Below are 144,179 nucleotides of genomic sequence, written 5' to 3' on the forward strand. Positions count from 1 at the left end.
AACCCTGTCTCGAAAAACCAAAAAAAAAGAAAAAAAATGTTTGCCCAGTGAAGTCTGTAGCTATACCAAATTCTGAAAGCACATTTGGTCCCAGGTATCTCAGATAAGAAATGCTCCAGCTCTGCTCAAGAGTTCAAGGAGAGGGAGATTTTTTCAAAATCATTTCAATAGATGCAGAACAATGAGAAAATATCTACCATAAGTAGTACCCTCTACTTAGGAAACAGAAAACCAATCATCGCTTTTTGTTTGCAGTGGGCTTCTTCCCTTCCTTGATGTGACTTTTGTGTCTGATGGTACGATGATGATTTTTTCCTCTTAGTTGTAGATTTTATTTTTACATAAGCAAAGGTTGTAAATAGCCGTGGACTTGAAACATAATATGTCAAGTTATTTACAAACACATACATATACTTGTGGAGCTTACTTTTCAGTTCTCAGCCCCCTCAAAGCAGTTTTGATTAACATCCCCTGAATTTAAGTATGTCTGAAAATCTAGCTGCTTTAAAGAGAAATTTATTGCAAGTAATTATAACAAGTTTCAAGACTCTTCATTATGCTTTGATATAATTTTCTTCATTATTTTCTGATAGCATTTATGAGAAAAAAACATAGTATTATAAGTAGAAAATCAGAGTACCCTGTTAATGTTTGCATAAGTGCATATGTCACTATGTATGTCAGAAAATAAATACACAGATGAGAGTATAATGTGTTGAAAAACTTTTCTATTGTAATCCAATAGAAAAACAATGAGTAATTTATTTGCTCCCCTACCCCCATCTGCTAAAATCAGAGATGCATATGTTTTGTTCCTGTGTTCCTTCATGCTGCCCAGACAAGTGACTGACAAAGGTAAGGGCATTTCTGATGAATGATGTTTGAGCTGTCATGGCTATTTAGTCAACTTCAGATTACCAGGCTTTGGTTAAGAAGTTATAAAGTGCTAAGCATAAGACACAAGATTCCAATTAGATGTTTCTGACCATTTGAAGACAGATATACAAATAAAACCTAAATGATGGCCTAGTTTCTGATGTGGGATTTCCCTCTGTATGCTATGAATACCACATGGCTGTGGCTTACCAGCTAAAGTTCTGGCTTACCTGCGGGGTTACATGGTTTCTCCTCACCTCTTCCTCCCAGCATTCAGTTTAGTTTTACCCGCCTAGCTCTGTTCTACCCTATCAGGTCAAGCCAGTTTATTAACTAACGGCATTCACAGCATACAGAGGGGAATCCCACATCACCAGAGCTGGGGATTAGAGCCACACCCTGTACATGCTAGCAAGTGTTTTGACACTGAACATATCCAGCCCAGCTATATATGTGAGATGCGATTATCACTATAATTTTGCCTCATAATGTGATACTAAAGAGCATAGGTTTTAGAACATCCATTCTTATTTGGTGATTTCTGTACAATTCTTTCAGTCATTCAAGCTTGAGACACTCATGCACCAGTTTACATGTGAGTTACTAATGATCACACATGTGTAAACAGCTTGGAAAATTAAGAGGCTTGTCATGTGATAGAAGGGTAAACATAAAGAATGTTCAGTTTCTGTGCAGCCAAGAAGTCGTAGTAATTTTTCCAAGTTACTGCTAAAGGATCCTTGCTGGTTGTAGAAAATAATACACGCACAGCATAAGAGAAAAAGTCAATGTCCTTTTCTTTCTCAATGTTCATTCTCAGTGAATGTTCCTTATACAATACAAATGGCAAGGTTGTGACCCGAGTAAAATTTCTCTGGTTACTAATCAGGCAGGCGACCGCTGCAGCTAAGAGTAGCACTGTTTCCTCATACAGCTGCTCTGTCCTTGTGCAGAGTGGGCTCTGCTGTTCATTCCTTTTATGAGGACACCAACTCCACAGGATTAGGGTCTTACTGATCTTGGACAATGCTAATTATTCTCTTAAGAGCCATATATCCAAATAGTAATACTGGGAGTTAGGCCTTCCAATGATGAATTTTGAAGAGATGCAAGTGGAACCCTAACACTTTGCTATTCCCGCAACATTTCTGGCTCCTGGCCTCTGCATAATACCACCAAATAATTAATTTCCCACTCTTCTCGTCTATTCATAGCCTTTCTCTTTGTCTATTCCTTATTCCTCTGCAAGCTTTCAGGTCAACCTGTTATGTGAAATCTTTCCTGACTTCCTTGGGCAGAAATATGGTGCTGCACACATCACCTCCAATGCAGTATTATTGTTCCCCATACCTCACTTTCAATGCAGCATTATCATACCCCATACCCAACTTCAAATGCAGCGTTACCAAGCCTCATACTCAACCCCAATGCAGCATTACCATGCCCTGTACCCAACTTCAAATGCAGCATTACCAAGCTTCATACTCAACCCTAATGCAGCATTACTATTTCCCAGAGCCAGCCCCCAAAGCAGCATTACCACGCCCCATACCCAAACCCAACGCAGCATTACCACGTCCCATACCCAGCCCCCAGTGTAGCATTACCAAGTTCTATACCCCACCCCAATGTAGCATTATCATGCCCCATGGCCAACCCCAATGCAGCATTACCATGTCCCATACCCAGCCCCCAATGTAGCATTACCAAGTCCTATACCCTACCCTAATGTAGCATTATCATGCCCCATAGCAAACCCCAAAGCAGCATTACCAAGTCACATACCCAGTCTCCAATGCAGCATTACCATGCCCTATACCCAACCCCAATGCAGTCCATTCCCAATCTCTAGCACACCACTACCACATCTTGCACCTAATGTCCAATGTAGCATCTCTATGTCCTGTACCTGACATCCACAACAGCGTTACCATGGTAGACTTTGATGGCAGACATCAAAGTACTTTAGTTTTCAACAAGTGACTTAAACATCTTATATCTTCTACCAATATCAATCAACTATGAACCCAGTTTTCTATATAATGATAGACATGGGATAGTACTATACATTCATTTTTTTCCCCTTCCAAACTTTGGATCTGAACTGAGCCTTGGTCTATTGGATGGAAACTTAATAAAAAGGAATGGCTAGTAACAAGAATTGTTAGCTTTATATTGAAGCCCACATCCCAGTCTGATCCACAGTTGAAGGTAAAGAGGAAAAGCAGTGATAATAATTAACATTAGATAAAATTGTCAAATTCCTTCAAAACAACACACCAACCACTGAACCACTTATTTAAATCCCACTTCTATTTCCCTGGAGTCATGGATTTCAGACCAGACTCCAGTGTGAAAATATTAAGGTATAATAGGACTTTAAAGTTCATGTTTGATCTGTTTTCTTCACTTACCTAGTTCACCAGATGATATGGCTCAAGACAGCAGAAAAACCTAGCTGCTGTTACTCCCTACCCCCAAAAGAAACTGTCTGCAGATTCTCATACTATGGAATACACTCATAACATTGTTCTGGTAGTTTGCCTGCATGGATATTCCTTGTCTGAAATAGTTTGGAAGTGACTACAGTGTGTCACTTTGCAAGCAGATGATAGAACCTATCTCTCAGGACAGGTGGCAAGAGGAAGTAAAAGTTATTGTATGTAAAATCATTCAGAATTGGTGTCTGGCATTTAGCCCATACTCACAAAATTTTTCTCTATTAAAAACAAATCTTAGAATTCTGTATCCTCCTTTAAAACACAACTTTTCTACAGACAAAGGTTTGTTTAGGGTCCAAACTAGAAGGTTTTGGCATGATTGCTTTGCTGTACAGAATGAGTTGCAAAGAAAAGGTTAGGGGGATGGGTGAAGAGGAAGCCATGCAGATAGATGACCGGCACTCTCCAGTCCTCTTTTCTTTCAGAACTGAAGATCTTTTTCAGTTTGCTTTTTCCTTTAATGAGGGCAGAGAAACTTCACATTTCCAGAAGTTCAAGTCATATACAAAGACACAACATTTTTAGAGGTGGAAGTGGAGGGAGGGATGTTTTCTTGGTGCAGTCTTGAGGCCAGAAAGCCTATTTTGGTCAGGCTGACCATAGGAACCATTCTTGGCTTTGGTTCAGCTGAGCAGGGGCTTGGTGAGATATTTGTGACAATCATTGTAGGCAGAAATTTATCTTATTTTTTTATCCCTCTCTGTCACACTGGTAGACACTGTTATCAGTTTTATTTGGGATGGTCACAAGAACTTAGGAACATTGTGCTTTAACTAAAGTAAACTCTACCATACTCCTAGCTGAGATTACATTTCAAGTTAGAGACTTGGGTCAATCATGACTTCCACCTTCTTCCTCATGCCCAGTTTACGGATATCCCTTGGACCTTCTTAACACAACTGGATCTTACATTCTCTATGGCTATGGTAGCTGAAGCCAACCTCTCATACTGTAATCAATGCAATACTCTTAACTGGTCTCTTAGCTCCCAATCCTTCTTTCCCTAGCCTCTCTTCATAGGCATTACGGTAATATAATCCTTTTAAAGGATGCTAATATCAAACCGGGCCATTGTTTTGTTCAACACCTACTTGTAGCTTTTCATTTTATTCTGAGCCAAATCTGTTATAGTAACCCTGTGTTCTCTAGGCCTCCATCCAGCTAACCAGTCTTCTTTCCACATATAATCTGTGACCAACCACACACCAATGTAGCTGTGTGATACCCCTTCTGCTCTTTCCTGAGGCCCATCTGAATGACCAATTCAGACACGCACACACCTGCACACACCCAGTCTCCTAGTCTGTGCTTCAGTTTCTCCACAGATTTACTAACACAGAAATTCCCTCAATGTAGGTACTGAGCTTTCTCACTAGTGCCCAGATGTCACTGATGCCCGGTGGACCAGGGCCTGCACCTTTGTGAAGTACTGCTTTGGCGATCTCATCTTTGTCTCCATTCTTTTTGATTGGACAAGATTAATCCACTCAAACATTAGGGTCACTAGATAAAGTATCTCTGGGAGGACAGAAAGATGAGTCTCTCTGCTGGAGTTTCTAACTGATACAGCCAAGGAAATACCTGAGAACTACATTTCTAACAAGCATCCTCGAGAAAAACTAATTGAATATAACATCTGATAACTTTTATTAAAGATGGCCAATACCTCCCCATTAAAATATAAACTGAGGCCAACTTTATTTTCTGCCATTTGCTCTTGAAAGAACAACACCAGGCAAAAAGCAGCAGCAAGAAAACATTTCCTGATTATTTAGAAAATAAATTATCATTAGTATTTTGCATCATTTTAAAGCATCTAAATGAATAATCACCATGTATAGAATGTTGTGCGCTAAGCACCTTGACATGGTGTATGGTGTCATTCAAATAAGACCCTATATGACAGGTGAAGTCTATAGGCCTGCTGGCCTGTGTTAAATACATACATGGGCCATGGCTTGCTGTCTCCAATGTTAACAGAGTTTATTGGTCATGTCCTGGTGTCCCCTATGTTAACAGAGCCTATGGATCATTGCTTGCCATCTCCTATGATAGTCTATGTCCCCTACTCTAAGGAATTCTAACCCAAATGGCATAAGTAAAATGCATGAGACAAATTCAATTGAATTTATTAAATTCACCTTTTAGTTAAAAACATTTAATAAAAAAGATATTTCTATCATGCAAATCACAACATGGTTGGTTCTGAAGTGCATAGAAAAAAATAAAAGAATACTGGTATTAATGTACATAGAGCACACCTGCAGGTGGTGCATAACCCCTATAAAACTTATTAACTTTCCCGGAACCGAATGTACTATGGCATTCTTTATCCCCATGCTACAATTCCACAAGGGCAGAAGGGCATCTTTAAAGCACCCGTGTGCAACCATTTGCATTTCATTTTCTAATATACGAGGCAACTGCTGCTGAGGATAGTGAGCCACTTTGCATGTCACTGGGTAGGACGGAGTCCTGGAAGCCAGTGTCATTTTCAGTAATAATTTTTCTACCTCTTCCTTCCATGACCATTCATTTTGTTACCTAGTTTTATCTAAACATGACTATAAGCTACATTTTATCTGTTATTATTTACCATTTTTGGATGTTCGTATTTGGCTTACACATCCTAAGAGGGAAAAAAAAAGGCCAGGATCGCCAATCCAGAATATTCTGGCAATCTTTATTAAACGTTTAATTTAGGATATTATAGCTACATAATATGGTTTGTCCAAATATTACAGATTTCTCAAAAACTTCCTTTAGTGTATATAAATTAAGAAAGCTTACACCCAACATGATTTTCTACAGGGACATTTTCCTTTTTTGAAGCAGGGTTTGATGCTAAGATCAGCTCTCTATACTCAGAGATAAGTGGATCCACTTGCTGGACAATGACAACTGGCTGAGGCAGCTGAAGAATGCTTCCCCAGGAATCTGAAGCATACAGGAGTCACTGTCGTACTCAGTAGAACTGTAGTCTTCTGTCAAACCATGCTCCCGACAGGCTGAGCAAAGTGTGATGGATGTTAGTTCTGGAGGCTGCAAACACATGGCTTCCAGGCCAGAGGCTTTACTCCCTGCCTGTTGTCAGCAGCCTGAGAGCCTTCTGTAGGTTCTGCACCGCGGTACCCACATCCTCATACTGCAGAGCGCTGCCAGCGTATTTGCAGTACTTCTGAGCTCGAGCAAAATCCTCTGGTGTCAGGCGGATATCCCCTAAAAGAAACACATTGAGACACATCACAGATGACATCACACTGTGCTGTTCCTTAGGTCCCCCTTTACACTTAAGATGAAACCATGTATTTATGAATGTTAAAAGAACAAGCTTTATTTTGCTACTAATATAAACCAGATACACAATATTAAAATAACTCACATGTACACAATTTTCCATCAAGAAGTCCGCATTTTAGCAAATTAACTAAGGACAAGAAATGACTGGTTGTATGAAACAAGAAAAGCAGCTTGGTGTTTATATTAGACTGCCGAGGCTCTCTTCATGGAACACCACAAACAGTCTAAACCCTTTAGCCCTCAATGAAGCTAGAATATAAATATATCCTCCAATAAAAGGAGGGGGTAACACACTCCATGCAGAACAGTGTCACTTTTTAAGCACTAATGTATTCTACATTTTGCTTCATTCATGTAAAAATATACTTAAGGCCATCTCCAAATCTTAACATTGAAACGCGCAACCACACATGAAAACAGCCATTATAAAACAGCTCTTCAAAATTTATTTCTAGCAGTTTTCTTCTTACATATAAGTAATATGGAAGAACCCAACTAAATAATTTGGATAAAAATATGCTATTCATTTAATCTAAAATATGAATTTCTCTATATGCATTTCTATGATAAGATAAAAAGATACTTGTTTTGTCTTTGGCAAAGAAACAAACAAATGGGCATTTATTTATTGCATATTCATTCATTCATTTATAACGTGGAAAATGTTGAGGACGGTACCCTGAGTAGAAGGCAGAAACACAGAAAATGAGTAGGCAGCATACTCTAATTATTGTTAAGGCTATACTGAGACACAGATTCTTTTTAAATGGGCTTTTTTTTTTAACCTTTGATGGAAATAGCAAAATTGGACATTACCTTCTAAAGATGCAGCAACTGTAGGTAGGCTGAGAGGAAATCCTCACAAATATTACCATCTTCCAAAGCAAGCGCTGATACACTCTGTACTTCTAGTGTTTATTTTTAGTGTACAAGGCACCTGGTGGTTCCCAGCTCAGTGACTCATTCAATAAATAGGAAAGGGCTGCCTGTATTGTCACTAATTCTCCACATTCTATATATAGTTCACAACAGATAAATACTAATTAAATCCAAGATTTTAAGATAATGTGTTTACAAATTTACATACAGAAAACATGCAGAGTGCTACATCAATTAAGCCTTCAAATAATCATTGAGTTAGTAAAAGATTAAGGTAATTATTCTCATTTAACAGAAAAATTTTAACTTCCTTGAATTTCTCTCTTGCTTTAAAAGTAACACAAATGAACAAAGGAGTAAATTACAACTGTATACTAACTATTCAGCATAATTCACCACCATTCGTTAGTAGCAGTGGAGCTGCTGTTGACCACATCAGTCAGACTTAAAAATACCAACCTTCATTTCTGTTCACACTTTGGTCATGTGCATTTCAGTTTATGCTTTCCTTAAAAAATATTTACTAGATTATTTAACATTTTTTTTTTTTCAAAATAACTGAGGCCCTGGCTGCATGGCTACTTGGAAATCCACATCCTCTTAAGAGTAGAATATTGTGTAGCTTGAGTGCACCTTAACACTGCCCAGCTGGTGCCTGACAGCCTCTGCCTCCATCTTAGTAAACTTTAATGCAAAGGCAAGTACCCAATATTCACTACACATGTTGGGAAGAAACTCTGATACCCAGAACAGCTTCATCTCTACAGCGCCAACGTTAGTTTTGTTCTGCTAACGTATCACTTGCTCATTAAAAAGCGAGAAGGTGCATAACAGCAAAGTTGATATCCCTTTTTTTTTCATAAACTTAAACCTATTCACCAACAATAAAACTATTTTAAAGCACAAACATTTTAGTTTTTATGAAATCATCTCAATATTAATAAAGTATGAATGAAATATCACTACCGAAAAATGACACATAAAGCTTATGGACACACATAAGACATTAATTCATATGTAAAAGATAGTACCTAGATAATAAAAATTGACATGTAGATTCACATTCAAAATGTAATTTCTAGACATAGAGATATTAGCTTATTTTCAACAATTTAAGGAACTAAACCAAGCCATACAAAATAATTACTTTCATACCACACTAGGCTTTCCTTAAGAAGTATAATTAAGTCACCCATAATAAAATATAGGAATTCAAGTTATAATATGAATTAAAAATAAAATCTGTCACCTTCTTATGGTTATTTACATTTATCACATAAAATTTCAACAGAGAAGGTAGAAGAAACAAGAAAGGATAGAGTTTAATTTCAGTGTACCTCATCTTATATTTATTATAATAAAGACAGTCTTACTGCACCAGATAAAGGCTGTTTTCTCTAAGGAGCACAGGTGAGAAAGCTCCCCATGGTCCCAGGCAGTGATGTCTGACCAGGCATCTCTCCCTGCCCTTCAGAACAGGCAGAGGAGAGCTGCTCAACTGCCAGCCTCTGCTCCTGGGGTAAGGAGTGGGTCAAGTACTGCATCCAAGACATTTTCAGAGGGAAAGTGACATCACTTAATACTTAATGACAAGAGCATCCTTTCTCAAAATTCATTTACCCAAAGTCCCTACACAGAGGACCGGATGCATAATTGGTAATATTTCCAGGATGGGTCTTTCCAATTTATGCAGATAGCTCTAGAAATTAGTATATCAAGGGCTTTGGCTATGATTAGAACATATTCCATTATTGATTTGAAAGGACACAGGCAGAGGAAACAGAAAGAGTTCTAAATCTTTGTAAAAAGTAATTGCCCAGGGGGGCTGGAGAGATGGCTCAGTGGTTAAGAGTACTGACTGCTCTTCCAGAGGATCTGGTTTCAATTCCCAGCACCCACATGGCAGCTCACAACTGTATGAAGATCCAGTTGCAAGGGATCTGACACCTTCACACCAATGCACATAAATTTAAATAAACCATAAAAATATTAAAAAAGTAATTGCCCAAAGATGCCAATAACAACAAAAGCAATAAGAGAGATACAGATCGTATCATTGTTTTAGGTAATGACAGCATTCAATATTTTTCAGGTACTGTAACATAATTTTAAGACTCAAAAAACAGAGGTAAGTTTTTATTAATATTATAATATACAGGGTAAAAAAATATTAGACTTTGAAGTGTTTTTCAATTTTTCTCTCAGGAGCAGTCATAAATTCATTACAATAACTAATATATATTAATATTAATACATTAATATTACATTTACATAATATATTGACATTAGCATAACAGGTATGCTTCTGAAACAGGTAGTCACTAAACACTACTAAGGGGTAACCAGGCAGGAAGTAGAGGTGGAGCAATGAGAACAAGAGAATCCTGGGAAGAGGGAAGAGTCAGTCTGCAGTCGTCATCCAGACACAGAGGAAGAAAGATTGGAATGCCTCCCGAAAAAGGTACCAAGCCACGTGGCTAACACTGATAATTATGGGCTAATATAAGTTATAAGAGTTAATAAGAAGCCTGAGCTAATAGGCCAATCTGTTTAAAATTAATGTTGGTCTTTGAGTATTTCTTTGGGACTGAACGACTGCAGGACTGGGTGGGACAACCTTGGTCAACAATCAGGGAGAAGGTGCAATGGCAATCTCACCATGCAGGTAGTTCTAGTTTAAGCTATTTAAACCTTCAACTCTCTGTCTTCACTGAGACACGCCCCAGCTCCTGACAATGTGGGCTCACGTAAGTACACATGCAGAGCTTTTGGACTAGTGAAACAAGTGAGACATCAGACTGGGTTTTCATTTAGTAACAGACACCTATCTTTCCTTTCCTTCGTTTAAAAGGGTGGACAGCTCATCTGCATTTAACACAGGATGATTTATCCTATGTGTTTTTAATACTTTATCCCTTTACCAATGATAGAGATCATGTTGCTTCTCAGTTTTGGTAAAAAATGAATAAAGATAGTACCAACACTTGGATGCAGTGTTTTGTTGTGGACAGGTTCTCTACTTTGGATAAACATCAAGGGGTATGACTTCCTTTTTACATTTAGGTATGTGGTCTGTTTTAAACAATTTTTTTTAAGTTTTTATTTTCTGTTTCAATGACTTAATCCTTGTTTTATTCTTACTTGATTTAAATTTTGATTAACAGGTGCTAGTTCACATGCTATCTGAACACATGCAAATAGTATGTACAGACCATTACCTGCCACTTAAATGTTCAGCTTCTATGTCTGAGATAACACAGTGCTTGTCTTTCCATTCCCAGCTTCTTTAGTTTATATCCTATAGTTCAACTGGTTCCATTCATTTGGCAGCAGCTCACAGGACTTCACTCATCTCCATGGCTCAACAGCTGGCTAGTATTGTGACATCTTGACACAGCAGAGTCTTTTTGGAAGAGGAAAGTTCAACTACAAAAATGCTCCCACCAGACTGGCCCATAGGCAAGCCTGTGGTATATTTTCTTGACAGATGTGGGAGGGCCAAGCTCACTGTGAGTGGTGCTATTCTGAGCTGCCAAGTCGTCCTGCTGCTCTAAGAAAGCAAGCTGAGTAAGCCTTGAGGAGAAATCCAGTAAGCAGTAGCCCTCTATGGCTTTAGCTTCAGTTCCTGCCTCCAGGTCCCTTCTGCAACTTTCCTTAGTGATGGGTTATAAGTATAGTACGAAAAGAACCATTCCCCCCCAACCCATTTGACTTGGTCATGGTGTTTATCACAGCAAGAGAAACCTAACCAAGACACATACATCAGATTTTCTTTACTGGCTAATTTGCTGATAACCATCCAGGATGATTCTTTTTTGGAATAGCGGCATGTGAATATAGATACCTTTTTAGCTTATGGATTTATTTCCTTTGAATATAAATATGGGAACCTGGAAGTGGGACAGCTGGATCACATGCTAGAAGATCTGTTTCAGTGTCTGGACTATTATCCACAATGACTATCTTAACTAATACACTATAATAGTGTATAAAATTTCCTTAATCTCCATATCATTGATATTTTTGTAGTTCTGATTTGTAGTTCACAGACACCTAAAGATATTAATCATTTATATATATTTGTTGGCCATTTCAATTTCTTTCAAGTGTTTATTTAGATCACGTACTAATTTCTTTTTTCCTTTTTTTTTTCTCCCAAGACAGGGTTTCTCTGTGTAGTTCTGACTGTCTTGACCTCACTCTGTAGACCAGGCTGGCCTTGAACTCAGAGATCTGCCTGCCTTTGCCTTCCAGGTGCTGGGATTAAAGGTGTGTGCCACCACTTCCAGACAACTTGCTAATTTTGAAATGGGTCTATTTTTGGTTACAGTTCTTAATTTACGTAAATACTCCACACATTAGTCTTCCATCAGTTGACTAGTGAGAAAATGTGTCCCCATTGTATAGGCTGCGTCTTCACTGCTCAGCTTTCACTTTGGGGTTAATACCATTTGTCAACTTTTGCTTTCATTTCCTGTCCTTTAGGAGTCATCTACATATAAAATCACTGGCCCACCAATGTCTATTAGTTAAATTACCTGGCGCGAGAAGGAAGCACAAAACATGCAACAAACCCGCTTAGGAGTTTATTAGAGGAGACATGTAGACATGTACAGGCCTGGTGAAGTTGGTGTGCAAAAAAAAAAAAAAAAAAAAAAAGAGACGGCTGAAGATGGTGCTCCAGATTTTAAAGGCTTTCTAGCGCATGCACACAGGGGGATGAGATGACGTAGCTATGTCATACGTAGGTCATGCAACCATGCCGCACGTGGGTCACACAGGGCCTTTTAAGGTCCTCCGAGGTGGCTAGGTATTTTTGCCTGAGGGTTTGTCCACACATGTGTGGCCCTGGAACCTGGAAGTACCAGGCATGCTAGTGGCTAAAATTATAACAATTAGTATTTCCTCTATATTTTCCTCCAGTAATTCCAAGTGTTAGTTCTTGTCTTTAAGCAATGTTAGTTTGATTTCTATACAAGAGCTAGAAGGGGATAACATTAACCTTTTGTAGAGAGATACCCAGTTTTCTTATCAGCATTTTCTACAGAGGCTGCCTTTGGCCCCTTTGTTGAGAACAGGTTAACTGGAGATGCACAGGTCTAAATTCATTCACTGACATCCATTCTGTTACTCTGGTATAGGCGTTGGGTTTATGCCAGTACCATGCTTTGGTTTTCCATGACCATAAGATCTAAACACTGAATGAGAAATCAAAATATGCCTCCAATCCAAGTAGAGGCAAAAAAATAGAAGTCAGAAAAATGAGAAAAGAGAAGAAGATGGCTCACGACATGAGCCATCAAATTACTGAACTGCAGACAGTGACGCCGATTTTCATCATTGTTAGCTTTTCCTCTCTGGATAGTGTAATAATGTAGTGCAGATTAGGAAAATCACAATGACAACACAGTGATTTTGAAATGAATGAACGTAACTGACCATAAGCTTTCACAGTAGCTGTGGCTAGATGTGTGTCATTATATCCATTACAGAACAAATGAAGAGAAAAGAATAGTAAAGAAAGAAAATGGAGTATTTTTGGATGTGGGTTTCTCTGACCATCTTATAGAATCCTGGTTCCCTTGACAATCACGCAGAGATACTGAAAAAAACTTGAGTATCCTTTATACTCAAACTTATATGGTAAAGTCAAGGAAAAATTACAAACACCACCCCAAATAAGGAGAAACACAATGCAGCCTACAGAAAGCTGATGACTCACCCTGGGAAGCTGTATACAGGTCAGAATCGATGACTGGACCAGTCTGTGGACTAGGCTGCGCGGTATTACTCGTTACGCCTGTGAATGAAAACCAGAGATATGCAGAAAGTGCTTCATCCCCTAATAAAGTATTAGGAAAGCAATCACCAGTTGGCAATTATTTCACTATTTCAACATTTTCTTCATTCTGATGAATTAATTTGAACTTATATTACAAACTGGAAAAGAAAATGAGCAGGAAAATATGAGTGCTAACTTTCATGACAAGTGTTTCAATTCATTTTAATTCTTTGAAATTAATATATAATAACACTATTTCCCCCTATCTTTGTCCTCTCGCCAACCACTTCTATGACAGCCCTTGCTCTCTCTCAATTCAATGTCTTTTCTTTAATTGCTGTTATATATTAACTATGTACACATTCATAAACAAGTAACAGTGACATGCTCATCCTGTATCATACTACTTATATGTATGTGACTATGTGGTCACACTGTTGCCATGGATCTTTAAAGGAAGAGGTTCCCTTCCCACCATTTAATCTCTTATCCCTGAGGACAAAGTGAGACAAAATAATGATTTATTTTAAGTTGGCAGAAGAGTACAGTTTAAAACCATGTGAAATTGAATACTTCAATTTTCCAGTTAATATTTTTAAGATGGTACTTCTTCTAGATAAATAAGTGATTAGCTTGACTTCCTGTTAAGCCTTGTCAACACTGCCATACTGAATGAGGAACTAGCACTGTACTTCAGATATAGCCTATTACTCATCTAAAAGATTAGTAAAATGCACTGAAGTCTTATAACAATGATTAGATCAGCAGGGAAAGTAAACAAAGACAAGCTGATTAACTCCAGAAACCACGTGATTTCTGAAAATTCAATTCTGTATGGCATATGTCTTGCAAATAGTAATTAGGTCTGCATAGTAAGTACGCTGCTCTGTGTGCTTTGGAGTTCATACGGCTTAGATGCTGTAATGCCAGATTAACACATACAATTCTTGCTTCCCTTTTTATGGCCTTACAATGCTGCTTTTCAATGCATGGATGATGATTTACAAAACAACTCATTATTAAGAAACTCATGTTTTTACACCTTTTGCTACCACACACAGAACTATAGTGGACGTACCTTTCAAGGAAGAGCCGTAAGACATAGGAAATTTATGCTGAACAATTCAGTGACCTTTTGCTTAATTTTGATAGTGCTAACAAAGTATATTTAGCTATTAACATTTGATATATTTTTCCCATAAATATTTAAAAGCATACATAAAGTTAATAAAAAAAAGTTAGAAAGCTGGGCATGGCGGTACATGACTTGGGAGGCAGAGGCAGGTAGATCTCTGTTGAGTTTCAGACCAGCCATTATTACACAGTGAGACTTTGCCTCAAACAACAAAACAAAACAAAATTAACGAAGACTGTTAGAAAGGTAGGAGATCTGAGAGGCTGTTTGTCAAACCTAATCTAGCAAAAAGGCAGACATATCTTGAGTAGAGATGGCCATCCTCATCCTCTGAGCAGGTAACACCAACCCTTCCCAAGTGACTCATTCTCTTCCAAGATTAAATCTTTCAACTGACTCCTTCACAGAAGGCCACACTTTCAGGCCGGCATCCTATGATAACTTTCAAATAATTATGTGGATTAGCTGTATTAAGAACACAGTAGGATTCATGGACTGCCTAGTTATACAGGATTATTCCATGTAAAGAATATTTTAACACACAGTGTGTACCATACTAAGTTTTCAGTCAGTCGTTCAGCTGTACATGCCTGAGGCAGGATAGTCTGAACATGTCTCTTCCTGTCTGTCTTGAAGCAGAGGCAGGTCTGCCCTTTTGTGGAAATGAAATAATGGGTTGACGTCAGCTCAAAAATACCTGGTAGGTTGGTAATGTCTTTTAGGTTACTGGATGCTCTCATCTGCTTTTTTTTTTTAAATCTGTTTTGGATTTGGATAGGTCTCTCTGGGCAATCTGTACAATGGTCACAACTTAGACTGCAATATGCTGGAGTGAGATAAGTCTCTTAAAATCTGCTCCTGAAGGAAAGCAGTGTGCTTGAGCATTTATTTCTTCCTGTCATTCAATAAAATGCGACTATTATGTCAGAATGTAACTTCTGAGTTACGCTTAGCCAGCATATTAGAAGGCAGCCATGTATGTTCAAGAATAATGCAACATTTTCAGTTAACTAACTTGTTCTATAAAGTAAATGGTACAGAAACTCTAGAAAGGGAGACATGAGAGTTGCTTAGGAAGCTAAAAAAGATTAACTCCCAAATTTAAACAGAGCCTTGAAATGCAGTAGGGTGCAGAGGCCTAGCAAAGAGAAGGATATATAAAGACTAAGAGAAACAGTTAAGAATGTAGGAAACCAGATGTAACCAGGGGAAATGGCACTGAGATAAAAACCCAGGCCAGGATGTCAACAGGTAAATGACAGCACACAGAACACAGGAATCTAACTTCCTCCTCCACAGCTCCTCACAGTGCTCAGGTTTGCAGTAGGTTAGGTGAGAAGCAAGAAGGCGAGAACTGGCTGGGTGTGGTGGAGAACACCTTTAATCCTTGTATTCCTGAGACAGAAGCAGGATCTATGTGAGTTAGAGCCCGATTTATCTACATAGAGAGCTCCAGGCCAGTCAGGGGTATATAGGGAGACACTGTCTCAAAAAACAAAACAAAACAAAACACCCCAAAGTTAGCAGCAATAATACAATTCTATCATATTTATCTAGTTTGATTTTCTGCTAAGGCCTTCTATAATACAGACTGCAAGAAGCACACGTTTTGAGAGATAAAGTGAACATTATTAGTGTCCCATGTGGCTTAGGCACAGAGGCAAACACTGCCAAACAACCATTATTCCTGCCTGCTTGCACCTACTGCTTTTTCTGTGGAAGAACTAGAACTTGTAAATGAGTAAATACTATTCTTCTCAGCTATCTGAAGGATTTCCCTTCGATAAAAGTGCATCCTGGACCTATTACATGGGAGAAGGTAAATCACTCTTCAAGCGAGCAAGAGGGGAAACATCTGTTACGTTTATAAACTAAAACTGTTAATGCTTTCTTTTATTTGACAGCTATGAACTGAATAAATGTAACAGAAAAGAACCTGGAGTTATGAGGAGATCCAGCATCTAAACTTAATAACTAAATAGAAGTATGTCATTGAGAAAGCAGCTTTGGATTTGAAAGGATTTTAGATCCTTTTCTACCAAGGATGACAAAGGACACAGAAAGGAGGTAGCAACTAGCTACTAGAGGTCAGAATCTTGAATTCAAATTCTCTTTCTTCACTAAATATGTTTCTTAGAAGTTTTATTTTTATTACTTTCTCTGATGAATGAAAGAGGTAGAGAAGGGGTAATTAGGATACATAAAATGCTATATTTATACACATATGTTCATGGAGAGACGGAGAAAGAGAACACACAGCATCACAAGCTTTTGTTAACCAGATTAAAATGTACTGTGAACACTAGAACACTTCCTAGATTGCACCTCCTAATATTTATTGTCATGAATATTCCCAACAATAAATACTATTAGTGGGATCATACAAAGCTCTCAAGATTTGAAGTTTTTCATTGTACAAAAATGGCAATGTTATATAGGTCAATCAACAGTCCTCCTACCTAGAGTATAGTTTGCTGTTTCTCACACAAAGCTAATCTGTATCGAACGCGTGGTAATTTTACTACAGTGCTGCCCTCATCATGTGGTATTTCCCTCTGTATGCTGTGATTACCATTAATAAGTAAAGAAACTGCTGTGGACCTACAGCAGGGCAGAACTTAGTTAGACAGGGAGAACTAAACTGAATGCTAGGAGAAAGAAGGGTGAAGTCAGAGAGAAGCCATGTAGTTCTGTTAGAGCCAGAAGGAACTTTACCCGGTAAGCCACTGTCACATGGTGACACACAGATTAATAGAAATGGGTTAAATTAATATGTAAGAGTCAGCCAATAAGAAGCTAGGGCTAATGGGCCAAGCAGTGAGTTAATTAATATGGTTTCTGTGTGATTATTTTGGTTCTGGGCAGCCAGGACAAGCAAGCGGCCTCCCTCCTACACCCTCAGATCTGCTTCTACAGTAGTACCTTTCAGGTCATCTTTCCGTACATGCTACACTGACATATGGTATTTGTCTTGATTTACAAAATGATTTTAAATGCCTATTGACTCTCCATGGAGAAGGAAAGAAGGCAAGAAAAGAATAAGGAAAAGAAGCTAATTTGTAGAGTGCTTACTATGCGCTATGGCTACATCCTAGTCAGTTCTATGCTTACTATGCATATGGCTAAGTACTAGTCAATTCTATACTTCTGACTCTGTTGATAATTAAATAAATGTGAGGAGTAGGCATGATACTAATTTCATCTAACAAAGAAAAAAAACATAGGATGAGAGAAGTAGATGCCAGTTGAATTATTACAAGTTTACAGTTTAGTGGGAAATAACAGACATGGTGATCTGCTTCCAAATGCATGGCATGCTTACTCTGTAAGAATGCCTGTGTTTACCTTTCAGGTACATTTTGACCAGTATTCACCTACGGCAGATACACTAGGGTAGCTAGTTTTGTTTAGGTACTCTAGATTAGAAATATTTTCAAAGACTATAAAATATTTAAAAATTGTTTCATGACCTGTATGTAGAACAAGTCCACACTGGCTGCACTAGCTGTGTCATGACACACACACAAAGCCTCGAAAGCCAGGTGAACTATGCCATGTGACGACATAAGAGAGACGGCGAGACAACGGTCAATTTCATTGCTAATAAAGGCAATGCATACAAACCCAAAGTAGACTAAAGCTTAACTGTTGGTTGTGAATGACTCTCTATTTGGAAGTAAGGTAGATGGTTTGTCAGTGATACAAGGAAATGGAAGAGTGCCTGCTGCTACGTGTAAGAGTCTACACCTACCCCATCATCACTGTCAATGACACCACATAGAAACAGAGGGAGCATCCTAACTAACACACCCAGTGAGAAAGAATCTAATATTGCCGAACTAGTCTAAATCTACAGTGGAGGGGACAGATAGGGAAGAAGACAGAAAAGGGAAGAGCCATTTCTATAATGTACAGAAAACATCATTAGCAAAATAAGAAGCAAATAGTAATCAATACATATAAGCACCTGTCATTGCTCAAAAATTTAGACTGCAATAAATACTAAAACAAAGTGAAACGGAATGTAAGGATCAAACTCTATTAACATCATTACGTGGACCAAATGTAAGTGTTGCTCCTACTTCTAAAAACATTTTTTGTGTATATTCCTGAGTGTGGTATATGTGCATATATGTGTGTGGTACATGTGTATTGTGTGTGGGGCATATGCATGTGTGAGTGTGTGGTGTAAGTGCACGGTGCTTATATATGCCTGTGTGTGATGTAGTGTATATGGTATGTGAATGGCTAGCGTCTCTCAAAAATATCTGGAGCTAAGCTAGCAAGACCAGAAATCTCCTTGTCTCCACACTCTTTAATGTTGGGGTTATATCTGTGTATGTGGCCAGGGCCAACCTTCTATGTGTGTGTTGGGATCTGAACTAAGGTCCTCATGTTTGTACAGCTTGCTCTTCCCCACTAAGCTAAGTGAGCTATTTCTAGCTTCAGAACAATGCAATTGTTATGAAAATGGGGACACAGTACTGAATTCATACCTGTGCTGTGCGGCACTTCTGCGGGTGTATTAGCTGGAGCATGTGCACCTGGAGGAATCTGTATCCCACTGTAGCTGCCTGGTGCCAAATTACTTGGGTCATATGCTGAAGATGATGGCTGAGGCGGCTGAGTGGGCAGAGAGGTGGCACCAACATCTTCACTTTCTTCAACATCTGTATATAATGAACGTACGTTGAAGCAGGCATTTTGAAATACAATTGCTTACTTTTATTTTTCCCCTATCACATGACAAACACAATTTCACATAATGCATCCGATAAGCATGCTATTTTCTGAAATAAAAACAAGTCTCTATTAAGAAAACAACACTATCTGTATTTACTATCTGAATTTTGGTAGGATCTAGGAAGATGAGTATATGGAATTAAAAATTCACTTCCCACTTTTGTATGAGCTGTAGTTTTTGGAGCCATGTAAAATATAACCCGGTTCCCTGCCAATACGGAACAATTAAAAAATACACAAAGCATCATAATATTAATATAATAATCACACTTCTAGGTCACCCTGTGAGTATTTTCCTATGTAACAATGAAGTCTAGGTAGATATGGTGACAGTGGGGACATTTAGCTGACATGGACAGATAGCACATGTAAAGCTGTAATCTTAAATGCGACCAAATTCCTGGTTTTATAATTATTGTAGATGAAAAAAATTGCTAGTACCTTCTGAAAACTTTGAAATCTTTTGAAAACTCAACATTCTACTGAAACATTTCTGCTTAGGACTAATAGATACATACCATTATCTTCTTCTATTCCAACAGGGCCTGCTTGAGGAGTCTCCCCATTCTTTAAGCAGTTATGGATATATGTTGCTTTCCACCTTGCATACTTTCTGTGTTTCACATTCTAAAAGGGAATATATTTGTAGCACCATCAGACCATTGTAACATAAAAATAAGAATACTAACACGGGCTAAGTCACACTCTTGAGATGAAGTCTCTATTTGAGTGGTGCAGTTCTAAGAGTCTGACCATCCCTACATTCTACTGCTGATTCTTCCAGTGGTCAGGGCCTGGCAGAATCCAAGAGAAGGACTTCTCATTAGAACACTGCAGCACTACATCATAGACAAAGGCCGCAAGGGAAGTGTTTGTGTGTCATGCCAGCAAAATTCCTAACTTTTGGATTCCTAAAGAGGTTAAATGAAATTTTAAGGTAAAATATAAATGACAGCAATAACAGACAACTTGTTTCTGTAAATATATATATATATTTTACAAAAAATATACACACACAAATCCATAAAAATACAATAAAGCTAAGCTGACAAAAGTGATACAGGGTGAATGTAACTTCCAAGTTGTCATATTCTAAGTGCTCCATCGGATCACCTCAGTTCTCAAGGGGAGGGGGCAGGAATCATCCTGTTGTCTAAAGATGAGCTGAAAATACCAGCCACTAAGGACCCTGGGACTCTCTTTTCTGTTTGAGTCCCAAGGCCTGGTTCCCATTTTCCGTTTCAAGTCTGGCTGCACATTGTTTCATTTCTTTAACAAGTTTCCCAAACAACTGTCCACACTTGAAGTCTTCATGCTTCACTGTTCAGCTCACTGGATGTGTGCTTGTTTCATTTCTTCTATGTTTACCCATGTCACACACTAAGTCAGACAATTTGAATGCACCCTTCTCTTTAGTGGTATTGGTCTGTACCTCAGCGAAGAGGAGCTTCTCTCACTAACGTCACCAATAACCTACTTCTCTTGGGCAAGGCTAGTGGACATTTCTAACCTTTCCTTGACAAACCTGACAGCAGTATATTAAGTCCTGGACCATTTCTGTTTGTGAAACTGTTAGTTCCATTTTGTGACTGTTGTTCTCCTTCCCGTTTTTGTTACCTAGGCTCCCATCCAGCCTCAGAATACCCTGAAGGTTCCTATTCTAGCAGAGACTGCAAACTAGTGGAATTGTCAGTGTGACTCAGAGGACTTGAAAACATCACTTCTGCTTCCCACAGTATTAGCAAACTTGTCTACAGTTGTAGACAACAGAGGCTCTGGAACCCTGGGGTTCCCTCTATCTGGCAGTGTGTGAGCTGGACGGCAGTTCCTTCAGATGACGCACTCTTGCAGATCCATTAATACATCTCTCCCAGCTCCTCCACTGCCCCTCCCTACACTCCCAGCTTTACACATCTTTAGCATTTATTGTCAGGTACGGTAGTTACCTCGTAGTAGCCTGTCTTTCTCCCTTCTACAACTTATGCAATATCTACAAGCATCAGGACAAAAGTCATTGAACTTGTCTGTCTGTCTACATACTGATTTCTACAGCTTCTTCATTAATCTTAAATGTATGTAACTAGCCCAAATTTGCTTCTGATGAATATCCGATAATGTGGTTATTTCCACTATGAAGTCACAAATACAACTAGCTTCTCCTCTACCCAATTAACGTCATTCATTGAAGACTGGTTGTCTGTGGGAGTCATTTTTAGTACCCCATCCGATCTTTGGCCATTCCCATCATATTCAACTCATTTTGCTTTTAGGAAATATCATGTTCTCTATCTCCACATTTCTCTCTAAGATTCCTCTAATCCCCTAACACGTCTCTATGTTTTTAACCACATTCTTCTGTGTTTTCCTCATGTAGCACTCAGATCAATCTTCTAAAATATAAACCCATTTATAGCAATCTTTTCAGTGGCTTCTCCATGCACTGGCTATAAGAGTCTTTCCTATTTAGTTCACAACTACCCAGGCTTCTTAGCCTTCCTGTGCACTTTACTCACTATGCAGCTTTCTGTCCCAGGCCTGCATGTGCTGCTAGCTCTTGCTCTTTCTACTTTTTCTTCTGCTTATTTACTTCTACTCATTCCTTATGGGGTACACCAAATATTAATTTCTCACAACGGTTTTCCTGACCTATTCAATCTAAAACTAAATAATTTACTCAAAAATATTTTCTATAATTTATAGTTACATATTTATATTTATAAAACATTTTCTCACCTATAAACATGCTGATATCACCAAAGGCAGTCTACTATCTGCTCTCTGTACCGTGTATCTGGTTTTGTTATAGCACAATGTAGCAGCTTAACAACATCTTCCATCTGATGAATGTGTGCTCACAGAAATTATCATGTTCTTCAATAATGTAGTAGAGTTGCTTGGCTATGAATGCATTATTCAGGTTAGGAAGTTTTCTATAGTACTGATTATATAGTTATAGAGAACAATTTGAAATTTCCAAAGTTTGATGATTGAACTTTTTGGGGGATAGGGGACTTTTGAAACAGGGTATACCATTCCCAGACCTAGGCTAGTTGGTCTAGACTAGTGAGTGCTGTATAATCCAGGCAGGTCTTAAACTTGTGGTAACTCTCTTGCTTCAGCCTCCCAGGTACTGGAATTATAGCATGAGCCACGACACCAGACTAGCAGTTTCTGACCTCCAGAAATATCATTAGCATATGGATTACTGTTTTTCCCCTCTCTTTCACTGTCTTTAATAAAAACAAAACAAAGCAAAAATGTCAAAGCACTAAGTTTCCATTAGAGTTATGTTTTCAAAATCCCATACAAACTGGGACTGATAGCATACAAACACTAAATTATCTAATTTAAGAATCTTCAGGTTTACATGTCCACTTGAATCTCATTATCTACAAATGATATTATTTGAAAATGTTCGATATCCTACTCTCCAGCTATAAAATTAGTTATTACTTATTTTACATATAATTAGTTACTATGAGAATTTCTGTAGTTTAATAAACACTTGCTATTAAGACTTTAAATTAGAAATCAAAGAGATGTAAAGTAAGCTGTGCATTCCATCTTCCTCTTGGAGCTAATCATTCAGCTATGCACACAGGAAATATATCAGCTACAACAAGCAGAAAAAAATAAACCCATCTCATTAAATGTTTCCCATTAAAAGGAAAACATTTAAACTGGGGGCTGGCTTACAGTTTCAGAGGTTCAGTCCATTATCATCATGATGGGGAACAAGGCAGCATGTAGACAGATGTGGTGCTGGAGCTGAGAGTGCTACATCTTGCAGGCAACAGGAAATTAACAGTCACACTGTGGGAAGCTTGAGCAAATGAGACCTTGTTGAAGGAAGTATGACAAGGCCACACCTACTTCAAAAAAAATCACCTTCTAATAGTGCTACTTCCTTTGGGGACCATTTTCATTCAAACAACCATAAATTCAGAAAGAAAAACAGGATGCTCAGAGATCCCTGGGAGTATAAATGGTATTTTGGTTTGCTCTTTGAAGACAAACATCATGTGAAAAAAAGGAGAAAAGGGCAAGACCAGGCAAGTAGAAAGAAAGGTCTATGTAGTCAGACAGGCGGAAATAAATAAAAGTTAAGATAAATAGAAAATCAAATCTGTTCTGGATAAGAGGAATATGGGTGAGTTGGATAAGAGAAATCCAAAGCAGAGTCCTAAGTTTTAGCTAACAACTTTTTATCACTCTCCAGGTTATAAAGCACTTTTCTACTCTTTCCTATTTGGTTCTCTATAATCACCTTGAAGTGCAAGCAAGTCATATTTTAGTTCCTCCAAGACCCAGAGACATTAAGGAACCAAGTGAACAAAAACACCTTCCACATTTATGATTCTCCTTCAGTCTCTGCCATGCCATTTCCTGCATGCTATTTCCTCATGCTGTTTTCCTTTCTCTACCATGGTCATCTTGTGGTCAAATGTCTCCTCTTTTTCAAGGCTCAGCTCAAATATTTACTCCCAAATAGCCCCCTTGGCTTGCAGGAAGTTAATAATTATTTGTCATTTCCTCAAGGCAGGCACTATGCTAACTGCTGAGGGAGACAGAATGAAGAAGATAGCACAAACATTACATACAGTCCAACATGAAGGCCAGCCAGTAACTGCCATCTCTAAATGTGAGCCTTTCATCCAAAGTGTGGCTCTTATCTTCTGCTGGAGAATAAACCACACACTTAACCACCAAGAAACAAGAGTGAAAGGCCTGGGTCCCACAAGATCCTTGGTGGGCATGCTTTCAATGGCCTGAAAGATTTCCACCATTTCCATGTAGTGGATTCAAGGAAATAAGCACCTAACACCTGGATATTTGTAGAGACCTGATTCAAACCACAGCAGTAAGATATTACTGCCTCATTCTTTTAAATTAGGGTTGATTGATCTCATCATTACAGAGCTATCAATAGTTATGAGATTTTAGCAGTAAAATCAGGCACACTATTTAGTAATGTTTTGGTAAGGTACAATGATCATGACACAACTTCTAATTCAGATGGAAATACATGAACCAAGGGGAAAAGACTTTAAAAGGTCAATTACATAATGTGTATTTAGAATGTATCTAATAAAAAGAGGATACTTCTGCAAACAAATGAACTGCATCTTTATATACGTTAATCTTGTCTGTTTTGTGGTAGAGTTGTATTATGACTGTATAAGATTCACTCCTAGTTTCAAATTGTGAGATGTTTAAACCATCCTGGGCATCTTTCCTAAGTATGTAAAGTTTTAAGAAAATATTGGTTTAAGTGAAAGAGGGCTTATATTAGTAAACATGAAACAAAAGTTTCCCACAGCAAATAAAGAAAAATTTGTTTTTAGTCCCTATTTTCCACAACCCTGGCATGAATAATATGTAGCAGAAATTTCTAACAGTTTTAACTTGAGTTAATGGACATTTGAATGCTGCTGTAAAAAGAAAGAATGTTTGATGATGCAAAGTATTTTAAGAGGAAAATTTCAAGATGTCAATATTTGTGAAATCCATTCACTCTTTTTTGGCTGATTAAGACATCCTTTCTGGGAAACAGGAATTGTAAAAGGAGCTTTTACTTTTGTCCCTGGCCCCAAGTTCCTGTTTTCTAAGTGAACTGATGAAAATCACTGACAATGGCAAATCTGACCTGGTAGAGTCAGCAGCGGACATGGAGATTTCCACTGAGTTCTCAGTTTGTCACCTGTGTCACCCTCATTGTGACTGGACTGCCATGAAAACACACAGCTGGATTAGGTGTTCTCAACCCAAGTGCACATGATAATGAAAGGAGATTTGATGTGGGATTCCCCTTTGTATGCTGTGATTACCATTAATGAATAAAGAAACTGCTTTGGACCTATAGCAGGGCAAAACTTAGCTAGGCAGGGAAAACTAAACTGAATGCTGGGAGAAAGAAGGGCAGAGTCAGAGAGAAGCCATGGAGCCACCTCCAGAGACAGACATGCTGAAACCTTGCTGGTAGGCCACAAGCCTCATGGTAAAATATGAAATAATGGAGATGGGTTAATTCTATATGTAAGAGCTAGCTAGCAATAAACATAAGTGGTTGACCAAGCAATGATTTAATTAATACAGTTTCTGTGTTATTTTGGGGAGGCTGAGCATCCAGGAACTAACAAGTAGCCTTACCACAACAGATTGGCACCCAATATGGCTAACTAAAAATCGACTTAAAACCTGAGAAAGCTTAAAAAGGAATCCTAGACACAAAAGAACAAAATTAAGCATGGTTTGGTAGTGGCATTTTCTTGGGTGGGTTCTGTTTGCTGGAAGCAAGCAGAGGCATGGCTCCTTTAAGAGAGGTTTTCCTGATTCAGCAGTAGCAGAAAAAAAGCTGTGCTGGTTTTGAAAAAGTAGGGGCTTCTTGGTTCGCCAGCACAAAAGCTTCTGGCTCTTTCAGGAGGTCTGGCCAAGGAGCGTTTAGATGGGTTTTGTGAGCAGAGTGCTACAACTTGCTTAATGGCACGATACAGACCTGCTGTATACTGGGAACTGGGGCAATATACACAGCTTACAGAGGTGGTGAATGGACTTCCACCATGTTGGACTGTGCAGAGCAAGCAGGAAGAACCATATATACCCCAGTAAAGCTGCAGCTTAAGTTTTTAAGAAGTTCTTAGCATTTTAAGAAGCTTTCCCGGCCAGTAAAGAATTATAAATACACAATAAAGACAAATTCAGACATAAAAGATCTCTAAATGAGACACAGTGTATTTAATAAATGTATGTCAGCGTGGGAAAGAGAAGAAAAAGAGTACAGAGAGTTATAAAAATAAGTAAATGGTTTATAAAAATAAATAAAACAAAGTCTTTAAAGAGAGTAAACTTGTAGAAAAAGTAATAGAGTAAGAAAAATAAGCCACATAAAGATGAAATATACACAGAGAATCTGGATTATGTATTATTGTGTTTTCTTTGAATTTTTTTGACTGAAGTAATTAAGTACCAGGAGACATTTCATTGTGTGGGCTGCTAAGCTAAATCAACACACACACACACACACACACACACACACACACACACACACACCTTAAAGGTATCTTAATTTCAAAATATGGATCTAAGGATATGTTGCTTTGGAAAAGAGGTTTTGTTTCCACGGAGGATGAGAACCTGTGCATTCATTCCAAGCTAATGTGGTTTGAAGGAATAAGACCCCCTGGAAGGTCGCTTTGAACACTCTTCAAAAAATTACTTTGCCCAATAAACAGCAGGAAGCAGTTTGAAGAGAAATACACCCATATTCTCAAATACTGTTTATAAATATTTCTTTACATTTATAGGGGGATATGCTATAGAGATTTGCACTGGTATGGATTTTGGTTTATTGATACAAATTTAAATTAAGGTAAATTTGTTACATATATATATATTTCTGCTCTTAAGATATTGTGCTTGTACAGCTCTTCAAAAATATAATATATAATTAAGAAATATAGCTTACTAGAGAGTTATCTATATTAATCAAGCTTTTAGTCTTGTTAGTTAGGTTTTCTAGATATACAGAGATATATTTCAGTTAGATAGGTATTCTTCAAATCTTACAAAGACCTTCAGAATATGACATTTAAAATGTTTTAAGAGCTTAAGACTTTTCATGACTGTGAGACACATATGCTCCTGACAGCACTAATCTACTTCAAGAGGAAGATGGGTATTGAAGAGGCTGGCTCCTTATGAAGTTTGCTAGCCATTTGGGCAAGAAACTGCTCTTACCTGGACTGCTTGATGGTATGCTGTGTGGACTGAACATGCAAGACCCACAGAGAAATGACTGTTGAACTTGCTTAAACATGAGATGACCCTTTGGGGTTCCTGCTTCATGAAAGAGTCTGCCAGACATTCTGCTGGACACAGAAGAAAGTGACTGACACTGCCAATAGGGTGGAACTGTCTTTTAAATTTCTTGCTTCATGGAAAAGTCTGCTGAATACTATGGGCCTGTAGGCTGAAGATGGATGCCCCAATGTTACAGAAAATTTTGGGTGACTGTCCAGGCAGTGATATGTCTCTGTCATTTCTAGAGTTCTGGAAGTTGCTTACAATGCACTTCCTATTTACATAGGTAACATCATATCCTCCTGGAGTCTTTGGTGAAGTTATAATTACAGTTTTAATTACAGTTTTCCTTAGTTATAATAAAAGATAAAGTAGATATAAATATTATAACTGTAATTCTTGCTTGATACCTAGTTTACTGTATGTAATTTTTCTATGTTAAAGTTAAAACCTTCCTTCTTATTTAAACAGAAATGGGGAGATGATGTGGGATTCCCCTCTGTATGGTGTGATTACCATTAATGAATAAAGAAACTGTTTTGGACCTATATTAGGGAAGGACCTAGCTAGACAGGGAAAACTAAACTGAATGCTGGGAAAAAGAAGGGTGAAGTCAGAGAGAAGCCATGGAGCTGCTGCCAGAGACAGTTATGTTGAAACCTTGCCAGTAGGTCACAAACCTTGTGGTAAAATCTAAAATAACAGAGATGGGTTAATTCTATATGAAACATCTAGCTAGCAATACGTTTAAATGATTGCTAGCTAGCAATTATTTAATTAAAAGTTTATGTGTGATTATTTCAGGGAGCTGGGCAGCCAGGAACCAACAAGTGGCCTTACCACAACAGAGATTTAATTAAAAACAAAAAGAAATTTGTCCTAAACTTGCAGACTTGGAAAGGCTAATATAGCCAGTTTCTGGCACATATGAGATTTCACATTGGGGATAGCCCCAATGACCTGTCTTTGCCTTTTGTTCTTCCTCCTTGACTCTTTGTCTAGATTCAACATTATAAATATTGTCATTAATCACTTTAACTGCTTTCATCTACATTAATAGAGTTTCTGAACACTTCCGTACTCATCCTATACTAAAAGCCACTTTCTACTCACTCTGTACTTCCTGTACCTCGAGACCTCGTTGCATCACTCCCATTGCTTTAAACTCCATTTGTATTTAGTTCACTAGTTCTCCAGGTCGCCTGATTTTCTTTTTACCTCGATGACATTGCAATCAGTCCTTTATACTGGCTTGTTCTTGTTATACAGGCCTGAACTTCCACCAATTAGCTATTTAGTTACCCTCCTTTCTTCATTTAACTTGGATTCTCTGATCTAGGGTGAGGGTTTGAATCAGAATGGGCCCAGAGACTCATATGTAATGTGGGATTTCCTTTTGTATATGTGTTGCTTTTGTTTTGGCCAATGGCATTGGAAATCTGAACAGAGATAGATAAAGAGAGTAGGGGGAGTTGAGACCCCATGTAGCTGCCCAAGGAGAAAGTCACCACTGGGTCCTTACCGGTAGACCATAGCCTCGTGGTGATAAATAGATTAATAGAAATGGGTCAACTTAAGATATAAGAGCTAGCTAGGAATACGCCTAAACTACTGGCCAAACAGTGTTGTAATTAATACAGTTTTTGTGTGATTATTTAAGTCTGGGTGGCTGGGAAATGAATATGTAGTCTCCATTTACACATATGTCTGCTTAGTTCCAAGTTGAAGAACTGCTTGAAAGGGGTAGGAGCTGTGTCCTTGTAGGAGAAGGTGTGCAGATGGGGGTGGGCTTCGAGGTTTCAAAGGCCCAGGCCAGGCCCAATCGTGCACTCTGTGCCTATTGCCTATCGGTCATGATGTAAAGCTCTGAGCTTCAGTTCTAGGAATATGCTTGTCTGCTTCCAGCCATCATAACAATGGACTAACCCTCTGAACTGTGAGCAAGCCCCATTTAAATACTTTCTTTTAAAGTTGCCTTGGTCATGTTGGCTTTTGACAACAACATATAAAAAAGTCCAAAATTTACATCTTTTCAGACTATTTCTAATCTCAAGACTTAGCATACCTAACTCAACATTTCCCTTTTAGGGTTATTAGCCTCCTTCTACCCCATCTTCCATATAGTTTTGTTATTTACAACAATATATGAAGGACAACCACATTTTAAAACCTAGTAAAAAGCATCAGATTGGAGGAAATCTTTTTATTATGGAATATTTTCATTTTAGAATATGTTCCTTGTAGTCCTAAATTAATAAACTTATAATGACCTCATAGACCTCAGAGTTGTAGTTCAACTGACATTAAGCCACTACTATACACTAAATCTATTCCTTCTCAAGTCAATTCTGACGTGTCTTAATGGCAATTCTCCCTTTTTTGTTATTTGCTATTGTTCTAAGGCACTCGTGAGGCTAGGCTAAAACTAGGTTGGCCTGGAACTCATGATCCTCCGGCCTTTGTCTCGAGAGGGCTACGATTAAAGTATGCTCCACAAGTGGCTGCAACACCCTTCTTAACAGCTGCTCAAGACCAAGCTTCCCTCTTAGCATCCAACTACTTAACCACCACTGAAAATTCAGGTCTCAACAAGCAATAGCTCTCATATTGACTATCTAATGTCTACTCTCCCTATTCAATCCTTGTCTACCACCCGGAAAATAGTAATTTAAATAAAGACAATTCTTATAAATTATTCTGAATTCTCCCTCCTCAGTATCTTCTATTTTTCTCACTGTTCTTAATTTCCATTCAGTCACAGAATTTCCCTTGCTACCTCCCAATCATGGATGTGTAGTCAATATTAGCTCCAGAATCATTACAAAACTTGATAAAAAGGATGAATTTCATCTAAAATTGTCTCTTTCTGAACTATGTATGTGATTTTTCTCCCTTATCGCCTTTAAGGATTTGTTAAAATGTTGCCTGATTCTCAGCAAAGCCTTCCTCAAATCAACTTGCTTACTTATTCCTACCTTCAATTTCTCAAGCACAATGATAAAAATGTAGTAGTAAATACTTTTTGTTAAACCTGAATACACATTCTGACTTGGGGTTGAGGATAATGTCGAAGATATATGTAAGATCCCCAAGTAAAAACGAGAAGTGGAAAAAGAAAAAGAAAACCCCTGAGAGGGAATTTACAGCTTTCAGAACATTTTTAAAGCAGTGATAACAAAAGACTAATAATCTCTTAGTGCCTACAGTGCATTTACCTCTGGTCCCTAAAATATGTATGATACCTATTGTTGTATGTTAAGCAACAGACGTCAATATAGTACCAGCAGCAATGAAATATAGTGAGAAATACTTGAGACACAAGCTATATTTTCTCATAATGACTATATTGCGAAGTTCTTCCAATTACTTTTACAGATACTTCCTGAGAGGTTTAGACAAAAGTTTTATAGTTGTAGAATTTTCAAAGCAACCATAATCTCACAAAACAGATTTTAAAGAGAGCAGAATTTACATAAAAAATAATTAAATAATAAGTACCACACATAATTTATCCACTCTATTATCACAGCACTGTTATGTATGTTCAAATTAGCTAAGATTTCCAAATAACATATGGATGTTAAGTATATAATAATATAGTTTCATTAAACTTATGGGAAGGTTTTAATAACAGTATATATTATATTATATACAGGTAGATACATTTTTTCTAGTCAAGATATTCCACATAGCTTGTATTCATTTTTCTCAGATGGAAGGCAATCTCCTACACCACAGACATCAAGATCAGGAGTATTTACACACAGCAGTACTATCTGCTCCACAGCATAACATCGTGTCCACCTGCTGTTACTTCTCCCTAGGCAGAAGATCTAATCTAAGAAGCATGCATTATTTAGTCATATCTAGTAATCACGTCTATTTATTTTCAATCTGATAAAGACTTTTTCCTGAGCCTGACATAAAAACTGCTAGCGTAGTTATAAAGTGTCTATTGATTAGATCTGTTGGATGGTTCTTCATGTTTGGTTCACATCACATATTTTGAACAGCACTGCCAAAAACTATTTAATACTGAATAGGATAATGGTGATGTTGGCTTGCTCCAATACTAGTGATGCCAGGTTTCATAACCTGGTTAAAGAGGTCCATGTGTTTTCCTTATAATTTTATTGTTTCTCTCTTTGAAGCAGTTAATTAATCTGAAGGGAGATAATGAATAGTATTTAATGCTATAAAGAGTTTCTCTGTTCTTCCATTATTTACTCATTTTATTCTATGGCCCCAATGATTTATGAACAGAGGTTATTGTCCACTGTTATCAGACTTGCGCTGATGTCCACACTTTTCTTCTCCATTCTCCTCCTATTCCTTTATTTACTTACTAGTGTATTTAGTTAGAGATAGGGTCTAAACATAGCTTAGGTTGGTCTCCAATTTGACAGCTTCCTACCTCCATGTTCCACATTCAGAATCACAGGTGTGCGCCACCATGTCCAGAGGAAGTTGTTCTTTATACAGACAATGCGGCCCCTTTAAGGTGTCTCCTGTGTCTCTTGATTATGACCACACTATGAATTTTTCTTTTTTCTTTTTGCACAAGAAGGTCTAACCTAATGCAATTCTTTCCTGACCTGAATTATGATTCAGTCATTTTCATAAGAGTACTGGTTTCTGTTATAAAATCGGGTACTGAGGGTGTGCTGTATTAGAATGTGCATTCTGTGTTCTCTGCTACTGGCACTTCATTGTTTTAGATAGTCTTGGTAGAGAGAAATAGGAAATAGGCAGTATGTGCTTTTTACACATATTACATTGTCAATACATATTCTTGAAAACATGCAAATTATATACATAACACAACATATACACATATGCATAAATGTGTATATATAAACCAATGTATTCAGAAGCATGAAGTAACATCCTCTAATTCTGCAACACAATATACTTCTCTCTCTCCTCTTGCATTTAGTTTCTACCACAGTGAAAACCTGCTTCCTTCTGTCTTTACCCATTTGTTCAATCCCAGAGTAGAGCAAGCCACTTTATAACTGCCAACTTACCCCAGATAAGCCTATAAAAAGTTCAATACTGAAATTTTTGCAATAAAGCTGACATATAATTTGTAATATATAAATGTTATGCATATTAATTTTTATTTTGATACAGATGTTGGCCTAAATAATATTCCTCCCAAAATACATATTTCTAACTAATAATGTTCCTTTATAGCCCTTTCCAAATCCATTTTCCTTGCCCTCCTAAAAAAGTCCTTAAAAGTACTTTTCTTTTCTTTCCTGTTTTTTTTTTTTTTTGTATTAGAATGAACTTTTCTATTAGCTACACATTATATACAGGCAAACATGCAAAGCATACCATTTAATTCTTTTGACGAACATTTCTACAAAATGTATCCACATTCTAGGCTACATCACATGTCAATTCTGTATCATACTGAATAACACCACAATTTTGCTTATCAATTTCTGAGATGTAGACATCTCAGTTGTTTTCAGATTTTGCTATTATGAATAAATTTCCAATGAGTAAGCTCTTTTCCTAGACATAAGTTTTTATTTCTCTTGGATAAGTACCAGAAAAGGAAGTGCTGGTAGAAAAGGTGGGAGTATGTTTAATTTTATAAAACCTGCCAATTCTTTCCACTAAGTAGTTACAACATCTAACATTCTCACCAAGCACAGTTGGAATGATCTGGTTTTTCTTCGTTCTAAACATTTCAGGGGCCAGTATCTGTTTGGATGAGGTTAGTGATTGTCAAAGCTACTGGTTTTATTGTATGTTGTGTTTTTCTTTTTTAAATCAGTGACTGAGTAGGTTTTTAAAATCTCTAACTATAGCCGGGCGGTGGTGGCGCACGCCTTTAATCCCAGCACTCGGGAGGCAGAGGCAGGCGGATCTCTGTGAGTTCGAGACCAGCCTAGTCTACAAGAGCTAGCTCCAGGACAGGCTCTAAAGCTGCAGAGAAACCCTGTCTCGAAAAACAAACAAACAAACAAACAAAAAAAAAAAACAAAAAAAAAGCCTAACTATAATTACATATTTTTAAACATTTTGTGCTAAGTATTTCACATAATTTGAAAATCTTGTTATGTGGTATACAGACATTTGTGTCTATACCATTTTCTTCATGAACTGACTCCTGGCTGCTAGGAAAGTCTCATGTAATATGAGACAGTAAAATGTAGAAGCCTACTTTGCTTAGCATTGCTGCTTGGCTTTTGGTGACTTAGTATCTGACATGAATGTCCTTTTGTACACTTTTACTTTAGGAAGGGCTGCTAGTACTCCTGACTGCTGAGCTGTTTCTCCTGCCCCATCTTCATCTTTGTCAAGTGAATATTGGTATTGATAGGATTTTGATAAACATTTTTTATTTCTGCTTTTCTTTTGTTCCATCCTTTTTCTTTTAGCATCTGTATTTACAATTACATTACCTTCTTGTTTCTTTTTCTTTTTTAAGTGATAAGTCAAGTATCTTCCAAAGCATTCCTACCCTATGTGTAAAGTGTTGTTTCATTTGACTTTCAAAATGTAGTTGGAAAAATGACCGTTTTTGCTTCCATTCACACTCCTGACAGACATGATGGTCTGAAGAAACAATACGAGATAAAACAGTAGGAAGCAACACTCTCCTCGTCAGCTGAGACAGGTGCACACTCACCTCATCTGTCAGCTCACCAAATACTGTTATGACATCGATTAAAAGGCTCGCGGTGTAGAAGGACTTGATCATGTTTCTGGAAGAGAACAGGTGCTCAAATTTAAATTAAACAAATACTGAAATGCAGTCAAGTACCTATAAAAATATGTTTAAAAACACTGAAATTAGCGCTTGAAATAAAGTCTATTCCAAGAACACAAATGGGAGCCCATTGCTATTGTCATCATAAAAATCTAACACACTGGACCTAAGTAATTGCTATAAGGTTTTTTTTTTTTTTTTCCATGAAGTTTGATTTAGCAATGTCAACTATTACTGGAATCTATATAAAAGAACAATGTATTTCTACGGTTTTAAATACTATAATAGCGACCAATCAGTCATCTAATTTGGCTAGTACTCTTTCTTGTTTTGTGTATGATTTAATTTTTGAGACAGTGTCTTAGATGTAGCCTCTGTTAGCTTTGAGTTTTTGATGATCTTCTTATCTTGAAATAGCTATGTGCCACCACACCCAGCTAGGCTGGTATGCTTTAAAAATTGACATCATCAGGACAAATCTGTTTTGACTAAAATCAACTCAGATTTTTCACTAACTGTAATGAGTGGCTAGCTGGGACAAATGTACTGAGAAATAAGTCTGACATAAATAGTACTCTTGTAACCTAAAAAATCACTGTACATTACAGTTCCAGAATTTAGAAACCAATACTCAGGTGGACACAAGTATTCAACTGGAAACTAGGTAATTCTGGTAAGAAAGTAGCCAAACTTATAAAAACAATTTTATTTTCCTTCCTCACTTACTTGTGAAACCGTCCCGCTCGATCCTCATTGTCTGCATACAAGAACATTTTCAAAGCATAATTTTCCAAATGGGCACAACCAACTATTTCTTGAGTAACAGCTTCATTATCTCCCAGCTGTTTCTTAAGCTAAAATAAAATCAGACACATAGCTCATGATTTTGGGTTCTCAGAAGGGTCGTTTAAGAAGAATTCTAATAATTACTTTAAATAAATTACTTCACATTCATTTCAATAAAAACTGTAACAGCAAATCTTATAAAATAGCTCTACTACAGCCTCCTGTACTCAAACAAAAGCCCAACTCCCTCACAAGGATGAAAACATAAAGGTACAGTGGAGCTTTCAAGATGAAAACAACCAAAAATAAAAGACAACATTGCCAAGTATCCTGGTGAAGAATCAAATCCATCTAACTATTACCCAGCCACTAACAAGTACCCTAAAATGGAACTAGAAACTTCTCAAGTACATAATTTAAAATTTAACTTTGACCTATTTCAGTTTGCATCAAATATATAAAAATAAAATTATGAGCATCACTGTGTCTGTAATAGTGCCTCTAGAGCAGAGTGTTTAAAGGAGAGCTCACAGCAAACTAGGAGAGGAATAAAGTGACAAATTCATTACCAGATTATATTAACTTAGACACATATAATAGCCCAAGTCAATGCAGTTTACAATTATGCAGATTTTCAGTTTGCATATCCCTCCACTACACAAATAGTAATTTGAAATAGTTTGAAACTGAAGTAGTTTCTCTTTTGCTTGTCTAGAACCATTAAACTGAAATAAAATTATTTTCAGGAACATCAGATTTAGGCAACCATATTACTAAAATTGCTTTTATCAGAGGCTGGCTGGAAAAACAGTTCAGGGTTAGGAGCACTTGTGGCTCTTGCACAGGACATAGGTTTAGTGCCCAGCACCCACACAGTGGTTTACAAAAATCTATCACTTGAGTACCAGGGGTATCTGATGTCCTCTTATGGAATCTCTAGACACTGCACACATGGGGAACACTCACATGCATACAGACTCTCTCTCTCTTTCTCTGTCTCTCTCTCTCTCTTTCTCTGTCTCCCCCCCCCTCACACACACACACACATACACGTGGACTGCCTAAAAGTCAAAGTAAAAATGCTAACAATTAAAACAGAATAATTTAATCTCCAGAAGAGATATACGTAATGTTGGAATTTAAGGTAATTTTGCCTAACCTTACTCTAAATAATAGCAGAAATCCACCTAAATTTCCATATAACACAATTTACTGTGTTTAACCTGTAAGCTGATTTGTAATAGCAGATTTAGTCCTAAAAATTAGTGAAAATAGGCTACTTCTTATGTTCAAGCAAAAGTATCTCATGACATATTTGAATGATTTAAAAGTATAATGCAAACACTGTATCATAGATATGCATAATTGTTGACTTGACCTCACTTGTCGTCAGTGCATGCCTTGTAAAGAACTGAATTCTGCTTAGTCTAAAGCTCTTATCTTAGCTGTTATTAATTAGTACTGAAGAAACAATCTGTGTAAATGTCTGTGACAGGCAGAACTTTACACATTCACCGTGATGTATGAAAGTTACTGTCCATCTTCCACAGCAGCACCGCAAACAACAGCGCTCTAATTCACCTTCTACCCATGCAAGCAGCATTAGAAACCAGGGACTCTGGGTAAGTAGACAGTGACAGTCACAGAGGACACTTAATCTATGGCTGCCAATTACAACTAGGCTGTAAGTTCCACGCTGTTGTAGGCTGTAAGTTCTATGTTGATCTAGCCCTTTGATCTGAATAGTAACTTTGGAATAATAAAGCAAAACAATGAAAACCTTAAAAGGTTCTGGGTTAACATAAATTGTTTAATTTTAGTATGTATTACTTTTGTTTCTTTAAGCCAAATAATTCAAGTGATCCAATTAAAAAAAAAACCCAAAACAGAACAAACAAAACCCCCTCAAACCTCCCAAACACAAAAAAATGCCTTAAAAAAAAACAAAAAACAAACAAACAAAAAAACCAGGAGGCAAGCACACAGCTATCAAACTATCAAAGGAACACTTGGAGCAGATGTTCGACTGTATCTGTCTGCCTTTGAGAGATAAACAAGTGGTCTCGTGTGCTTTTCTGTAGCTGTGGTAAAAACTAAGGAAGGGAAGGGAAGGATTTATTTGGTTTACACTTCCAGGTCACAGACCATCATTAAGGGAAGTCATGGCAGGAACTCAGGGCAGAAATGGTGAATGAATTGTTTATTGGCTTGCTCTCTGGCTTTTAGGTAGCTCTTTCAGTTCAAGCCAACCTGCCTTAGAATGGCATCACCCACAGTGGGCTGAGACCTGCTGCACCAATTACCATGGACATGCCAACAGGCTAATCTGATCAAAGCAATTCTTCAACTGAATTCCCCTCTTCCTAGTGACTCAGATTGCACCAAGTGACAAGATAAACTAACCATCACACCAGGATAGTAGGGCACAGGGTCACTGAGTGGACCTTGATTACTAAGACAAGAAATGGTTGGCATTATATTCTTTATTCAGTGACACTCAATCCAAACAACTCAACTTTCTGTTAATCTACCCACAAATAACCTATAACGTTCCCGCTCCCCACAGTGAAGAGGGAGACATTCTCATCCACCTCTGTCCAGCAGGAGAGGAGTGTGCCCTGCCGTGAAGAGGATAAGCAACTGGAACACCTCCTTCATGATTCCTTCCACCAAATATCCCACTTTATTCCAGTAGGAGCCATTTAAGAATTCCTTGATCAGTAAACCAGACGACCATGTGAAGGAAAGTAAGAAAGGATGAGCAGAAAGCCATCAAGAATAATGCATATGCAATGATAACTGAGCCTACTTTACACCTGGAACTCCCCTGCATTCAGTATTAAGAGTTTTCTTCAGGTATAACGATATTGCTAAGTGTTGCCAGGGGAAGGGCTGAAATGACAGAAGACACATGCACAAAAACACAAAATGAAATGCCATCTAAACCAGTCAGATAGTAAGTTATTAGTGTTAACTTACAGCTTCTAACTGATCCATTAGCTTTGATAAAAATTTACGACACTCAGGAGTTTTACTATCAATCTTCATTCCGGTTTGCATAGCATATAAGCGACCTACACAAAAAAGAAAAATAAGTTGCTTTTAAATTTCTATACATTTAAAAAGTATCCACCAGTTATTTAATTATATCCATGATTATAAACTTTATAGCATCCATTCATGAGGATAAATTCCATTTGTTAGGATAAAACTGGATGGGGGAACAGTTTTAATCGTTGATAAAGTGTCCACAACCATTTTCTGATCAACCTTAGCTGCTCTATAATCTGGTATTTTCCTTGTTCCATGACATCGATCTCATGGTCCTTGTGTCTGGACTTCCATGATTGTTGCTCTTGAGGTAAGTAAGTACTGCTGACTGAACACCAGGAGTGTGTGCTTACTGCAGGCTCCTCCCAACTCCCAGAGACTCAAGAGCCTTTGCAACATATTTTGAGTAGAATACCTAGTCATTCTGCTAAGCACACAAATTAAGGAAACACCATTATTGTTCCCACCAAGTGGTTTGTGGACAGTCTTATTCTTCGCAGCCTTGGACTTAACAGCTAAGCATGTCTTTTCCTACATGCCTTTTCCAGAACATCGAGAAAGTTGAGGAGTATCTGTCAGTTCTCTAAACAACACAAGGTTTCACATTCTTGAGAGTTCTTGTCTAATGCTTCCCCTGTTGAAACACGCAACAGCACTGCTTTCTCGGCTCTAGGCTTCACCTTTGGTTTGGTTTCCTGGCTTTTTAAATGCTATCTTGTGAGATGGGAAGCAGCTGAACTTTTTTACTTTAAAAATTTTAAGAGACTGAGTATTTAAAATATTTTTACCTAGTAAGAAATTCAGAGCGTACATAAATTTAAAATAAAATTACATTTATTCTGTATTTTACCACAAAAATCTCACCTAAACAATGCAAGAGAACCAGTATGCTAACACCTTTTCCAAGGAAGGCCTTCTTTGCTGTCAAAAGGATGTACAATTTAACTTGTGAGTCAAAGCATTAAAGTAAAAAAGACAAGACAAGACAAGACAAAATACAACCCATGTAAAGAATGCCCAAGATGTGCCAGATTAGTGGTGCTCATAGTCAACCTGGGCAAGGATGCCAATAGAGGCTTGAGCTAAGATTTATAAGAACTGCTCCAGTCATTTCAATGTATGCTCGTCCTTTAAATAAATACACCTCTTTAAAGACTAATAAAAGCATCTGCGATAAACCGAACTAAAAACTAAAGCGAAGACCTCCTTAACAACAGTTTTCCATTGCCGAGAACTAGAAATGTTTATGGTGGTGACTACGGGATGAACACACACACACACACACACACACACAAAACTATGTAACGCCCCCTTCTGCAAACTCAGCACATCCTGGAGATGGCAGTACTAGTGTTTTCACAGTATACGTGGGTTCTTCCAGCACACGCACGCACACTGGGGCAATTCTCAACTGCTATAATTGGTCCTGTGTTATGGCACCTCCTAGTGGATGAATTCACAAATTGGGAAAGAGGGAACCAAGAGGTAGCATTTCAAGTGCCATTTCTGAGAGCTACTTTAAGGTGTGCTTTAAAACAAAGTACCACTATATAATTACTTCTATAATTATAATCTATGCAAGAGCTGTATCTGTTAAACTCACAAAAGCTGATATTAAACAAAAACTTGTGTCAATCTGGGGATTGAAAGTAGCATCTTGCTGCATTTCCTAATGATATTACATATTTCCTAGATATATTGGTACTCTACTTTATGGATTAGGACAGCTATCAAAATTAAAATCTTCTACTAAACTGATTTTCTTTGTAACAAACTGGTTTGAAGAACTTTTTTTTTTTTTTTGTTTTCTTGAAGGTGGGGAGGAAGAGGTGGGGATTAAAACAGGGGCCTAATGCTAAATTAACACAATACTAATGAACTATAATCCCAGTCTTAGTTCTTTACTTGAGATCAGACAGAATTCTTTCTTATTCAAAGACCCATCTAGCCCATATTGCTTCATAATCAGCACCTACCAGTGTTCCCTTGGTTCCCCTGCTCTGTCCTAACCCAAACTTGTTATCACTTCAGGAGATCAGGATTGCAGTCCTCAGATAATAATTATTTTTATTCCCTCAGAGTCCACCTATCTTGGGACTTACAAGTTACCTCTATGAGTTCTGCTGTTATCTAATTTGTAATGTTTCCCCAGAATCTTCTCAACTCTTTCAGGCTGCTCATGTCCTCTGACACCCAATGCTATCATATCTGCAATGGCCTGTGGATCTCAGGGTCTATCCTTGACCATCTCACACACTTCTGAAACTTTCTTGATTACATGCCTATTACTGTAGCAGAGACTGCTAGGTGCCTTCCCATATGCCTGTTTCCCATCTTTTTGCTATGGAGACATGTATACAGTCAAAGACTATATTTTGCAACATTCAAAACAAAAGTATGGCCTGTACAATAACCAAGACTAACACCTCAGAGCCAGAAATGCTGGGAGAGACGACAGCAAAGTCTCCTTACAGCCATAACGTCAGGGAAGGATCTCACCTTCTTCATTTCTTCCTTGCCATGTAGAATACTACTACTACTTGGTAACTCAACTCTAGTATTCACCTTGGAGTATATGCAACCTTCACAATTCTAGCTCTGAAACTCCTTGAACTTGGGATCCTGTAATTTCATAGAGATGTACACTGGCAGGTGTACTGTTAGCAAGCCTCTATTTTAATCAAGGGAGCATATCCTTATTTTACTTGGCTCATTAGTTCAGGTTTCTTTCTGCAATAAACAAGATAATCTAAATCTAATATAAACAGAGACAAACTTACTGACCTCTAAAGCATTATGTGTTCTGCTCACACTGCCATTCCACAAATGAATTACCATCACAAGCTAATGTGAAGCTGAAGTTGTCTATCAAGCACAACTCGTGAATGCAATACTCTGTTCTTCTAATGTTTAACTATATGCACAACTACAGGCTTCCAGTTCATTAGCACCTTTTCAATTTAAATTATAATCTGTCTTCTTTCAGCTATCTCTGTAACCAGATTAAATTTTACAATGTATTTTTCTTTTGGCTTTTTGAGATAAGAGTATTGCTCTGACTCTCAGACTGGCCTGGAACTCACTATGCAGCCTAATGCTAGTTTTAAGCCTGCAGGTATTTGCTGTGCTTCAGCCTCCTAACTGCTGGGGCTAGAGAGCCATGTCACCATGCCTGTAGTGGTGACTTGAATAAGAATCTTCTCATAGGCTCAAAGATTTTAAGATGTACACCTCAGTTGGTGGATTGTTTGGGAAGACTAAGAGGTGTAGCCTTGTTGGAGTTGCGGCCTTATTGGAGGAAGTATGTCACTGGGAGCAGGCTCTGATTTCAAAAGCCAATAACATTCCTAACTTTTCTCTCTGCCTCTAACTTGCTGATAAGATGTAAGCTCTCAGATACTGCTTCATTACCATGCCTACCTATTTGCTGCCACCACCGCTATCACCACCACCACCACCACCACCACCACGATGGTCACAGATTCTCCCTCTGAAAATGTTAAGTAAGCTCCCAATTAAATGCTTTTTTAAAAAAATAAGTTTTTTGGTCATGGTGTCTTTTCATAGCAATAGAACAGTAACTCAGATATCTGTCTACAATATACTTTTCTATGTGACCATCATATGTGACTATACTTCTACCTGTAAATCTTTTTATTACAGCCCCCTGGCAAAAACATACTCAAATATATATTTAACTACCCCCTTTCTCTATATTTGTAGGAAAGCAGCATAGACTGCTGGCAAACTGTCATGACTGTTAATCTCAAATAAACTTAAAATGTACTTTCCCCAAATGCCAAGCTTTATTTTAAACACATTTTAATCTCTTTAAAACATGGACATCTACAAATACACACAAAATTTAGCACACATTAATTAACTGATCACTGCGGAGATACCGGTCAGTATAAGATGATAATGTGTGGCAAGATAACATGACAGTTTCACTTCTGTGTGCCTTTTCTAATCTTCTCTCATAGTATGGACAGCGGACATTACCTTAGGTCACCATTCAAGGACAACAGTTAGCGATTTAGACCAACTTGGAGAACAAGTGACTATCTGACACAGTTAAAGCCCAGGTAGAGAAGGAGTGACGTTGATTCCTAGACTTACCTTGTCTTCTAATAACAGCCCCAAGGAAACGAGTGGAAAATTAAGTCAGCACTTTCTTGCTACCATACATGATTTATTGTCATGTGAAAGATTTAAGGACCTTATTTAGCTTCTGTTATTTACAATATATAGAAAAATGTGCATCCATTTCCTCTGAAGGAAAGATACAATATATATAGAGAAATGTTTATCTGTTTCCTCTGAAGGAAAAATAATATTGTTTATACTTCAGCACTATCATCCAGATTCTCATTCTTCAGGAACACTAGAAACACAGTATCATAATATTTATGGACATGACCTAAACTGTGCCCCCTTCATTTGTGTGTCTGTCTGTCTGTCTGTCTGTATGTCTGTCTGTCTATCATCTATCTATCTATCTATCTATCTATCTATCTATCTATCTATCTATCTACCTACCTATCTATCTATCTATTACTCTGTATTGTAAAGACATTATTATATAGTAAGATCCTTAACATAACAATTAGATCCTCTCAAATTCTGAATTGACACTTCTGTACTGGTTATGTGTTGTGAGATATATGATCACACTGTGAACTCTGAGTGTGTATTTGCATTAATTAAACACAATCAATCTTGGATCAGGAGGTGGAACCAGCAACTAGTTGACAGAAAGTAATCATAGAAAGTCAGAGGGAGGTTGGAAAACAGAGAGATGCGCAGAAAGTAGTAGGGAGGGACTTTGAGTGTGGTGGTCCTTTTGGTTTTAGAGGTAGAAGAGACTCTGAGACACCAATGAAGAGGGGAGGTCAGCTAGTTGCTCCTCAACCTCTCTGAGCTAGCATGTTTTCACCCCAGCCTCTTTCTGTACTGGTGAACAGAATGATAGAGATTTAGTTAAAAACTACATTTGGTGGTGGCAGCAGGAGGTAGGTCTGGTGGGATTTAGAAGTCCTGCCCAGCTACTGCCTGAGAAGTTAGCCAATAACTGAGGAGCCACAGTTGCTGGCTGAAACAGCAGTAGATTCAGGTTCAGGCACAGCAGGTGATAAACCACTTATGTGGCTTACAATTTGAAGTTTGTAAAGTGTAATAGAAGATACATTCTTTAATACTAATAAAAATAAGACCTTTAAACTCTTTATGAAAATTAAAAAAATATCTGCAGCCATGTGGGAGGAAAAAAAGGACCAGTTTCACGCAGAGCTATTTGACACAAGCAATTCATTGTAGAGACAGAAATATGAACGTTAATCTGTAACACAGGTAGAACAAATGCATGTGTAGCTAAAGTTGCCAACAAGAAAATATTTCATATTGGAATTTCTTTATTGGATGGATAGTTTTTATTTTTTTGAGATTATAATATAATTACACCATTTTCCCACTTCCCTGTGCACCTCCATCCCAGCTCTTTTTCAAATTTATGGTCTCTTTTTGTTTGTTTTCATGAATAAATATTATTTGATGATGAGTAATAAGGTATGTTTGCAAAAGGATTAAGTACTTTCCAAACTAACTTTAATTTAATGTGAGGCATTCAGGAGACAAACATTCACTAATCATGAAGGTATGCATTATTCAAAGTTCCACAGACTCTGAAAATAAATGTTCTAACAGGTCTTGCTTATCCAAGAGAAGTGTAAAAACGTTTAACATGTAAATACAAAATTTTACACATACACACACACACACACACACACACACACCAGAGAATAAGGTTTTATTATATCAAAAGAACACGACATTAAATACTATGATATACATTAATGTTTAAAAACAAAACTTATTTCAAAAGATAGAACTGAAAATACTACACTATTTTAAGTTTGTTATAAATACCTGTTATATCATCAGAATATCATTATCCTTTGTGAAGCAACTTCTGAGTCAAACATTGAATTACACTGCAGTTCTTATAGCAGGTATAATTGTACTACTTTCCAAAGTAAAACAACAGTAACAATCTCCTCCCCTGCCAATACACATACACTCTGACCACAAATAAAATCAAAACAAAACAAAGAACATGAAGACAGAATAAATGAATATCTACTAAAGGGTATGCATTCTTCCTTCATCAGACAAGCATTTTGGAGCCCTTGTATGCTACAACTACTTTAAGAAAAAGTTACTCTTAACTCCTCCTAAAAGATGAAATGAAAATTGACCTATAAATTAATATATCCAGGTTTTAAATATCTACAAATCAGCCAATATTCACACTCCATGCTGGATACTAGCCTTGTGTTGACACACAGCAGGCACTACACGACATTTGATTATTAACATGATGCCATAAGCTAGCCCAGCAGGAGCGGGACTGTACTCTAGGATACTTTTAAGGCTGAGGTAAGAGGACTGTCAGGTCAAAGGCTGGCCTGTGAAACTGGGAGATGTCAAAGCCTACCTAAGCAGCCTAGAAAAAAAAAAAAAAACCCTGAACAAAATATATGAAGCAAGTTTCCTGCATGTTTTCTAGAGAAAAGCTACAAGCATGGAACAGCTAAACTAGACCAGCTTTCTGCATGGAGACACACTCTCAACTCGGGGAAAGACAACAGCTCCAAGCCAGGGCAATATGTCCTCTGGTTCAATTGGGATGTAAAATTAAGTTTGTCTTTAATTCTTTTTCCTTCCTTCCTTCCTTCCTTCCTTCCTTCCTTCCTTCCTTCCTTCCTTCCTTCCTTCTTTCTTTCTTTCCATTAGTTATCTAGCTTCAGGAAGAATGAATTGTAAGGTGAAGGCTAGGGTACTGGCCGGGAGGAAGCTAAGAGAAAGAAGGCCATGGATCTGCATGGCCAAACACAGATAATGTTAGTCAAATACCAGTAAGGGTATGTGCATGGGGAAACTTCACAAGACCAAAGAATGCACACAGCCCACGTGTCTACCTCTTACCAAGCACACACACTGTGTTAGGATACATTTATGGCCAGGCGGTGGTGCAAGCCTTTAATCCCAGCATTCCAAGAGGCAGAGGCAGGCGGATCTCTGTGAGTTCAAGGCCAGCCTGGTCTACAAGAGCTAGTTCCAGACAGGCTCCAAAATCTAGAAACCCTGGCTCAAAAACCAAAAAAAAAAAAAAAATAAATAAAAATAAAATAAATAAATAAATAAATAAAAATAAAAAATACAACTATGGCTATTTACCCAGGATATTCAGTAGACTCCAAAACCATACTTTAGCAGTTAGACTAACTTGTTCCTAGAGAAAGCCTTCTCCATTCTTCTCAAAAGAAATATAAACAATAATGGCGACAAACAATTGCAGAAACAAACAAAAGAACAAAGCACAAAGAGATCCACTGAACCACTAATATCTTGAATATTGACCAGATGAAAATTTTCAAAGTGTTCTATGTCCAAGCAAAAATTACTAAACATGTTGGTGTGAAAATGTGATACATAAAGCAATAAGCCAACAATTCAAGCAGATCAATCAATGATAAAATGATGTAAATATCAGATGATAGCCAAATACTAGGAGAAAAATATTAAAGTATTTACATAAAAGTAAGTAAGGAGAAATGTATGCAAAGGGTCTCAAATGTAATGCCTAGAAATAATTATCCAAAGTGAAAAATTCACTTGATATGATTAATAATAGTACAGAATAAACATAAGAAGAAGAAATGGTTAGTGAGCCTTAGAAATAGCAAGAGAAACCACCCAAAATAAAACTGGGGAAAACCAATCTTAAGAAAAAAAGAAAAACAAACAACTTAAAAACCAGCCTCTGGAGGTCCAGGAAAATGTCAAGTGGTTAGCTTACATGTGACGAGATTCCCAAATGAAGGGAGCCAGCCAGAAAGGTGTCAAAAACAGGGTGAAATAAAAAACAAACTGTCATATCCAATGTACAGCAGGCACAAATGCATCCTTCAAAAAGAAAGCCTGAGATGAAAGGGCATGTCCTCACAGCAGAGGTCGAGATAATGTCAGCATCAAACTGAGTTAAGAAATGACATAGTTCCGGGAGAGAAAAGACAACACCACCAGATTTAAAGCTGAGGCTACAAAGGAAGGAAAATGATGAAAAGGATATTTATATAGTCAAACATATGAGAGATTAGTTTCTTACTAATAGTTAAAAAGTAAAAATGTACTACAGAAAATATAAGATAATGTATGAACACATACATGCCAACTATAGGCAAAAGACATGGAAAAAACAATACATACTTCATGGGTAAAGTTTTATATCATATAACAGCTGATTCTGATGCCTTAATGCAAACTTTACAATAATCACTAATAAATAGAAATCTATTAATCTCACATTGGAAACATTGGAAGAATGACAGAATCCTTAAACAAACAAACAAAAACAAATTCTTGCAGGCTCTAGTGAGATGGCTTAGTGGTTAAGAGCACTCCAGCTGCTGAGAGTATCTGGGTTCTATTTCCAGCACCTACATGGAAGATCAAAACTCCGTAATTTCCATTTCAAGTCATTCAATGCCCTCTTCCGGTCTTTGCAGATAAAAGCACTCAACGTTGCTCCCACCAACAAAAAAGTACCCTAATTATGTACCAAAGAGACAGAAAAGGAAACAAAAACCAGAAAAATCAAATACAAGGCTGATAACAAGAATACCCAAGAGAAATGAAAGGATTTCCCTGGGAAGGGGAAATAGAAGAGATCTCCTGGGTAAACTGGCTGTGGGGTGTTAGGGACAGGGAGAATGAAGGCATCCAGTTGGGCAGGCTGGGGGTAGGACAGAGTGACAGAGTAATGAAAGAGGTGTCTTGATGGGGGGAGGAAGCATTTCCAGGGTTAGGGAAAAACATGGTGCCAGGAAAACTTCCAGGAATCCACAAGGATGACCCCAGCTAAGACTCCTAGCAATAATGGAGAGGGTGTCTGAACTGGCCTTTTCCTGTAATCAGATTGGTGACTACCCTAATTGTCATCAGAGAACCTTCATCCAGTAACTGGTAGAAGCAGATGCAGAGATCCATAGCCAAGCCCTGGGTCAAACTCTGGGAAATCCTGTTGAAGAGATGGAAAAAGGACGGTAAGAACTAGGGGGGGTTCAAGGTCATCACAAGGGAACCCATAGAAACATAACCTGGGCTCATAGGCGCTCACAGACTCTGAACCAACAGCTACGGATCCTAGATAGGACCAACCTGGGCCCTTTACATATGAAGGAGAGTTGTACAGCTTGGTCTATCTGCAGGACTCCTAGCAGTGGGATCAGGGCCTGCACCTAATGCTTGAGTTGAGCTTTGGGAACCTATTCCCCACACTAGGTTGCCTGGGCCAGGATGAATACAAAGGGAGGTGCTTAGTCTTACCTCCACTTGACATGTCATGCTTTGTTGAGACCCAGAGGAGGCTTGTCTCTTTTTGAACAGAAACAGAGGAGTGGCAGATGGAAGGGGGCAGAGGAGAGGTGGGGGAGAGGGGCATGAAAAAGAGTAGAAGAGGGAAGGGAAGCTTTGATTCAGATGCAAAATAAATAAAAAATATAATAAAAGTAGGCTTATATTCAAGCACATTAATAATTACATTAAACAAATAATTTACTCCAATTAAAAGGACAAGGCTGCCATCTGAGAAAAAATATAAGGCTTAAGAATATATTCTGTCTTCAAGACTCCAGTGAATTGGAGTAATAATTACTTAAAAATAACATTAAATTAAAATTTATCAAGAGTCATGAACCTTTATAATCATTTAAAAGTGGTCAAATTAAATTAATTTACCACAAAAATATTGTGAAGCGGATACTCCTTTTGTCCCAAGATTACTAATAATGTGCATACTTCCTGCCATCTGATTCTCAAAGATGCTAAAACCATGTCAAAAAGACAGACTCTTGGACAAATGGTGCTGAGAGAACTGGATGGATGGTCAGATGTACAAGTGTCAATCTTGATCTTATGTCCCTCAAAGATCAACTGAAAATGGATCCAAGTGCCTACATAAAGACTTGAAATCACAGGGGAAACACTTCACATTAAAGTATAGGCATAGACCTTGGAACAGGATCCAAAACAGCTTAGAGATAATATCAAGAATTGGCAAATGTAATTACATAAAATTACGAAGATTCTATACAGCAAACAATTACCAAGAAAGAGACGATCTGAAGGGCATGAGAAAATCTTTGCCATTACATATCCAGGGAACTAATATTCAGGATATACAGATAATTAAAATACAAAAAAGTAATCCAAGAAATAAATGAACAAATGTGCATTATTCAAAACAATTCAGAGCCAAGGAATACAGAAAAAAAGCCAACATTTTCGTCATTATGCAAATATAAATCCAAACTACACTGAGATTTTTATCTTATATCAACCAGAATAGCTAAAACTAAAACCAACAAATGCTGGTATTTGTGAGTGGCACAGTCACACATTGAATGGGAATGTAAACTAGTATATCCACCATAAAAATCAGGACAGACCTTTCTCAGAAAACAGCATTACCATGTGATCTACCTACACCGTTCTCAAGTATACACTTAAGGAACAAGGGCAGCTTATTGTAGAGGCAAGTTGTAAGACTAACAGGTATCATCAACAAGAAGATAAAATCTCTCTCTCTCTCTCTCTCTCTCACACACACACACACACACACACACACACACACACACACACACAATGGAGTTTTATCCATCCACAAAGAAGGAAGTCGTATTACTGGAAGAAAAATGTAGGAGGAGGGCCCAGGGGGCTGCTTGTTTGTCCTGACAGCACAGAACGGAAATACACACAGAAACTATATTAATTAAAACACTGTCTGGCCCATTAGATCTAGCTTCTTATTCGCTAACTCTCATATTAATTTGACTCATTTCTATTAATTTGTATATTGCCACGTGGCAGTGGTTTACCAGCAAAGATTCTAACCCTGCATCTGTCTCAGGCGGAAGATCCATGGCGTCTCTCTGACTCCGCCCTTCTTTCCCTCAGCATTCAGTTCTGTCTTGCCCATCTACCTAAGTTTTGTCCTATCAACAGGCCAAGACAGTTTCTTTATTCATTAACCAAGACAGAAGGACCTCCCATATCAGAAAAATGGACAGAACTGGCTATCATCATGCCAGTGAAGCAAGTCAACTGTGAAAGGCAAATACCGTATTTTCTCTCATCTGTTGAAGCAGGGGGAATATGAGAAAGATGACATTAAAGTAGAAAGAAGACTACTGTCAAAGAGAAAGGGGATGAGAAAGAAGGGGTAAAAAAGGTAATGGGGTCATCAAGTACATTATATATGCAAGTGTCACAACAAAGTCCACTATTTATACAACATTAAAAATAAACTAAATTTTACAAAATGAAGCATATTCGTCCAAAGTCATGTAACCAAGTAACCGGTTAGGATATCGCTTAGGTACATCTGGCTCAAGTCACCTAACCTTCTGTCTCTCAAGCTCTCACAGCACGCACATACACAGCATTTTATATGTGCTATGTATACACAACCACAAATTATATAGAGTATATAATTTTTCATATTTCTTTTTTACAGGACGCTGTGGGTATTTTCTGTAATAAATGTAACTATTATTTCCACGGTGATATAACATTCTATTCTATCAGCCCACCATAATGACGTGAACTTATCCATACCAACTTTCAGAACTTTTATACTACCATTGTCTCCTTTATGCCCATTTTACCCAACTGAACTACCAAGCTAAAAATGTATTATATATTCTCTTACATAGTGACTATCTGATTATAAAATAAGATCTTAATCTGGTAAGAATCCTTGATATAATCATGGATCATCATTATTATCATTCTTGGCATAGTCAGGCATTTTTCCCTCAATGAACTGAAGGCTAAGAAAGTCAGGAGGCAAGTTACAGAAGACAGCAGGTGTGAATTTGCACTAACTTTACATTTTAGTCACTTCAGACAAAAGTTCCTGTAATGAGTTTAAGTGGGAACCCATGTGGTTCTTTATTCTTCTGTTATGTATTCCAAACTGTCTAAAACAGATGTACATTATTTTGACTAATGTTTCTCAAAGGTGACAGAACAATACTGTATGCTTGTAGAGGGAGTAGGAAAGTGTGTTTGGGGTATTTATGTGAGAGTGTATGTCCACATGAATACCAGAGGGCAATGGTGGGGGTCTTCCTCACCGACCACCACATGTGCTTTAGAGCCAGGGTTTCTAACTGAACCTGGAACTTGTTGATTGGCTAGACTGGCTAGCCTACCAGCTCCAGAGATCCACCTGTGACACATTCTGAGTGCTGAGATTACAGAAGAATGCTGTCATGTCTGGCTTTTATGTATGTGTTGGGAATCAAAATTGGGTGGTCATGTTTGTATGGTAAAGCTTTATGACTGAGCCATCTTTCCAACACCAGTATTTACTCAAAGATTTTGTATTTGTTGATGCAGTGTCTGGGAGGAAGTGTTGCCACCACGTACAACAGTTCTGACAACAAAAAAATCGTCCTTCCATGATTTCCAGCATTGTTTCCAAAAAGAAACAACAATAAACTGAGTCTTAATAAACAAAAGTACCCACTCCTAAAAAAATTAAAAACAAAATAAAACAACAACAACAACAAAAAACTTGTTAAGGCCCAGGGTAGAAAAACAAAAGTAATCCTAATAGCTAAATGAAGATTGTTAGTGGAGGCAGGAACTTAACACATCTGTGAAAACCTACTCTATATGATCCTGTGCTATTAAAAGTGCATATGTGCTTTCACTTCTGAGCAGTCAAACGTAACTATTATAAAAAGCAAACCTGACCAAAGAGGCTTAAATTACTTGGGATGACAAAGAAGGAAATGAAAGAAGGTAAGGGGAGATTTTGGGGTGCACAGGCTCCACTCAAGCTTCACAGTTTTTCCCCCTGAAGAGTTTTATTTAAACAAAGGAGAGCATTCAAATGATTCAAATGACCACATTTATAAAACAAAATATGGGTGCCCATATATGTGCACAAACAAAAGCAATGGAATTCTAATGCATACAGCAGGAATTGATCATTCTGTGCATTACTGTTAACCTGTCATGTCACAGTACAGGATCCTGAGTTGGCTTCTAACAATAATAAAAATATTCAGACAAAACTACGGTCCCAATATATCATTTAAGTTCCGAAACTATAAAATTAACAAAATTCTTCCCATTGGTTTAAGTTTATCTAACTTAAAAATCCATTTTTTGTGAGATTAAGAATAAATTAATAATAGACAATCTTTAATGCTAATTTCCAGTACTTTATCATCATTAGCACAGAAAGCCAACATTTTTGGTATTTAATTAAACATTTCTGCTTTCATGTGCTATTACATCATACATATCTGACTGAAAGCTCTGTGTATTCACAACTTCCTGAGGAACTATTTCATCTCTCTGTGATCACATAAAAAAAGCCTCAAGAACATGCTTCCATGGTCACTAAAGTTCTATGGCTTTACAATGCCACCCCCTAGAGGAATCTTTAAAGTCAAATTGGAAAGTTTACACTTTTAGTTACTGTGAACTTAAACAGAGATCTTTTTCAGTTCAGCCTATTGCACCAAATCTGGCAGTATCAAAATTTTTTCATTAGTAGAGACTCAAATATTTTCTGGTTTTACTAAAGAAAAGGGGGAGTGCAGTCATACATGAAGACTCATTATTAATGATAAAAGCTGGCCTTCGGCTTAGGCTTTTGCTCAACTAGCTCTTATAACTTAAATTAACCCATATTTTTTACATCTGCCCATGGATCAAGAGCAGTTTCAAAAAAAGAAAAGCTTAATTTAAAAATTAAATGTTTTGATGCATGTAATCTCAGCATTCAGGAAGGAGAGAGGTAAGTGGATCTGAAAAACACAACCCAACACAAACAACAGAACAAGATGAACTTATGGGACTTGTTCTCGAAGGACAGATTTTGCACTGTGGAGAATTTGCTGCTTTGCTGTGACTATGCTAAACAGTTTAAGCATGGGACACTAAACATCTTCATACTGCCCAAGAGGGACAAAGGATAATCTAGACAGTGTTGTAGTGCTCACTTCTGATTTCGAAAGGTAACAAACAAGCAGGCATGCTGGAAATGCAATAGAGCTAAAAAAGCTTGAAAATACAGGAACAGGAAAGTCCCTATGAGGTCCAGGATTCACTTATTTTAGGAAGTCACATAACTACTCAGGAATAAATATAACACACATAATATAGTTTGGATCTCATAGTCTTAGAAACTCCTAACTACAATGGTATCTGTACCTTGGACTGGACCCAAGTAAAGACATAGAATTTCGTTTAATAAATACTTTATACACAGCAACAACAGCAGAGAATTTTCTGTGCCTCTATCTGCTTCCCTGTGCAGGCATGTATGGAGGCAGGGATCAAGGTTGACTGTTTTCCTCTGTTGCTTTCTACCTTATTTTCTGAGGCAAGACCTCTCATTGAACCTGCAGTTCATCCCACTGGCCAGGCTGCTTGGCAGAAAACTGCTGGTATCACCTGTCTTTCCAGATCAGACTCACATTGTCAGACCCTCTTACGCCCATGCTGGCGACCAGAACTCAGCTCTCAAGTTTGCAGAGCAAGCATCTTACCCACTGAGCCATCTCTCCAGCAGCCATCTCTCTAGCCTGGAAGATAAATTTATATGTTTTAAGAGCTTGAAGCAAGAAACAATGTTTCTCAGTGTGAAATTTTCTACTTGTGCCATCATGTTGCTATAAAAAGCTTTTTGGATGTTAAAGCATACAGAGTATGTGAGGGGCAACAAATCTAATTTAAAAGGTTCAAAGATAAACTCAGTAATAAGAAACTGCCAGAAATGGCCAGGCAGATTTGAAAACAAACAAAATCCTGAAATAAAAAAATAAAAGTTGAACTTAATAGATGTGTTAAGCGACAGAATATGTGGAGGCTAAGACAGGTCTAAGGAGTTACACAACGTAACACAGATGATAAACAAAAGAAGAGAATTAAAGGGAAAGGATAACATATATGTAATAAATACTTCACAGTAGCTTAACAAAGGAGCAGCAACAATGCAATTTTCTATAATTGATAAAAATCCATTTTTAGTCTTAAGAAATCAAATCCCAAGTGAGCACACAGAAGAAATCAAGACCTAGAAAACTAGAATGTACCCTAGAAACGATAGACAATTTATATTAAGCATTTTGGAAAAGGAACTTCCTGAAGAAAAACCAGGCCATGCACTGGAGAATATACCTGCAATACATGCAACAAAGGATTAGTATATATTATTAAGAAAGGACAGTTCAATAGAAGCATGGGCAAACAACAATAAGGCAGTTCAAAAGGAATCCATATGTGTAATTAGCATATGAATAGATGTTGACCCTCATTAAAACTCAGAGAATTGCAAATGTCACTTCAAAGACATGGCATCCAGGGCCACAAAATATCCAAAAATGAAAAGCTCTAGCAACACCAAATGTGAGTACATTAGTATGTTCCCATCACTCCTTAAACGCTGTATGGACATCACGCATTATCTTATACACGGGTCTTATAACAAAAACTGTATTACAGTCAAATGGACTTTGTCATAAAAATGCCCATTCAAGACTCTAGGGAGAGGGATTCCACTGAAATAGAAACAGGCATGAAGATCAGACGGCAGCAGGCTAAAAGGTCCCTACCAGGAAGGGGTGAGGACAAGAGTGGACTCTCACTTCAAGTTTACCTAAAAGGTGGCATGACAAGGCTCAATTTTAGGGGGCTATCATGGGAAACATCCTCTTAGGTCTTTTTTTTCTATTTTTTTTTTATTTTTTTATGTTTAAACAAAGGATATCTGGAACAAGCTTAGAACAAAGGACAAGAAAGAGCACAATGATACAGGAAGGAATCAATTCTAGGTAGTAACAGAGGTGCATAGTGATAGATGCATGGATTCACTTAGAGGGGAACAAAGGGCCCTGTTTCCCAGTTCAGAGACATTGCTTCTTTGTTCAGGAACCCGCTTCTCTCTAGCTCTAGCCACTCTTTTAAACTTGCCTCTGAGCCTTCGGACTTTTATTCTGTCTAAAGCTATATTCTTCCCCAAATGCCCATGAAGTACTGGCTTCAATTGTCAGCTCAGTGAAGGACCCTCTGAACAAAGAAAAATGAAATCCCCTCTCCATTATTCTGGTACTTCTATTCCTTTCCTGACTCTTTATATGATGCATGAGTACTCTCTAAGCAACCTACTCCCATTAGTTCTGTGAACTTTTTTTTTTTTTTTTTTTTTTTTTTTTTTTTTTTTTTTGCAGTACCTAGGAACTCCTGGCACCAGGTAAAATGACTCAATAATTACATGCTGTATGAATGATGATTAAGACTTGGTTGAGGAAGTTAAAAGAGCAAGCATGGTGAAAATAATACTCCAGATAAAGTATGGTCATCTATGACTTGGAGAAGAGATAGATGACAATTCAGATCTCAAATCACGAGGAATTTGGTAACTATGGGTCTGGGGGTGGGGGGAGACGACACAACATCCATGCACATTTGAGAAATGGGGTACCTGTAGAGATGGGGAGAGATGACTGGGTCCAGATTTTTCCTAACAATGTGCACAACAGAGGGCATTGAAACTCATATTGAGTTTCTCTATTCTGAAAGTTCTTTAGAGGCTCAGAGTAGTACAGTCATTTCTTGCAACCAAGATATGAATCTAAAATTCAAAATATAGTTTACGTGAATCTTCTACCACTACCAACATCACCAACTCCAAAAGCCTGAACAAAGTTAGACCCGTTTTCCCTTCAGCGGTAGCGTATATACACCTCAAACTGGGAAACTTTGTTATTAAACTGCTCAATTTTCAGGACCACAAAAGGACGACTGAAAAGTCTTAATGGTGGGAAAGCAGCGTATGGAAAACAGACGTCAAGAACAGGTCAATTCAAGTTTCCAGTAGCAGACACACTCCGCTGGGCCGTTTGTAAACCCCAAAGCTGTCAGAATCAACCGGCACTTTTGTTATGTTTCCTATGAGTTTACCTTCCCGCCCATCTCTGGGACACCTATCTGCGTCTCACCAGCTCGGCTACCCTGGCATCTTTCGTGAAGACACAGAAAACAGGGAGAGTGTGCAGACTACCGAGGAGCCGGTGTAGGGAGTCCCGAGGCACTCGGGCAGGAGGGCCCGGGGACGCTAAGGTGTGTGCGGCTTCCCGGGGCGCGCCAGAGCAAGGCTCAGGTCTAAAGCAGGGTGTGGGGCGGGCGGGCCTCGAGAACGGAGCGCGGCGACACGGAGGGACTCACAGTAGTAGGCCACCACGGGGTCCCGCTTGTCATGCTCCTGAGCCGTTCTCAAATGATGCTGTATGCTCTTAAACTGCGCGGGCAACGGCGGCAGCGGGGCCAGCGCGGCCATCTCCACTCCCGGAAGCGCCACTTCCTACTAGCCGGCCGCCAAACACTTCCGCTTCCGCCTCCGAGCGGAACAAATCCCACCCACTCCACGGTTGTTCAGCGGCTTGTCGGCGGGGCGGGACGGATGCCCGGAGGAGTCAAACTTAACTGCCGCGCTCAAGGCAGCTGTAACGCGGGGCATGTGAGTCTTTGGTGTTACACACAGCAACAGCGCTCTCTGCTGGTAAGAGAAAGAAGCGGATTTTTTAATTTACCTTTTTTTTTAAAAAAAAATTTTTATTTTTTTTTTTGATGTGGAACAAAAGGAAGGAGAAGAAAGGGTAAAAAAAGAAAGTAAAGCTTATTGACTTGGAGAAAGGAACAGGCGACCTATAACTTCCAGTTCCCCAATCTTAATTTTGTATATATTAACCACCACATCCCTCCCTCCCTCCTTCACTCCCTCCTTCTTTTTCTCTCTCTTCTTCCTTCCCTCTCTCCTGTGTCCTCAGCTTTCAATTCTCTCTCTCCATCTTTTGTGGTGTGTGTGTATGTATTGTCTCACTAAGTTGTCAACTCAGTCTTTGAACTTTATATCCAGAGATTCCCAGTTAGTGGTGATTACAGCCATATGCTTATTGATAGCTCACACAGCTTTTGGGGGTGGGTGGGTTTATTAATTTTAATAGAACAAATTATCACAAAATAAAATTAATAAACATTCAACAAAAAGTACATGTTGCAGCCTTTCTAGAAACAGTAGAGATACTGCAAACATATATGTCAAGGAAGGTAGAACTGGAAGCAGCCACTGCTCTTGGTTTAGAGGCTTTAAATTCTTGCCTGTACTTGTTTAAATTAAAAATTTGCATGTTCACATATTGGATTACATGGCCAACCCTTTTCAAACTTGAAAGCTAAATACATGGAAATTAATGAAAATCGAATACTTGCTCTGATCTGGGTAGTATATTTTCATGAAATAATACTATTTAAGTTTATTATTCCCAGAAGATGAGGAATATTTGGGAAGGATTATCCAATTTTAATTCTTGTAATGATAGAATCTTGGAGATTTATTCGACACTTCTGACTCAGGTCATTTTAAATAATGCCTTACCTTTTCTTTCTACTAGCATTTTTTTGGGGGGGGCGGGGCTCCTCTCCATCCCATAATAGCATCCATAGCATCCTTAAGGAATTGCATTTCATTTTTCGCCTTTAATAACCTCCTTTTCAAAAGCAATCTCCTTGATTTGTTTCTCTATTGCAGGCAGTTATAGATTTACCTTTCCCGCTAACAGCTGTCTTTGCTGTACCCAGAGTTCTGATAAGTTCTGCTGTCATTTTCATTTTGTTCTAGTAGTTTTAAATTTTCTTCCTTGATTTGTGTAATGATCTGCTGCTCCTTCTCAAGTGTATTGTTCAGTCGTTAAACATGTGTGTTGTTTCTGTGGTTTCTCTTGCTGGGGTTTCTAGGTTGATTCCTTTATTGGCTCACAAGATACAATGAATTATTTCAATTCTCTCTAGACTTGCTTCATGGCCTATAATATGTCCTACGATAGAAAAATTTCTATAGGAAATAGAAGAATATATATTTGAATATATATATATATATGAATAGAAGAGTATATATTTTGTATGATTAGACAAAATTTTCTGTAGATAACTAATGCATCCAACTGGTCTGCGATGTAGTTTAACTGTGAATTTACTTTGTTGATGTCTATTTTGAAAGGCTTTTCTAAGGATAAAAACAGGGTATCGATATCTAGGGTGTTGATTATCTTGACACATGTCTGACCTGTAATGCACATTACTGTTTAATTTATGAAATCAGGGGCCCAAGTATCCATTGAAATGATACTTGCTATATTTACATTTGTTATACAATATTGACTTTGTCATTTGTAGGGACACTTTGTAGTGGTCTTTATTAATTTTGGTTTGAAGTCAATTAGATACCAGAATAGCTACACCAGCCTGGTTTGTTTCTATTTACCTAATAGTTATATTGTTCTTTGAGGTTCAGTCTCAGTTTCTTGGTGACTTTATCAGAGATGCATTTCTTAGAACAAATAACTGTTAGGTTTCTTTTTTAAAGATTTAGAAAAATGTCTGTGTATATGTGTTTGTTTTGTGACAGTGAGTGAGTGCATGCATGTGCATGTGTGCATGCGTGTGTTTGTGTGTGTGTGTGTGTTTGCCCACGGAGGTGAGAAGAGTGCTTTGGACCCCCAAAATTAGAGGTCAGGTAGTTGTATACTGCCTGAAACCTGTGCTTGGGACTAAAGTCAAACTTTCTGGAAAAGCAGTACCTACTTGTAACCACGGAGTGATCTTTGCAAAGCTTAGATTTTATATTTTAATACAGGCAGCTAGTCTCATCTTTTAGATGAGTTGAGGTAATTTGTGTTTCAGTTTGTTGTGGAGGATTTGCTAACTTATATGTTTTAGCTTTCTGTTTTTCTGTTAGTTAGGTCAGTTTCTATTTTCTTCCTCCCCTATTATGAATAGGGTTTTATGATTGTTTGTTTTTTGGCTTTATTGTAGGAGACTGCTTGTTTGTTCCTGGCTGCTCAGGCCTGAAATAACTACACAGAAATTGTAGTAATTAACCCATTTCTATTATTTTATATTTTCCACAAGGCTCAAGGCCCATTGGCAAAGTTCATCTGTCTCTGGCAGTGGCTACATGGCATCTCTTTGACTCTGCATACTTTCTCCCAGAATTCAGTATAGTTTTTCCTGCCTAGTTCTACTCTACCCTATCACAGGCCAAAGAAGTTTCTTTATTCATTAACCAATAAAAGCAACACATATACAGAAGGACTTCCCACATAACTTAACCTTTTCTGTTTAAATAAAAAGGAAGGTTTTAACTTTAACATATGACAATTACATATAACAAAACAGGAATTAAGCAAGAATTGCAGTTATAAAATTTATATCTTCTTTATCTTTTATCATAAACGAGGAAAACTATAACTTTAGCTATCTATTCTTCAACTCCATAAAAGACTGTAGAAGTATATAATATTGCCTAAGTTAACAGTAAGTGCATTGTAAGCAATTTCCAAAACTCTAGAATTGCCAGAGGCATCTCGCTACCTGGACAGTCACCCAATGTTCTTCTGTACCATGGGGCATCTATCTTCATCCTACAGTCCCATAATATCCAGCAGACTTTCCCACGAAGCAGGAAATTTCTACCTATATTGGCAGTTTGTCAGTCACATTTTTCTGTGTCCTGCAGAATGTGTAACAGAGTCTTTCATAAAGCAGGAAGCCTGAAAGATCATCTCACCTTTAGGCGACTTAATTTCTCTCTGAGTCCTGCATGTTCAGTTCATATAGCACAGCATCAAGAAGTTTAGGCAAGAGCAGTTTCTTGCCCAAATGGCTAACAAACTCTGTAAGGAGCCTCTTTGATGCCCATCTTCCTCTTGAAGTAATTGGTGCTTCCAGGAGCAGATGTGTCTCATTGTCATGAAAAGTCCTTAGTTCTAAAAAGAAAAAATCAAATGCCATATTCTGTAGTCTTTGACAGATCTGAAGAATATCTATTCATCTGAAATACATCTTTGTATGTTCTTAAAACATTTTAAATGCTGTATTTTGTAGCTCTTTGAAAGTTTTGAAGATTATCTATCTAGATAATATATCTCTATATATCTAGAAAACCTAACTAACATGACTACAATCTCGACTACTATGGATGATTATCTATTAACCTATATTTCTTAATTATATATTACATTTTTAAATGATTGTACAAACACAATACCTTAATCAAGAGCAGAAATATACATATAACCAGATTGACCTTAAATTTGTATCAATAAACCAACATCCATACCAATGCAAATTATTCATATCTATAGCCTATTTTCCTTTAACTATAAACAAACATATATAAGCAATATTTATGAATTTGAATGTGGTTCTCTCCAAACTGCTTTCTCCTTTTGTTGGGCGAAGTATATTTTGGGGTGTTCTTGGTGACCTTTCAGGTTCTTGGTGCATCAAACCACATTAGTCTGGAAGGGATCCATATGTTCTCATCTTCTGTAGAAACAAAAGCAGAACCTCTTTTCCAAAGCAACATATCCTTAGACCCAAATTTTGAATTCAAGATACCTTTATGTTGGATTTAGCAGTTCATATAATTAAATGTCTCTCATAATGTAGCTCTTTACCAGTCAAAAATTCAAAGAAAACACAATAATATACATAATCCAGATTCTCTGTATATATTCAATCTTTATGTGGCTTATTTTTCTTACTCTATTACTTTTTTTGAGACAGGGTTTCTCTGCAGTTTTTTAGAGCCTGTCCTGGAACTAGCTCTTGTAGACCAGGCTGGTCTCGAACTCACAGAGATTCGCCTGCCTCTGCCTCCCAAGTGCTGGGATTAAAGGCGTGTGCCACCACCGCCCGGCTTTATTACTTTTTTTTTTACAAGTTTAATATTTAGTTTATTATCTTACTCCTTTAATCTATGACTGTCTGTACTCTTTTATATTACATTTACTCTCTCTTTACTCTTTTTCTTCTGTCTCCCAGCCTACATACATTTTATAAACACAGTGTGTCTCATTTAGAGGTCTTTTATGTCTGAATCTGTCCTTATTGACTATCTTTAATCCTTTTATGACCAGGACAGCTTCTTAAAGTGCTAAGCGCTTCTTAAAATCCTAAGCAGTGGCATTAATAGGGCAAATATGTCCTTCCTGCTTGCTCCATCCAGTCCAACATGGTGGAAGTATGTTTACTGCCTCTGAGACTGCCCAGGTGTGAGCCATCCTTACCACCTCAGCTCTGATAACCAGTTGGCCCATGCTGCTACCAAGTAATTAACTTGTAGCACACCACCCACAAACCCCATTTAAGTGCTTGGTTTCCTGAAAGAGCCAGGGCCATTCTTATTGGTGAACTAGGAAGATGCTGTTTTGAAACCATATGGGTTTTGCTACTACTGCTGAAATCTTCTCTTAAAATAATCATGCTTCTGCTTGCTTCTAGCAAACAGAGCCCACCTGAGAAAAATGCTAAACTTTGTTTTTTTGTGTGTGTCTGGAATTTTTTTTAAAGCTTTCTCAGGTTTTATGTGGATTTAGTCGACCACATTGGTGCATCAGTTTGTTGTTAGAGAGCCACTTGTTTGTTTCTGGCTGCACAAACCGGAAATAACCATACAGAAACTATATTATTTTCAGTACTGTTTAGTCAATAGCTTAAGTGTATCTCTGGCTAACTCCTATGATGTAGGAGTGTTTCTATCTATCTGCTGTTTCATTGGTTAATTAATAAAGAAACTGCTTGGCCTGATAGGTTAGAACATAGGTAGGTGGAGTAGACAGAACAGGATGCTGGGAGTGAGGCAGATGCCTCGGGCAATTGCCCTGCCTCTCCTCTCTGGGACAGATGCCATGAAGCCAGCCACCAGGTCAGACATGCTGAATCTTTCCCAGTAAGACACCACTTCATGGTGCTACACAGACTATTAGAAATGGGTTAATCAAGATGTGAGAATTAGACAATAAGAGGCTGGAACTAATGGGCCAGGCAGTGTTTAAATGAATACAGTTTGTGTGTTGTTATTTCTGGGGCTAAGCTAGCTATGCAGGAGCTGGGTGGGATGAAAAGCAGGCCTGCCTGCAGCCCCTCACTATACTCCTATATCTTAAATTAACCCATCTCCATTAATCTGTGTATTTGCCACATGGCTGTGGCTTACTGGAAAAGTTTTGGCATGTTTGTCTCTGGCTGCAGCTCCACGGCTTCTCCTTGACTCCACCTTCTTCCCCCAGCATTCAATTAAGATTTCCTTGCCTACCTATATTTTGCCCCGAACAGGCCTAAGACAGTTTCTTTATTAACCAATGGTATTCACAGCATACAGAGGGAAATCCCACATCATGGCTTACTGTACTTAAATAAAGGATTTTTTTCTTTGTATGAAATTTATTCTATCATGTGTTTTTGTTTGCATTTTCATATAAAATTTAGATTCTACTTGCAGGTATTCACAAAAATATTGAATTTTATAGTTCTATGTGAGTAACCAAAAATTCTAAGTGATTAAGGCTATCAACACAATTATGCTTTATTTATCTAATTTAATTTCTTTCAGATTACTGCATTATTTTTATTGTACCTATCTAGCAAATACTGTGTGAATTTTTCCAATGTGCTTCCTGATATTTTTAGTATATTATAAATGGAAATACTTTTACAAATTTAAATATTTTACTGTTTTAAAGTGTGGGTTTTTTTGCATTTCATTATCATTTTAAGGTTTTTATGTTTTAGAATTTTCTGTGTACTGTTTATATAGATGATATTTCTTCTTTTCCAATCCTTGTATCTTTTATTTGGTTTTATTGAATTTACTCATGAGATCATTATAAATATAAAATATATATTTATATCTATATATCTGTTTTTCTCTTAGTGAACTACAATTCAATTTCAGCAAAAGTATGAAAAGTGGAAATGCTTCTCTTTGTCCAAACCATGGGGGAAATTGTTCATTCTCTTCAATATTATGGGATATTTCCTAATATTCCTTTATATTTTTTAAAATCAAATTTAGATAATTTTCTTATTCAGTAAAATGTTTGGTGTTTTATTTAATCAGAAATGACTGTTAAATTTATCAAATGCTTTTATTTGTACCTGTTAAGATGACTATGTGCTTTCTTTTAATACAATTCAATTACATTGTCTTTTAAGTGTTTAAACAAAATCTGTCACTCCCAGGAAAAACTTGACCTGCACATGTTCTAGCTGTGCATACATAGCTGGATTATGTGTGCTAATATATTTTTTCTAGGAAATTTCAGTAACAAAATTATGCTATGCTACTCTCTTTAAACAAAATGGGAATATTTTCTACTTGTTCTGATACAATCTTGCCCAGGAAGCTAGGAGGTTCTTTTGTCTTTCTTCCTAAAGAAATTTTGTAATTGTATCTCTTCCTTAAACATTTGGTGAATTTGACCAGTGAGGCCAGATGGATCTGGAGTTTTCTTCAAGAAAAGGGTTTACATCTTAATTTATTTAATAAATTTAAGAATATTTATGGTCTGTGTATTTTATCAGTTTCTCTTGTCTTAGTAATAAGCATTTCAAAGAATTTCTTCATCTATCAAACTTAGTGTTACATTGTTCAAGTATCCTTATGATCATGTTAATGTCCTATTACCTTTCATTTATTATAAGATTGATTTCTTCTTTTGTTCTTTATCATGTAAAACTGTATAAATAAAATGTTACTGGTTTTACTAAACTTTGAAATAATCACCATGTGTTTAATGCATTTTCACTTAAATTTCATTTAATATTTCTATATTTCATGTTATTTGTATTCCTAGCCTATTTAATGATATTAGCTATTTGTTTGCTAATTTATTAAAGCACGAATATAAATAAACTTATAATTTTAATGGCAAAATATAGGACTGCTATAGGCAGCCAACTTTGTTTTAATTCTTGTAACAAATTTCAATAAACTGTTTTCATTATCATTTGGTTTATAGTGCCTTTTAACTTCTGATGCCAGTTCTTCCTTAGTCCATGAATTAATGTAAATTTATCAGTGATTTCTCAAATACCTAGACGTTTGCTCATCATCTTATTCTTTATTTTATTTACAATTTACTTGCATTATTTCAGGTCAACACTCCCTTGACTTATCACTGCACCACCCAACAACTTTGGGTAAAGGTTGGTTTGTTTTTAAATTTGATCTAACAATGTAGTACATATGAAATAATAGGTCCTCAGAGGCTATTTGTTGAGTGAAACTAAGTTGGATTTTCTTCTGTGCTTTTATGTGGCACAAGATTAATGATTTAAATTCCTAATATGGAATTTGTAACATCAAATACAGGCTAAATGGTGCTTCATAAAATGTCACAATTTCAGTATTTGATAGACTATGTATGATTCTCTATTAAAGTACCAGCGTAAAACAGTAGGACATAATTTTTTTAAATGACATTAGTGAGGACAGTTGTTGAAAATAAAGCCAAACAGAGTGCACTGATTTTCCGTAAAATTACCTGTGGTATAATTTCAAAATCATTGAGGAATTATAGTTTAATATAAACAAAATTTTCCATTTAAGTGATTTTAAATATGAAAGTTATACAAAATCAGGGTTTATATAGGCACAACAGAAAACAAGGAAGCCATGCACAGTGTTATTTACAGCAACTCTAATTTATTACTTAACTATCTCCATGACCATTTAATATTAAAATTTTGGGGAAACAATATAGTTTTAAGATTGGGGGGAGTTGGGAGGACCTTGGTCTTAGCATAGAGTAGGGAACCCTGATGGCTCCTTGGCCTTGAGAGGGAGGGAGGGGAGGTATGGGTGGAGGGGAGGGGAGGGAAGGGGGAGAAGGAGAGGAGGAAAGGGGGAGGAGGAGGGGAGGAAAGGGGGAGGAAGAGGGGAAGAGATGGAAATTTTTAAATATAAAAAAATAAACCATGAGAAAAAAAATAAAAAAAATAAAAAAAATAAAAATAAAAAAATAAAAAAAAGATTGTTCATTTTCTCCAAGTTAGTGATAAAACTATATAATGCCTTTTAATTAATTAGTATTTTGTTTTTAAAATTATATTTTGCACAAATGCAAAGATAATTATGTTCTCAAAGTTTAAACTCTATGGTTTAATGGATAGAGAAGACCCAGATTCTAGTTTGGTTGTGTGACCTTCTGAACATAACATAACATAACATAACATAACATAACATAGCAACTCTGAACATCAATTTCCCAGTCTTTGGCAGAGGTAAGAAGTTTCTTTGGTCACAAAATAATGCAGTCACCTAAAATGTTGTATATGAGAGATGCCTACAAAATCCCTATTTTAAAAATGAATTATCATTAGTTTTATGTGTACATTATCATGGAATAAGTGATCAAATAAAAACAGGGGGAATATTTGCTCAAAAACACCTAGTTTAGAACTTGTTATCAATTTCTATTATACATAAATTACAGATACACCAAAAATTATAGAGCATATGGAATTGAGGTACTTGATGAGAAAACTAAACATAAAGATTGATAGGAATTAATGCATGACTTTAGGCAATCAACCATGTCATTGTTTAAATAGGAAGCATGATCTTCTGAATATGATCTCAAAAATCTCAGCCACACACAATACCATGGTGATTACAGTAAAGGTGTACATTGCAATGAGAAAAATAGTCTTTTCGAAGTGTTCTGGAACCATGCATTTTACGACATTTATTTTTTTACCGAGAGATTCGGCATCACACAAGTATAGAGGCTTCACCTGGAAGCCAAAGAGGTGAATCTGAAGCCAAAATGCCACCACCTCCAGGCTGATCCTTAACAGGACCGAGAGGATGTAAATCACAGTGTACGCGGGCTTTTGAAGAATGCATTCTTGATTGATGCTTTTACATGCAGCATAAAGATGGAAAATAGCTCCAGGAAGCAGGACAATCACTAGTTGTAATGCCCAGAACACCTAAAGTATATCAGAACTATTTTAGTCAAAAAAGTAAATAATCATGTCACCAAAAACACATGGAAAATCCACAGATTCAGAAAGGGCTAACCTAAAATTCCTAAGTTTCACAAATGCCTTATAAAAATGAAAATATGATAAACAAATACAGTAGTGTTTACATATATCATTTATTTTCTAAGATTTTAGAACTTTAAACATATTGCAATTGGAAAATATCATCATATTTTACTATCACTGCCTACCCACTAATGATAATGATTGTAATAGCTGCTTAATGCCTTTAGGCTAAATATACCGATAAATAACAGAATACTGAATTTGAATGTACTTTTTAAGGACCTCAAATTACATTTTCTCAAAGATTCAGCCAATGAAAGAGTAATTCTCAAAACTAAAGAGAAAAAAAATCTGTGTCCTGGGGAGTCAGTGTTTGCATTCACACTGGAACACTTACTTGGGGAGTTATTGGCCTGAACTGATTGTAACAGAACAGATTTATCTCTCTTTTGTCTGGCTCACAGCTGAAATGCAGAGCCTCGTTCCCATAAACCGCAAAGCCCAGCACTCCAAGGAAGAACATCCTCACAGAGCCGAAAAAGAGGGTGTGGAACTGGCCGACCACAGTTGGAGGTTTAACCTGTTGGTTTTGGAGGGGGACAAACTGGGTTGGAAAAGGAACATTTGGAAAGAAGATTTTGAAGGATATTTTTATGACCACATCAAAAAGTACTTTAAAATATTAAGGTCTGAGAAGCTTTGAAGCAAGACATATGCTTGAGATTATCAAAATGACTGTAAACCCTGCAGAGTGCTGTGCTGTTTTATTCTTTGATTATAGACTGCAGTAGTCAAATCGGGCTCTATTGGCAACCAAACAGGGAAGTTTGGAGACATTTTAATAGCTTTGAATTCAATAAATATTTCTTTCTCATGTAATCTCTTTGAAATAAAACCATGAATCTCTCAATGTCTGATTGCCCCTATTGGAAGATTAAATTATAATACAACATTAATCTTAGAATAAATACTATCGAAATGACAGAACAGTATTTACTTAGGTTTTTTTTTTTTTTTGCTTTCCATACTTAATATTGAATTAAAAGTGTGAGCTACTTTAAAGCATCAATGGATAAAAGTATCTCCAGGATTAATCTATCTATAATTTTAAATTCAGACTATTTACAGCACATGGTTGTTATGTAAGCTATTTTTCTTTGTAAATGTACAGTTAATATGCCCATCAACACACATGCCAACGAGGTTAAGAATACACAGACAAAAATTTGTACAATTAAATTTCTTGTTTGTTACTTACACATCCTTCGTAGAAGTTCTTGATGTAGTTTAGAGACATTTTTCAGAAGATGTTATCTTTGCATCCCTGTGGGCTATTGTTAAACTATATTGTTAGTTTGCTTCTACTAGAATCCAACTCTTACATTCTCTCTTGACTTGTATAACAGAAACCACCTATCTCTGCAAATTTCTCTTCCCTCCTCCTGTTTCTTTTTTTCCTCAGATCTCTGGGGCCCTAGTCAACTTCCCTATCTCCATCTCAAAATAAAACAAAAAACCAAAGAAACAAAAGCAGAGGGCATGTGGTCAATCTAATAATCCCTTGGCTTGCAAGATCAGCAAAGCCAGCCCGTCAGTCAGCAAAGCAGACAGATGCCCTGAGCACTCAGAGGCCCTGCAATCTCTTGAGAATTGCTTAGATGTAAATCGGCACACTGTGTACTCTGGAGTGCTATTTGGTATGTCATAAAGTATGTGGAAGTACTGCTGACATTTTCTAATTCACTTCCGCAACATATTATTGCTAATTTCTAAGAGGTTTAAGAAATTGCAAACATGGATGTATGGTGATTATTCCAAACCTGAGTATTATTAATGTGTTGTGATATGTATCTCTTTGCTGAATACTTGCAACGGACATGGAAAAAGAGGCAATTAGGTTTCCTAAGGATTCATATGTGGGACAATAATCAAGATAAGATTAGGGTTTAGCATGAATCATAGCTATCTTTTCCTTTGTCTTTTAGTAGAGACATTATCCACTAGATATAGTTATAGATACTGAGGTCCAGCATGGACTTAGAAAGAGAAATAACTACTCCTACCTAAACCAATTGGTATTGGTCTATTCTCTATAGATCAATAATAGCACACAGCCAATAATGGATCGTATCTATTTCCTTTACTCACTTTCTTTCTCTTGTGATATCCTGAAGACTTAACGTCACACTGTTTATTTTTTTTTTCCTCATGGTTTATTTTTTTTATATATATTTAAAAATTTCCATCTCCTTCCCTCCTCCTCCCCCTTCCCTCCCCTCCTTCTCCCCCTTCCCTCCCCTCCCCTCCACCCATACCTCCCCTCCCTCCTTTTCAAGGCCAAGGAGCCATCAGGGTTCCCCACTCTATGCTAAGACCAATGTCCTCCCAACTCCCCCCAGGTCCAGGAAGGTGATCGATCAAGCTGAGAAGGCTCCCACAGAGCCCGTCCATGCAGAAGAATCAGAGCCCAGAGCCATTGTCCTTTGCTTCTCAGTCAGCCCCCGCTGTTGGCCACATTCAGAGAGACTACTTTGAGATATCATCTTACACCTGTCAGATTGGCTAAAATCCAAAACACCAATAATAACCTTTGCTGGAGAGGTTGTGGGGTAAGGGGTACACTCATCCATTGCTGGTGGGAATGCAAACTTGTGCAACCACTTTGGAAAGCAGTGTGGCGGTTTCTCAGGAAATTCGGGATCAACCTACCCCAGGACCCAGCAATTCCACTATTGGGAATCTACCCAAGAGATGCCCAATCATACAACAAAAGCATATGCTCATCTATGTTCATAGCAGCATTATTTGTAATAGCCAGATCCTGGAAACAACCTAGATGCCCTTCAGTGGAAGAATGGATGAAGAAACTGTGGAATATATACATGCTAGAATACTACTCAGCGGTAAAAAACAATGACATCTTGAATTTTGCAGGCAAATGGATGGAAATAGAAAACACTATTCTGAGTGAGGTAACCCAGACCCATAAAGATGAACATGGGATGTACTCACTCATATTCGGTTTCTAGCCATATTTAAAGGACATCGAGCCTATAAATTTGGGATCCTTGAGAAGATAATAAGAAGGTGAACTCCCAAAAAAAGATATAGTAATCCTCCTGGATATTGGAAGTAGACACGATCGCCAGGCAAAATTGGGAACTTGAGGGTTGGGCAAGACTGGGCCAAGGGAAGATGGGGACACACTGTTTATTTTATCCCAACAGTGGAGAAGCAATAATGTTATATATAGTTGTAATCAATGGGCAAAGGCAGTGACATTCTAGAATAAGAGTGCTGTTTTAATAGGAACAACCAAAATGAACAACTTAATGATTCCTTAAATAAAAAAAATTCTTATATTCTTATCTCTTCAGAATCAGAGTATAGGTATACTTTAATTCCTTCCTAGAAAGAGAAGTGTAAAAGCTCTTACAATTATTTCTGTGAAAGGAATCTTGTTTTTAATTCTATCTTTGTGCAATAATAATGTTAGTTAAATATATATAATATCATACATTTTTGAATTATACCATCCTTCTGTGGGTACTTACTTACAAGGGTAAAGTCCTGGTCAATAAATGTTATATATTCACTATAGCTTCCAAAGGGATGGTGAACTCAGCAGGTAAGAGCACTTCTTAGGAGAGCAGTTTCACACATATAACAGTTGCTAGGGTTGTTTATTGAGTGAACATCTGGGTTCCTTTGGATGCGGGTTCCTAGCAACACAGGTCAGGCAGTGCTTAGGCATCTGCCGGGTGCATGTTTGTTAATGTTATATTAGGTACTACAAGATATGATAGTCCAGATGAGAGAAATAGCTTCTCCTTTTTTGTCTGAAGTTGTGTGACAGAGGTATGGGTACAAAAATAAAAAAAAATTATGTTCAACTTTGTATTCCTCTATGAATATTCTATCACAAACATTCATTTCTCTCACTGTTTTCACTGTTATTCTAGGATGCTAAGCCTCCTGTCTAATAGCAGACTTAAGCTATATGCCTGGATATGGCTTAGCTATAACTCTTCTTGTTCTAGAGTCTGAGATACAAAGGTAAATGTCTTCTTTTATTCAGCATCCACATAAAACAATGAAACAAACCCAAGAGCCATCAACACTTCTCTCCAAACCTGAAAGACCAGGAGAATATAGCCATCACTGCTGCACAAAGATTTTGAAATTTCAAATGGGAAAATATTTCCAGTTGGGGACTTTATTGCTTAACCGAAATGGTTCCCAGATCCACAGCTAACTATAGTTTGTAGCTCTTCAATGGCCTATAACTCTACACTCTGCTCTTGGCTAAAAGTATCTTCCCTTTTCAATTGGGAAAAGAGTAGTTGTGTTAAAAGCCAAATGGTTTTCTCCACTGTTGTCTTCCAGAAGAAAACCAGGGATCCAGAAGTCATATAATCTGAACAAGATCTAGTTCTTTAAAGCTATACTAGCAATTCTTTAGCTATTACAGTGTTTAAACATGATTTACTTTTTTATGTGTATGAATGTTCTGCCCGCACATATATATATATATATATATATATATATATATATATATATATATATGTATATCACATGCATACCTGGTGTGTGCAAAGTCAAAAATGGTTTCAAATACTTCTGACCTGGGGATACAGACTGTTGTGAGCTGCCATGTGGGTGATGGGAAGAGACCTAAGGTACTCTACAACAAAACCAAGTGCTCTAAACTGCGAAGCCATTTCTTCAGCTTCCGCTGTTACCTTCTTAATTATTTCTTATCTAATCTGTGTGTCAGATTCAATACACCTAACTTTTAAAAACATTTTTATTTCTGTTTTTTCAGGATGGTGTCCCTGGGTAGGCCTAGCTGTCCTCTAACTAGTTCTGTAGACCACGTCAGCCCTGAGCTCATAGCAATCTGCATGCATCTGCTTCCTGAGTGCTAGGATTAAAGTTATGCCCCCAACTGTCTGGCATGAACTTAACCTTTTAGTAAGTCATTTGACATTTAAATACTTGCTTTTCGGTCCTACATGTATACATGTATTTGCTACTGTTTGGAGAATAAGCTTTTTGAGAGACCATGCTTTGAAGACTTTTAAAAACCTTTTGGTTTCTAACTGACAGGTCATTCATTAGTCATACTTTAAGTACAGGGCATTATAGTCATATTCCTAATATGATTCTTAAATTATATTGTCATTGTTATATGTGGATTATTTTTAGAGAACATTTACCCTATTGTCAGTAAAGGACCAAGACTGTTGTAGGAGGCTGCTTGTTCATTTCCCAGCTGCACAGACTCCCCAAAATAATCACACGGAAACTATATTATTTAAATCACTGTTTGGCCAATCACTTAAGCATATTGCTAACTAGCTCTTATATCTTTGGTTAACCCATTTCTATTATTTTATATTTTACAATGAGGGTTGTGGCCTACCAGCAAAGTCTTTCCCCTCTGACAGCTCCATGGCATCTCTTTGACTCTGCCTACTCTCTATATATACATATCTTCCAGCCAGGTTATATTTTGTTAAGCCATTGGCCAAAAGCACCTTCTTTATTCATTAATAATTAAAAGAAACACATATGCAGAAGGAGTTCCTATACCATTTTCTCATTTCTGTTTAAATAAAAAGGAAGGTTTTAACTTTAACATAGTAAAATTACATATAATAAAACAGGTATCAAGCAGGTATTACAGTTACAATATTTATATCTACTTTATCTTTTATCATAACTAAAGAAAATTATAACTATCTATTCTTCAACTCCATCAAAGACTCCAGAAATGAACTGCACAAACACAATACCTTAATTAAGAACAGAAATACACATATAACAAAATTGGCCTTAAATTTGTATCAATAGACCATCTTCCATACCAATGCAAAGTATTTACATTATATCCCCCTTTAAATATAAACAAACATTTAGGGAATTTGGGCATAGTTCTCTCCAAACTGCTTCCTGCTTTTTGTTGGGCAAAGTAATTGTAGGGGTGTTCATGGCAACCTTTCAGGGGCTCTTGGTCTATCAAACCACATTAGTCTGGAAGGTTTCCACAAGTTCTTATTCTCTGTGGAAACAAAGCAGAACCTCTTTTCCAAAGCAACAAATCCTTAGACTCAAATTTCAGAATCAAGTTATCTTTAAAATATACATGCTTGTTTAGCTTAATAGCCTATACAATGAAATGTCTCTCTGTATTTAGCTCCTTTGCAGTCAAAAATTCAAAGAGAACACAATAATATACATAATCCATACTCCCTGTGTATATTACATATTATCATGTCTTCTTTTTCTTACTCTATTACTTTTTTATGCAAGTTTAATATTTACTTTATTATTTTTACTCATTAATCTATTATTGTCTGTATGCTTTTATATTACATTTACTGTTTTTTACTCTTTTTCTTCTCTCTCCAAAGCCTATGTACATTTTTAAAACACACTGTGTCTTGTATGGAGATCTTTTATAGCTAAATCTATCCTATTGTGTATCTAAAATTCTTTTCTGTCCAGGAGCACTTCTTAAAATGCTAAGCTGTGGCATGATCAGAACAAAAGCTGCTTTGCCTTTTGGCTCCACCCAGTCCAAAATGGTGTAGACATGATCACTACCTCTGCAAGCCATGCACAGCGCCCCAGTTCCAAGAATGTAGTAGGTCTATGTTGTGCTATTAAGCAGTTTGTAACATGCTGCTCACAAACCCCATTTAAATGTTTGTTCTCCTAAAAGAGTCAGAGTTTGTGCTGGAAACATGGACCAGGAAACCACTATTTAGAAACCATGCACTTTGTTTTTAATTCTTGCTACCATTGAATTAGGAAGACCTCTCTTAAAGGAGCTGCAGCACGCCACCATGAAGCAGAGTTCATCTGAGAAAAATGCAGCTAAACTTTGATTTTTAGTGTCCGGAATTCCTTTCCAAGATCTCTCAGGTTTTATGTGGATTCAAAAGTTGGGGTGCCAATTTGTTGTAGAAAGCTGCTTGTTTGTTTCCTGGCCACACAGACTCCCAAAAATAATCACACAGAAACTATATTATTTAAATCACTTCTTGGCCAATCACTTAAGTGTATTGCTAACTAGTTCTTATATCTTTGTTTATCCCATTTCTACTATTTTATATTTTACCATGAGGCCTGTGTCCTACCAGCAAGGTTCCAGAAGACAGATCACATCTTTTCCTCTGGCATCTCCATGGCATCTCTCTCTCATATACATATATATCATATATATATATAATATATGATATATTATATATAATATATATGATATCTATATCCATATCTATATATATCTTCCAGCCTGGCTATATTCTGTTAAGTCATTGGATGAAAGCAGCTTCTTTATTCATTAACCAATAAAAGTAAAACATACACAGAAGAACTTTCCAAACCACCAGACAAGTGTTGTTTTTCAACATTATGTTAGTTTTCCTCTTTATGCAGTGTGTGGAATGTGAACAAATTAAAAATACCTTTATATTATGAAATGTCTGTGTGATTTCAAAACATTTAATCTTTCCCGCTCTAGCCTAGAAAAGACAAAGCCTCTAATTTTGTGTAGAGCCTAAGAAAGGACTGAAAGAAATAACAATATGTAAGATGTTTTATATATTGGCATCTGGAAGTAAGTTTGTAAATATCATGTAACTATTATCGTTTACCACGTACTCTAGTATTTTTAATGGAGGTTACCAAACCTTTGAAGAGCAAGCAGCAATTGAACTCAAACTCTTGTAAAAAGTAGAAAAGTGTCTCCAAACATCCTGTGTAGAATATTATCATGTTGATGCCTTAATGAGCATAGACATAACACCTACCTATGATATATTAATACTAGGGGAGGAGAATTGCAAATTAAGAACTTCTAGAGAAGAGGGATCATCTTTCTTCCGGAGCATCTACAGGTGATCCACTATGATCCACTCAACAGTCCCACATCCATGCATGTGAAAGCAAACCTAATTAACTCAGGGGATGTATATGCACAGGAAAGATCAATGGAAAAAGTGTTTGAAAGAAAGTTCTAGAGGGAATGGGAGGGGATTCAGAGAGAGAGGAGTAGGTGTGTGAACATCATCAATATGCATTAGAGATATTTTAGAGATTGTCAAAGAATAAATGAAACATTATTAAAAAACAAATAAAATTAAGAAAAATAATTTATAAGCAGATTGGAGCCATAAATATATTACAAGAATTAAATACAATGACGAAGATTTCTTCTTCTATATTTTGATATTATAATTACATAATTTTCCCTTCATTTGCCTCCCTCCAAACTCTGCTATGTGTTCTCCCTCTTGCTCTTTTTCAAATTCATTACCTTTTTTTTCTTTAATTGCTATCACATGCACACACATGCACATGTACACACGTATTCCTGAATAAATAAATATATCCTGCTTAGTCTGTACAATGTAGTAATGACAAAATAAGATATTTAGGAATGGGAATATAATTCCCATAAAATTCCAACACAAGTCTTCACAAATATTGAAAGGATAATTTTAAGCTTCATATGGAAAGAAAAATCTCATAATAAAAGAACTACTGGAGGTATCACCACTTCCACTTTCAAGTTTTATCACCAAACTATAGTAATAAAAACAGCATAGTATTGGCACAAAAACCACAAAAACCATCACATTGATCAATGGAATCAAATTGAAAACTCAGACATAAATTCACACATCTATGGACACTTGATTTTTTTAAATAAAGTAATCAGAAATAAAGAAAAGAGTGTCCTCAACAAATGATGCTGGTGAAACTGGATGGGTGCATGATTTATACTTACCACTTTGCACAAAACTCAATTCCAAATGGGTCAAAGAACATAAAACCAGATAAATTGAAACTGATTGAAGAGAAAGTGGGGAAGAGCCTTGAATTCATCATCTAGAATTTATGAACAGAATAGTGCTAGTACAGACACTAGATCAACAATTAATAAAATTAAATGGGGCCTCATGACACTGCAAAGCTTCTGCAATGCAAAGCACACCATTATTCTTACAAAGAAACAGCCTACAGAAAGAAAAAATTTTGTCAACTGCATATCCAATGACAGGCAAATATTCAAAAGATATAAAGAACTCAAAATGCTAGATAGCAAAAATTCTCCAAATTCTTAGAATTCTCAAAAGAGAACCTCAAATGGTTGAGAAACACTTAAAGAAATGTTCAACACAATCAATAAATGGGACCTACTGAAACTGAAAAGCTTCTGTAAAGCGAAGGACACAGTCAACAAGACAAAAGGACAGCCTACAGAATGGGAAAAGATCTTCACTAACCCCACATCAGACAGAGGTCTGATCTCCAAAATATACAAAGAACTCAAGAAATTGATCATCAAAAGAACAAATAATCCAATAAAAGATGAAGTACAGACCTAAACAGAGAACTCTCAACAGAGGAATCTAAAATGACTGAAAGACACTTAAGGAAAAGCTCAACATCCTTAGTCATCAGAGAAATGCAAATCAAAAACACTCTGAGATTCTATCTTACACCTATAGGAATGGCCAAGATCAAAAACACTGATGACAACTTATGCTTGAGAGGTTGTGGGGTAAAGGGAACATTCCTATATTGCTGGTGGGAATGCAAGGTGGTACAGCCCATTTGGATGTCAGTGTGGTGATTTCTCAGAAAATTAGAAAACAACCTTCCTCAAGACCCAGTAATACCACTTTTGGGTATATATCCGAAGGGTGGTCAATCATGCCACAAGGACATGTGCTCAGCTATGTTAATAGCAGTTTTGTTTGTCATAGCCAGAACCTGGAAACAACCTAAATGCTCCTCAACCAAAGAATGGATAAGGAAAATGTGGTACATTACACAATGGAGTACTACACAGCAGAAAATAAAATGACATCTTGAATTTTGGAGGCAAATGGATGGAGCTAGAAAACATCATTTTGAGTGAGGTAAACCAGACCAAGAAAGGCAATTATCACATGTACTCACTCATAAGTGGTTTTAAAACATAAAGCAAAGAAAACCAGCCACAAATCACAATCCCAGAGAACCTAGACAACAATGAGTACCCTAAGAGAGACATACATAGATCTAATCTACCTGGGAAGTAGAAAAAGGCAAGATCTCTTGAGTCAATTGGGAGCATGTGGACCTTGGGAGAGGGTTGAAAGGGAAGGTAGAGGCAGGAAGAGGAGCAGAGAAAAATGTAGAACCCAATAAAAATCAATTAAAAAACTCTTCTCCTCCTGACTACTCCCTACAACTTCTGGCCAGCTAATTGCCGAAGTAATCTTCTGTTCACAGGTGATTTTATTTAATCAAACACATCTTTGCACCATTAAACAAATGTTCTGGAGCATAAACAAAAGTAACATACTTTAAAATAATATTCTAAACTTAAAACTATCATTTAAATGCTCTGTAGCCAGACCTCTGAAAGAGTCAGAGCCGTTTGTGCTCACAAATCAGGAAGCAGGCTCCTAAAGAAGTTGTACAGCCTTCATTGCCACTAAGGAATCAGGAAAACTGATCTTAAAGGATCTGCAATACTCCTGCTTGCCACCAGCAAACAGTGCCCATCTGAAAAAAATGTGGCTACCAAGAAGCTGTGCTAAACTCTGTTTTTTTGTGTCTAAAATTCCTTATTAAGCTTCCTCAGTTTTTATGTGGATGTAGTCAACTCACACTGGCATGCCAATTTATAGGCGGAGGCTGCTCCTTTGTTCCTGGCTTCCCAGCTCCAAATAATCACACTATCCAAATTGGTTTGCACATTATGTGTAATGTCAGTCAGATTAAAAAGAAAAACATCTAATTATGTAATTGTATGTAACCCACTAAATGCAAAGTAGTTCGTAGCAAGAGAAACACAGCTATAAGTATATTTCCTGATTTCAAAATGTATTCAAAAATGAATAATCAAAATAGCAACATGAATTGGCATTAAAAGCAGACATAGAAAGTAAGGAATAGACTGGAGAACATGGTAGTGGGTTTACACATGCCAATTTTTAGGATGGACACCAAGCAAATTAAGTGTAGTAATAGTAGCCTCTACTGTGAGTGAGAAACTTGGATACCTATGCATGGCAGGAAAGAGATTGGGCCCTTATTTCAGGCACATGCAAACAAACATACAATGGGCTTGAAAACTTTTTTTTTTTGGTTTTTCAAGACAGGGTTTCTCTGCAGCTTTTTTAGAGCCTGTCCTGGACCTAGCTCTTGTAGACCAGGCTGGCCTCGAACTCACAGAGATCCACCTGCCTCTGCCTCCCGAGTGCTGGGATTAAAGGCGTGCGCCACCACCGCCCGGCATGGGCTTGAAAACTTTAAGTTCTTTACATGAAACTGTAACATTTCCAGAAGGTAGCTGAAGAAAAGCTTCTTTGGTAAGAAAATTTTAGATATAACCCTAAAGACTGGAGATAGAGGCAAAACCAGAAAGTGGTAGCTATCAGAGTACAACCCTCTCTACTGCAAAAGAGCCCATCAGCCAAACTAAAACATAAGCTGCAGTGTGGAAAGTGCACCCAGACTGTGAATCTGTTAAAGGAATAACACCTGAAGTATAGAAAGAGCATGCAAAACTCAATGTTGCATAACCAAGTAACCAAAATACCCAAATGAAAGAAGAACAAAGGAACTACTAAGACCATGCATCAAATGGGTAAAGGCAAGTGAAAAGGTGCCCAGCACTTTCCATGATCAAGGAACTGCCAGCCAAAACCAGGGTAAAATATTGCCTCACATTTGTCAGAATGGTTATGATGTCAGCAAATGTATGGAGATAAGGGAGCCCCTATTTGCTGTCGATGGGTATGCAAATTGGCACAGCTATTATGGAAAACAGAATGAATGTCCTTTAAAAACAGAACTGCAGCAATACACATCCGGACAAGTGAAGTTGATTTCTTCTAAGTTTCTCTGCATGCCCAGGCTCACTGTGGCATTATCCACAATAAAAAAGATATGTATCAATCTAAGGCCCACCAAAACCACTACCACCACACACACACACACACACACACACACACAGACAGACACACACACATACATACACACACAGACACACGCGTAAAATGTTCATATTTTAAAAGAATGAAAGACCCTTTCACTTGCTACCATCTGGATAATAATGGAGGATTCATATGAAGTAAAACAAACTTTCAACTGGGCACAGGATGATAAATATTCTTGTATATGAAATCTAATGTGGTCAAATACAGAAAGAGACAGTGGTATGGTGGCCACCGGTGGGGGTATGTGAAAGGGAAGGTATAGTGACAGGCCACAGTGTCCACTAAGCCAGATGATCTACTAGCAATGCAGCTACAGACAACAATGTTGAAATTAAATGTTTCCAACATGATAAATTGTTAATACACACCAGTGATTTAGGCAGGGATGGATACACTAGTAAGTTTCAACATAATTAATAATATATGCACACTTGAAAACACTATGTTTCATGTCCACCTTAAATAAATACAATTATTTCTCAAACCCTTCAAAATCTCTGAAAATAAAAAGTAGTTTGTTATGTGTTTTGCTTTCCACACGGTGTTCTGTGTTCTTGTGCTTATTTAGCATTTTTATTTTTTATTTTATTTATCCTCTCAATAAACATTGAACACTTATCGTTTCAGCTCATATGTCAATAAGGTGTTTGTGATGTATGAAAATATTGCAGTCCTTGAATTCAAAGGCTTAGAAGGATAAAAGAATGCGTGCAAGGTGTTTGGAGTGTATGAGAAGATGGTAATCCTTGAATTCATAGAACTTATAAGGATAAAAGACTGTGTGGGTCAGGCATGGAGAGATGGCTAGATGATTAAGAACAACCTGCTGCTCTTGCAGAGGACTGTAGTTCAATTCCTAGAACTCCAACTCAAGCTCTATGGGATCTGATGCACTCTTACGACCTCCATGAGTATTGCTTGCATGTGGTGCACATATACACATACAGGCAAAACACTCAAATACAGAAAAAAATAAATCTTAAATAAAGAATATATGGATATGTGTAGACAGCTGTGTGTGTGTTCATGCGTGTGTGTGTGTGTGTTCATGCGTGTGTGTGTGTTTAAAATTGCAGTGCTCAGGGTTTGCTTAAAATGGGGCATGATTTGTATTTAATCCTTCAGAGTATGGTTATGAACTATCTTGTATAATTTTGTTTCTAGCAAACAAGGAGAGATGATCTCAATATATATTCTTCCTAACATATTTTGACTTTCAGTATTTGCATTGTGTCTCAGTAATTTACCCTTCTTTTCACGCCATAGCCAATGACCATTGAATGGGGTAGAATAGAGATCAATTTAGGAAGTCACAATAGTGTGCTTCCCAGGACAGCTGAGATAAGGCAATCTGGATGGCTGCCTAGATTCATAAATCATGGTCCTTAACCAATTCATATCTCACTGAAATCTCTGACCTGCCACAATTGGGTTTGTCTTCCTACATGAATAATTTATATTTTCTAGAATGGAATTTGGGATGGTTTAATAGAAAGGTCAATAACAGCAATGTTATTTTGGGTAAATGATTTAACCTTCTGAGGTACACATCCATTTCTCCAAAAAGGCGGGACTGGATACTACAATCTGTAAGTAATTTCACAATTCTGTGGTTTTATGAGTCTAAGTATTTATTACCATAGTTGCAATGATTGCTCTACTTTTGAGATTTATTGACAGTTATTCATTTGGTACCAGCAGTTTCTTGTTCTAAAAGTAGAATAGAAGGCTCTGCTTTCCGTCATTCCAGGGCGTTTGTATTTTGAATATTCCTACACTGCCTGGTTTCTAGCTTTATAACACATGTGACTCTTCCTTTTTGGATATCTCATTAATAGGATTTAACTCCAAGGAGAACGTGGCATATAAACCCGAGACCATATCTCTTTCCTGCTGTTGTTGTTATGTAAGTTTCTATGTTCGATCTTTAGTTTCAGTTTCTCCATCTTTAAAATGGGTAGGCAACTCTTAACGGAGATGCGATGATTGGCGGAGCAAATGATTTACTGCCTTGAGCAGTGTCTGGTATGTGCTTGGTTTCTCAATAAACAACATTTTAACTACTGTTTTGGAGATGGATTCCTCATTCTATCAATTTATCAGAAATTATGCCAAGTCGGCAAAACTGTGGATTATTTGTGGAGGCCCACAGAACCCCCATGATTACTGTATCAAGAAACATGGTATTGAATCATTGCTTGCACTGAAAAACTCTTGGAAAAAGTACCTAAAATTGCCAAGCCTGGATTTCCTCATCTGTGTGGAGCTTACTGAACAGTGTCAATTTGTCGATTTGTTTTTCAGTGAGTGCCAATAAAACATGAACTATTACTTCCTTAAATGTGTTGTTTGTTCTCTTCATCTTCCCCTCCCCCCTTTGGGGACTGCAGTTACGTTCACAAGAAACTACTTGATTTGGTCCCAGTGGTAAGTTCTACAAGTTGAGTACACCCTCCAAGCCTCACAATGAAATTTTATTGCTAGTGACAGTGTTAAGGGGCAGTACTTTAAATTACTTTAAGTAGATGATTTAGTTATCAACACTTCTGTCCTTGAAAATGGATTGATGCCTATTGTGTGAGTGGGAGTGGGTTAGCTCTTTTGAGGGTGGGTTTGGATAATAAGGACAAATCTCTGCCCAGTTTCCTCTTTCCGAGTCAAGCATACTTGCTTGGTTTTCCACCATGTTTTGGAGTAGGATGAAGTCCCATGCCTGATGCCAGATGCGTTCTTTTAGATTACCAAGCTTGCAGCTGTGTGAGCCAAGTGCATTGTAATTTAAGCAGTTTGTGGTCCATCAGTCAACCCTATCCACTCCAGAGCTCTGAAACCACAGATAGTCCCTGAGCCTAATTCCTCATATGTTCATCACTCTAGAGAAAGTGGGACCTGGAAGAATGGAGCTGATAAAATGAGGCAGACTAAAGTCTCTTCTAATAGTAAACTTTATTTAGAGCATAGACAATTTTATACTCTGAAGGTTAATGAAACATGATTAGTAAAACCTCAGAGACAGAAATTGGGGTTCAATCTGAAGGTCAGAAAAACAAAACAGCCAGCCACTGGTTCTTACCTCCACCTCAGTACAAAATGGCAAACCTGCCTCTAGGAATTTCAGAATGAGACTGTGACTGAGCGCTGTCTCCTCCTGTTTTATAATCCTCTCTAGTTCTGGGATTAAGAGTGTGCGCCACTACTGTCTGGTTTCTATGGCAATCTAATGTGGCTACTAGGATTAAAGGCATCTGTCACTGCTGCCTGGTGTGTAAGTCTGGCCAATGTGGCTACTTCACTTTTCTGATTCTCAGGCAGGCTTTATTTATTAAAACACTAATGAAATGCCACTACAGGTTAAGAAGAGTCAGGTGAGTAAAACTTAAAATCACAACGGCAAGCCATATGCAGCAGGCAAGACTCACATGGCAAAAATGTGTTTTCTGTGGAGACACATAAACAAATAACAATATCCAGGCATAATGAGTAACCTGATGTAGAACCACTCCCATCTTCTACACCTGGGAGGAACACGGAAGTATATTTCAAGAACAATTACTTCTTTTGAAGAAACTGAGGTCACAAGACTCTTGTCTTGTTTCCCTGGAGCTTTCTAAGAAGCACACAGAATTCTCGCCAACTCCATTCCTGGACAATGTTCCAATACTTGCATACTGTGTATTTCTTAGATATAATATCTAAACACAGTGTCTATATGAAATTTATAATTTAGGGAAAGTAAGGCTTTCATAATAATTTATAACCAAATAGAAAATTTAGCAATACCTTCAGATAAAGGTTCTATGAATATATTGCTTAGATATATTCATATCTATCACATATTGTATATATATATATATATAGTGTTTAGATACTATATCTTCTGATAAAATTCTATGAATGAAGCTGGGCAGTGATGGCACATGCCTTTAATCTCAGAACTCAGGAGTCAGAGGCAGGTGGATCTCTGTCAGTTTGAGACCAGCCTGGTCTAGAAGAGCTAGTTCCAGGACAGGCTCCAAAACTACAGAGAAACCCTGTCTTGAAAAACAAACAAACAGAAAAAAAATTATGAATGTAGTCATTCTTCCTGTCAAAATTTTGTAGAGTACTCACCCCTCTTTACATGAGCTAGTTCAGCACCTAGGTGACAGGATGAGCTGAGGGAAATGGTGCAGGCTTGTGACTTAGTGTTAGGTGCCCGTGGCAGCATTATTCTTAGTATAAGCACTGGGATACTGACACAATAACCAATCTGGTTGCATAGACAGCTGCTAAATGACTAAAATAATGATAGCATATGCAGATAAGATACACCAACAGAGGGATTGTGGACTTAGAGAACAGGAAGGACGGGGGCAAGAAAGATGGCATTATGTGACTCTGTTTCTCAGTTTTAAACTTACAAACTATTTCCCCTTGAAGTTTTCCATGAAATAGCTTTGGACAGTGTTTAACAAAAGGTAACAGAAATTGTGAGAAATAAAGCCCCCAAAGGGAATGTATTGCACTCTGTCATAGCAACAGAAAACAAGGACCTTAGCTGATTTTTAATTTTTTTTCTTAGTATGTGTTATCTTAAATAGTTAACATATAGACTCGGGGGTTGGAATTTTTCATTTCAGACATATTTTATCTCTAGGAAGAGGTCACAGTATAGTTGATATATTCTTTGTGGAAGGGGCTTTATTACAGCATTGTTATATCCACACATTTATATATTGTTTCTGATTGCTCTTTGGTATAAAATAAGAGCTGAATTGTTCCAACAGCAATTATGTGGTCCGTGAAGTTAAAATAATTACCATGTGGCTCATGAAGCAAAAGCGTGCCAGCACTCCTGTCTCAGTTCTGCTGTAGAAGTTGAATTTAGGACTTTTAAAAGAATTCTCTTTTTTTTTCTAGTAATTATGTTAATGTAGAAAGGAGCGGCGGGGCTGAGTCCCGCCACCCGGCTTGCTTTACCCAAAATAATTACACCGAAACTGTATTTTTTTAAACACTGCCTGGCCCATTATTTTCAGCCTCTTACTCACATCTTGACTAACCCATATCTAATAATCTTTGTAACACCACGAATGGTGTCTTACTGGGAAAGATTCAGCACATCTGACCTGGTGGCTGGTTTCATCACATCTCTCTCCCTGAGGAGAGGCACGGCAGTCTGTCTAACTTAGGAGAGGCGTAGCATCTGACTGAGCCATCTACCTCACTTCCTTCTTCCTGTTCTGTCTACTCCGCCCACCTAAGGGCTGGACAATCAAATGGGCCAGGCAGTTTCTTTATTAGCCAATGAGAGTCCTCCATCATGTTAATATATTTGCTTTTCACTTAAACAGACAGAATATATTTTAGTAGCTGTTTAATATATTTTCTGGTTTCATGTTTTTCCTTTATAGGTCTGTTTCTGGTGATTGATTTTCTCAATATTAATTATGTGTTCTAGCTTTTAATAAACCTGGTAATTTTTAACCGATTGCCTGGCATTATAAATTTTATTTTGTTGGCTGTTGAACTTTATAGTCTTCTTTTAAATATGGTTATACATTGTTCTGGCATGCTACTGTCTTATGAGATTCTGATGAATACTTTGAAGGATTAAACAGTGTAAAGGTAGCTTTATATTTGCTTTTAGTGTAGAAAAATTTAGAATCATAACTAAAGTAAAATTCTCTCAAGTAAAAGTCACACATGACTCAGGATGCGTTCTGATCCATACACAGTCAGTGCAATTTAGTCATTGTTCAAATAGTGTAGTGTGTATTTACTGTGTACCAGTTAACATGACTATATCATAGGATGATCTCATCCTATGGGGGCACTGTTATATGAATGACCCAAATGTAGTTTTCAGTGCATGGCTATATTTACAGAGTATATTCTACATTCTGAGAACACAAACTGTCTCAGGACATAAACCACTTTTAGTTCTCTGTGTTTCAAATGTTTTCTTTGGTTTTGGTAAAGGACATTGCTGTTCAGTAGCCTGGGATTCCTTGAGTTTGTGATCTTCAAGTGGAGGAAAGTAAGCATGTGCTATTGTATCTATGTCTGGGTGTGGGACGAGAAGCTACAGTGGTTCTTTCTCAGCCTCTGTCTAGCTTATCATCTATGGGATCAGTCCTCAGTAGAAGCTTCCAGCAGAAGTCTCTGCATGCCTCTAGAGTGCTTTCTGTTTAGTTTCCACCTCTATTGTCCTCATTTTGGCAAACTGAGAGATTGAGCACAGCTTACTGTTTCGTATGTTTTCCATTGAATTACATAAAATTAACCCCTCACTAAGGGAATGCTAAACTGACATCCGTGACAGTCAAAGTCTTCTATATTTAAATATATCACTATTTCCTGGTTATATCAAAACCTACATATTCTGCTTATTCCTGGTTTTGAATATGCCATCGGTGGCAATAGAAATACTTGTATGATGTACCTTCTAGGACTTCTATTATTATTAAATGAGATAGCCTGTATGACATGTTTGGTATCATATGCGAACATAAGTACTAGATTAGCAAAGAAAATTATTATTGGTTTCTTGAGATCACTACTTAAAAGTTGGTCATTTGCTAATGTGACCCTGAACTTAAAGATTTTATGTGCTTATTCTAGAGTCCTATTATAGACTCTTTAGCTTTATGTTGGGCAAAACCAGAAATATTTATGGGCCAACACCATTTGTATCATCTCTCAGGCAACAGGCAACAGGAACCAAGACCAGAAACCTAATACAATACTCCTGTGTGATGAGGGTAATTTGGTCCAAGTGTGGTGAACGATAAAGGTTCTCCACCTCCACTTCATCCCACTACTTCTGGGAATTACTGGATACTGACAGGGACAGCTACAGCCTTTGCTGAGTAGAGCCCTATCTTTCAAGAAATTGTTATGCTAGTTTAGATCATTCCCCAGTGGGGACTTGACCAAGACCCCAGTGACAACCATATCAGAGGTGTCTCTTCCTTTGGCCAGTCTTTCCCATTTGCTTCTGCAGTGAGTTCTTGAGAGTATTCTTCAAAAAAAATATCCTGCACACATATCCTCACCTCAGATTAGTCGGCTTTCCTTTCTGTTACAAACACCTGTGAAAATAAGTTTTTGATGTTTATTTCGACACACGGTTCATAAATTTCAGCCTACGACCGATGGCTCTATTTCTCCGCATGACTGGTGATGCAGCACATTTTGGAGGAATTCTGTAGCAAAACACAACACTGTGGGTGAAGTTGAGAGGGAGGTGGGAAGAGCCCCACAATCTCCTTCAAGGGCATGCTGCTAATGACTTGATGACCTTACAGTAGGTCCCAATTATTAAAAGTTTTACCACTTCCTTCCAGTGCCACACAGGGGATCCAACCTTTGGGGGACACTCAGGATCCAAATATTACCTGAGAAGCATGGGTGTACATGTCCAAATGAGAGGAGGTGCTCCATTCGTAATGCACCTGTCGTCTGCTTAGCTCTCTTTGAGACTTGTCAGTCTTTCCCTTCAGAACATCAGTTGTTAAACAATAGTTTAGATGGCTTATTGTCTTCGTGTTCCTGTTCCTTGACAACAACCTCTGCCACCGTAATGAGTCTGGGAATGTTTTGTACTTTTACTTCAAAAGATATTTATACTACAGATGTTCCTGAATACAATTGTGTCTGTTGAGTCAGAGCTATTAAATGAAGAAGGGCCCTGAAGGTAGAGAGGAAGGGATGTGTGAAGGTGTTATGTTCAGAAATCATAAGCTAACACCTAGGCTGCTGAGGTGCTCAGCATTTAAGTTGGCTAGAAGAGGTATTGTTTCTAGTCTCTCAGATCCACATCACTTTTTAGGACTCTGATCACTGAGAATAGTTCCAGTAATTCAAAAGTGGACTCTTAGTCCATTTTTACCTAGGACTACTTAAGCTTGAAGGGACATAAGAAGAAAATATTCCATTTTGGTTTTTCATTCTGAGACAATCTGTCATGTAAATAAACATGGCTCTGGAGGGCTTTCATCTTAAGCAATCCCATGTTACCACTGTCAAATGAAGAATTTTGATCTCAAGGTAGGTTGAGGTATATGAAGAGTATTCTTAGAAATCAGTTAGCAATGGTTGCAGGTTAGTGACATCTCAATTTATTTTAATAAACAAAGACTGCCTGAAGATCTCTGAAGAGAGTAAAACAATATCACTGGTCAACCTTATAGACCAGGTTATGCTAACACACACCTTTAATCCCGTAACCACAACGACACACACCTTTAATCCCGTAACCACAATGACACACACCTTTAATCTCAGTAGTCACATTAGTGGCCATAGAAATAGTGTGGTGCACGCCTTTAATCCCAGCCCTAGAGAAGAATTATAAAACAGGGTGAGAGGACTCTGAGAGACAGCCTCATTCTGTGATTCCTGGAGGCAAGATCACCATTTCAGACAGAGGTCAAGGTAAGAGCCAGAGACTGGCTGTTTTGCTTTTGGATCTTTGGGTTGAACCCCAATTTCTGACCCTGAGTTTTTATTAATCTTGCTTCATTTAATTGTGCATCAGGTGCCCTAACTGGATTGTTTAGATTCATTGATAAGAAAATTGTATTTCTCCTTGTGATAAATAATACAAATTTAAATATATGAAATTTCAATGATTTTCTTCTTTGTTTGGCAAATCAAATATCTGTAGAGTGTATATCTGATGGCCAATGTTGTAAAATTATTTACTGCAGGTCAAACTGAAATGTCTGTACATAGTGCATCTCTTTTGTTGGTGCTTGTATTTGACTTAATTGCAATTTTCATCATTATAAATACTGCCTACCATCAATTGTTGTCATTACGCCATCGATTTGGTGTTATTTTAAAATGTTGCACATAATTAGAGATTGTAAATGCTTAGTGTGGGGAAACTTAAAGATTGCTTCTAGTCTAACTAAACACCCTGTAATGGCTTAATATTTGGAAATATGAAATCATATTTTGCATTGCTCTGTACAATGCATGCCTTTAATTTATGAAATGTTTCTAAAATTGAACTTTGGTTTACGCAAGCAGTCTTACGTGCATAAAGTTCAGATTCCAGAATTAAAAATCTCATACTAAATTGTTGAGCTATGATTAGAGCTGCTCCCTGCTCCTTTGTGACAGGTTTCCAGGGGACATTCATTCCTTTGCATAATAATGAACCAGAGGCACATTTAGCCTTTGAAGGCTGATTAATGCCTTTCCCTGTAATGAACACCCAATTTATAAAATATTTTTGTCCCCATTTGTAAGGAAAGTTTAGCATGAAATTTTCTACTCATTTCTACACATTATGCACTGGGATGTTCTCATTTTTCTTCATAATATTAATAGAGATCTTCTGATGTAGATGTACAGGAGCTGATAGGATATGAAGCTATATATGAGGTGATTATATTAAAATCCTCCTTACTGTAATTGTTGGAGATTTCTGAGTCATATAAACTAAAAAAATTTAAAACATCTTATATTCGCTCACAGTTTTAGAGTGAACAGTTTTCCCATATTTATATGCCATTGATACTTTTCAAGGTGCAAAGAAAGGTTCTGTAAGTATCCTATACGGGTTTATTAATAATAGCAAATGTTGTGGTACATAAAATGAGTAGAAGCCAAGCACAGTATCTGTGCCTGTGTCTGGGATCTGAACAATTTAGTATATGAATTTATGTGCAGCAAGTTTCTAACTGCAATGTAAAATGTTCTTATGCATATGTGATCTATTTATTTATGAGGAGGCAGGGGCTAAGGATGTTAATCATAATAATGATAGTAGAAGTTAATAACTAGTTAAACACTATTATGTGAAAGACAATGATAACCAACAGAGCCCATTTAGATAAAATTTATGATACCAGTAAGCTGAAAGATTATTTATGCCATTGAATTTGTTGGAGTAAAACATAAAATTCTCAACTAAATGGAAATGTGTACGGTCAAGAAACAAAAAAAAAAGATGTATTCTAATGTTGCTTCTCTAAAAATTTCTCATAGTTCTCAAATAATATACAGAGACCTTGACAAAAAGTAAGATCCTAGTAGAATGAACTACTTCAATTGGTACACAGTACAATCTGGAATCAAAACCATCTCAGGCATAGCATGGAAGATTTCCATAGAGCAGTACCATTTTCAGGAACATCATCAAACTTGTAAGTTACGAAGCCTGTTTCTCAGTAGATGAATGGTCCTATTGATTCCTAGAGTCCTAGAGTCAGAAGATGAGACTACTTTCAGTCCCTTGCCCGTGTGCAAACAAGACTTTAGTAACTACATATGCCTTTAGAGTCAAATGTTCTAAAACCTGCTGCTTGTGACTAAATTTAATAGGTACTTCTGTGTAGATGAGTGTTTGAATAAGAGGTATATTTTTGTAAGACTAAGGGTGTGGAGAGAATTATCAAAGTTATTTCCTGACCATCAAAAGGCCATAGCAGGTAAAGATGTCAAGCTTTCTGGCCTTTTCTAGGTTCCAAGAACCCACACAGAAGGTCGATGAGCCTCTTTTCATGTGAATATCCACATACATACAGCTCCACGCACGCAATGCACATGTGTGCGTGCACATACATACAGTAAATCAGTAAATCAATCAATCACTAAATGTAGATTGCTATTTCCTTGACCAGCTTTACTATTGATCATTTGATAATTTGAGCTAAAAGCAAACATTTCTTTCCGAGTGTTTGGAACATATGGCAATACCCAGTGTAATACAGGGGCACTAGACATTTTTGAATAAACATGGAAGACAAAACCCAGAACATTTCAAATGGCAGAAAAATCGAATGACACGGTAGTGAGCAAACAACTATGAATGGACCATAAAAATGTATCTTTTAAAATTTCTTTCTTTCTTTTTTATTACTTAAAAAATACCAATCCAAATTCCCACTCCCTCCTCTCCTTCCAGTTCCCTCCCTCTCCCTCCACAGACCCTCCTCCCCACCCCTCCAGCCCTAAGGGAGTGCCATGCACTGTACTTTGCCCTGTGGAAAGTCTAAGGTCCTCCCTACTACATCTAGGTTGAGCAAGGTTTACATCCAAAGAGAATAGGATCCCATGAAGCCAGTATCTGCAGTAGGGACACATCCCAGTGTCACAATCAGTGGCCCCTCAGTCTGTCTCAGTGGATGAACCCCTCATGGTCTTGAATTCCTTGCTCATACTCTCACTCCTTCTACTCTTCAACTGGATCTTGGGAGCTCATTCCAGTGCTCCGATGTGGGTCATTGCCTCTGTTTCCATCTGTTATTGGACGAAGGTTCTATGGTGATATTTAAGATAATAATCAGTCTGACTACAGGGTAAGGATCACTTCAGACACCCTCTCCTCTATTGCTTAGGGTCTCAACTGGGTTCATCCCTGTGGGTTCTTGGGCATTTTTTTAGAGCCAAGTTTCTCACTAACTACATAATGACTCCTTCAATCAAGATATCTCTTTCCTTGCTCTCATATCTGTCCTTCCTCCATCTCAACCATCCCATTCTCTTAAGTTCTCTTCAACTCCCCTTCTCCCCTCCTCTATCCCCCCCCCGCTCCCAAATTTTTGTGTGATTCCAATTTCCAAGTGGGTCTATATATGTTTTTCTTTGGGTTCACCTTATTACTTAGTTTCTCTAAAATCCTTAAGTATAGGCTTGTTGCCCTTTGTTTATGACTAGTATTCACTTATGAGTGAGTACATACCATATTTGTTCTTTTGGGTCTGGGTTACCTCACTCAGGATAATGTTTTCAAATTTTGTCCATTTACATGTAAAATTCAAGATGTTATTATTTTTTATTGCTGGGTAGGTAGTACTCAATTGTGTAAATGTGCCACACTTTCTTTATCCATTCTTCAGTTGAGGGGCATCTAGGTTTTTCCAGGTTCTGGCTATTACAAATAATGCTGCTATGAACATAGTTGAACAAATGCTTTTGTAGTATGATTGGGCATTTTTTGGGTATATGTCCAAGAGTGGTATTGCTGGATTCTGAGGTAGATTGACTCTCAACTTTCTGAGAAACTGCCACACTGATTCCAAAGTGGTTGTACAAGTTTGCATTCCCACCAGCAATGGATGAGTGTTCCCCTTACTCCTCATCCTCTCCAGCATAGGCTATCATTAGCTTTTGATCTTAGCCATTCTGACAGGTGTAAGATGGTATCTCAAAGTTGTTTTGATTTGCATTTCCCTGATAGCTAAGGAAGAAGAACATGTCCTTAAGTATCTTTTGGCCATTTGATATTCTGTTGAAAATTCTCTGTTTAGTTCAGTACACCACTTTTTAATTGGATTATTTAGATTTTTTAATGTCTAATTTCTTGAGTTCTTTATATATTTTAGAGATCAGTCCTTTGTCCTATGTGATACTCAACTTCATATGGAAAAACAAGAAACCCAGGATAACCAAAACAATCCTGTACAACAAAGGAGCTGCTGGAGGCATTACCATCCCTGGCATCAAGCTCTATTACAGAGCTACAGTAATAAAAACAGCTTGGTATTGGCATAAAAGCAGAGATGTTGACCAATGGAATCCAATTGAAGACACAGATATTAATTCACACACCTAAGAAACCTGATTTTTGACAAAGAAGCAAAAAAGATACAATGGAAAAAAGGAAGCATCTTCAATAAATGGTGCTGGCATAAATGGATGTCAACCTGTAGAAGAATGAAAATGGATCCATATCTGTTGCCATGCACAAAACTCAAGTCCAAATGGATTAAAGACCTCAATATAAGTCGGACCACACTGAACCTGATTGATAGAGGAGGAAGTGGGAAGTAACCTTCAATGCATGGGTACAGGAGACCACTTCCTAAATATAGCCCCAGTAGCACAGAAAATAAGAGCATCAATAAATAAATGGAACCTCCTGAAACTGAGAAGCTTCTGTAAAGCAAAGGAAACAGTCAATAAGAGAAAAAGGCAGCCTACTGAATGTAAAAAATCTTCACCAACCCCATATCAGACAAAAAAATGTATCTTTTAAAATATGAAAATTTAAAAAAAATAGATGTGTTTAATTTTTAGTTGACAGTAGGACTGTAGCAGTGTGATATTTCAGTACTTGTATACAAAGTGTAATGATCACATTGTGTTCACTTTCTGCCACAAAAACAAAATCCCTTCAGATAAGCAACTTAAGAGGAAAATGCTTATTTAAGTTCCCCGCTCTGAGGATTGCATCCTGTGAGCCTTTTAATTGTATGTACTCTTACAATTGTCCTTTATTTAACTTCCTATTCTCAAGAAGAGTCTGTTTCTAGTCTCTGAAATCCTTGGCATATAATTCCATACACTTATAGACAAAGATATGCTTTTGAACTTAATGGGTTCTGATACTAGTTTATCAACTTGGCACCTTTACCAGGAATACATCTCAGACTCTAATTTCTCAACTATTGTGTCATTTTCTTTTGTTGCTGACACCAAAAAGACATATCTCTGATCATCACACTTTTCTGTATAGTTACTGAAATATTAGGAAATCGAAATATCACTCAATGAACCTGGAGGGTAGAAGTAAACATGATGGATGGAGGCAGCATTCTCATTAATAACCTGAGTTTGTTAGTTATGATGGATTTTAAGAAAGACATCTGTATGATTTGTCATTCTATTGAGAACAATTTCTATTGTTTGAAAGACAATTTTTGATAAAATATCAGAGTTCTAAGTAAAATGTCCAAACCGTGGAGTAATCAGTGAAGAGACAAAAGGTGTTGAGAGAGAAGATTACAGTTCCAAAGGAAAAGGTCTTGGCCTTAACCAGCGGAGACTGTCTTCAAGGAACAAGGCAATTTATTTTCCCACTGGGGCTCATTCAAATTCTTGTCTTTTCTGGCAATACCATGCAGGTTATATTCAGTGGACTAAATTCATATCAGTCTTTTAACCTCTGCAGAATTCTTTGTGACTGTGCATATCGGCTTTGAGGGGAACTTTTTGTATTTCATAATTGAGATTTCCACGCTAAAACACCTCTGGAGAATTAGTGAGGATTGCATGGGAGAAAGAATGCAGCAGGATTGCACCACAGGATGATCTCCACTGAACAAGTGCGTACAGGCAGCAGAGACAGGTTTTGATAACACTCATTTGGCTATGTTTATATTTGCAAGTATCAAAGCCTCTGTGTGAAATGGTAACATTGTAGACACTTATCCTTCATGTTTATGGCAATCCGTTCAGTGTTTACGTATGTTTTTATGCTTTCAAATTGGCAAGGTTGATTGTTATACTTGTTTATCATAGATAAGAAAAATTAAAATGTGGCTATTGTTTGACCCTCAAACTGATGTTCTGCCTGTACTCTAAGTGTGTGGATAATAAGACACTTGAAGATATTTCATTACAATTTTCATACTGTTTTGCAATAATTTAGGTTTAAAGAGGGATGGTAAAGATAGATGTATATATATATATATGTATATATATGAAATTTCAGACAAATTCCTTTTGTGATGTGACATCCCCTGTTCTGATTACTACACTTGTACTTGGAAAAAGTGGATGAAATGATGTACTGGCCACAGAACCATCCACTGTCATTCTTTTGTTCCTTTGATTTGGTTGTTTTGCTTTTTGAGAGTTAGGAAATGAAACCAGCCCTCAGTAGGTGGCGCTAACGAGACACATACTATTGAACTGTCAGCGGCTGCTGCCAGCAATCTGTTTGCCAGCTAAATTATGAAGTTCAGTAATAAGGATGCCGAGGGAGAAGACAGATTGGTCACATTGTCTCACATTTGGGGAATGCTTATGAGAAACCAAGGGATTTTAGTGATTTGTCGAATTCCTGATATATGATATATGATATATGATATATGATATATGGAATTTGAAGATGATGCTTATTCTTTTTGCCCATTTCATATTTGTAGAAAACAAAAGAACAGTCATTTTATTTTGATGAAAATAAGGGCTAGTTTTTTTAACCTATGAGGAGAACTTGGTAGTCATGCACTACAAGAGGGGAAAACTGGACTATATTGATGATTCCACTAAATATTTGCATGGGATTCAAATGAAAGCCATGGCAGTTATAATAAAGAAATTATGATCTTGATCATCTTTGAGGCATATCTAGAAGGTTTCCTATTTAGGCTACGTGCTCTAAGTTGGAAAATGACTCTCCCTCAACTCTAGCGTACATTCACAATAAAAATTGGATGCAGAGTGACAACTGAGTATATTTACCAAAGAAAGTAAACACAAGTTAATGTTAATGGACTGAGGTCATTTGCTTATACTGTCAATTTGAGAATTAAACTTTAAAACAGCATTGGCTTTGTGCTGAAAGGTACTGCAATGTTCCGAAGAAAGGAGAGCCATTGCAACAGAAGGTGTTCCTTTTTTAAACGGAGAGAGTCATTTACTGAGTACTCGTTAGTTCGTGTTATCTGAAGTTACAATTCCACATGGATTCCAATAACACTGACATTTTCTTAAATTAAGCTTTTTCAATTTTCAATATTCTTTGGACAGAAATCAGTCTCATCCAGTTCTATCCTCTGATTTGAATAAATTTCCCCACTTCACATTTTGGGGGGTAACTATTTGAAACAGGTAGTTTAATAAAACTATTTAAATGGGTTCCCTAGTATTACCTATTCTTGAGTAACAACTTGATTAATTTTCACAAGTTATATTTATAGTTAAAAACTCATAGAAATCTCATTATATAGCCAAAGTAACTTTTCTCATTTAAAAAACATTCAATTTGATTTTTAGCTCTATGATATGGGATGTCCTTCTGTATATGTGTTGCTTTTATTGGTTGATGAATAAAGCTGTTTGGGCCAATGGTTTAGTAGAGTAAAGGCAGGCAGGAAATCTGAAGAGACAGAGAAAGAGAGAGAGAGAGAGAGAGAGACAGAGAGAGAGACAGAGAGAGACAGAGAGAGAGAGGAGAGAGAGAGACAGAGAGAGAGAGAGAGGAGAGAGAGACAGACAGAGAGAGAGAGAGAGAGACAGAGAGAGAGAGATAAGGTGGAGTTAAAGAGATGCCATGTAGCCGCTGAAAGAGAAGTACCAGGAACACTTCCGGTAAGCTACAGCCTCATGGCAATACATAGATGAATAGAAATGGGTTAATTCAAGATATAAGCGCTAGCTAGAAATATGCCTGAGTCATTGGCCAAACAGTGTTGTAAGTAATATAGTTTCTGTGTGATTATTTGGGTCTTGGTGGCCAGGAAACATATGAGTAGTCTCCACCTACAGCCCTAAATAAAAATTTGACTGCTGAATTTCTTGCCTCTTTCTAACAGAAATGATCTCTTCTCAAAAATGTGGTTTAATTGTATGTATCAACACACATCAAAGGTCATGTCCCAGTGAGAGTACAAGACCCCAGTGTTTTGTAAGCATTGGTACAGACATGTCTTTTATTGTTTCATGGGATTAAATTGAAATATTTCCCCCAAAAGAAAGATCTCCAATGTAACTCATCAGCTTCTTATGGGGGTTAACTGAGAAACAATTTGTGTGTTTCCTATTTCTATAAGTTTCATAGTTAGTCATGCGTTATTCTGAACTTTTGGGTCAGAGCTGTCAAGGAGATTAATATAAAATCCATTCTCCACTTAGAAACTTCCATAATTTAAAGGGCCCAATAGATTTTCTATAAATTGTTTTGCAAGCAAACACGATGAGCTAAAGGGTCTGGGAGGTTGTCTCCCTCCTCCACTTCCTCCTGGTTCGTGTCTTAGAAACTTTACAGGTACATGGTTCGTATATTATGTCAATAAGCCGCTTAAAGAGTGCAATTTAATAGTCTTTACTACAGTCACAGGATCTCACAATCACCACTACAATCAGTTTAGAAACATTTTTGCCTTGCCACAAAGAAACCTTTACACCATTATCCCTGCTTCCATTTTTTTCTTACCTTCTCAGGTCCCAAGAGACTAATCTATTATATGTTTTAAGATTTCAATTTCTTTTTTTTTTGTTTTGTTTTCCGAAACAGGGTTTCCCTGTAGTTTCTAGAGCCTGTCCTGGAACTAGCTCTTGTAGACCAGGCTGGCCTCGAACTCAGAGATCCGCCTGCCTCTGCCTCCCGAGTGCTGGGATTAAAGGCGTGCGCCACCACTGCCCGGCTAAGATTTCAATTTCTTTAATTTTTGTTTTATGTTCTCACTGTTTACTTTATGGGTTATCATATGCATTTGATCAGATCCACTTTGATTCATATGAACAGTTTTGTCAAGTTACAAATTATTATTATTTAATTTAAAATTACATTGTGTGCATATAATTATATAATAAACATAAACATAACCTGCAATGACAATCAAATTATCTATTAAGGAGGATGGTTGTGGTGGTGCATACCAGTAGGATTTCTGAAGAAGGCATAGGCAGGAGAATCACGAGTTTGAGTTTAGCCTGGTCTACACATTAAAAAAAAATCATTTATTGATATCATTAAAATGCATTGTTTAAGAGATATACTTCCTCTTTTACATTTCATTGTGTTTTGAGGATTTCATGAATGAGTATTGTATTTACATCCTTTCCGCTCCACTCTCCCCTCCAGCTCATCCTTTATCCTTGAAATTCCCTCTCAAGTTTATGATTTCTCCTTTATTATTATTATCACATCTCCCCCCACATCTCCAACCCCACCCACACAAGTATATGTTTAAATACAATCTGCTGAGTTCATTAAGGGTTGCTCGTAGCCATATGTGTTTAAGGACTACCGCTTGACATTGGATAACTTATCAATGGACACATCCCTGGAGAAAACTGCTTCTTCCACTCTCTCTCAGCAAACAATTAACTTTCTATTGCTCTTTTTTTCTGGTTGGGGCTGTGTAAGACATCCACTTCCATGAAGGGATGACACTGTGCAGGTGTTTTTGTAGGTGGCAATATTGTTAATATTTCATGGGTATGGCCTCCCTACTATGTTGTAGCAAATGTCCTGCTCTTTTATCTCTTACTGTCTTTCTGTTCTCTCTTTTTCAATATTCATTGAGCCCTGAGGTGAATAAAGGGCTTGTGCTGTATATGTACTACTTAGGGATGGTAGGTGGTACCTATATTTTGAAGGCAAACAGAAGCCGTCTAATTAGACTTATGGTCCACTCAGTAAGAAGGGATTCATGCCTGGTACTGTAAACCAACCCTGCTACCTGTGAATGGTGAATTCATGTACTCTAGAGAGAACTGACTCTTTCCACTTCCTTAAACCATTATAACTCTTACATATGATTCTAAAAACCTAGTGTTACACATATAGGTAAGTGTAGCTTTAACCCCTCATTGAATAAGCATTTCTTTGATAGCAGAAATTATCACAGATATGTCCTTAGTGTTTCTTTTCAAGGGATGCTGCTACCGTAAACTGCTGGTTTTGCCTTTGAATGTATTTGCCTTCGTTTTAAAAGGATGGCTTGACTGATTATGAGATTGTTGTCTGTTAGGTTTCCATTTATTATTGTGGATATAACATCCCATTGGAACAGAGACCTCCATACTTTTAAGAGAAAAGAAATGAACTGTACCCTACAGTTCTTCCTTTGCATTTGACAAGTCATTTTTCTTTTGATGCTTTCAGTATTTTATCTTTGAATATTTTTATATCCTTGAAATGCCTCGGAATAAGAATCTTTGTGCTGTCCAGTTGGGGGCTGATGGGGGTTTTTCGCTGTGTTTTAAATATGTTTCGCCAAACCTATCCACTATATCTTTGAATATTTTATATTTCTTTTTATCTGTCTGCCATTGTGATATTGTGTGTATGGCAGGGTACTTAATAATATGCCCAAAGTTCTCCAAATCTGTTCACTTTTGTTTTGCCTTCTCTTGTCTCCAGATTATACACTCACTACAGTCTATCTTCAGTGTTACTGAACTTGCCAGTTCAAACCCAGTGCTGAGAACAGCAATGAATGTGATATATTAATTGTTCCACTTTCGTCTCCAGAATTCGCATGGGGTTCTCTTTTAGAAAGAATTACCTCCTTTTCAACAACCTATGTTGGATGAGACATCCCAAACTTCTTTTTCTTTTTAAACCATGACTTGTTGAATTATTTAAATATATTGAGCATTATATTCAACTACTATAGACAAAATCATTATGAAATACTTAACTTGAATGTTTCATGGGTTACACTTGATGTTTCACTCCTCTCCTGTCTGCTCTGTCCTATATTTATGTCTTGTTTCACGTATAAGAATTCTCACTGAAAACTATATGGCTTAGATGATACATTATATCCATTCTGTATGCTGACCACCTTCAAACCTCTTTGCTTGTCTATATTTGTTAAGTGGGTTTTACTGTTTGGATGATGTCTCTGTTCTCCACAGTGTGCAGTCTCTGATATCACTCCTCAGAGAAGGAAGCTCTGATTGTAGATAGTCAAGCTAGTAAGAACTGATTTGAACAATATCTTTTGATATTCTTTGTCCCTGAACTCTTCAAAAATCTATTGTTTACTCTTAAAATTATATGCATGTTTATGAATATATTCATGTGAGTTCATGTGTTTACAGAGGCTAAAGGCATTAGACCCCCTTGCAATGGGCTAACAGGTGGTTTTGAGTTCTGGCAACTAAACTCTAGTCCTCATAGGAGGAGTACATACTCTGGGGTCCTGAGCCATCCCTCCAGCCCCTCTGTGAACTCTTTATTAATCTTTCTGCCTCAGTAAACGTCATATTAAGCTGTTAGCTTCAACTAATTGCTGGCTGATGCTCTATTGTTTTTAATAGTACCTTTGGGGCATTAAGTGCTTCACAGTCTGATTCAATTAAAGTCAGAACTCTTTGCAAAAGATAGACTTTGAGATCAGTATTTTAGCTTTGTTCTGTCTTGTTTCCTTGATTTTCTCTGATGAAGTGAGTAGGTGGTTTATGATTTAGCTTATTGTTCTTAGAAGCTATGGGGCATCATAGTATTTACTGATTTGAACAGTATCCTTTACCTTAAAATTCCTAAAGTTTTTTTTCAATGTTAGTTTCTTTGGGTAAAGCTATTGGTTGCTTTTGTTTGTTTGTTTTGTTTGGTTGGTTTTTTTTCAGTCTTTCCTCAACACTCAAGGGAAACCACTGTCAAAGCAGGGGATATGGATTGTTTTATTTGAGTAACACCACTGATTCACAGGCAGAGCAATGGCCAAAGGTAGTGGTCTCATTTTCTTCACCTTGCCCCTTCCTCTTCAAGTGAATCAGGGTGAAGGTGAATATGATAGGCCGCTACTCTGATCCTCCCAGGAAGAAACTGCATAGAGTCTTGTGTCTGTGGTTTCTCACTCACAAAAAGAAGCTACCAGATTACCTGGGGGTCATGAGGGTTAGAGGAGGTGAGTTGAGACTCAAATGTCAGAGGCTCATTCTGATTTTACTTAGATATTTCAGGTAGTTTGGGCAGTCTCCTCCTCTTCCTCCTCTTCCTTTTTTTTGCACTATGGACAATGTCAAAAGTTATTAAAGTTTATGTGTATTAATGATGCTAACCAGTTCTGTTTCCCCTGGGGATAATAGGTCTATGGAGCTGTTGGTAGTGTTAAACTAACTGTGCTATCATAGAAGACTGCTTCTATGTCTACTCTAACCATTCGTCTGAAGGATTTCCTTCCTCCAATTCTTGTGATAATGAATGTAGCATTAACATATGTATGTTCTCCTTCCTTTTATGAGGTGCTGAGAGTTGAACTTAAGACGCCATGTATACTATTTGCGAGTGGTGTACTGATGAGCTACGTCTTCACCTGAGCATTGCCATTTGGGGGAAAAAAGCATTCATCAGAACCAGGAGCTTGCCATCACTTCCCTTCTTTTTAGAATAGTATAACGATGAGGTATCTTGTTCTCACAAAAGCTGTTCTTTCCCTGAATATATCTCTTCACTGAGGCACATTCTATTAGACATAATTTTTCTACACCAGGTACTGTCTACATTAAGACTGTCTTCAACCTAGGAGTAAAATTTTTTATTTGATCCAATATATATGTTGTATCCATTGGGTGATAACTTCTTGAAGTTCAGAAGCAGTTACACACAAGAAATGTTTCTCAAGACACAATCATTAGATGTTTGCTGACCTTGACTGCACTGATATCTATGTGTAGTGAGGGTTTCCCACAGCTACCTAAACTACAATACCATCTCCAGCACTTGAGTTTGTATGTGATCCCCACGAATCATCTGGCTTCAGTTACCTCCACATCCTTTTTTAAAAAGAAAAAAAGTATTTTGTATTGCCTGAATGTCTGTATGACTCCAAAATTCATTTGTGGAAACCTAACTTTCAGGTGGTGTAGATAGGGGCTTAGGATGGTGATTAGGTCACTAGAGAAGGAATAGCGCCAGTATTGGAGAGGCCCAAAGAATCTTGTGGGTCTCTAATACCTTGTGAGAATAAGAGAAACAATCCAGTGTATGGTTTTTGTTACCGTAGCCCAAACTGACTAATAGATTCCGAGACTGTTGACAAGGCACAACTAAAAAGATATACTGGTTCCACACATATACTGTCCCTTGATACATTAATACTCTACACTTTATCAGTATCCTCTACTAGAGTGGTATATTTGTTACAATTAATAAACTTACATTGATAACTTACATGTTATAAATCACACAAAGATCACACTTTACATTAGGATTCACCTTTAGTGGTGTGTGTTATATGCAATGGACACATTTATCATTATGGTATCATACACAGTACTTTTACTAATGCAAACATTCCTTGTACTTTGCATATTCAGATTTCCCCTCACCGAACAATTTCTCATCACCAGTTTCCTCTATTGTCTGTAGCTTTGCCCTTTGAAGAATGTCCTATACTTGGAATAATATGGTGTGTATCCTTCTCAGATTGCCTTAGTTTGTTACATACCCATTTTCTCTGAATTTTTTTTTTACAGTTTCGGACTTATTCTCAGCATTGAGTAAAATTTATTGTTTGAGCTACCATTGTTTGTTTTAGTTCCATTGACTTACAGAAAGACATCTTCGTTATTTTCAAAATTTTACAATAATAAGCCTGATGTAGGTTCTTCTGTGTGGATATATGTTCTGGATATGCTCATTCTAGTTTATAAGAACTATAGATATCAAAGTACTATAAGTGGGAATAAAAAGAGCCAGATTGATCTTGGATTGTATAGAATATAATTTATTGGAAGAACTACGGGTGGAAGAATGGTCCTAGATATAAGTAAAACCAGTTGACTTCCCATATTTTGGGTGCAAAAGAGGCATATATATTTAGGTTAGAACCAAAGTGATGTTATCTTAGCTTGAGTGTAGGTACATGGTGTGTTGTAAACTAATATCAAGGAATGAGGCACCCTTCTGCATCAGTAGTTGGATTGTAATGCTCAATATCCAGCTCTAACAATTTGCTAGTGTGGCTTGTTGGAAAACTATGTAGGGTTATTCTGGGGCAATCATGGCAGTTACAAATCATGAAGACAGCAGTCAGGTCAAACAGAAACTCTAGAGCACATGTTTCCAACTCCTTTGGATAAGCACCAAAGACAAGACTTGGACCATATGCTAAGAATATGTTCAGTTTTGCAAGTAACTGCCAAGCTGTGTTCTATATTTTTGCATTCCCACCATCCTTGAATGAGGGCTCATGTTGATCCAAATTCTCATTAGTGTTTAGTGCTACCACTCTTTTGGATTGTAGCCATTCTAATATATGTGTAGAATAAATCATTGTTATTTTGATTTGCTATACCTTAAAATATTATTTTATAAAATAATTTGGTAAAGGGGTCAAGACCATAATGGGGATATCCACTGAAACAGCTTACCTGAGCTAATGGGAGCTCACTGATTCCAGCCTGACAATGGAGGAACCAGCATAGACCTAACTAGGCTCTCTGAATGTGGGAGGGATACCTTGCTCAGCCTAAATATGGTAGGGGAGGCCTTGTTCCTGCCTCAAAGCAATGTGATAAACTCTGTTGACTTCCCATGGGAAGCCTTACCCTTTCTGAGGCGTTAATGTGGGGTGAGGAAGAGGTAGAGGGAGTGGGAAGAGGGGAGGGAATATGAACAGAAATCGGTCTGTAAATGTGAAAAGATGAGTTTTTCCTAAATAAATATTAATTACTTAAAAATAATTTTCTATACCTTAAAATATTATGATGTTGTATATCTTTATATGTAGCATTTTATGTTTATCTTCTTTTAATTTTTTAAAGTAATGTTTTAATTTACCATATGAAAATGTCCTACATGTATATAAGGTATTTTAATCTGATTTACTCCTCTCTACCACCTGCCAACTGCTTCCAGAACTCAACAGTTTATCTTACCCTCAACCTATGTTCTTTTAAAAACATTATCATCATTATTAATAGTCTTCTGTCTTAACATTGTTCTATTGCTGTGAAGAAACACCATGGCCATAGTAGCTCATACAAAGGAAAGCATTTAATTGGAGCTTGCTTATAATTTCAGAGGTTTATTCTGATATTATCATGATGGGAAGCATGATGGCACACAGACAGACATGGTGCTGCAGAGAATCTGAGAGTTCTTCATCTGGATCTGCAGGTAGCAGGAAAAAAGAGAGCCACTGCCCAGTGACATACTTCTTTCAATAAGGCCATACCTACTCCGACAATATCACACCTTCTATTAGTGTCATTTCCTGGTGATCAAGCCCTCAAATCTATGAACCCATAGGGACCATTCTTATTCAAATCACTATACCTTTGTCTGAATAACATCAGTACTATGTGCAAATGGCCATGGTGACATCCACTGGAGCATGAACAACCTACCAGAGGACACATTGCCGAAGTAACTTTTCTTCCCTCAACAGCCATCATCTGAAAATAGCTCCTTAGCCAGAAGTAGGACCTTGAGAGCCCTTCTCCATTGATGTTGTAACTTTTACCAGCTTGATTACAGGAACCATAGTTGCTGTAAGGTAATGCATGTATCAGTTATATCATTTTGCAAAGTCATTTTATTTGAATTGAAATAGTCTCTCCAAAATGGAGGAAAAGACTCAGGAGACTTGGAAAGTCTCACATCTGGGACAATTGAAAACTGATCATAGGCACCTCCCTCCTCAGAGTTACACAGATGGGATCAAGTCGGGTTGGGTCTGGAGGAGACTGAACAGCCAACAGGCTGAATAAGATCTTTGGAACCTATAGAGACCCCTTTAAATTGTGAAGCAGGAATGGAACTTTTATGAGTCATCACCAATGTTGGAGTGTAATCCGAGATTCTGCAAGTCACCCTTCAACCAAACTCCTATTGTTTACAACCTCAAACAAACATTGTGTTTCACCAACTTGAATTTTGGAGAAAAGCATTACTTTTGTTTGTCATGAATTCTCTTTATGCATGTATTGACATGTGTTATTTCTCCTGAGGACAAGTCTTTTACCCAATAGTCAAGTCAAGAAGACATCACTGGACAGCTCGTCTCATCCTCCAGCTCTTAAAATCTTTAAATATTCTCTTCTGTGATATTCACTTCACCTTGGATTGGGGGGGGGGAGGTTGATATAGATAATCCATTTATGAATGAGCAATTAGTCATTTATTTTATTACTTGGATTAGTTATAGGTCTGTATTAATCATTACTCACAGCAAAAATAAGCTTCTTTGACCAAAGTTGAAAGCAGCACAACTTTGAGGTGTATAAACAAATTTATTAAGTGCTTTGGATAATAGGACCAGTTAGTGACACACCAGTAGATTTGCCACTGGGGCTTATGATATCCCCAGTCACAAGCTTTTGATCAGGTTTGAAATATTGGAAATTAAATTCTTCTTGTGGATTGGATACCTCAAGTCCAATCAGAAAGTGGCTGGCTATATCCACAACCATCTTGCCATTATTGTTAGAGTGGGCACAACTTGCCTGTCAGATTAGTATTGTAGCGTTTATGGTCCAGTGCTATCTGAAAGTAACTTTTCTCCCCAGTATCTTGCATAGTACCTTCCAACACTATAATAGGCAGTAAAAGTATTTCCCCAAAGACAAATATAACAATTCCAGAATAAGACATCTAATGATTTTTAAAAATATTTTTGCTGTGAACAAAATGTCTATGTCTAAGTCCTGACGTCTCCCCAAGTTACTTGCCTATTCTCCCTCTTGGAGCATCTCCTCTTGATGGATTTGTTGTCTGCCTTTGAAAGTTTTATTTGTCTGGTGGTCTCTGGTTGTCCTTGATGGATGTGTCAGATCAGGATTTATCTGGGACTTGGTTCTTTTTCTGAAAAGATACAAACATAATCTCTCCTTGATGTTAGAACATCAGATTCTTTATTTTAATTTAGCACTTATTTTAGGTTGTGTCTCTTATAAGGCAAATAATTTTGGGTAGCAGAAAAATCATTATTTTTTAAAATGAAAAAAATTAAAATTTAAAGTTAGCATAGCTAAATAGTATGTGAGTATGTAGGTGGGTGTAGCCTCATACCCACCTTTTTAAAGTTTTTTTTTTAATTTGTCTATTAAGTATTTGTTGGTGTCAATTTACAACAGCTTGACCCTGTGGACAGTAAGAGGTTTCAGTTACATGATTAATATTAAGATTTTAAAATCATTTGTTAGCATAAGCAGGACCATTATAATTTTTTAGTTGTAAGAGTCCTAGAAAGGAAATGTATAAAGAACTGTTTGACAAACTTATGTTTCAGACAAGATACAGCAATATTTTGCTAGAGATTCCAGGGTCATGTGTCATGCCTGGGGCTGTGTTCCTAGCTGACTAGTTAGGGGGAGGCATTACATATGCCTGAGGTGCTCCTTTAGATACCCAGCTGCAGAGATTGTCCAAAGCACAGAGAGTAGTATTTTCAGATATTAAGCTGGTGTGAATTTATTATTACTAATTATGTATAGAACTTGAAATATTGTAAAAAAATTTGTCTTTATGCTGCATAAAACCATGCCTTTTATAGAGGACATGTTCTCATAATCTTTTTTCTTTAAAAACTATTTCCTTGCCAGAGTCTGATCTTTTTATCAGACTAAGGGCAAGCATAAAAGTAAAAAACAAAACAAAAAAAATAAAACCAACCAACCAAAATCGATTTAACTAAGTTTATTGTCTTGTATGTCTTAATTATTTTTTAAAAGTTTATGACAAGTTAGTAACTTTGATAAGATTAAAAGTTAATCTTAGACATACATTTCTAAGTCAATTTCTGTCAACCCAAATAAACCTTAATAAACTTAGGAATTTTTATCATACAAAAATCCATTCTGATCCAAAATAATAAGAAGAGGGTTAATTAGGACTAACAATTATTTTTAGGCAATGCCTTTTATCAACAGCAGCCACAAGTGTTCTTAGCTTTTCTCCTAGACAGGTCTTTTTTCTGCTAGTATTTAGGCAAGGAAACGAGGCTGAAAGAGTAAGTCTTTTTTTTTCATTTCTATCTCTTTTTTTCCATTTTTATCTCCAAACTACTCATGTCCCTCCCATGTTAACTTTCTGCTTACTGGACTTCTGCCCAATTCCAATGTTTCCTTCCACCGTATCCTTTCTACATTTACAGTATTTCTGCAAGATTTGATTTTTCTTAAGTTAGACTGCTTTCATTTCTCAGTTTACCTCTGTCCTTCATGTGTTAATTTATAATGACGGAAGTTAATGCTGAGCTCCCGTATTCCTGAAGGACATACATTTTGGGTGAGGATGTGCAAACTGGGGTTCCAGAGTTATCTATTATGACCATAAGACCCTGATTCTTCTTGGTCCATCCAAATAAGCTATTATCCAATTTTAAATAAACAGAAGAGTCAGTTAAAACATTTAATGTCTGGGAAAATCTGATAAAACTAATTGATTACAACAAGATTGGACTTTTGAGCTGTTTAACCCAGAGTGGGTACAATCTTTTGGTGGAGCATGCTGAATTTGTTTGTAAACATGCTCTTTGTACTTTTTAGAGCCATCTATAAAAGCATTAGAAACAGTCCCTATAGAGTTTTAAGAAGTAAACAGGCAATACTGATGGAATATTTTTATAAAATCTTATAAAGAGGATCCTTTTTTATTCCTATAGATCACACACATCATGTTACTGTGCCTTGTCAACTATTTTTTGTAAATGACATTACTTTATTCTTACCAAGAGACTCTTTATCATTTGATAACAAATTCAACAAAGTGGGAGGATCAACATACAATATAATAGTTATTAACAGAGTGAAACAAACAATTTTACTGCACTTTATTTAGAGGAAAATGATTTTTGTAGGCTCTTTATCAGTAAGAGGTTATTTCTATGAGCCTTAGTATCCTCATTATTTAGTAAGCTAATAACCTGCTCTGTGTCAAGCTTTACATTTTTATAGAATTTAACCTAGAGTTTCCAGAAAGTAACTTAAAGAGCAGAGCCAAATCCTCAGTAGTGATAAACAGAAAAGAGCATACCCAATGACATAGATCAAAATTATAAATTTTGCTCTTTTGTTTATTTACCATGAAAATTAACCATCTGTTTAAGCTTAATTATATGATAAAGAGAAGAGAGCATCCTCCTTATAATGAATGGCTAATAAGTAACTCTGAAATTTAAACAGCATTGGCTTGGTACTTTATACCTTGGTTGTGATAGTTTCTGGACCAGAAGTCAGACTTGTTTTAATTTTTTTTCTCCCACGAAGGGACCATTGATATTATTTCCACTATTAGGGAAAAACAAAGGACATTTTCCACAAAGGAGCCTTTAATATTGAGTTATTCACACTATGAGGGAAAAACAAAACAAAACCAATAAAACATTTAATCATAAACCAAACAAGCAAACAAGCCAAATAAGTTCTGTGACAGCCTAACCCTAGTTCATTTTGTCCAGAAGATCTCCACTGTGCCATTTAATTCTTGGAACTCAGGTGTTACTGCTTTGTGCTGAAGGATCCACAGGCATCTTGCAGCCAGAAAACTCTAAATTACAGCTGCCATTAATTTTTCAATCTTTTGGAATACTTCTGAGTAGCCCAGTAATTTAAAATCTGTCCTACATATGTGAATGCATTTCATATGCTACTACTGCTTCTTTTAAGTTGCTTCAGATCTGTCATTAGGTTTCCAACTAATCTGAACATAAACATTTCCCACTTTTCTACAGGGGAGATGCCCTTTCCTTTTCCTTTCTTTATTCTTGTCTCTAGAGCTTTTGTATTTAGTAACTGAACATATTGTCACTCCCGAGATAGGGAATTTAAATTCCCCATGGACCTGCCAAATCCTGGAGTCTCACTTACCACGAACGAACAATACCTCCAGTCCTGGAGTGTCTGATCCTCTTTCCTTCGACCCCCGCGTGGGGTGCCAAATGTCAGGTGTCCTGTGTTGTGTGGGATGATCAAGGTAAGAGTACTCCAGATTACAATTTAGGCTCTCTGGCAGCAGGGAGGAACAGTTTTGAAAAAAAAAATGAATCCGAATAGCTGTGCAGTTGTGTGATTGTTACAAAAATGTTGTGTTTTTGGTAAAACAAACTTCTCAAACCAAAGTCAATGATAGAATCTATATGTTTTCTGAAGGAAACCATCACACCCCTTTTATTATCTGCAGTTCCCTTCAGTTCTTTGTCAAAGAACAACAGCTTCTATACTTCTGGGGAATACTTTCAGGACCTATCTGTTATTCCACTGACTGATTTTTCATTCTGTCACCATCATCACACTATTTTAACTACTACAGATTTGTAGTATGTCTTCAGGTAGCATCAACTCTCATTTTATTCTTTTCCTCCAATATTGCTTTTACTATAATTGGTCTTCAGGAAACCCATGGACACCTTATTGCCATCTTGTTGATGCCCACACACTACCTTACTGGGCTATTAATTGGGTTGTTTTGAATTTATAGATCAAGGTGTGATACTGGATGTATCATGCCATTCTTCCTACATACACAGTTGTTTCCATTTATTTAAAGTTTTGAAATTATTTGCTATATTCTTGTAGTCTTCCTCAAATTGATATTATATATTTTTTCTTAGATATGCATCTATATTTGATTTTGGAGACTCAATATAAAAGCTTTTGTGTTTTGAATTTAAAACCCACTTAATAAATATGGTACATAAGAAAAGAATTGACATCTGTACATTAGTTTTAAGTCTTGAAATCCTGCCACAATTCTTTTACTATTTGCTAGAAGCCTTTTATCTTCTTTTCAGTTTTAATTATCCTATATTTTCAACATCAAATTTTAAGTCATCCATGAACAAAAATAATTTTATTTTTTCCATTCCAGTTTACTTTATTTTTTTCTTGGCTTACTGCATGATTGAGGATATCTAACATAGTGTTAATAATGGTGAAAGAAGGGACATCTCTCCTTTATTATTGATCTTAGTGAGAAAACTACAGAGCTCATACTGTGATAACTATGCCTTCATTTGTTCTTTCTATGATTTATTGAATTTCCTTTATTATCAGGGATTTTAGTTTTTAATAAATACACAAAACTTGGGGCAGTATTTCTTCAATAATGTTTTTTCCTGTTTCTCTTTATCCACTTTCTGGCACACCATTAAAGTGATTAGTCTAACTAAATATCCTGTGGTACATTAATACTTAATTAAATTTTCTGTATGCATTTCATTTTAAGTAGCATATATTACGATATTGAAATTCACTGTGAGTTTTCTCTTTCAATGTTTTTTCTGCTGTTAATTATATAAAGTTTATTTTTCATAATAGACCATTTTCTAATATATATATATATATATATATATATATATATATATATATATATATATATATATATATATTCTTTTCTTAGGCTGCACTTTCCTTTTCTGAACAAATGAACTACAATCAATTTTCCTTATTATTCATCTAATATTATATCATCTGTATAATTATTGGTTTAATTTCAGACCTTATTAACCATTTTCTGATTGGAAGGATAGATAAGAAAATCCTACAGTGTATTGTCTTAGGATTTCTATTTCTGTAAAGAGACACCATGAACATGGCTACTCTTATAAAGGAAAATTTTATTGAGGTGGAAGCTTGCAGTTTCAGAGGTTTAGTTTTTTATCGGCATGGCGGGACATGGCAGAATGCAAACAGACATGATGCTGGCTACATCTTTATTAGAAGGCAATAGGGAATGTGTGGTGATATTGTGAGTAGCTTGAGCATAGGAGACTTCAAAGCCCACCCCAACAGTGAGACACTTCCTCCAATAAGGCCACACCTACTCCAGCAGGTGCACATCTCCGAATAGTGCCACTGCCTTTGGTGACTATTTTTTAAAACTACCAAACGTATCACTATTTTTTTCTAACTTTGGATACAATACTTTACAGAGTAATGTACCAGATGCTCTGAGTTTTCAAAGGCTTTTTATACACTTACTGCCAACAATGTAACTTACCTACAGTACTTATTGTCCCATGAGTTGTTTATTGATTATTTTTGGATAGTTACTTTATAAATTTGATTAACTGTAAAGTACTCTCTCCTCAATGTAAATAAATATACTTTTAGGCTACACTTTTGTCTTTCCCAGACCATAATGATTTTAATTCACTGATATTCTAACATATTTAGTGTTACGTAGAGACTCATTCTTGTAATGTGAACTGGTTTTCCAAGTACTGCCTGCTAGTAATCTATACTTCTCTGTGTTCATTTATTGCCACATACCTTTAAACACATGTTTTCTTATAGACAAAACTGTATCTGAACTTCCTATTGTATTTCTTTGATTTTAATTTTTATCTGCCAGTTTCTCTGCTCTTTCAGGATTTTATATTGTATTGCTCTCTAGTTTCTCAAACATTATACATTTGCTTTTTCTGTTATCTTAACATTGATTGCAATGGGCTCTAGTCACTGACTAGCAATGATAATTATAGATACATTTATGTTTTCAATGATCTTAAATGTGAATATGTAAAATGTTGTAATATATATATATATATATATATATTTAACATTTAACTTCTTCATAATACTTTGAAGGGAAATACATTGGTAGAGATAAAGGTTATCAGAATTATATAAATTTCAAATTGGTCCAATTCACTTACAGAATAATTATATTAATAAATGTGAAACAAGGGCATGGTTCTTTATTTTTTATATTAAAGACATAAAATCTACAATGCATATTTTATGAGCATTCAATATCTCACAATTAAAAACCCATCTTTTCAGGAGGTCCCATTTATTAATTGTTTCTCTCAGTGTCTGTGCTGCTGGGGTTATATTTAGGAAGTGGTTCCCTGTGCCAATGTGTTCAAGTGTACTTCCCATGTTTTCTTCTTTAGGGTTCAGTGTAGCTGGCTTTATGTTGAGGTCTTTGATCCATTTGGACTTGAGTTTTGTACATGGTGATAGATATGGGTCTATTTTCATTCTTACATGTGGATATCCAGTTATGACAGCACCACTTGTTAAATATGCTTTCTTTTTTCCATTTGATATTTTTTGCTTCTTTATCAAAGATCAAGTGTTTGAAGATGTGTGGATTGATATCTGGGTCTTCTATTCAGTTCCATTGGTTCTCCTGTCTGTTCTTATGCCAATACCAGGCTGTTTTCAGTACTGTAGCTCTGTAGTACAGTTTGAAGTCAGGGATTGTGATATCTCCAGAAGTTCTTTTATTGTACAGGATTGTTTTGGCTATCTGGTTTTTTTTTTTTTGCTTTTTCATATGAAGTTGAGTACCGTTATTTCAAAGTCTTTGGAGAATTTTGCTGGGATTTTGATGGGCATTGCATGTACTCACACATAGCTGGTTTTTAAACATAAAGCAAAGAAAGCCAGCCTACAAACAATGAGGGCACTAAGAGAGACTTATATAGATCTAATCTACATGGGAAGTAGAAAAAGACAAAATCTCCTAAGTAAATTGGGAGCATGGGGACCTTTGGGGAGGTTTGAGGCAGGGAGGGGTGAGGCAGGGAGGTGAGTAGAGAAAAAAGAAAAAGAAAAAAACATCATTTACTTACATGGGAATTGCATTTATTCATGCATTTTCATTTTTAATCCTCTTTAATTTTTGTTCATTATGTTTGTTATATGTATATGTTGTGTGTGTATCTACACTGTTGTGTGTAAATATATGGAGGCCTACAATAATTTCAGTTATCTAAGTTTATCACTCTCCATCAATTTTTGAGACAGAGCCTCTCATTAAAGCTGGAGTATTTCATTTTCACTAAACTATTCCTTCAGAAAGTTCCTAGTACCTGCCACTCCCTGTCATTCCACTGCTGTTATTAAAGATGTGTGTTTATGCCCAGGTTTTACTCACATGAATGTGTTCTGAATCCACATGGGCACCAGATGAAGATGGACACTAAAAAAAATTCCACACTAGCTCAGAACTGAGTATAATAAAGGGTTATTTATTTAGGGATAGACTCACACAGATCACATGCCTCTGCTTGAATGGGGAACAACCGAGTCCTGCAGTCTGATGTTTGCTTTACATCACCATTTATAGTATAAGAGGTCATGCCCAAGTGGGCGGGTAACTTAAAGGCTACTGGCAGTAGGAATTCCTACAGCAGGTCCCCAATCTTACACAGCAAATAGTTTACCCATGGAATCATCTCTAATGGTCTTATTTTTGTATTTGTTTTTCTTTAGGAACAAAGAGATCTAACAGACAACGAACTCATAAATAAGCTTCAGAATGCAGTTTTATTGAGTTGTTTGTAGAATTAAGGAGGCAATCTTACCTCAATTGTTTAGTTATCTTATGTAAAATATAAGACTTACGTACTCACATCAAAGAATATTTATAGCTATTAGTGAGATATGAATCTCAGTAGATGTTGGCACATTGAATAAAATAAACATTTTGTTTGTTTCTTCAGTGCATGCCTGTATTTTGTTTCTTGAAAATATAATAATAATCATATTCTATTTAGAATTCTGTTTTATATAGTTGTTACATAGTTATAATCATTTAGTGAAATCTCATAATAGTCATTATTGACATATAGTCTACAATAGCCTTTACCTTGAATTTTAAATTGTAAGTGAATATACAGAAAGATTTATTCAAAAATGAAAAATACATCCAATACAAATGTCTTCTTTTTATGAGTCCCATGACTTGGATATTTCCTAACACATCTTTTGGACTATGCAGTTTTCTTATCTGAATGGTTATGAGTATAGACATAACAAAAGAATATAGACAATCAGAAGAAGGTCATACAATACTCTAGCTTTCCAAATGCACTCATATACATATATTATAATATAATAACCATAGAATAATATAGTATCAGGCACAAAGAAACCTCCTTTTGATGGATTGGACAGTATAATCCATATGATTTCCAAAACAATATATATCATCAATGAAGCCCTAGGTTTCTCTGTGGGGTTGAGAGTTTAGGGTGGGTCCCTATTGCTGAAGATACCATACATTTAGGATACACAGCGCAGATAATCCAAACTGGATTCAGCCTTACAACTTCTTTCCTGTGGTATAGCTTACTTGGTTCCAGAAATACTATGTAAACTGAGAAGAATAGAAAACAGTTAAATAGTCCATCCAGCTTCAATACTATGAACCATGACAATCACCAGCATGTTAAGATATTAATAGGTATAAGAAGTAGTTCTCGCATGTCTTGTCATTCTACAGTTATCTCATTAAACTTAAGGCCCACTCAGTAGGAGAGAAATTATGCTGGGCACTAACTTAGCCAGCTTCTCAAGGGTAGTAAGGTCATGAAGTTAGGAAAGAATTTACTACCATCATTTTGATAGATCAACACTAATTCCATATTGTATTATAAATCTTATCATTATACTCAAAGATAAGCATATCTACAAGCCCTCATCAAAGAATCTTCTCATAGCAAATGGAAGCCATCTCAGAAAACCACAACTGGACACAATGCAGAGATCATGGGGAGCACAGTCCCAATGGATACTCCAACATTGCAGCTCCTACATCCGTGGCATAGTGAACATCTAGGAAGAAGGGCCATAGAGATTGTTAAAGCCAGACTATCAGAGACTCTTCTGCGAATCACTCTTTTCTTAAAATCCTGTATAAATACTACTAGAGATATGGCAGTATCAGTAGACATGCTCACATTAGTGGAAGGGGGAAATATGTCGTGGGGTCTTACCCCTAGATGTAGAACTGCAGGCAACAAATTAGCCTCTTTCAGGGTTGAGCCCCCTTACTGGTTTTCATATACAGAGTGGTCAGTCTTGAACCCATATACACACAAACAAGAAAAAAGAGATTCAGCAAGGGAGATATATTTACACATGCACCGATACATATGTAAAAAACATAGTAAAATAAAAATACTAACAGCCCTCGAGGGGCATGATAGCAACTAGACAAAAGAAATGAAACAATTTTGTTGCAAGGGAAAACACTAAACATAAAAATCAATAAAACAGAATACTTTGAGCCTGAAAGTTTGAGACCTCCAATCTATACTAAAGGGTATAGATTTCTTTAAAAATTTACCTTGCCTAATGAGATTGAATGCTATAAGAGAAACTTAACCTTGAAGATAAAATTTTTGGAGTACTCCAATTTATAAGTAATGATAGTTATGTTGCAAAAGTAAAATGGACAAACATAAAACAATATTCATAAAAGAAATGTACATGAAAATTCCATTTAGCCAATCTAAATTTGGCAATGGACTAAGCAGTGAAATTCAAGAGTACAACACAGACTCAAAATTTAGTTAGAAAAAATTGATTATAATTTCAATATCTACCTTTCTGTGTGAGGTTTTCTTCAGTAGGTGATGTCTGAAAAGCTGCTTAATTGACAAGTGATTTGCTCTTGTGCACATTTTTATCAGCTCATGACTCAATCTTTAAAGGTGCTCCTTGAAAGACTTATAACTGTTAAATTTTATCTTCTTGCATTCAAACCCAGACACACATTTCACCCAATGACAAGAGTGTTGTTTGTCTAATTTTGGAGCCATTTATATCTGGACAGTTTTTTAAAATTTAATTTATGTTCATTATTATGTGTTTGTGAATGTACAGTTGGGTTGCTGTGGCATGCATGAGGTAGTTAGAGACTGCACATTCCAGTTGCTTCTCCCCTTCAGCATTATATGAGGCCTCCAGAGATGAACTCAGGCTGCCTGTCTCGCACTACAGCTGCTTTATGCATTGAGCCAACTGACTGGCCCTGAGTAGTCTTTTCTTTGTAAAATTCTGATGGTGGCATTGATTCTGGAAACTATTGTATCTCTATTTACAGATTGTGAACCTGTCAATGTGGGTGCAAAGTTAAGTCCTAGAGTTCCATATTCTTGAGGAACTGAAGCAACAGAGTCACTCGAGACCAAGAACTCAAGACCACCTGCATGACATAGAACATCATGCTTCAGAAAATGAATATATCAGATTTTAATTGTCTACATTTATGAGTGATATATATATATATATATTCATCCAGAGACACATATAGTATTAATATCACACTAATATAAAAAGAAACAACAAATTGGTAATCCACATAAAAAACTCTAAAGTTTATCACATGTGAACATAAACTCTGAGACCAGAAAATTCAAGCCTGGAATTTATCCAAGTGTGTGTACCAGAACACAAGGTATGAGAGACTGCACATTCCAGTTGCTTCTCTCCTTCCACACCATATGTGGCCTCCGGGGATGAATTTAGGCTGCTTGTCTTGCACTACATGTGCAAAATATTTATAGAAACGTTATTTAAATCAGTTAAAGTGAGCCCGGCAGTGGAGGCGCACGCCTTCAATCCCAGCACTCGTGAGGCAGAGGCAGGCAGATCTCTATGAGTTCGAGACCAGTCTGGTCTAAAAAAGTGAGTTCCAGGACAGCCAAGACTGTTTCACAGAGAAACCCTGTCTCAAAAAGCCAAACCAAGCAAGCAAGCAAGCAAGCAAGCAAGCAAGCAAGCAAGCAAGCGAGCGAGCGAGTGAGCGAGCGAGCAAACAAATACCCGGCTATAGTTGTGAAACTTCCAAATGTTAGTGGACATGAGAATGGATAGGTAACGGTTGTATGTTTATAAAAGGGATCCACAACACACGTGCTCCTCACAAAGCTTGTATAGCTCCCCCAGATATAAGGAGGGAAGAAGTTAAAATGATTGTAATCTGAAAAGTTCTATTACTGTGGTCCTCAAGAGAGAACCAACTAAGGTGAAGGTAGGTGTAGTGGTGCTTACTACCAGGTTGCTTGTTCTAATAGTAAAGCACACATCTGATAGATGTGCATTTTATGCACGCCATATCCCCATGAAATATAAATTAAAAATATGTCTACTGTGGGAAAGAGTTTCCTGATATGGGGTGAGGAGTGGTCAGAGAATGATATAACAGAACGAAGAGCAGTTCTCTCATTGACTTAATTCTTTGTCCCTGGCTGGCTTGCTAAATTCGGTATTTCAGCACTGGGAACTTGCCAGTTCAGATTTTGGATCCTCAGAGGCTCACAAACTTCCTGCGTGGGCTCCTTCTGCTCGGCGTCGGTTGAGGATGGATGTATATGAAGACGCAGAATGAAAACAAAAAAAAACAAAAAACAAAACAAAATAACAACAAAAAAAAAAAACCCAACTCCTCTTCAGTTCCACACAGCAGTACAACAGGAACGGCAGAGAGAAGAGCGAAGCTGTGGGTGAGCACAAAAGGCCCGCGCTAGTGCCAGCGTTTCATTGCCGCCGGCTGGACAGCTCCTGGATGACTTCCGGTCCTGGGGTGGACCAGTGGGGCAGGTAGGGTTCTTGGTCCCACTGGGACTGACCTCTGTTCTCCCGCTTGTTAATAGTAACGGGAACTAAGTCTTAAAGACGAGGAATAAATCCTCAACCGCCTTGCTTTTTGTTTGAGTTTACATCGCAAACCTGCAGTAGTGAAGGGAACCTCTCCTAGGGAGAAGCTCCGGAGTGCAGCGCGCAGACTTCTCTGAGGGCCAGTGCGGTGGCTCAGTCCCAGGAGTCACAAACTTGCCAGGACTAGAAGGAAATCAGTTAAACCCACTTCGTGCTCATTGCACTTTTCCAGACATTCGAGTGCATGAAAACTCCTGCGGGTTCCTTGGAAAAAGAGATCATGCCCCCCAGGTCTCTTTCCAACCTCTCCTTACCCGTGGAGGCGAATGAGAGCGAGCTGGTTCCCGAGGTGTGGGAAAAAGATTTCCTGCCGGGCTCAGACGGGACCACCGCGGAGTTGGTGATCCGCTGTGTGATCCCATCCCTCTACCTAATCATCATTACGGTGGGCTTGCTGGGCAACATCATGCTGGTGAAGATATTCCTCACCAACAGCGCCATGAGGAGCGTCCCTAACATCTTCATTTCTAACCTGGCGGCTGGGGACCTGCTGCTGCTGCTGACCTGCGTTCCAGTGGACGCCTCCCGCTACTTTTTTGATGAGTGGGTGTTCGGCAAGCTGGGCTGCAAACTCATCCCCGCCATCCAACTCACCTCGGTGGGGGTTTCTGTGTTTACGCTCACCGCACTCAGCGCTGACAGGTAAGAATATAGGTAGCAAGGGGATAAACTGGATAAGTGGTGGGCAGGGATAGGGGCCCAGCATGGTTGGGAACTGGGATGTTCCAGCCAAGGAATAAACGTTAAGATAGGTAGGGGATGGAGATGGGGAAAGAGAAAAGCATATGTATGTAATGGAAGCTTAGTAACTCGAGTTAAAAACGTAATGAGAGGCGAAGTTTAAAAACATATACAAACTATTTAAATACTTTATCTCGCACACGCTAGTGCCTACATTCTCCCACACACTTCGGAAACATTACTCTGAACTTCATAGAAGATCTACAGCATAAACGAGTGAAAGTTCAGTTGTCTTCTGGATTTTTTTTAGAAAAATATTTCTCTGTGTGTCTAAACTTGAGCAAGCTCTTTCCTGATTCAGTAGGGTGATATTCTCACATGTTAGAACACTAAGTTCAACTTGTGGAAACTGCTGTTTAGTCTGTGCACCATGAAAAATATGAAGTAAATATTATTTGTCTATGTGAAAACAATTAGAATTATAAGTGATCTTTAAAAATAGGCTCTCATATCTTCCTGTTTGAAAACCTTAAATTCTTCTAGTTCTTGGTGAAATCGAGTGGTCCCCTCCCCCATAATGCTAAATTTTATTGTCTTAAAATAATGCTTTGGGAACAGGCTTCATTATCAAATCTGCTCATATATTCTAGCAGTGCAAGCATTTATTGTTCTACTTGGCAGACCAGTTGGTCAACTTTGTCATTTTTCATGTGTGGATCCTGAAGCTCAGAGAACGTAAGTCCTCCTGTGATTTCTGGGAGGAAAATCCAGGCTTACTGAATGGAGGCTAGGACTGTTATCTTGGGCTGTCTCCATCAGACTTTCAGGTCTTTTATGTAGGAGGGAATGTTTAGATGGTTGTCTGGGGCAATGTTGTAATTAGGAGCTGTGGTCTCTTTCTCTTTGGAATGAAGAACAGACTGAAGTTACTTAGCTAAAATTTTAACTTGGCTATAAGAATGGTACTTGCTATCCTTATTAATTTGCATATTGAATTGTTAATGATTCAGGATCTGAGATGCTGGGGCTTGAATATACTTTATACTTATTTGGAATAAAAGAATGAATATATATTGGAAATACGGCAATATTCAGTGGAGAGTCTTTTTGATGCTGCTGTCAAGTAGATACTCAGTTTATATTGCATACTATTTCAAATTACTACTGGAAAAGTGATTAAAATTTTAAATAATTTATGAACCTTAATTTGTCTTTTTGGCACCAGTTCTATTATCTTTTCAAAAGTTTTATTTGAACTTCAAGGCTAAATTGACACTTATGCTTGGCTGCTCTTCTTTGGGTGACCTATTTTAATCAGACTCTAAAGAAGCAAACTTAGAACAAAACACAATGATTAGCCATCACAATAGGTGAACCTGACACAAAGCATTCATTTTTAAAGTATGGCATTAATAGCAATACTCCAGGCTTGAGTTTATTTCCCACACAAGTTTTCCAATCTATTGTCATGGAAACAAGTAGGTTTTCCCTGATTAGTGGCAGAAGACTGAAGACTCTCCTGCATTTAGGACATTCTGGGGACATCATATACATACCACAGCAATTCTGTAGACAAAATGATGCTCACATTATGAAGGCAAAGACTGGCGCATTGCCTCTTTTGGACCATTGAGTACCCTGGCTGTTTTCAATTTGGAAAAATCAACAAAGCTTAAATACAAATGTCAATAACATGACAAGCATTAAAAGGGAGGAAAACAAGTGTCGGGAGAATGAAAGAAAAAAATATAGGATGACCCATACTTTCATAAAAGATAATTAATTTTTTTTAGATCTTTCTAGTCGTCATCCAAAGAAAAAGTTGCCTTTTATAGTAAGAACCCAGATGTGATATTTTTTACATAGTTACAGAATGAGCTCTGCACCTAATTTGTTACATTTGTATTAAATAAAGCATGTAATACTATATGTGACTGTAGTAAATTATGCCTTTTGCTCAATTGATTTCAGTCACTGCTAGATCACTTCCATTTTCCTTCTCATTAGAAGTAGCATCATTGACTTAAAATGCACTATGTTATTCTTGAATATCAATACTGTTTTCACAATTCAGTTATGGCTGTGTGATTGTTTGTTTACTTGTGACACACTTGGTTAGTAAGATGGGAATGTGCCAGCCTGGATTTTATGGCATCTGGGTCCTCATTGCAGCCCTTTTAAACACAGATTTTAGCTGGAGAAGGATGACAAAATACCACAAACCTTATGCTCCTAAGGTAGTGCTTACCTAATATGAAATCAAGACTATTACCTTCAGAGAAGGCATCTGACCCTCTAAATACTGGACGTCTGTTGTTCCCAGAAATCCACTGTGCATGTGAACCCACTGCCCTGGAAAGCTCGCAGGAAGCCTGAGGCAAAGATGCCTACTGCTAATTGTTTCTAAGCATGATCTATGTGCAGACTTGAAAAATATTAGTAATGTAAAGGCAAAATCTCTCAATGCATGTCCTAGGAACTCTGTCACTCAATCTTTGTACAAACTTAATTTACCCTTCTTGTCCTACCCCACTTCTCTAGGTGATTCTGAAGTTTGATGCACACTGAATATTACTAGACAGTCTCCACTGTACACTTTCTGTCCCAATCCACTATTTAACAGATCCACTTACCACGACTGATTTTTCATTAATGATGTCTTTAATACTCAGACCAATAACTGTTTACTGAGCACACACTGTGTGCTCTGGACATTTTACTGTTTACTAGTGAAGCATCAATGTGCAATAGCCTTTCTTCTGTTAATCTATAGCATTCTTCCTGCACAATAATGCTCATTAACATAAAAGACAGTAGCTGAACTAGACATGCTCAAAGAAACAATGATTTTTGAGATGTTCTGATGACTTTTACAAGAAGAAAAAAGATCTATTTTTATTTTATATTATGATTAAACTCAATTTTATAATTACATTAAATTTATACTACATACAGATATCATAAGTGAGATTCAAATTTATGAAGAAATTATTCACTAAAATTTAATATATGGATGATGATTTTACTTCTCTATGGCTGTCTATTGATTGGTTATTCTTTAATTCAGTTTTCAATTAGGAATATCTTTCTGAGACTATTTGTAAGGGAAAATGTAACATTTTACACATATCTGCCATGCTGCTGAGTTTAATTAAATAGGTTTTATGCTGAGGGATATCTTTCTCATGTTTAATGTAAATATTTGAAGAAAGCATGATAAAACATGCCCACTTTAATATGCATTAGAGGACTTTATTTATCACTTTATGTTTTTCCAAATATATACTTGCAGCATTAATATTTTTCAGATTTGTGTCTATAGCTCAGTGGTATAATGCTTGCTTTATATGCATGATATGTTGGGTTCATTCCCTAGTACTCCCTCCTCCCTCACAAAACAAAGAAACAAAAACAAAGAAACAAACACTCACTTACAGTTGTAAGATATGTTACAGTTCTGACAGCTTTTGTAATCTGTTGTTTTTTTTCTAGGGTATCCTTTGTTTATAGAATTTATACTATTGTCTTTTCATTCAGTTGTGTGTTATTTAAAGATTCCCTGAGATATATTTCTTGAGAAGGTGGCAAGAATTATCCCTGCTGAAAAGGTCATCCTCATCTTTACCCTACTCTCCAGCTAGGTTTATTTTCTTAAATGAATTTTGGCCTATTGCTAGTAATCTTACCACAATGAACAGTTTATGTATTTTATTAGCATTTAAGTTTCTAGATCTGAAGTGCATATTATAATCTGAAGGTTTGTGTCATCCTAAAATTCATAAGCTGAAATCTTTCCCCACAAAACAATGGTAGCAGGTACTAGAAACTTTAGGAGGTGATTAGGTCTTTAGAATAGGGTCATTGTAAAAACACCTCCAGAAGGACCCAGTAGAAGACAGTGCTTATGTTCTATAAGTGAAGGCACAGTGGAACCACTAACTACAGGTAGAAAGAAAAGCGTTGGTGGGAACAAACTGCCAGGTTGCCTCGGAGAATAGATGCTAGCAGCTGGTCAGGAAAGCAGGTCGGTTCTATATGCTAGTCATTAGGGTGGGGTGCTTGAGCTGAGCAGGCTGTCTCCGAATATGAGTCTTTTCCCCACCTGTCACGACTACACATTGCCACTAAGATACAAAGGGTGAGTGGATAGGCTTCTATATGGTCTAACAAAATAAAATAGGCCTATAAAAACAGAATACTCTTCAATGTTCAGTTCTTTCAATTGTACTGTGGAGAAAAATCCCACTCTGGACTCGTATCTGAGGTTTATTGATTAGGAAAACGTTAAGGAAAAATGTGGAGAGTCTCAGACTCTGAAGTTATGAGACAAGAATGAAGGTAGAATTTAACTGCATTCCTTTGTAACTCAGTCATTTCCCTTAGCTAGCAATCATAATGACAGATTGGAAATGAACACATTTATGTAAAAATAGAATAGCTTATCAGATTCATTGAAAAATGATACATGTACTGGGCACTGATTGAAGATAAAATCATTGTGAAAGAGTCAATCTCACTGCTATTTCTACTTGAAAATATTTTCCTCTCTCTGCTTGCACTCTGTGCCAAGAAGGCCTGGAATTGGAGACACTGAGATGCCAGGGAGTTTGTATCTTCCATACATTAGAAAGCAGCTAGGATAAAACAAAGTATTGGTTACCTCTACTTCCAGAGAAATTTATTCCCCTCTCCCCTCCTTCTCTTTCTCCTTCCCTCCTTTTTCTTTTCTTTCTTTTATTCTCCATTTCCTTCTTCTTTCCCTCCCTTCCTACTTTCTTCCTAGAGAGTAACTTGAGTCTCTTGTTCTAGGTACAGAGCTATCGTGAACCCCATGGACATGCAGACTTCTGGCGTGGTGCTGTGGACCAGTGTGAAGGCCGTGGGCATCTGGGTGGTCTCTGTGTTGTTGGCTGTCCCAGAAGCTGTGTTTTCGGAAATAGCACGAATTGGTAGCTTGGATAACAGCAGTTTCACAGCATGCATACCTTACCCGCAAACAGATGAGCTGCATCCAAAGATTCACTCAGTGCTCATTTTTCTTGTCTATTTCCTCATACCACTTGTTATTATAAGTATTTATTATTATCATATTGCAAAGACTTTAATTAAAAGTGCACACAATCTTCCAGGAGAATACAATGAACATACCAAAAAGCAGGTAAGCTGGGTCAGGATCTGTGTGTGTGTGTGTGTGTGTGTGTGTGTGTGTGTTATTTTATGGGTTGTTAATCCTATGAAATATAAAGACAGCCTATGGGCTTTCACTTGCTTTACCTGAAGGATTCTTGGAGAATTTCTTATATGTGTTTGTGTCACATATAAATGGAATCTACCTGGATCCCATTTATCAGATATCTGAGCCTCTGACAAGAATTGGAATGTTATCAGTAGAAACTAATGTCCCTGTGCTTGGTGACAGTTATGTTGGTAAAGAACCTGCTTAGTAGTGTGAGGACTGAGTTCAGGTCCCCTGAAGCCATGTAAAAATGTCGGCATGGGCCATAACTAACAGCAAGAGAAGGAAATGTGAAGACAGGAAATTCCCTGGAGCTTGCAGGCCAGTTAGTCTACGATCTGTACAAAGGGTTCAATGAGAGAACCAGCTCCCCCAAACAAAGTAGAGTGTAATAGTGGAATACACGGTCAGCGTCTGGCTTCTACACATGAGTACATAAGCACACACGTATTCACATGCCCATCTAAGGGGCCAGAACATGTTACAGGGAGCCAATGGCTGCTTGTTGCCAATTTGAAGACGAACTTAATCTGAGATAACTGGAGTTGGTGGTAGATGTAGATGGACTGAGAGAATGGAGCCTTGAGTCACCAATCGGCAGCAGGAGCTGGCAGAGGTTTCCATGGGACAGAGCAGCCTTCATTAATTATCAACGTGAAGAGTCAACATTCATTTTAGAGATTCAGATATTGAACCAATGTTTCAAACAAACAAATCATTCATTATTTAAGTATCTAGAACCATGGAGGCAAAATAACTAGGCAACAGGTTCATTGTGTCCTTTACTTTATATAACTATATATATATATATATACACACACACACACACACACACACACACACACATATATATATATATATATATATATATATATATATAAAATCTAACTAGTTCTGTAATCTAACTTGTATCACAATTGGATGTTTGAGTTTTGATTTCATTTAAGTTGAATTCTTTGAATACCCACAGCTTTTTTTTAATGCTGCTAGTTCTGCCTTGTTTTTGTAAATTTCCCCTTGGAGATTTATAGACCATAATTAGGTACCTGATTCTTGACATTTTCTAACATATAATCTCAAAGTCCAGCTTTCTAGAACTCGAGTCTCCAGTTTCAAAATGCCGAAGTTTCACACCCACGCTGTGTTAACTAGAGGAGATACCATGAGGACTCTAAACTCCATATTCATACTTTCTAAAACGGTTGCATTATCTAACTCAGGGCACCGAGATGCAACAGTAGGACCATTCATCCTATTTCTCAGAGTCAGCTATGTATGCCTCAGCTTTTAGACTTTCCTTTTTTCTTAAATATTCTAGCTGCTGACCAAAGTCTCCATCTCAGAAAACTTGAAGGCGGTTGTCAGTGTCTTCTGCTAAACTGTGTCCTTGCTCACACTGTTATACTTACATATTTAAGCAAATTGGGAAATAAGATCTAAATTTTGTACTCTATATTTTGTAGAAGAATTCTTAAGTTAAAATATTAAATATCTGACTTTGAATTTTACTTATTACAAACCTAAAGCTTTTTTTTTTAACAAAACAGAAAGCATAGCATAAATTTTATAAAAAAACTAAAATATAACCCAGTTTAATAATGTTAGTAGGGTTAATAGTTACATCGTAAGTTTAAAAATCATTTTATCCATCTATTTATCTATATACCTACTTATCTATCATCTATCTGACTATATGTCTATTATATATCCATCCATCCATGTGTCTATCATTTATCTATCCTCTGTCTATTTAGATGTGTGTGCATACTTACACATTCAGCCCATGGTGAGTGTATGGCAATCTGAGGACTGCTTCGTGGAGTTATTTCTTTTTCTACCATATGGACCTTGAGTATTGAATTCAGTTCATTAGGCTTAACATTATATGGATTTAGCCACTGAGCCACCTCTCCAGTTCAGGGGCCTAAATCTCAATGTTTACTTATTTGTTTTTATTATCTACTTGTATGCATGTGTGTGTGTGTGAGAGAGAGAGAGAGAGACAGAGACAGAGACAGAGAGAGAAGAAATAGTGAGAACTACAAGAAAAATAGTCAAGTTCTGTTTTAATAAGTCATTTTTCTTGTTTAAAATACCCTGATACTTGGAAAATATATGCACGTGTGTGTTCTATGCTTAATCAATTTAGTATATTTAATATAAACAAAATAATTAACATTTTTACTAACATGGCCCTACCCTAAGTAAAAGGATAATACCTTAAGGAGTTCATTAATATTACAACTTTGACATGAAGATTGCCATGCATAATATATCATCAGACCTTGTAGAATGCTAAATATATGTAAAAGAAAATAATGTGGTGAACAAAATAGTCTCGGTCCAGCTGTTAGAGCAATCACTTGATGAGGGAAAGAAACAATGTGTGTGTCTGGGTTTCACCACAAGCACTGATAAGGTTCCTTGCTCCTGGGCAAGGAGTTTAAGATGTGGCTGCCTCTCTTTCCATTTCACCAATGGGTATCTCTGCTGCTCTTCACAGATGGAGACCCGGAAACGCCTGGCTAAGATTGTGCTCGTTTTCGTGGCCTGTTTTGTCTTCTGCTGGTTTCCCAACCACGTCCTTTACTTGTACAGGTCTTTCAACTACAAGGAAATCGACCCTTCCCTGGGTCACATGATAGTCACCTTAGTGGCCCGGGTTCTGAGTTTCAGCAATTCCTGTGTCAATCCCTTTGCTCTTTACCTGCTCAGCGAAAGCTTCAGGAAGCACTTCAACAGCCAGCTCTGCTGCAGGAGGAAGTCCTATCCCGAGAGGTCAACCAGCTACCTTCTCAGCTCTTCTGCCGTGAGAATGACTTCTCTGAAGAGCAACACAAAGAACGTTGTGACCAGTTCTGTCCTGCTAAATGGACACAGCGCAAAGCAGGAGATAGCACTGTGATAGGAGGCCATTCAGCCCACTCTTGGAAAATACCTTACAGACTTTGGTATTATTATTGTGCAAAACAGAACTAAATAATTTCCACATGCATACTGTTCCCTAGCTGATTAATGACTGATTCAAGTACAAGACAAATAGTTTTCTCTGAATAGAATTTTACATCACACCATGTACATCTAAATTAAACACACATAACTCAGATATATCTTTTGCTAACATTGACTTACAAATTCCCTGAAATTTAAAGCATTGCAATAAGCAACTGTGCCATATTTACTTTAAATTCTTTTTATCCTAAATCATAGAGAATATTTCCATACTGAGTCAGTAATTTGGTGAGAGATAATATTCAAACACCTATTATTGGTAATATAAATTACATCATTCTTAAAAGTAAATATTAATTTTAACTAGTATATATATATGTATATATATATATATTAATTTGAGCCCCCTCAAGTGGAGTTTTGTCATTATCCATTATTATTTATGGTTCTTTATATAATCATAATTTTTAGAAATGTTTCTAAGTTCAAGATAAAGTTTTGGAAAGAATGATAACATTTTTATTGTGAATTGTAAGTTGATATATGTGTATATATAAAACAAGTATTCTATGCTCCAAATTTCAATACCAATACACAGACTATTGCATGACCATTTGTGTAAACAGTGAAATTCTTGACAATTTGGCTGCTTCTTTGTAGGTAATACGATTTGTATAATTCTGGTGAATTCTCGTTAGCTCTTGCATCTGCCAGCTGACAAGTGTATGGGATCTCGGGCACTTTTCTCTGCATGATATCACAGTTTTCTCTGAATAAACATCTTGATCTTTTTCAACAGATTATAAATATTGTTTTATAAATCCCCAAGTTACTTCTTTCATCAACCTACACCAAATATCTAATTCTTTAGTTTCTTCATGCCAAATTGAATTCTAAATACATCAAGGTGACTTTGCTGGCAAATTAAGCTTCCCTTTAAATAGTCCTAACCCATGCCACTGAAGAAATGAAAAAAAAAATCATTTGGACACAGCAATTGAAAAATAAATGAAAGCAGATTTCCTATACATATGATAATATGGATGATAATGAACACTAATCAAATGTTTGTTGTTTTCCAACGTATTGCCAGAGCTTTAGATATAATTTTAATTTTTTCTTCCATATAAATTCTTAGATGAATAAAAGAAGGATCCAATTTTCTAGGTTATGAAGATGCTCAAATTGTGGGGTATCTTTACTCAAAAGATGACACAATTCACAAATCCAATGAGAATCTCACTCAATACATTGCCAGAAACCTGGTCTTTAGCCTTCATTAACTTTATGAAAAGATTATATGTAAAGTATTCCTTATTTTATAGGTTGTGAAATTGAGGCTCAACTATATTTAGTAACTTAGGAGGGAAAATAATCCTGCCACGTGGACAATTTGGAATAGAAAACCAGATTCCATATCATAAAGTGTGTGCTCCACTACTCCCTGCCATTCAGTTGTGACTTTATACAGCTGATCGCCACCTTCAGGCAAGTTTCAGATCTATTCACCATGAAGTCACACAGTGCACACAAAGTTTACATTCATTTTGAGCATCTCAAAAATTATTTCAGGCCCATTAACTGCAATTTGTACAGTCATATCCCAAGAAGTATGAATCCTTGGTCAATGTAGAATATTTCTTCTTAAGAATATTAAGAAGATAATAGGCACATAAGAAAGATGTCTGATATTATTCTTTTAGTCTACACACATAGAAATAGATAAAATATTATAAAACAGATGCGTATATCTTTAATTATATGACCTTAAAACTAAAAGGAAATGTACATACATTAACTATGAATTCAAGAGAAGGCAATTGTGATATAACAATCAGATATTTTGTAAGGATGAAAAACATTTATTTATGAAACAATTTCAACAAATTTTTCCTAAATATTTTACTGCAATGTTTTCCTGTACAGGTGATAATGTCATAGTAATGGCAATGCAAATCTCTAGCTTCCTTTTACTAGAGAGTATATTAACAATGGTATAGTTCTAAATGTATTATTATGGTTTGCCTGTATTTAAATTTAAGCTGTTTTATTTTTATTTTATGTATATGCAGTTTTCGCCTTCATACACATATGTGCACTGTATGTGTGCTTGGTGCCTGTGGATGAAAGAAGGCACTGAATTCCCTGAAACTGCAGTTACAGATGGTTGTGAGACACATATAAATGCTGGGAACAAAGACTAGTCTTCTGCAAGAGATGCAAGAGATTTTAAATACGGAAGCATTTATTCATCCCTTCAAAAGTTCTCTTTTTTGGGGGGGATTAGACATGGAAAGTTACTACATTAGTATATATTTTATAATGTTTAGTAAGGAGGTTGCTTGTTGGTTCCCGGCCAATTAGCCCCCAAATAGCCACACAGAATCTGTATTAACTCATTGCTTGCCCCATTAGTTCTAGCTTCTTATTGGCTAATTTCTTACATATTAATTTAACTCATTCCATTAATCTGTGTATTGCTACGAGGCTGTGGCTTACAAGGCAGAATTCCCAGCATCTATCTCCAGTAGCTCCATGGCTTCTCTCTGACTCTGCCCTTCTTTCTCTGAGCATTCAACCATTTTTTCCAGGTTTAAAGACAATCTACAGGGATTATACTGAATAAGATAAATTGTATGTAATAAAAATCTCTTTTGGGGGATTATACTATTTTTTTGGCCAATTTAGGCCAATGTAAGTGTTCTTTTTTTCTGGTCATAGTGTGCTTTGCTATCACCCAGGATCTATTTATTTATTTATTTATTTTAAAAAGAAAATAATTTTTTTCATTTTACATATAAATACCATTTCTTACTCCTTCCCTTCCTTCCATTCTCTCCACCTCCCCTGCCACCCACTCCTCAGAGAGGGTAAGGTACATTGCTTTGGGGAAGGTCTGAGTCCCTCCCTACTATATCTAGACTTAGCAAGGTATCTATCCAAAGAAAATAGGTTCTCAAAAAGCCAATACAGCAATAAGGATAAATCTTGGTGCCTCTGCCACTGGCCCTGCAGTCTGCCTCAGCCATACAACTGTCACCCTTATTTAGAGGGTTCAGTTTGGTTCTATGCTGGTTACTTTTCTGTCCAGCTGTAGTTGGTGAGCTCCCATTAACTTGGGTAAACTGTTTTAGTGGGTATCCCCATTATGGTCTCGACCTCTTTGCTCATATTTTCATTCCTCCCACTCTTCAACTGGACTTTAGGAGCTCAGCTCAGAGCTCTGCTATGGGACTCTGCCTCTGTTTCCATCAGTTGCAGGATGAAGGTTTTATGGTGACATTTAAGATATTCATCAATCTAACTACAGGGAAAGGCCAGTTCAGGCACCCTCTCTACTATTGCTTAGGGTCTTAGTTGGGGTCATCCTTGTGGATTCCTGGGAATTTTTCTGGGGCCAGGTTTCTTGCCTGCCCTACAGTGGCTCCCTCAATCAGTATATCTCTTTCCTTGCTCTCCATCTCTGTCCTTCCCCCATCTCAGCTATCCCATTCCCTCAAGTTCTCCTCCTCCCTCCCCTCTCCCTTGCTCTTCCCTCTCTTCCCCTTTTCTCCCCACGCCCCACATGATCCCAGTTTTGTCAATTTCCCCCTATCATGTGTTTCTATATATGTTTTTCTTAGGGTTCACCTTGTTATTTAACTTCTATAAGTTCATGGTCTAGAGGCGCGTTATCCTTTGCTTTACAGCTAGTATCCACTTATGAGTGAGTATAGACCATGTTCATCTTTCTGGGTCTGGGTTATCTCTCTCATGATGTTTTTTCCTAGTTCCATTCATTTGCATGCAAGTTTCAATATGTCATTGTTTTTATACCACTGAGTACTACTTCATTGTGTAAATATACCACATTTTATTTATCCATTCTTCGGTTGAGGGGTATCTAGGTTATTCTAGGTTCTGGTTATTAAGAATAATGCTGCTATGAACATAGTTGAATAAATGCCATTGTATTATGATTGAGCATCCTTTGGGTATATGCCTAAGAGTGGTATTGCTGGGTATGGGGGTGGGTTGATTCCCAATTTTCTAAGAAACCACCATACTGATTTCCAGAGTGCTTGTACATTTATGCATTTCCACTAGAATGAAGGAATGTTCTCTTTACTCTACTCCTCTCCAGCATAAATGCATAAACTATAATTGGTGGTTTTTTTATCTTAACCAATCTGACTTGTGTAATATATTTTAGAATCATTTAGATTTGCATTTCCCTGATGTTTAAGGATGTTGACTATTTCCTTAAGTGTCTTTTGGTCATTTGAGATTCTTCTGTTGAGAATTGTGTTTAGTTCTGTACCCCATTTTTAACATGGATTATTTGGAATTTTGACATCTAATTTCTTGAGTTCTTTATATATTTTGGAGATGAGTCCTCTGTTTGATATGGGGTTGGAGAAGATATTTTCCTATTTAGTAGGCTGTCTTTTTATCTTATTGGCTATGTCCTTTGCTTTACAGAAGATTTTCAGTTTAGGAGGTCCTATTTATTTAGGTTTTCTCTCAGTGTCAATGATACTGGTGTTATATTTTGTTCTCCTATGCCCATGCATTGAAGAGTACTTCCCACTTTCTCTTCTTTCAGGTTAAAATGGTTGGTGTTAAATACATAAATAGTCATGCCTGGCCTTAAATGCATTGTTAATTTGACATATTCAATATACAATGGATTTTTCACAGACTTACTGGGTCACCACCACTTAGTGGGCTAAGGAGCATTTGTGCTTGTTCCTGGATATTTGAATATTTCATAAATCTTTCTAAGGTTGAACGTGCTTCCAAAGTTCATGTGCTGGAGACTTAATCCCAATTCAATAGTGTTAAGAGGCATAATCTTCTAAGAGGTGAGTAAGAAAAGAGGGTTCTGTCTTATAGGATACATTAATGTCTTAATCATAAGAGTGAGCTCATTCACACAGGAACAGCATCTATATAAAGAACATCAGCTTCCTTTTCTCTTTAGTGCCCACATGCTCTGATTTGTGACTTTTTTCTGCTGCTTATGATGTGGCAAGTGTGTCTCCAGATGTTGTTAGTGATCTTAAACTTGTCTGTTTGGAAATAGTGAGCCAGTTAACCTTGTATTATTTACAAGTTAAACAACCTATCCAGCAGAGACAGTTCTTATTACCAAAACATGATAATAAAGTGAATTAGCCCCAAGTTTACCTATGAAATGCAGACAGCAATAGAATACCAAGTGAAGGGCACAAAGCAGTCAGAAGAAGAGTGAATATTCTTACTTTAAATGACCACATGGGATATTCCTTACTATTAAAACACCCTCCTTAAAACAAGATCTGTGAAGGAAATAAAAACATTAAGCTTTCATATGCTTGAGACTAGGTCCTAACCTCACAATTATCTCCTACCTATAAGATTGATTGGTGACATCACAAAGTTTTGTATGTGACGTAAGGTTGTCAGGCAATGCCTGGCATAATAGTAAATACTCACGAAAGGTACTATCTGACATTAAAATTGACTCCCATCATCTAGTGGAATGATAATAACATTTCTTAAATGTTAGCTACGATAGCTACTACTGTGTCCTTTATAAGACTCATTATGCCAGTTCTTGTAAGGCAGCATCATTCTAATTTCAATGCAATGCATAAGAAATTTGAATGTTAATAGAAGGCAGAACACATAAGGAAGTACTTATAATTAAGCTCTTATTTCTAAATTCTTATAGAATCATGCTCTATTTGGGGATATATTAGTCAATGTAGGGATAAAATACTATGATTTACCTATTAGGTGAAGTCATCAAATAACATCATAGCTGTTATTGTTAGTATAACTACATAATATGATATCCCACAATGATGACATCACCAGATGACATATTTCTAGGAATGCATTGTTGTTTCTAAGCAATGCATGAATGTATGCTCTCTATAGTTTAAACTCCCAGGAATTTTTAATTCAGTTAATTCTTGAAAAAGAGGATTAAGTATGTTAGTTTCCTCCTTGATATATAGAGGTTATTTTATAAGGACAAAGAGAATGGCACTTTGCGTTTAGCTTGATCATTCTCAAAATAAGGAAAATAGATTAAATTTTAAGTTACCTTCCTGAGTACAGTTATAAAATTACATCTTGTGTATAAAAATGTGGAACTGTAATTTTGCTGCCAAATTCCTTTATTCATTTTGTGTGTGCTATATGAAAAATGGAGAAGGATAAAACTTGGTGAATTTTTAAAAATATAGTACACATTTCATTTGTCTATTTGCTTGTTAGAGCATATGCTAAATATTGATTAAATCCCATGGAGTTTTGGAATAATTAATAGAGCTTCAACAAGTGTAATCCCCATGTACTCATATTTTATTTTTAGCTTCACTGCTCAGTCAGAAAAGAACTCTATGTTTCTAAGAAAGAAACTATCTCAATCACTAGACAGCATTTAAAGTAGAATATGCATAAACACTTCAATTTCAAATAATTTAACATTACAGTATGCTTTCTTAGCCTTGCTCAAAACAGTAGGGAAAGCTGTAACAAAATATGGTCCAGCTTCAGGATTGAAAATTATTTGTGGAAAGTTATAAAGGAACAAAAGAAAATAAGCAAGAGAAGTGTTTTTGCGACTATGGCACCAGTGCCCATTAGAGGAAACCTTGCTTATTGAAATAAGCAATGGTTACAGCATTGCACACCAGTTTACTCTCTAAAATTTTGCCAAGTTGTTTTAGTGTCCATATGCTGCATCCTAACAGGTTTTTGGACAGGAAATTTTTCTGTATCCATAACTCAGCATTGATCTGTAGTGGACAATTTGAAATCATATCAGCAAACCTTAATGAAGATTTTATTTTTAAGAATTAACTCTTCCCTTGTGTAACAAATTAATAATAATTACCTCAATGACTCATGGTGGAAGAATTATATAAATTAAAGCCATTTGGGAATTTTAAAGTTTATTTACCGATACTCAACAAAACTATTTGAAATGAGAAACCCATAGTCATTTGAGTTATCTCAAATATCAAATCAGAAAAACAAATTATCTAGATTATCCAATCAGAAATCCAAGTAATAGGATATTTCAATTGTTGTTTTTTATTATAATAAAAAAATTACTTGGAAACTTGAGCCTATACTTAAAACTTTTAGTTGTCTGCTTGGTGTTAGGAATCTGCTTCTAGTATATGATACTCTATTGTTTTATTCTAGGCATAATGTACAAGCAAACTCATAATGATTTGATCCATCAGTTTCCTTATTATTGTCTCGGAGATAGATTTTTTCCCCAGTCCAGGTTAGTATCCAACTCCAAGTTGTACAGTACCTGCCTCCTCTAATATGGTTGCATGCATTCTGGACCACAGCAGACCTAGAATAACACAACCTTCACAATTTTCTGCTGTTAACTTATGTAAATGTATTAAAGGGAGTTATTTCTTTTTTATTTGTATATTTTTCATTTTTAAAATTTACTTTACATACCAACCATAGTTCCCTTCTCCCACCTCCTCTTGCTTTTCCCACCTCCTCCCAACCCACCCCCCAATCCACTCCTCAGAAAGGGTAGATCTCTCATGGAGAGTAAACAAGGCCTGGCAAATTCAATTGAGGCAGGACCAACAATGCCTTCTCCCCACCCCCACCCCCTACCTGCATCAAGGCTGAGCAAGGCATCCCACCATACAGAATGGGTTCCTGAAAACCAACTCTTGCTCCAGGCATAGATCCTTGTCCCACTGCTAGGGATCCCACAAGCAAAGGGCCTAATTGGGTCCCATGCAGACTCCCCAGCTGTTGTCCTAGAGTCCTTGAGCTCTCACAAGTTTGGATCAGCTGTCATTATTGATTTCCCTGTCATGACCTTTACCCGCCCTTGCTCATGTAAACCCTCCTCTTCACAATCCAGTTCCAGAGAATCTACCCAAGTAATAAGGAGGACCCTATGAGGTACACATGGATCACCCTGGGGAAAGGAAATAGATGAAATATTCTGGGAAAACTGGAGGCAGGGTGGGGCAGGGAGAGTGGCAAAAGGGAGACGGTGGTAGATGACACCATGAGGGAATGGGATGGCCGAGTTGGGGGAGGGACATAGAGGGAGAGCAAGGAAAGTGATATCTAGATAGAGGGAGCCATTGCAGGACTAGGGAGAAACCTGATGCTAGGGAATTTCCCAGAAATCCACAAGGATGACCCCAACTAAGACCCTAGCAATAGTGGAGAGGGTTCTGAACTGACCTAACCCCTGTAATCAAATATATGACTACCTTAATCGGCATCATAGAACCTTCATCCAGTAACTGATGAAAGCAGATGCAGAGATCCACATCCAAGCACCAGGAGTCCTTTCTATCCTTTCTCAGTACGGTCTCTTGTGAGAGCGAAGAAATAAACACGCACAAAAAAATCTCATAGATCATTTTTATCCAGACTTCTACCTTCACTTGACTTATTCATCGTCCTAAATTTGTGGTTTGGTTGCATAAAATGTCTTTATTACAAAGCATGCCAGTGTTCACCAAGCATTGATATGATCTTATACTTAATAAAATTCAATGTTAGACCGAATTTAGTATGCTCTTATCACTCAGTTTAAAGCATAAATTTATCCTAGTAACAAATTTCCAGTAGTACAGTTTCTGCTTATCTGTTTAATCAGATTCATCTTTGCAGATCAGTGAGAACCATATAAAAGTAGATGCTAAGAAGGCTCTCACCTTCCTGGACCTGGGGGGAGTTGGGAGGACCTTGGTCTTATCATAGAGTAGGGAACCCCGATGGCTCCTTGGCCTGGAGAGGGAGGGAGCGGGGTACGGGTGGAGGGGAGGGGAGGGAAGGGAGAGGAGAAGGGGAGGAGATGAAAATTTTTAAATATAAAAAAAAAAAACAAAAAAAAAGTAGATGCTGGGATTCAGGTCTGTTTGAGCCTTCTGTTTTACTCTTGTATTTCAGCCTAAGCTACACTAAGCTTTCCAGAATGTTTAGAAATTAGAGCCTTGTTCTCTTGTCTGGCATCTTGCCAAAACCAGCACTAATGAATGCATGGAGTTGAATTCAATGGCTTAGAATATTTCTTCAAACAGGACGAGAATTTACCGTTTACTTCAGGAGAATTTATGACTTGAGAAACGAAGATAAATGGTAATGCCTTTGTAGTGCTTATAATAGCTTCATTATTTGATTTTTAACTTCAACTTTAGAATATCATGGTGACTTATTTTTAACTAATGTGATTACTTAATAAAATCAGTATGGAAAATTCACATATGTGAAATCAAAAGTCATAGTTCTACAATCTTCTTAGAACACTTTGCGGTATCAAGTGGAGGAAATTACTGCTTAAATTAGTTTATAATTATATCCTGTCTTAGTTAGGGTTTCTATTACTGTGTATAGACACCACGACCACAACAACTCTTATAAAGAAACCATTTCATTGAGGTGGTTTGCTTACTGTTTCAGAGGCTCCGTGCATTATCATCATGACAGGGAGGATGGCAGCATGCAGGCAGATGTGGTGCTGGCTACATCTTGACCAGAAGGCAGCAAAATAAGTCCACTGGAAGTCACACTGAGGGATTCTTGAGCAAAAGAGACCTCAAAGCCGGCCCCTTAGTGACACACTTCCTCCCAACACAATCACACCCCCTAAAGGTGTCACTCTCTTTGGTGCCATTTTCTTTCATATCACCATATATTCCTTACCAATTCATCCTTAGATTATTAAAATCTAAGCATCGCTATCAATGTAATTTCCTGCTAAGGCAATTTTAATTGTTTGGTCAAAATTGAATTTCTGCTAAAAAGTCATAAAAATATTTTCTTTCTCTACCTGCAATCATTGAACAAAAGTAGCATTATAGTAACAGTGGATATGATCTCACTACTCTTAAGTTATACCCTTTCTTTTTAAGTTATTCTTTTATTAGAAAACACTGAGATTTTTGAAGTTCACACACTCTGTATGAATCTTAATTCAGTGGTGATTTTAGAGAATAGTGTAATTCTATCATAGGATTGTTTTATGCAGATTCTATCAGTTGAGTTTTTGGGATATACATTAAAAAGTCTTGTCCATAAGAAAGAATCTCTTCTTGTTTGTGTCATAAGTTGATGGTGGCTTGAAGTATTTATCAAAAAAATGATTCCATACATAACAATCGCATTTATAGCTACCATTGATACAATTTTCAAACTAATATGATTAAGTACAATAAATTTGAACTAATATTCATTCTATTTGATGTCTTGAAGAAGATATGTGATATTTAATTTTTTTATCCCACTACTTGATAATTTGACAACACAGAAATTATGGGATTTTATAGAGTAGTGGAATTAATAATTCTTTTTGCTATGCTAATTTAGTTTCTCATATTTAAAAGGGTGATCAATTTTACTAAAATAAAATTAGAATCACAAAGATTTTCTTTTTGTTTTAGTTAGAGTTTCCTTTGATATAGGAAAGCACCATGACCAAAAGCAACTTGAGGGAGAAAGAATTTTATTTTCATCTTACATTTCTCAGGTGACACTTACCAGCAAGGGAAGCTGGGGCTGGGACTCAATTTAAAAACCTGCTGAGTACAGGGCTGATCAGGTTGATCTCATTTACAACACTGTGCCACTTGTCTAGGGATGGTAATACTCACAGTGAGGGGGCACTTTCACAATAATTGTTAATCAAGACAACACCCCATAGACTTGCCTACAGGCTAGTCATATATGGAGGCATTTTCTTGATTGAGACTCTCTTTAGACATGTCTAGATTTGTTTCAAGCTGACAAAAAGCAAGCAAGACAATTTTCTATGAATTTAATGCAATAAATATTCTTAGACTTATTTATCCACTTTTGTATTTTTCATACAGGCTCCCACTATGCCAGCTAGGGTGGTTTTGAAATCATTATATAGTAACAGCCTCATGTGTGCTGTAGTTATAGCAATGAAAAACAACTGGTTAGGCTGTACTTTGTTGTGTCTTTCAGTGAATGAATACTCCCTGGTAGAATGCTCAGAAATCATTGATTGTTATTGTTCTCTTATAATGCATGCGTGGTTACTTATTGGATTTAAGAGTAATCTATCAGAAGTTGTGTCTTATTCTTGTGGCATCACTACTAGAAAAGACACATAAAAATGAAGGTATGGAGCTTGTAGTTGCTTGCCAGCTTATATTCAGAACCTTCACTCTGTAAGCGCTATAGGGAAACTAAATAGTCTCTTCTTGCACAGTTTAAGTGCCTGTTGCATTATGCTGCTGGTGCCTTACGTGAATAGTATGCACAGTTTTATACTGATATGCCTGTCATTTACAACAATTGACTTGTCCTTTGAGAAGGCATCTTTCTCTGTACCTTATCCAGAGCTGTATTTTATTATTTAATGTGTGTTATTTTCAGTCAACCCCTTTTAACGAAAGGACTGCCAAAACCAGTGAGAAGTGGAAGTGTTGTAACAAACTTTCTTGAGGTCCCTAGATATGGAGAGAAATGGAACAAGAAACTGGAAGCAATATTTTATTTCTTCTTTCTTTCTTTCTTTCTTTCTTTCTTTCTTTCTTTCTTTCTTTCTTTCTTTCTTTTTCTATATCTACCTATCTATCTATCATCTATCTATCTATCTATCTATCTATCTATCTATCTATCTATCTATCTATCATCTATCTATCTATCTATCTCTATTGTTTTCAATACATCCAGACCACAGCTTCCCTTCCCTCCATTTCTTCCAGTCCCTGTCCCCAGGTCCACTCTTCCCCAGACCCACTTCCCTTCTGTTTCCCTTCAGTAAAGAGCAGCCCTCCTAGGGATATCTACTAAACATGGTATAACAAGGCACAATAAGATTGGGCTATAAACCCTCTTGTCAAGATTGAGAAAGGCAACTCAGTAGGAAGAAAAGGGTCCAAAGAAAAGACTAAAGAGTTAAAATTATTCACAACTCCCACTGAACAGAGTCTTACAAAAAGACCAAGCTAAATGCCATAACATACATACAGAGGACTTATCGCAGACCCATACAAGCTGGTGATTGCAGCTTCAGACTCTGCGAGCCTCTGAGCCCTACTAATTTGATATCTGTGGGACATGTCATTTCCTTGTCCTCAATCTCTCTGGCTTCTACAGTTCTTCCTCCCCCCTCCCAGAATGTTCCTGGAGCTCCAAGGGAGGGATTTGATAGAGATCTCCAATTTGGGCTCCCTTTCTACCTAATGTTTGGATGTTGATTTCTGCATCTGCTCTTGTCAGAAGTCTCTTTGATGATGATCAGGCTAGGCAACAATCTATGACTATATAAGAATATTATTGGGAATCATTTTATTAACATTGTTTCTATCATAGATTATCTAGACTATCCATACTATAGTTCCTGTTCATTCAGACTGTGTCAGGCATGGGCTTCCTCTTCTAGAGTGGGCCTCAAATTAGGGCAATAATCAGTTGACCACTTCCTCAGGTTCTGTGCCACTTTTACCCCAGCACATCTTGAAGAAAGGATGCATTGTAGCTCAGAAGTTTTGTGGTGGGGTTGGTGTCCCTGTCTTCTCACTGGAAGCCTTTCCTGGTTACAGATGGTGACTGGTTCAGGCCCCATATCCACCATTACTAGGAGTCTTTACTAGGGTCACCCTCATAGATTCTGGGGAGTTTCCATTGAACTAGGTTTTTACCTTTCTCCCCCAAACTTCCCCAATTCCAGTTGTCTCTCCCAGCTACTTACTCCCTACCCTCTCCTCCACAACCTCATTCTCCTTGTTTTTCTCTCCACCAGCCCTTAGCCCACCTGAGAAATCTATTTTATTTCCTCTTCCCAGGGAGATCTATGTGTCCTTCTTAGAGCCTTCGTTGCTACTTAGACTTTCCGGGTCTGTGATTTGTAGCATGCTTTCTTTTACTTTACAGCAAATACTCACTTATAAGTGAGTACATAGCATGTTTGTCTTTCTGGGTTTGGACCTTGTGGTAAAAAGGAAATATCTCCACTGTATATTCTCCAGCGTTGTATTTTATTATTTAATGTATATTAGTTTCAGTCAATTGTTTCTAATGGAAGGACTGCCAAAAACTGTGACAAGTGGAAGTGTTGTAACACAAACTTTCATGAGGTCCTAAGACAGTAAGAAATGGAGCTAGAATCTGGAAGCAAATATTATGGATCCTGTCCATGATTAGTATTTAAGACATACTTTGCATCCATTTTTATCACACAGCCCTTAAGGCAAAATTCTTGTCTCCTAGTGATTTGAAAACATTTGGACTGGAAAAATCACAATATGAAATAAATTAATGTATTTTGGTGTTTAGACAAGTATGTATATGGTTATGAGAAATAATATAATATTTTATTTTGATTTTTAAAATAGTAATGCATATTTAACTTTATTAATATATTATATCACCTATAATAATTTAATTAGATTTTATACATTTATTAAGTTCAAGCAGTTATTTCAAAATGTATAAATTTTATTTTGTTATTAGAATATACACAGCTTGTTTCATTGATCCATTTGCTTGGAGTGAATTATTTTTTCATTCTTTTTACCTTTAAGGTGGAATCTATAGTTAGTTGTGAGATGTGTTTCTTTTAAGCCCCCAAAAGATGGATTTTATTTTCTAATCCAATCTGTTAGTATATATCTTTTTATTAGGATATTTGGACCATTAACATTTAAAGTTATTATTGAAAGATGTGGATTTTGTCCTTTTGCTTATTTTATGGTGTTTTCTTGATTAAACAGGAGGTCCATTGTAAGCAACTTCCAAAATTCTAGAATTGGCAGAGATATCTTGCTACCTGGACAGTCACCCAAAGTTCTCCTGTACCATTCAGGGTATCCAGTCTTCACCCCACAGGCCCATGTATCCCGCAGACTTTTCCATGAAGCAGGAAATTTCAAAGACAGTTTTGTCTATCTTGGCAGTTCATCAGTCTTTTTTTCTGTGTCCTGCAGAATGTCTAGCAGACTCTTTCATGAAACAGGAACCTAGAAGGACCATCTCATCTTTAGGCCAGTTCAGCAGTCATTTCTCTGTGGGTTCTGCATGTCAAGTTCACCAATCAGTACAGGCAAGAGCAGTTTCTTGCCCAAATGGCTAACAAACTTCATTAGGAGCCTCTTCAATGCCCATCTTCCTCTTGAAGTAATAGATGCTACCAGTGATGTGTCTCACTGTCATGAAAAGTCCTAACTTCTGAAAGCATTTTAAATGTCATACTTTATAGTCTTTGAAAGGTTTGAAGAATACCTATCCATCTGAAATACACTTCTGTACATCTAGAAAATCTAACTAACATGACTACAAGCTTGACTATTATAAGTGACTCCTTGCGATATGGTATTGAATTACCTCACTGTAGCTGGGAGGTAATTTACTGGACTCCACGTATCTTTATAAAACCTCCTATATTAATCTGTTTGGTGTTACTATAATCAAATACCAAGGCAGACAAGAAGAAGGCAAGAAGACAAACCTGAAGAAATAAAGGTTCACTTTGGCTTATACTTTTGCAAGTTTGTATTCAGAGACTGTATTTACCTACCATCTTGATAGTGTAGTTCTGATTTAGGGAAGGACATTACAGTTATTGATAAGGAATATACCTGTCAGCCTTTCTCTTGTCTTTTATTCATGGTATTAAGTTAGAATGACTCAGTCATTGGATATAAAGTGATACTAATCATAGTTTTATCAAATACTAAACACACCATCAAAACTCTAAGTATTAGAATTTGAGTATATTTTCATCCTATTAATACTACTATGTGACTTTGGAGTTAAACTGTGACTTGATTTTGGAGAAACAGTGAGTTGTGGATAGAAAGCTATATGAAAATCATAGGAACTTCCTTGTCCTTATGACTAAAAATTATCCCATGATATATAGTTTCATAAAGCAAGAAAAGGGGGGCAGGAGTCATTGTATAACCTTAGATTATATTAAGGCATTAATAAAATGATTAATTCATTTTCTAGGGCAATGAGTAGAACCTAGGAAAAATATGTCAAATATATACCAATTAATTTGATTTAATGCATAGACACAGTAGAGTGACCAGAATCTATAAGATATAGACGCTAAGCAACCATGACACTTGGCATCATGGCTTTTTGGCTCACTGAACCAGTTCTAGTTTTGAATATTCTGAAATTCCAAGTATCATGTATTTCTAATGCTGTGCAATTTGCTATCCCTTTATGGATGGAATTTCAGTTATTTCAGCCTCTGTGATACATGCTGCTCAAAAGACACGATCCACTAAAACAATGTATTTTGATAGAGCAATAATGTTCCAAGTATGAGCAATTCATTATAATAGAGTTTTTTTTAATTGTTAAAGTTTTGACTTTGTGACAAATGAAAACTTCAATTCAATGGGAAAACAGGCATCACTAAGACACACTTAGGTTCTTGTGCTGGGAATATCTGGCTAAAATCTAATACATTTCAGTAAAGGGTAAAATAAAATTATTGTACTTTAAGCCAGTTTTCTGAGGAAGTAATTATTACCATAGGCAGAATAAAAATTTTAATTGAATCTTATTTTGGTTTATAGACTCTGGATTCAGTTATACATCAAGGTTCTAAATTTTGGCCTTAGGGCTTCTTTGAACCTTTAATTATAGACAACTTAGTCATACTTATGCCATTTTGTACCAGTTTTAACTTTGACAAACCTCTGTGTGACATACTTTAGCTTTATGTTCACCTGTTCTCTTCAATTTTTGAAAAAATCTTATATATTAGAACCCAGTGTTATTGTATCATGCTAAGTCATTTCTCATCTAAAATATTTTAATTCCTACTTTAACATCCTTTGGAATATATCCTGTATGTCTAACTCTTTACATATTTCTAGAATTTTTCTTGATGATTCCTCTTATTTTTTCTTGCAAAATTTTTACTTGAGAAAAATAATTTCTAACACAATAGTCTTGTGTTTTAGTGACAACCCAGGAAACCATGTTGGAAATATGAGTAACACATACTAAGGATCCTCAAGATACCTCTGGTTCTTTTATCAGGTTCTTTTAATTGTTGAAACAGATTAATTTATTGAATACTTAAGTTTTTTGTAATGATCAGTAAAAGATTATTTTTGTCAAAAGGTTTGGACTTCTCATCCAGCATCATGAGGCAGACAATGGCAGGGTAAAAGTTCAGCATCTCTGTCTTCAGAGATTTTTCTCCTTTTTCTCCTTCACTCTGAGCCAAATTGACTCTGTACACTATTCTCTCTATGGCAATCACTTATTTAATCATCACTTTAATGCTTAGAGCATAAAGATAACTCATGATCTTAAATTTAGAGTCACTTAGCACTGCGGGAACAGCAAAGACCCCAGCATGAACCATACCCTTTTAATGAAATTACCCATAAGGACAAGAAGAAAGTTTCCTGGGGGAGAAGGAATGATTTCCCAAAAAACAGATTGTCTCTTCACTTAATACAAACTTTTCAGACTACCTTATTTATGCAGAACTGAGCTAATAAACAAAGTTCTCTTATTAGCTTGGCTAAATCATGAATAATTTGCATTCCTTCTGTTAATTTTTACATTCAGAGCCATTGTCAGTGCTCTGGTGATGGGTAGGGGTTACTGGACCCTTTAATTTGTTCCTTTCAATGTGGCTACATTGACAAAATTTCTTTTCTTTGCTCCTCATCATTACTGATATCTTTAATTGACACATTGGGACAGGTAGTCAAGCTTAGCCTGACTAATTGACACGTTGGGGCAGTTGGATCTAGAGATTCTACACTGAAAATTTTGCTGCATTATTTATTTAAGGAATTTAGACTAAGCTTACATGGATACTACTTACTTATATTTTTCTTATTTTGTTAATTGAAGAGTCATAAAAGATCTGATAACTGTTTCTCTATTATTTTTAAGTCAATTTGAATGAAAGTCCCTTAACAAATACTTACATTATTATATTTTATTCTTTTGTATGCATGTTTGTGCATATGTATGAGTGTGTGCACATGACCACAGAAACCAGAACTGCACATCAGATCTGTGGTGTAGGAGGTCCTTCTGTATATGTGTTGCTTTTATTGGTTAATGAATAAAGAAGCTGCCATGGTTTGTGATAGGGAAGAGTAGATCTAGGCAGGGAAAACTAAACTGAATGCTGGGAGAAAGAAGGTGGAGTAAGAGAAAGGTCATGTAACCTCTCCAGAAACAGATGCCAGATAGAACTTTACCCAGTAAGCCACAGCCACACGACGAAACACAAATTAATATAAATGAGTTAATTTAAGAAATTAGAGCTATCAAGGAATACACTTAAGTCATTAACCAAGCAGTAGTTTAATAATACAGTTTCTGTGTGATTACTTAGTGGTCTGGGCAGTCATGAAGAAATAAGCAGCCTCCCACTACAGATCTGGAGTTACAGGTGGTAGCTAGCAACGCCCTTGTGGGCACTGAGGACTGAGTTCTGGTCCTCTGAGAGAGCAGAAATTTCTTTTAACTACTGAGCCAACTTTTCAGCAGCTCAATCTATTTTGGAGGAACTTTATCACATAAATGCACCATAAAACATATATGTAAAGGTAGCTTATAGAAACATATTTACTGATAAAAAAGATGATTTAACATTACACTAAAAGTAATTCAATAGATCAACTCCAACAGTTTGAGAAGGAGTAGAAGTTCAAATTTACATAGAACTAAATGAACCACAATCGCCTGCTTATTAAATTCTGAAGCCTCTTGTTATTTGTTGATTTTACTGATATATACAACTCTCTAAATTGCAGTCTTTAATACAATTATAAAGTCATAGATATAGGTTAACAGTAGACCAACAGACAAAAAGACATGTAAACAATTGCATTAACTAAACAATTATCTTAAATAGAGAAAACAATTATGTGAGAGTAGACTATTAGTAGAAACAATGTATAAAATTTGTATCTCTAGTACAGAGTTCCCTAATGAAAACTAAAGGTCAGAAGGGGAATCTTGTTATGTTTTAAAAAATATCTTTTGGGCCCCTCCCCCAGAAAATGTCCTCGGTTTATCAAAGCTAAGCAGTCAAAAGTGAGATATTCTTAAAACTAGAAATTTGAGTTCATTAACAAAAGTTAGAAAACTGTAGTTTATAAGTTCACAAGAGGTGATCTCAAGTTGTTTAACAAAATTCATGGCTTCAGAAAACCTCATAACCCTTTTAGTGTGTGTGTGTGTGTGTGTGTGTGTGTGTGTGTGTGTGTACATGCCATGGTAAACTTTTGGCAGTCAGAGAACAATGTCAGGTGTCAGTTACACGGTCTCTGTTGTTCACCACTGTGCCCACGGATTCCACGGGAATTCTGCTGTCTTCGCTACTCCTCTCACCACAGTGCATTACAAATCCACTCTGTCTAGCCTGGCATTGGCTTCTGGGGTCTGAAATTCATGGCTTCACATTCACTCAGCAAGTAGTTGATCAATTGATTCATCTCCCCAGCTCAGAAACCTTAGAAGAGGCCATAGTCATTCTTCTGTTGAAATATAACTTTTTTTCCTGCTTGAATAAGAAAAAAAAGAGTACAAGGAAGCATGATAAATGAAAAAGAGACAGAAAAGAATACCTGAGAGTAAGCAGTGAAGAAAAGTTAGGTTCTTTCACTTTTTTTTTAGTTCTGAAACAACCTAATGTCTTACTTATCAATCTCTTCTCTTCTATTCATACAGTTTTCAAAAACACTTAACTCTTTTGTAAACTAACAATTTTATTAATGTTTTTCTTCGGTGATTTTTAAATTCTTATTAAAAGAGTTGCCTATTTATCACCTGCAAGCATGAATATAGAGAGTACTGTAGTAGTGCACATGATATTAATTCATACCAATATGATGCCATTTATAGGGATATGTTTAAAATAAAATAAACATGAATGTATGTGGGAGAAATTATTGATGATTGCTCCTTGTTTAGAAAAGCATTTAGTTGTATAATGGGATATATATATATATATATATATATATATATATATAATTTTCAGCCTATTTTGACAATAGAAGATAGAAATTTAAATAAAATTAGATTAAAATATTACTAGTTCATATGTTTTGGAAATGTAAGAATGAGTTAGGACATTCAGCAAAATCATATCTAAATTCACAAGTGGTTTATAATTTTTTTAATCAAGTCTATCTCTGTTTATTTCTCCCTTTAAAAAAAAGTACACTGTTTTCCTTTCTTCATGATCTGGGAAGCCTCAGGTTAAAAACATCGGAAAAATTTCCTCATCTACAAGTGGAATCGGGAAGTCTCTTGGGTGTCAATGTGTAGCAGTAATTGAGCGTTTCGTCCAAGGCCTGGTACATCTGCCAACCTCTAGGGGGGCAGCAGCTGTTATCGTAACAGAGAAGTTGGGGAGTGCTCATTCTGCATACCAAAACAAATAGCAAGCAATCAGGCAAGCAAATCCATTGTGCTACACTGTCTGCACAGAATGAGATGAGAAAAAGGAAGTCTCTGATAGCCTGGAAGGGACCTGGGCTCAGGCTGGACCTTGATGTCCTCCTGTCCATCAGTAGGAATTTTGTAGAACATTAGCATGAGACAAGGCCAAGCTGCGGACATGAAGAGAGAGTGAGAAATCAATCCCATTGTGTAGACAGCTGTTGACTTTGACCAAAGGTGTGACTTAATCAGAGCATTTCCTTCCAGTGATCAATATGATGTGGCAGGAAGGCAGGATGGCTTGTGGGAGGAAGAAGCTGACAGGAAATATGTTGTAAACTAATGCCTGGAAAAGTGCAGATGAAGAAAATCTGTGAGGAACTGAGCTAGGGTGTTGGAATAGAAACTGCAGAAAATGATGGGTGCACAAGACAATTTGGAGATAAATTGGGTACATGGTGTTTTCAATACTGCACATAATATTTTGCTGGCTACTTATTCTTTCCTTTGATGTACGTCTGCACATAAAACTTCTGGCCAGCGCAATTATCTGCTTTATTGAGACAATCTGTGGAGTAGAAAAGTATTTAAACTGGAAAGGGATCAAGGACATTCTGATCAATCCTTAAATTTCAGAAGGAAAAACTTCAAATCAACACAGAGCAGAACACTAGATTACCGAAAGCAGAGACTTGTCTGCAGCCATCTAAGACAAACTGAGTGGACACACTTAGCAATGGACCAGAGTTGGATGCTCAAACTAATGCAGAATGTCACACTGATGGCAAGGTCAAGGCCAATGGCAAATGGCCTATTGCCTTAAACCTTCGCACAGTCTTTGGAGTCTCAATGTGCAATATGTAAATGGATCAGTACTGACATATTACCAGTCTTCTTGTGTATCACATTTTATAATTGTCTTCATTAATTAGCTATTGATGAGATGATGGTAGCTCATATTTAAAGAGAGTCTTAACTCGTAAATTTATCTTTCATTTATTCAAATAATTACTTTTGCAGAAGCAATGTTACAGTATTGTTGTAGAGTAAATATCTATTGTATATATTTAGAATTTAATTTAATGTTTAATTTAATTTAAAATCACTCCCATAACAAGAAAAAGGCAATGTTAAATTGTACAAATTCTAATAGTGTTATTATTCATTCTTTTTAATCTTTGGTTTGGTTGGCATCTTAACACTGTAGGCTGATTACTATTTGGTAGTTACATCCAGTATTTAATTTAAATGACTTTATCATCTCTGCATACATTTTAATCACTTTCATTCCATGTTGGAGTACAGTTCAATTCTATTAAATAATCCACTGTGCCATTAAATTCACCTTTCAGTGATGTTGTCTGTTAAATATGGTGTTTGGAGAAAAATCCATATTACTGAACATTCACTGGTGACATGAATTATCTCCTGAAGATGGTATTGTGATTCATTGCTGTAAGTTATTTGGACAGCTCTTACAGTAACTCTGTTTTACTGTGTAACACCTCATAACTCACAACTGTCAGGCAAGAGGGTGGGAGGAAGACTCCAGGGCCCCCATGCCCTTCTCAGTTCATTCTCTTTTCATTCTTTCTCAGGAGAGAGACACTCTGCCAGTGTGATCACTACTGGAATGTACACATCAAGCACTTATGTTTTGAACTATTTTGAGTCTAAGGATTGCATTACTGAAAAGAAGCAGAAAGATTTTCATCTCCAGTAAATTTATCTTTTGGCATTCAAGAGAAAATGTTTCTGTGATGACATCATTACTTCTTCATATTTCCTTCAGAAAAAGAGGCTGATTTGACCTAAACCATGTTCAATTATATGTCATATCGTAAACTCATCTGATACAAGCAGCAGGAAGATGAGGGGAGAGGCTTACGGTTGGGGCATAGATCTGGTACAATTTTGCTACATTTCAAACAAACACCAGAAGATGCCAGTCTTATTTGTTCAGGACTTTATAAATTTTGTAAGACCCATGAGTCCTCTTTGCTTTCAACATGATCATAGCTCATGAAGAAATCCAGAAATTAGATTTTGTTACTATAGAAACCGAGCAACTGATGATATTCATTTTTCTCTCTTTTTAAAGAAACCGCTTCAAAATTCATATAAAAATAACAAAAAAGGCTAGAGTAAAAACTGGTAATGGAAACAAAAGCTAATGTCTTTCTTCTTATGGTTTGTGTGATGATATCCTTACTTCTTCATATTTCCTTTGGAAAAAAGGCTGATTTGACCTAAAACATGTTCAATTATGTGTCACGTTGTAAACCCATCCAATACAAGTAGCAGGTTGAAAGATGAGTGGAGAGGCTTACAGTTGGGGCATATCATCCTGAAATCTTGGGACTTTAATAAATGATTTTGGTCAATTTCCTCTTTCCCTTTGCTCCTTCCCTCTGTTGCCTATCCCTTCCTCTCTCTGTGTCATCTTGTTTGGAGAAGTGGCATTACTTCATCTCAGCCCCCATACCATTTATAAAGGTATGAAGTAACACTTCTCAAATTATATTAATATATGCTGATATAAGAACAATAAATACATAAACA

The 144,179-nt window shown here is 36.9% G+C and overlaps 3 protein-coding genes across 6 annotated transcripts; 1 reads left to right on the forward strand and 2 right to left on the reverse strand.

Annotated features, from left to right (window-relative positions):
* Positions 1-6,032: 6,032 nt before the first annotated feature.
* Vta1 (vesicle trafficking 1) lies at positions 6,033-55,046 on the reverse strand. 4 transcript variants are annotated; one of them, XM_038340352.1, is made up of 9 exons: positions 54,888-55,046; positions 38,445-38,501; positions 37,509-37,603; positions 34,470-34,597; positions 33,663-33,738; positions 19,735-19,843; positions 18,970-19,143; positions 13,279-13,356; positions 6,033-6,596 (listed from the first exon to the last, which is right to left on the reverse strand). In XM_038340352.1, the coding sequence occupies exons 1-9, from the start codon at positions 54,997-54,999 to the stop codon at positions 6,451-6,453; spliced, it is 975 nt and encodes a 324-aa protein (XP_038196280.1). In that variant the 5' UTR covers positions 55,000-55,046; the 3' UTR covers positions 6,033-6,450. The 4 variants fall into 4 exon arrangements, with proteins under 4 accessions (XP_038196280.1, XP_038196282.1, XP_038196281.1 ...); XM_038340354.1 differs by lacking the exon at positions 38,445-38,501 and adding an exon at positions 52,211-52,246 and having other exon boundaries at positions 54,888-55,016; XM_038340353.1 differs by lacking the exon at positions 38,445-38,501 and having other exon boundaries at positions 54,888-55,044.
* A 9,057-nt stretch (positions 55,047-64,103) lies between these two features.
* Positions 64,104-65,856, reverse strand: Gje1 (gap junction protein epsilon 1). The gene is made up of 3 exons (XM_038338369.1): positions 65,818-65,856; positions 64,957-65,139; positions 64,104-64,499 (listed from the first exon to the last, which is right to left on the reverse strand). Exons 1-3 carry the CDS (start codon positions 65,854-65,856, stop codon positions 64,104-64,106), a joined length of 618 nt encoding a protein of 205 aa, XP_038194297.1.
* A 47,729-nt stretch (positions 65,857-113,585) lies between these two features.
* Nmbr (neuromedin B receptor) lies at positions 113,586-122,187 on the forward strand. The gene is made up of 3 exons (XM_038340821.1): positions 113,586-114,007; positions 118,856-119,204; positions 121,786-122,187. The coding sequence occupies exons 1-3, from the start codon at positions 113,586-113,588 to the stop codon at positions 122,185-122,187; spliced, it is 1,173 nt and encodes a 390-aa protein (XP_038196749.1).
* Positions 122,188-144,179: the final 21,992 nt, after the last annotated feature.

The sequence above is a fragment of the Arvicola amphibius genome, chromosome 8 (assembly GCF_903992535.2).
Source record: "Arvicola amphibius chromosome 8, mArvAmp1.2, whole genome shotgun sequence".
NCBI lineage: Eukaryota > Metazoa > Chordata > Mammalia > Rodentia > Cricetidae > Arvicola > Arvicola amphibius.

Excerpts from the sequence above, each read along its gene's own strand:
- Vta1 (XM_038340352.1), bottom strand. The coding sequence starts at position 54,999 with ATGGCCGCGCTGGCCCCGCTGCCGCCGTTGCCCGCGCAGTTTAAGAGC. Across the intron at positions 37,604-38,444 it reads GGTTCTCTTGCATTGTTTAG|GTCGCTTATATGCTATGCAA; the intron begins GTGAGATTTTTG and ends TTTTTTGTGTAG. Across the intron at positions 33,739-34,469 it reads CGAGCGGGACGGTTTCACAA|AAACATGATCAAGTCCTTCT; the intron begins GTAAGTGAGGAA and ends GTTCTCTTCCAG.
- Nmbr (XM_038340821.1), top strand. The coding sequence starts at position 113,586 with ATGCCCCCCAGGTCTCTTTCCAACCTCTCCTTACCCGTGGAGGCGAAT. Across the intron at positions 114,008-118,855 it reads ACCGCACTCAGCGCTGACAG|GTACAGAGCTATCGTGAACC; the intron begins GTAAGAATATAG and ends CTCTTGTTCTAG. Across the intron at positions 119,205-121,785 it reads ATGAACATACCAAAAAGCAG|ATGGAGACCCGGAAACGCCT; the intron begins GTAAGCTGGGTC and ends TGCTCTTCACAG.
- Gje1 (XM_038338369.1), bottom strand. The coding sequence starts at position 65,856 with ATGTCTCTAAACTACATCAAGAACTTCTACGAAGGATGT. Across the intron at positions 65,140-65,817 it reads AGAACTTCTACGAAGGATGT|GTTAAACCTCCAACTGTGGT; the intron begins GTAAGTAACAAA and ends CAAAACCAACAG. Across the intron at positions 64,500-64,956 it reads TCAGGCCAATAACTCCCCAA|GTGTTCTGGGCATTACAACT; the intron begins GTAAGTGTTCCA and ends GATATACTTTAG.